This window comes from Haliotis cracherodii, unplaced genomic scaffold (assembly GCF_022045235.1).
Source record: "Haliotis cracherodii isolate W230 unplaced genomic scaffold, xgHalCrac1.p SCAF_4, whole genome shotgun sequence".
NCBI classification, from domain to species: Eukaryota; Metazoa; Mollusca; class Gastropoda; order Lepetellida; family Haliotidae; genus Haliotis; species Haliotis cracherodii.
The window spans coordinates 64,533,946-64,678,124 of record NW_027266297.1 but is presented as its reverse complement, the minus strand read 5'-3'; the positions used below and the strand labels follow the sequence as shown (position 1 = coordinate 64,678,124).

Here is a 144,179-nt window from a genome sequence, read left to right as displayed (position 1 = left end):
TGTAAAAAATATAAGCACGATAGAATAAGCAATGCTCAGGAGAAATATGTATTTTGTGTTGCAAGTCAAAATAGTGTAAATGAAAAAAGCGAGCAGAGTACAGGGATTGCTAATCGCTAAGTGTAAAGGATTTGGCGGACTGCTTTAATGTATACTCTAAACCCTATGACACTATGGTCTGGCCAGTCATTAGCTATGGGTAAGCGATATGGGGAACGGCAATACACTCTTCCGCCGTCAATGCTGTTCACCACAGAGCAATACTTTTTCATCTTGGACTAGGAAAGTATACTCCGAATCTGGCGGTGAATGGAGAACCGGGTTGGTTTCCACCTGAGGTCCGTCAGTGGTCAAGCGTTGCTGGACATTGGGGGAAAAAAAGAACACCACCGACAGGAGAATAAACAAACGAATATTAATGTTGGCGGATTAATCAACAAGAACGAACTGGAACTTTAGAATCAGAGCATATCTATCGAATATTATACCGTATATCACAAGTTCAGCTATTCCTGTGGAAAAACGACTTTTAGTTAAAAAACGCGTCTTTTACTAATTATATAACCATATGGGAAACTAACGTCCAGGCGGAAACTGGAGTGAGCGGGTCACGCAGAAGCAAACTTCGGACATACAAGCCTTTCAAGAAAAGCTATACAATATTTCCTTACAATATCATCAATGTGCATTGTCCATGTACAGTTACTTTGTAAAGTAATACCAAGGTGCTTATGACTTTGTACATCTTTGATTTCTGTACCATTCATATATAAGTTAGGTTTGCGACTAGGGTTTACTTTACGGTGAATTGAACAGATTCAGTTTTCGGGACAAAATTTAAATTGGCATCTAGCTGCCCATTCTGAAATTCTGTCCAAGTAATTTTTTTAGAGTTATGTCAGCTGCCCCCTACCAAAAGTACATAGAAGCGCTTTGTCCAAGTTTAGATGTGGAGCGGCCCCTTCCGAATTGAAACCGGACGATATGAAAACATTCCTTTAGAGAATTGACTGTGTTTCAACTGTATGAATACCATTGAAGATGAGAGCCACGTCCTCTTAACATGTCATCTTTATACAGATCAGCGCAGGGATCTCATCAAGGCTTTCAGGGAAATGTGGCCAGATTTGACATTTTAACAAATATAGAAATATTTAACCGTATTTAAGCCCATCCTGATCTTATCTTTCACACTTCTAGAACCTGCCATGACATTTTAAATAAACGCAGATGCCCTGTTAAACTTTGCTGACTTTTATATCTCTATATATGTACTCTTTAGCACATTTTGTATTTTACAATTAATGTCTGTCATAAATGGCTGAGTTGGTTGGTTGGTTGGTTTGTTGTTTAACGCCGCACTCAGCAATATTACAGCTATATGACGGCGGTTTGTAAATAATCGAGTCTGGACCAGACAATCCAGTGATTAATATCATGAGCATCGATCCACGCAATTGGGATCGATGACATGCATCAACCAAGTCAGCGAGTCTGACCACCCGATCCCGTTAGTCGCCTTTTACGACAAGCATAGTCGCTTTTTACGGCAAACATGGGTTGCTGAAGACCTATTCCTCCCCGGAACTTCACGGGTTCATACATCGCTGAGCGGTTGGTTGTTTAATATGTTACATAATGAGTATCCATATACTGCACTATATGTCCATGTCAAACAAATGAGACAGAAATAAACTACTCTCTCTCACTAAAAGAAAACTAACAGAAGCAGTCCACATTCGCCTCCACAAGCCATCAATCCACAGAGATCAAGGCCATTTCATCCCACCGCCTGCTATGAACTCATTAGGTAACCTACCATTTGTCATAGACCTTAAAACAACATAGGTCATGGCTGAATGCGCTGATTGGTCTACCCTATTTTACCTAAGTATTAGAATGGAGTCATCCATCAGAAAAGTGATCTATATGAGTGAACTTATATACACTAAATATAAGATCATGTAGAAAAATAAACATATAAATATAGACTCTGTAGACTCTGCGATGTCACATACTCTACTAACCGTAAACCTGCCCTGCTTGTGACCGAATCTACAGAAACAAACCCTATATACTAAGGTGGCCGAGAGGGGACATCGCTCTCGCTTTCTCGCTCTATCGCTTTCTCGTTTTATCGCTTTCTCGCTCTATCGCTTTCTCGCTTTATCGCTTTATCGCTCTATCGCTTTCTCGCGGTATAGCAATATTTCCTCTTGGCCACTATATTGGTTTCTTTACGATAGAAAGTATATACGTAAAACAACATTAATGAATTGTTAAACCAGACCTCAGTGGGGGGGAGGGGTTTTAATCATAAAAGAGAGCTGCGATTTCTCCAGTCACATTACAAATTATACATATGTACAAAAATGTTGAAATTTTCTCACTATCTACTTAGACATAATTTAACAGTACAGATATGGGTGCTTTTATAACAATCCGCGTATTTCTGCGTAAAAAAGAATTTGATTGATTTATGACCCTATTTAGGAGTTTTATTGGATTCCCCGCCCCCAGGCCAAGTTATCAAAACATCCCCGCCTCCAGGCCAAGTTATCAAAACATCCCCGCCCCCAGGCCTAGTTATCAAAACATCCCCGCCCCCAGGCCAAGTTATCAAAACATCCCCGCCTCCAGGCCAAGTTATCAAAACATCCCCGCCCCGAGGCCAAGTTATCAAAACATCCCCGCTCCAGGCCAAGTTATCAAAACATCCCCGCCCCCAGGCCAAGTTATCAAAACATCCCCGCCCCCAGGCCAATTTATCAAAACATCCCCGCCCCCAGGCCAAGTTATCAAAACATCCCCGCCCCCAGGCCAAGTTATCAAAACAAATAGCAAATAACACCGATCATTAGCGCTGAGTCCTACGTACTTCCTAAAAAACAAGATTTTTTCCTTAAAAACCACGTTTATATCAATGTTTATTCTGTTTGCGGAGTAGATGTCATCATAGTGGAAGTCCTCACCAAAGCAATGGTAATACTACCGGATGTCCATATGTAATTTCTAGTTTTTGGATGACATAATATACCCTGATATAAAAGTTTGTGATAAACATATTCCTAATAGAATTGTTACCATACGATCAAAGGATCCACACTGGATCAATAATGAAATATGTTCCTTAATAAGAAAACGAATTCGCCAACATTAGAAAGCTAAAAGACGTAATACTCCACCTGATTGGACAAATTTTAGACTGTTAAGAAATAAAGTAATCGATTATGTCCATAAGGCAAAGAAAACATGCATCTAAAATTGAGACTGTAATAAATAGTTCTCAAGGTACAAACACTTGGTGGCGTTTAGTAAAGGAATTTCTTAAACTTAAACTGCAAAACACAACTTTCCCCCAATTCTATTTGGGGATAGGTTGTATGATAATTCCATAGATATTGCTAATATTCTCAATTGCTTCTTTGTGGACCAATCTCGCATAAGTAATCCTGATATGCACCTTCCAACCGTAAAATCAGATAAAGTTGTTAATCTATTAGTAAATATAATTTTGATGGAAGATGAAGTTAGGGATAAACTACTGTCCGTGGACACCACAAAGGCAACTGGCCCTGATGGTATTGGAAATAAAGTACTTAAAAACAAAGTTTACAGTTTATCCCCAATCCTTACTAAACTATTCAATTTCTCTCTTAAGCGAGCAATATTTCCATCACTGTGGAAAGAAGCTCTTATCAATCCTATTCTTAAAAAGAATGAATGTACAAATTACAGACCGGTTGCGCTCACAAGTTGTTTAACAAAGAAAATGAAAAATGTATATTTAAACATGTGTATTACTGTTTAAGGAACAATAGTGAGTGAACGAGTATAGTTTTACGCCGCTTTTAGCAATATTCCAGCAATATCACGGCGGGGGACACCAGAAATGGGCTTCACACATTGTACCCATGTCGGGAATCGAACCCGGGTTTTCGGCGTGACGAGCGAACGCTTTAACCACTAGGCTACCCGACCGCCCTTAAGGAACAATAATGTGCTCACTAACCTACAATCTGGAGTCACGCAGGGTGACGCCACCTCAAATCAGTTGACATATTTATATGACTTTATTGCAAAGGCTTTGGATGAAGGTAAGGAAGTTAGAGCTGTATTTTGTGACGCAAGTAAAGCTTTTGATAAAGTTTGGCACAAAGGAATAATTTATAAGCTACACCATTATGGTATTTGTGGACATTTATTGTGATGGTTTGATAGTTACTTAGAAAATCGATATCAAAAGGTTATAAATGGCTCTAGCTCAGATCCAAAAGTTGTCTTGGCAGGTGTGCCACAGGGATCGGTCTTTGGACCATTATTGTTTATTATCTATATCAATGACATTGTTGAAGGAATAATAGTAATAAAAGACTTTTTGCTGATGTCACATCTTTGTATGTGATCATAGTAGATCCTGATATAGCTGCTCGTGATCTCAAAAATGACTTGGACAGAATTTCAGAATGGGCTGCTAGGACAAGTTAAATTTTGTCTCGAAAACTGAATCTGTTCAATTTACCCGTAAAGTAAACCCTAGTCGCAAACCTAACATATATATGAATGGTACAGAAATCAAAGATGTACAAATTCATAAGCACCTAGGTATTTCTTTACAAAGTAACTGTACATGGAAAATGCACATTGATGATATTGTAAGGAAATGTTGTCTTCTGGTTAACTGTTTAAGGAGTTATATATATCGTCTATCCCGAACTACCTTAGAAATTATGTACAAATCATTTATTATACAAATTTTTGATTATTGTTGTCATATTTGTGACAACTGTACTAATGAACAAGCTAACATATTGGAAAAATTACACTTAGAGTCATCAAAAGATTAACAATGAAACAAAATGTAAGTCATTAAAAGACAGAAGATACACTTTAAAACTGGTAATGTTTTACAAAATAAATAACCATTTATCCCCGGAATATCTATGTAGGCTTATTCCTATGACAGTTTCGGAAAACACAAATTATGACTTAAGGGATAAAACTAATCTTCAAACAGTGAAATCTAAAACAAAAGCTACAACACAACTTTGCAATATGTTACCAGAAAACCTATCGGGGGCAGAGACCGTTACACAATTTAAGAATTGGCTTCACGTAACGGGAGATAATGGTATACACTGAGATTTAAATCATGGAAGCAGATTATGCCAAATCATTCACAGCCTGAGGCGTCAGTCTTGGCTGCAGCGATCTTAACGCAGATCAGTATACAGATAATATACTGGTAATAGATATATCTTGGATACAAAAACATGTTCCTGTGGATATCATACCGAAGATGCTCTACACTTCTTTTTTGTGTGTACAGATTACTATGTTCTTCGAAACGAAATGTATTTTTACCAACATGGTTATTCTTTACATACAGTGGTATGCAGAAATTGAGAGTAAATCTTAATATTGGATTCTATTCAAAACTTTATATAAAAAAACTGGCAGATTGTGAGTTCAGATCTGACGTCACATCGGCATTATTTCACCTATATAGTGACGAGAGCAAGTTGACATTTATACAAAGATATTTTGAGGTGTTTATGCACTATATATTTCAGAAGACTATACCGTCACCATGGATACAGGTGTGATAAACAACAGAATCTCTGGCTGGTGGAAAGGCCGTCATATTTGGCGTTCTTCAGGCATGTATGGTGAGTCAATTTTGCGTTTGTCCGTTTTTTTACAATGTATCTTATTATTTATAAGCAAAAGATTTATTTGCAAGAGCAAAATGCATCTTGGTGAAATGTAGATTTTCTACGGAGTAACATCGTTATATTTAGAGATAATATGACATATATGTATGTCTGTATGTCTGTATGTCGTTTGTCAAGACGAGAGATTCAGAGACATCATTAGGAATATCCTGCTCGTTTCAGTCGTCAAGCAGACGTTTAATAAGGTACTTGTTGTTACCCTGCCTGGCGTTTGGCAATAAATGGGACAAAACAAGGACTGGTCGGCTCAGAGACAGTATGAGGAGGAGCAAGAATCTAAACCACGATTAAGCCTCATTTCATGATAAATTTCAATTTTTATTCTCATTGTTATCCACATAAATTACTATAACCACCAAGGGAGCAGGATTACTATGGACAAGTTCATAGGAGAAAATTATTTTTCGTATTGAACGTATAACGTATATTGGGCGTTTTTTTGTTCGCTCACATTTTCCGTGAAGGTGTTAAAAACATGTTTTTGTCGAACAGTACTTTTATCAGTGGACGAGAGTGGCGACATTTGCTGTTAAAATGTGCGCAACAAAATCTTGGACCAAACCCAGCACTGTCTTTTCAAACCAGTTTATTTTCCACGATTAGATAGAAAAATATAACATTCTACATCTGGGGTATTTTATGTTTAGAGGTAGACGCAGTGCCCCGCGATTCTCGCACAGCGTTTACTTTTAATATCTCATAAAAATCTACGTCAGAAAATTAAATCGGCATCCAGAGAGTTAAAACATAAATACGATCATTAACATTGTAAATCCACAGTGGATAATAAATTGATACACTAATAAGTGGACTATTGTGAACATAAAATACTTTTTAGATGGGGGCACGGGTGGCCCAGTCGCCTAAGGCGCCGCGATTCCCTGTGCATAGTTGCGTCCCTTGGGCACGCCAGAAACCTATGATTGTGGGTTCGAATCCCGGTTTCTAGGTTTGACAGCACCATATCCGTGCTCGTGGGTTTCACCGAAGTGGTAACCGTCTGAGGCCTGCATCACTTCGGGCTTTCCTCCCACATTAAGCTGACACGCCGCGATATAACTGGAATATTGTTAAAAGCGGCGTTAAACCCAACTCACTCACTCACTCACTCATTTTTAGTTTACTTGTAACTTTTAACACTGAAGGGGCGGTGGGGTAGCCTAGTGGTTAAAACGTTCTCTTGTCACGGCGAAGACCCAGGTTCGAATCCCAACATGGGTACAATGTCTGAAGTCAATTTATGGTGTCCTCGCCCTGATATTTCTGGACAAAAGCGGCGTAAAACCGGCGTAAAACCGTAAATTTACTCACTCACACACTCATCACTGGATGTCATTTTAACCAACCAACTCACACCAAATGGGGGCCGTGAAGATCCGGGGTAGAATAGGTCCTCAGCAACCCATGCTTGTCGTAAGAGGCGACTAACGGGATCGGATGTTCAGGCTCGCTGACTTGGGTGATGCATGTCATCGATCCCAATTGCGTGGATCGATGCTCATGTTGTCAATCACTGGATTGTCTGGTCCAGACTCGATTAATTACAGACCGCCGTCATATAGCTGTAATATTGCTGAGTGCGGCGTTAAACAACAAACAAACAAACAAACACACAAAATGGGTATTTGATGTACTATGCTTCAGATCATGACGACTTGTCAAATGACATTGCTTCTATTTAAAGACAAAACAATCTGCATCACATCATCATACGTTTGGTTTCCCTATTAAAATAGTCAAATTGTGTAGCTTGTAAGTGACGGGAATGTGAATCTAGTGGTTTCAACTTTATTATTGTCTCCAGGAACCAATGAGGTAGAATGAGGCGACTATGCTGGCCGTAAGAGGCGACTAACGGGATCGGATTTTCACTGGTCGGACTCGCTGACTTGGTTGACGCATGTTATCGTATCTCATACGCGTGTACTGATGCTCATGATGTCAATCACTTGCTTGTTTGGTCCATACTCGATAATAACAGACCGCCGTCCTATATCTGCAATATTGTGCGGCGTTAAACAACAAACCAAACAAACAAATCATTACTGAGTGCAGTGTGAGAAATGGCAGTCAACTGTTATTCTTTGAACGGTTTTATACGTTATAGTTATATAGTAATTTGGAACTATTTGCAACAGAAAAATGTCCAAGACCAAGTCTTAGACCAAGCATACTTTCAGGTAAACATAAAAAGACCAAGCATACTTTCAGGTAAACATACCAAGACCAAGCATACTTTCAGGTAAACATACCAAGACCAAGCATACTTTCAGGTAAACATACCAAGACCAAGCATACTTTCAGGTAAACACACCAAGACCAAGCATACTTTCAGGTAAACATACCAAGACCAAGCATACTTTCAGGTTAACATACCAAGACCAAACATACTTTCAGGTAAACACACCAAGACCAAGCATACATTCAGGTAAACACACCAAGACCAAGCATACTTTCAGGTAAACATACCAAGACCAAGCATACTTTCAGGTAAACATACCAAGACCAAGCATACTTTCAGGTAAACACACCAAGACCAAGCATACTTTCAGGTAAACATACCAAGACCAAGCATTCTTTCAGGTTAACATACCAAGACCAAGCATACTTTCAGGTAAACACACCAAGACCAAGCATACTTTCAGGTAAACATACCAAGACCAAGCATTCTTTCAGGTTAACATACCAAGACCAAACATACTTTCAGGTAAACACACCAAGACCAAGCATACTTTCAGGTAAACACACCAAGACCAAGCATACATTCAGGTAAACACACCAAGACCAAGCATACTTTCAGGTAAACACACCAAGACCAAGCATACTTTCAGGTAAACATACCAAGACCAAGCATACTTTCAGGTAAACACACCAAGACCAAGCATACTTTCAGGTAAACATACCAAGACCAAGCATTCTTTCAGGTAAACATACCAAGGCCAAACATACTTTCAGGTAAACACACCAAGCATACTTTCAGGTAAACACACCAAGACCAAGCATACTTTCAGGTAAACATACCAAGACCAAGCATTCTTTCAGGTAAACATACCATGACCAAGCATACTTTCAGGTAAACATACCAAGACCAAACATACTTTCAGGTAAACATACCAAGACCAAACATACTTTCAGGTAAACATACCAAGGCCACATACGGGACACACTGGAAGGAGCCTCCAGACATGAACATGTTATTCGTATTGCTTTCAAAAGAGCGTGACAGTTCAAGCCTATTTTACTGACAAACACCATAGGATTGTCAAAGGTTATCCACTTACGAAACACTATCCTTATCGGCATATCAAGACATTGGCACCACTGGAATTTACACAAGTATGGTTTCATAACATCAAATGGGTGCAAATATGTACAATGTGCAGTGCAACTGATATTTAACGTTTTGATAACTATAGCAAAGGTAATTTAACTGAGGGCGTGGCTATCAAATAAACACAAAATAAATACATGCTTGTTGTTAAAGATTATTTGTATATATGCATTTTTGGATCTAACTGACTTATTACCTTAGTGTATGACATTTAAACTCCTATATCAAATATACAACATTTGACAGCAGATGTCTTCTGAAGTTTACCGAGAAAACAAATTGTGAAATGCTGAATTTGTTTGGGAAATGACATGTAGGCCGAAATTATGCACCGCCATGGGCACCAGCTGATCTGTTTCTTTATGCATATGGGGCAGTCGGGTAGCCTAGTGGTTAAAGCGTTCGCTCGTCACGCCGAAGACCCGGGTTCGATTCCCGACATGGGTACAACGTGTGAAGCCCATTTCCCCCATCGTGATATTGCTGGAATATTGCAAAAAGCGGCGTAAAACCATACTCACTCACTCACATTATGCATATGAGTCGGAACTCAGGTATAGCGATGATCTGATATCGTTCGATAACCATGAAATATCCAATTCCCTTCCACTGATTTACCCACCTGAACTAGAAATAAAGGAGACCAGTGAGACCGCCTCATCTGTTTCATATTTAGATCTATGCATCTAGATTCAGTGACAAAGTACTCTCCACAAGACTGTGACAAGAGGGGTGACTTCAACGTTCCAATAGTCAACCCTCCCTTCATATTTCACAACTTTTGAGATACATTCGCGTATTCTTCTTCCACCAAGATTTCAAAGAGCGTCATAAGACTCTTTCTGAGCAGCCGTTTGATCAAGGTTACAACATACAAGGCCTCAGTAAAGCTTTCAAAAAGTTTTATGGTATACATGTGGACATTAACTGACTATGAAAGTCCAGTTTCCATCCTTGCCGGCTGCAATTATTGAGTTACATTTTGGCTGGATCAACGAGTCTATGCAAGTCCAATCAAAATCGCTGTACGAACACGACATCCGGTTCCTAAGCAAAATTGATTTCAAGCGCAGATTTCGGTCGACTGCAGGATTTGCAAAGCATGTGTACCGCCAACTGGGCGTCCACAGATATTTTGCAAATTCTCTCATGCTTTTAATCAAGTTGCTCACGTGATTTCATGCACTTCGCTGGGTAAGACCCGTTTTATTACAATACAGATCTTGATTATTGAGCAGATTGTCTTGACTGGGCGCCGCCATTTTGTTTGAAGCAAATGCGAGTGACTATGGGAGATAGAATCTGATTGTCATTAGGAGGAACATAGAAGAGACATAACTCGTAATAGCCACTGGTGGTGCTACGACCGAGCCTGGAAATTCCAGCCTAGTTCAGCAAGGGTGGAAACTGGACTTTTATAGTCCCTTGCCTCAGGAAGATGACACGTGGAGGACATTTTCAAAATGTTGTCCGATGCAATTCCCTATTTTGTCCTATACCATATGTGCCCGAGTATTTTTTCAGGTGACAAAATTACTTGCCTTTGCATGTGTTTGTGACGGGTGCCACCACGGGTATCATCATTATGGTGATAGTGATTCATAAACAAATGCTCAGTCGGACTCGTACAATCGACTCGTTTAGGCATAGATGTCTTGTTAATATGGTGATGGTTTAGAGACTTTTATTTATTATTGTACTGAAATCACGAGTGAGTGAAGATGGTTTTACCCTGCATTCAGCAATATCCCAGAAAATAACGCGTGGACGGACACTGAGGATCATCTCAATGCATTGTATCCCAGTCGATCTCGGATCTAAGACGTGACGAGCAAAAGCTATAAACAGTAGTCAGCCCCACCGACCCTCTTATTTGAGGACAACCAGCTGAATTGTCATATTGTCACTTTTGCGAGTAATACATTTCGGAGGACCTGTGAAGATCCGGGTCAGAAAAGGTCTTCAGCAACCCATGCTTGTCGTAAAAGGCGACTATGCTTGTCGCAAGAGGCGACTAATGGCGTCGGGATCTCGCTGACTTGGTTGATGCATGTCATCGTATCCCAATTGCGTGGATCGAAGCTCATGATGTCAATCACTTGATTGTCTGGTCCTGACTCGATTATTTACAGATCGGCGTTATACAGCTGGAATATTGGTGGGTGCGCATTAAACAAACAAAAAAAAGAAGAAGAAGAAAAAAATCTCGGAAAGGTGAACTTCAGTACCTTGTGTGAGCAGTGATGGTAGAATACGCGCGTCAATTCCTGAAGAACAACCCGTTGTTCCTGTTATTGACACACGAGGATATGTTTGTCTTTAATATCAACTAAAACAGATCAAATAAAGAATAGAATGTTCATATTCTCATATAAATACCGGGCTGCTAAACCCAGCGACATTCCGACCTGGCCTGTCATAGCTCAAACAATGGCCACCTGGTATTGACAGTATTTGACTCTCATGTCGACGGGAAATTTAATCGCTCCTTGAACTGACAGCGACAAGCTAGAGTACTACAAGTATATCCCTAGATAGAGATACATTCCCTTTGATACCAGATCCCACCCTGGGAACCGTATGGCACAATCCTACATGCTACGTTTGAAGATATCGGGCTAAAAGGTAAATATAACAACGGATTGATAATATTATTTTAAAACACAATATTATACAGAAAAGAGTTAATTGTATACAAACTTAAAACTTTTAAATTAGTCTTTCATGATTTTGTTTAATTTTAATTCGTAGTCATTTCAAGGAAGAGGTATCAAATATCAGTATAACATACCTCAAAATGCAAACCTTAATTCTGGTGTCCATTGCTTACATTGTGGTGGTGATTAATCTGTTTCTGAATTTGCAAGTCAAACATGACAGGTTGAGCACTGGATCGTTCAGATTCTTTCATTCTAATTCTTATTCATTTCAAGAAAGAGGTTTCAAATATCAATATAGCATACCTCAAAATGCAAACCTTAATTCTGGTGTCCATTGTTTACATTGTGGCGGTGATTAAGGTGATCAGAGAAGCCCAGGAAGGTTGTCTACAGAGAGAAAGATGATAAACAAGCGAAAATGACTGATAATCATAAATAACAATGAAATAACATTTGAATAAAAAATTGTGAAATCTACACAGCTTTCTTACTTGTTACATGGGTGATACCATTTTACTTAATCAAGGGTACAGGGTACTAATTACTGATGCAACCAGCCATAACGAGTGTTGTTTTAACGGGTCTGCGTTTTGGCAGGTCTACGTTTTGGGAAGATACCGATTAAACTGTTCCTGAATTTGCAAGTCAAACATGACAGATCGAGCACTGGATCGTTCAGATTCTGAAATAGTGTTATATTTCCTTGACATTATAAATCTGAGATCTACAACTTGATAGTCTTTTATGATGGAATAGGTCATGTCACAACAACGACTGCAATACAAAGGGATTCGATTCCCTTTTTTTCTTAAAGATCAGCGCCAGGAAGCCCAATTACAAATATCACACTCATCGAATTCCGATAGCAGGTCTAGAGAATGTTTCTGCATAATTAACTGTTAAAAACACAACGTTTATCAAATATCCGTATTGTCACTGAAAGATTATGTAACGCAGCTTTAGTTGCCAAAAAAAACAATCTGTTAATCCATGAATATGAATAGAATGTCTGGGTAGTAGATTACAAAACTGTTACACACCTGTACGTGCGTACGTGCGTCACGAGAGGATGTGATGTATGCAAATACTCTACATTATGATCAACAGTTTCAAGTCGGCGAATGACGCCTTTGCGATATCATACGTAAATCTCGCTGAATCACGCAAGACACGTGAACTTGTGACACAAACGGTCGTACTTTAATCGCTTGTTTAATCAGGAATAAAGGTTGTTTTCATCTGCACTGCACAATTAAGTGGAGCATTTAACATATATCTTCTTCCTACTATCTACTGATCTGATTCGCCGCTAACAAACACTGACAGCCAAGGTTAAACGTCAACCATGACACTTGAACAAGAGGAGATAACCCCGACAGTAGCGCTAGCGATTAATGCTTTTAACAGATGTAAAGGTACGAAGATAAGTAGACCTGGTGTGACTAAAATTGCGTGATTTAAACCTACCAACAACGGTCTACCTCTCTGCTCTACTGATTAATATTACCTAGGCAGAGCCTGTTCTGTTCACGACTAAACAGTTGCCATTTTAAGACACAGCTTACCAAAATGGAGGCAGCTGAAAAATGATTACCTTGGATACCTTGTGAAATTGAAGGATTTTCTATATATTTTTCGTCCCCAGGGAGCACCATTGTGACTCACACTTCCTGCAGACGTCCAGGGTTGTGAAGTCTTTTTCCCCTACGGTTCCCGTTTGAGGAGGGTTTACGCCTGGTTTACTAACGGAAGAAAATCAAACATGGAGGATCTGCGACGAGTAATGAGATTACACACCATTGCCGAGGAGGGCCACACCTCAAACAGTGGAGGGTGAGTTTCATTTACACATTTCAGATCATGCAGATCAGGATTTTTAAAAATTGTCCGTATGTCCAAACATTAGCAAATTATCGCTATATAATTAAACTTCATTTACTCGGGTCGATGCTCATGATGTCAATCAGTCGATTGTCTGTCCAGACTTGATTACTTACAGACCGTCGCCAGTTAGCTGGAGTGCGGCGTTAAACAACAAACGAATAATTTATCAACTATCAGGGAATATGATACTCATGATGTCAATCACTGAAATGTCTGGTCAAGACTCGAAGTTTATAGACCGCCGTCATGTAGCTGGAATAGTGCTGAGTCCGGCGTTAGGAGGGAAACAAACCCTTAACTCGGGACCATTTGTCACCATGAACTAGAAACGTTATTCTTTCTTCAAGACAAGTGAAGTGATTGTATTAGTTCATTGTCAAAAGGCATTCTGTCGCGACCACAATCTAATATCGACTTAAATGTTACATCTGGACAAAGGAGTTAGAGTTGACCAGAGTTTGGTGTCAGTAACTGATGTCAGACATTGTTTTTGCTATTTTGTTGTTTGTTCGTTCTATTCTATGTTGTGTGCAATGTATTAACATTTCTGTATGTGATTGTTTTCTTGTGAAAAAATACAAGGGCTGTCTGCGGACAGAATGAATGTCTTTAAAATGCTTTGATCCTTCAGTCAACAATGTGTGTTGTGTCTGGCGCAATTGTACAGCAATGGTCATCTTGTCAGAACGATTACACTATTATCATCCTTTCTTCATCCGATCACCTCCGTGGTCTTGAGGTAGAGCGTCCTCCCGGAGAGCGGAATGTCCGGGGTTCGATCCCCGGCCGCGTCATACCAAAAGACGTTAAAACACGGTACTTGTTGTTACCCTGTCTCTCACTCGGCATTAAGGGCTAAAACAAGGCTCGGAGTCAGTATACTGTGTCTGAGTGGGGTATTCATGTTAAACTGCAGCCTGGTATCTCAGTGGGCTAGCACTATAAACGGCATCAGTCCGTACTGGTACAATCAGCCACACACACACTCACACACGTGCATGCACGTCGCTATATACAGTAAACTACGGTTATAACGAACTCAAAGGGACTACTAATTTTAGTTCGTTATAACCGTGGTACGTTATAAGCATATACACAACATAACTACAGCAAATAGTCGGGACCAAAAAAAGAAAGTTCGTTACATCCGTCAGTTCGTTATAAGCGTGTTTGTTATAACCGTAGTTTACTGTAAGTGCAATAATCTTGGACGCGACGTTAAACCCAATTTCACCCCACACCTCACCTTTCTTCATCCAGTTGTATTGGTGACCTGTGGAGATCCGGGGAAGAATAGATCTTCAGCAACCCATTCTTGTCGTAACCCATTCTTGTCGTAAAAGGAGATTATGCTTGTCGTAAGTGGCAACCAAGTGGCTCGTCGAATTAAAAAAATTAATTTCCACTGTTTGTTGATAAAATAATACTTTCCAAGTGTAAGGAAAGTGTTTCCTCGCCAATATTGAAAAGGTTTCCAAAAGGAAAACTGACAAACAAGTAATTACAGTAAACTACGGTTATAACGAACTCAAAGGGACTACTTATTTTAGTTCGTTATAACCGTAATTCGTTATAAGCATATATACAGTATAACTACGGCAAATAGTCGTGACTAAAAAGTTAGTTTGTGATATCCGTTAGTTCGTTATAAGCGTGTTCGTTATAACCGTAGTTTACTGTATCTCATAGGATCGTGACAAAAGCAAAAGCTGTGTGTGTAATCTGTTCTCTTCGTTGTCACTAGAAACCTTGAGTTGTTCACACTACGACAATAGGTGCGGAATAAACATCAAGCAGGGCGTCAGTCATGACCTCTATGTTATCGAAAAAATAGAAGAAATGGATATACAGTAAACTACGGTTATAACGAACTCAAAGGGACTACTAATTTTAGTTCGTTATAACCGTAATTCGTTATAAGCATATACAGTAAACTACGGTTATAACGAACACGCTTATAACGAACTATCGGATATAACGAACTAACTTTTTAGTCCCGACTATCTGCTGTAGTTATACTGTATATATGCTTATAACGAATTACGGTTATAACGAACTAACATAAGTAGTCCCTTTGAGTTCGTTATAACCGTAGTTTACTGTGTACAGTATAACTACAGCAAATAGTCGGGGCTAAAAAATTAGTTCGTTATTTCCGTTAGTTCGTTATAAGCGTGTTCGTTATAACCGTAGTTTACTGTAAATGATTTAATAGAAAACAAATATTAAGCTAAACAATATGATTCATAAATCTTGTCTCGCGAACCATGAGAGCATTAATGGTTTGAAACGTAAACTGTATATCGCGTAGAAATAGAACCTTGTTTCATGTGTAGATAATGGTTTGAAATAAACCTCGTATCCCATTGAACTAGAACATGGTTTAAAGCATGTACTTTGTATTGCGTAGAAATAGAACGTTCTTTATTTAAGAAATAAACTACGAGTGAGAGTTGTTTTTCGAACAATAAAACACTGCAGGGGGATTAAACCATCGTGCAATAAAACGCTGCAGGGAGATTAAACCATCGTGCAATAAAACGCTGCAGGGAGAATAAACCATGAGGGGCTGCAGTGTTCTCCCTGCAGTGTTTTATTGTACGATAAACAACGACCACGAGACCTTTATTTCCTATAAGAGATATCAACATTTTTTTTACAGCCTCTTTAAAAATAATGATAAAATGTACAAGCTTTAAAAAATATTTCCCCGTATTTAAAAAATGATGAGTCCATCAATAGAATTTGACCTCTGCATGTCGAACATGTCTATTTTATGAACAGGTGGGAGTTTCCCGCATATTCTCACAATCCTCACGTCAATTACCTGTACCTTTCCTCCCAATACCGATTGTCATATCTCTCACTCTTTCGAAGGAATCGTTCGGCCATCGCGTTTATCTGATTTGAAACACACATTGTATACCACTGAACTGGAACATGGTTTAAAGCATGTACCTTGTATTGCGTAGAAAAAGAATTTTGTTTGATGTGTTGATAATGGTTCGAAACACACATTGTATACCCTTGAACTAGAACAGGGTTAAAAGCATGTACCTTGTATTGCGTAGAAATAGAATATTGTTTGATGTGTAAATAATGGTTCGAAACACACATTGTATACCAGCGAACTAGAACAGGGTTTAAAGCATGTACCTTGTATTGCGTAGAAATAGAACGTTTTTTATGGTTCGAAACATAGAACCTTGTTAGATGGGAAGATAATGGTTTGAAACATAGACCCTTGTTTCATGGGAAGATATTGGTTTGAAACATAGAACCTTGTTTCAGGGGAAGATAATGGTTTGAAACATAGAACCTTGTTTCAGGGGAAGATAATGGTTTGAAACATAGACCCTTGTTTCATGGGAAGATAATGGTTTGAAACATAGAACCTTGTTTCAGGGGAAGATAATGGTTTGAAACATAGAACCTTGTTTCATGGGAAGATATTGGTTTGAAACATAGAACCTTGTTTCAGGGGAAGATAATGGTTTGAAACATAGACCCTTGTTTCGTGGGAAGATAATGGTTTGAAACATAGAACCTTGTTTCTTGGGAAGATAATGGTTTGAAACATAGACCCTTGTTTCAGGGGAAGATAATGGTTTGAAACATAGAACCTTGTTTCATGGGAAGATAATGGTTTGAAACATAGAACCTTGTTTCATGGGAAGATAATGGTTTGAAAAATAGAACCTTGTTTCAGGGGAAGATAATGGTTCCAGCTGAGGCAGACCATTATTTCATTTGTTAGGTAATGATTTGAAACATTATTATTTTGTCGTGCAAAAAACTTTTTCATGCTAAATATATATGATACACATTATCTGTTTCATCTCTGAAATGTATCTAGTTTTAGTTGTTTTATGTATGCTTTATGAACGCTTCATATGTCCCGAAAAATCAATATTAATGTTTATTAATGTAAAATATTAATCCCCATCTCCGAAAGTCAAGAAACAATATAGCTGAAAGCGTATATGCATGATCACACAAATATTCACAAATAATGGAGATTTATATACAGAATAGTCAACTGTCGTCTTGTTGTTTAACAAACGAATATCTACAAACAAAGCGTTCAACAGCCCAAGGGGCCGTTCTGCAGCCATTGGTGGTCCGTTCTCAAACCTATAGTGAAACAATCGATGTGCCTATTTATCATTCCTCTATTGATCAGCGTGTGTCTGTAACGTCTCTTTACATCAACACAGTCAACCGATACGTCGACCTGTGTTCGGGGACACCTCCTGGTTGTCTCGCTAATCCCCAGCGTTAAGGACGATTATCCTTGTCATGTCGCTAATCCAATAATCAGGGGATATTTACGTCGCCTCTCCCCACCTCGCTGCCCTGATGAGGGGAGTCACGTGACTGCAGATACCCGGTGTGACATTTCTAGTGGAATTCTTGACCCCGTCCCTACCCCCGGGAGACTACCCACAGACCCAGTCCGGTCCCCAGCCTGCGACAAGGTGACTCATTTTCAACGTAATGACGACTGACACGAAATCGTGTTGATCAACTTACGGGATTTTACGGGTGCTTTTTTTTCAAGGGAGGTAACCGCTATCGGATTAACGAATGCATTAATGACGCGAACACTGGCGTATAAACCGGTTATTAATCGCAAAATTATTCTTTGCAAATAACTGATGTGTGTAAAAATCTAACAATCATAATTTCTTTGTTTTACTATAGACGATGTAAATCTACCACTCTGTGTGTTTATTTGGTATCCATGGTAACAAGAAATTAAGAGCACAGCAAAGTTTCTGAAACAAAACGTATGACATGATACATCATTTAGCATCGCACGCTTTCCCGGCTATCCTCCTTTCCCCTATCACCGAGAACTGGTTCAAGCAATATCGATCTGCACAATCAATCTATACCATTACCAGGATAGATTTAGACGGGAACCGTGACGTCACTGTGGCCAAAAATGGAATATTACCGGATATTGCGGGCCGTAAGTCTTGCAGAAATCTGGTGTGACATATAAACATTCTATTTTGGTGCTCCTTGGTTCTATAATGGGCGTCTTGTCGTCTTTTCGATGTTGTCAATCTTGCCGCGTTGGTACTGCCGCCTATTGGGCACAGGGACTCTTAGGATTAGAGCTCAAAAACGGGCTGTAAAAGAGAAATTCGCTTTAAATTATTAACTGTACTATGTATCAAAAGACTTCTTGGCCAGTATTATGTATCTATAGACTTCTTGGATAGTATCATATATCTATAGACTTCTTGGCCAGTATTATGTATCAATAGACGTCTTGGCCAGTATTATGTATCTATAGACTTCTTAGCCAGTATTATTTATCTATAGACTTCTTGGATAGTATCATATATCTAATAAAGATAGACTTCTTGGCCAGTATTATGTATCTATAGATGTCTTGGCCAGTATTATGTATCTATAAACTTTTTGGTCAGTATTATGTATCTATAGACGTCTTGGTCAGTATTATGTATCAATAGACGTCTTCGCCAGTATTATTTATGTATAGACGTCTTGGCCAGTATTATGTATCTATAGACATCTTGGACAATATTATGTATCTATAGATGTCTTGGTCAGTATTATGTATCTATAGACTTTTTGGCCAGTATTATGTATCTATAGTCGTCTTGGCCAGTATTATAGATCTATAGACTTCTTGGATAGTATTATGTATCTATAGATGTCTTGGTCAGTATTATGTATCTATAGATTTCTTGGCCAGTATTATGTATCTATAAACTTCTTGGCCAGTATTATGTATTTATAGATGTCTTGGTCAGTATTATGTAAATATAGACTTCTTGGCCAGTATTATGTTTCTATAGACTTCTTGGCCAGTAGTATGTATCTATAGACTTCTTGGCCAGTATCATGTATCTATAGACGTCTTGGCAAGTATTATGTATCTTTAGTCGTCTTTGCCAGTATTATGTATCTATAAACATCTTGGTCAGTATTATGTATATATAGTCGTCTTGGCTAGTATTATGTATCTATAAACTTCTTGGTCAGTATTATGTATCTATAGACTTCTTGGCTAGTATTATGTATCTATAGACTTCTTGGATAGTATCATATATCTAATATAGATAGACTTCTTGGCCAGTCTTATGTATCTATAGACTTCTTGGCCAGTATTATGTATCTATAGTCGTCTTGGCCAGTATTATGTATCTATAAACTTCTTGGCCAGTATTATGTATCTATAGTCGTCTTGGCTAGTATTGTGTATCTATAAACTTCTTGGTCAGAATATCTATCTATAGTCTTCTTGGTCAGTATTATGTATCTATAGACTTCTTGGACAGTATTATGTATCTATAAACTTCTTGGCCAGTCTTATGTATCTATAGTCGTCTTGGTCAGTATTATGTATCTATAAACTTCTTGGATAGTATCATATATCTAATATAGATAGACTTCTTGGCCAGTATTATGTATCTACAGACGTCTTGGCCAGTATTATGTATCTATAGAATACTTGGCCAGTATTATGTTTCTTATAGACTTCTTTGACAGTATTATTTATCTTACAGACACTCCCTGACCAGCATTATTCTTCTTATAGACTCCCTGACCAGTATTATGTAGAAAAGCGTGGTAGACCAATGACGACAATTTGTATTGTGTTCAGCCTACATTTAGAATACAGTATTATGTATCTATAGACGTCTTGGCCAGTATTATGTATCTATAGACTTCTTGGATAGTATCATATATCTAATATAGATGGACTTCTTGGTCAGTATTATGTATCTATAAACTTCTTGGACAGTATTATGTATCTATAAACTTCTTGGCCAGTATTATGTATCTATAAACTTCTTGGCCAGTATTATGTATCTATAGTCGTCTTGGCTAGTATTGTGTATCTATAAACTTCTTGGTCAGAATATCTATAGTCGTCTTGGTCAGTATTATGTATCTATAAACTTCTTGGACAGTATTATGTATCTATAGACTTCTTGGATAGTATCATATATCTAATATAGATAGACTTCTTGGCCAGTATTATGTATCTATGACGTCTTGGCCAGTATTATGTATCTATAGAATACTTGGCCAGTATTATGTTTCTTATAGACTTCTTTGACAGTATTATTTATCTTACAGATACTCCCTGACCAGCATTATTCTTCTTATAGACCCCCTGACCAGTATTATGTAGAAAAGCGTGGTAGACCAATGACGACAATTTGTATTGTGTTCAGCCTACATTTAGTGAAATGGCGAGGACTGTCACAATACCTTGGTACATACGAAATGAACTTTGGTAGAAGCGGTTTTATCGATTGTGGTTTAGCAGTAATGAGAGCTGAATGAGAAAGCCGGAGGAATAATGAAACCTCTTCTATGCAGACTTAGATAACGTTGTCATTCAGTCGTCACAACCGCCAAACAATGGCACAAATCTGGTTCTATTGTGCGATTGCGGCCCAACAAGTTCGTTAATCAAAGAACGATAATTTTAATCGAAAATTTTAAGAACGATAATTTTAATCGAAAATTGTAATGTTCATTAAATACTCTACTCTTTAGACAGTGATTAATAATGCATAACATATGCATTTATATTTCAAGGTCAGTGTTGATCGTCCACACCTCGAATTATTTTTTTATTGGAGGCGAAAAAGAATAGATATGAATTTTCTTCGCACTAAATGTTAATAGTTAATACACGGTGGTAAAAGATATATAATTCGGAAAAAAACGCTCTTCGGCTTCTTTTAGAAAAGAAAAATGAATACAGTTAACTCCACATCCACACTAAAGAAACATTTTTTAAATATTCCCGAGGCGATGAAGTTGATGTATATGCATAATCTGCGTAGAGCTTGTGAACAAGATCTGCTGTTGTGTAGAGACTGGGGAACAATAGCTCCACAGAGCCCGGTACCAAGTTACCATTTTCAGGGGCGACCGAACAGAGAGTCCGAGGCACAATACCTCCACAGTTCTTGGAACCCGGTACCCCAGGGGCGAGTAAAGAGGGGGGATTAGCTGGTCACAAGGAATTCTGTGGAGGATGACCAGAAGGAAGACCAACTCTTGTTATTGTGTCACCTCATCGACCATTGGTGTGTCTGGTCAAGGATTGATTGTTGACACTCTGCCATGATATAACTATAACGCTGCTGTGAAGGGGTACACGCCAATTCATTCACTCATTTGAAAGTACCATGTTATATATAGAGGATATTAAATGAATGTTCATGTCATACTATGTTTACGACACGAGTTCCTAAAGAAGAGCGAAGAATATGTCTACATACAGAGACGAATTTTAGTGCTTACCTATAAGTGTGCCGTTGTACAAAGCGATCTTAGCGCTAAGGTGATCGTCACACCCGTACCGGAACATAGACCTACGACAGTCGTAGCGCTGAGGTGATCGTCACACCCGTACCGGAACATAGACTAACGACAGTCGTAGCGCTAAGGTGATCGTCACACCCGTACCAGAACATAGACTAACGACAGTCGTAGCGCTGAGGTGATCGTCACACCCGTACCAGAACATAGACTAACGACAGTCGTAGCGCTGAGGTGATCGTCACACCCGTACCGGAACATAGACTAACGACAGTCGTAGCGCTGAGGTGATCGTCACACCCGTACCGGAACATAGACTAACGACAGTCGTAGCGCTAAGGTAATGGTCACACCCGTACCGGAACATAGACTAACGACAGTCGTAGCGCTGAGGTGATCGTCACACCCGTACCGGAACATAGACTAACGACAGTCGTAGCGCTGAGGTGATGGTCACACCCGTACCGGAACATAGACTAACGACAGTCGTAGCGCTGAGGTGATCGTCACACCCGTACCGGAACATAGACTTACGACAGTCGTAGCGCTGAGGTGATGGTCACAGCCGTACCGGAACATAGACTAACGACAGTCGTAGCGCTAAGGTGATGGTCACACCCGTACCGGAACATAGACTAACGACAGTCGTAGCGCTAAGGTTACTTTGTACAACGCCACAAAGTACAGCAAGTCGCAACAGCAGCGGAACCACAATTTGTCGAATGACGTCAACAATCTTTAGCTATGACGTCGTTTCCAGTGTGACGTCATTCCGACCTCACGTCACAATAAGATTCGAATAACGTCAACAATACCGCTCTGATGACGGAAACAACACACTGTTGTCTCATGACATTATATGACCCTAGGGAACATATTGAGAATCTCACCCTCGTGTCTTTTGATATCAAATATATCAACACAAGTTTTTCAACTTTTATCAACGAGTGTTGATATATTTCATATCAAAAGTCACGAGGGTGAGATTTTTATTTATCATCCAAAACTGGCTCCCACAGGAGATATTGCTTGGATGAGATCAAGCGATATCTACACTGTAGATATCGCTGCAATGAAATTACATCACAATGGTTTGCAGACCATTGTGACGTCACTGGTTACCATGACGTCACAATCAAATGACATCACTAATGGCTCTGCTACTGAAGCTGTTTTCAGTACTTTTTACACTGAAGACACTGCTAATTACTGTCTACAAATTGAAAAAGTTGAAAGAATGATGTTGGATGAAAAATAAAATCTCACCCTTGTGTGTTTTGATATCAAATATATCAACACTCGTTGTTAAAAGTTGCAAAAACTCGTGTTGATATATTTGATATCAAAAGACACTCGGGTGAGATTCTCTATAAATTATCCGACATCATTCTTCCAGCTTTTTCAGTTTGTAGACAGTAATAAGGTGTGTGTGTGTGTGTGTGTGCGCGCGCACTCATGCGCACACGTCCGGACTGATGCTAATACCACACTGACATACCAAGCCACAGTTTAACATGAATATCCCACTCTTAAAACCACACCATACTGACTCCAAACTGACCATTATTTTAGCCCCTTATGCCAAGCGCCAGACCATCCTTTAACGTCATTTGGTATGATGCGGCCGGGGATCAGACCCCGGACCTTCCCCTCTCCGGGCGGACGCTCTACCACGGGGGCGGTTGGGACATGACGACAGTGGTAAGTACACACGATAAACCACAGTGTCGCAGTTTGTACCGTTGAACACTGTGATTCCCACCAATAGTCGTTAGAACTGGTCGACCGTGATTAAAGACGTCATTCAACACCACATCAATGCCAACTATACTGCACAGTGACCGTCATCCAGCTCATTAACTGTGTTTTGACTTCATGTAACGCGGCAAAAGCACGCGCGACTTGGACGCACCCAGACCGTTGGCCCGGTTCAGTGGGTCGGTCGTTCCATTGTCATGGACAATACCCGTGGAAGAGCGAGTGTTATGGTCTGGTCGCGGGTGACTGGGTGGGCGGTGAGTCATGCAGGGTACATCACCGCTTATTCTACCCGAGATCAAGTAGGACTACGGCTACTCTCGAGGGGCAAACTGTCGCTGTCAAACAAACACGGCTGTAAACTGGCAGTAACCATAGAACGTTTTATAAGATGGCATGAAGGAGTGAAGACAAAGAATTCTGGAAACGTTGAATCAAAATATATTGCCTATAAAACTCACCGGTATGTAACGTACTGGCAGTCAGACGGGCTCTGTGTCTTGTAGCATGTTTACTTTGTCGCTAAATGGCTGAAAAAATGCCGATGCGACGTTAAATTTTAACTCACTCACTCTTTAGGGGTGTTTTGTAGGTAGCATGGCGTGTAAAGAGGTTCTAGTGGTAGTAAGGTGGTTCTAATGGTGGTATCGTGGTTCTAATGGTGGTTGTGGTGGTATGGTGGTTGTAGTGGTGGTATGGCGGTTCTAATGGTGGTTGTGGTGGTATGGTGGTTCTAATGGTGGTATGGTGGTTCTAATGGTGGTTGTGGTGGTATGGTGGTTGTAGTGGTGGTATGGCGGTTCTAATGGTGGTTGTGGTGGTATGGTGGTTGTAGTGGTGGTATGGCGGTTCTAATGGTGGTTGTAGTGGTGGTATGGTGGTTGTAGTGGTGGTATGGTGGTTCTAATGGTGGTTGTGGTTGTAGTGGTGGTATGGCGGTTCTAATGGTGGTTGTGGTGGTATGGTGGTTGTGGTGGTATGGTGGTTGTAGTGGTGGTATGGCGGTTCTAATGGTGGTTGTGGTGGTATGGTGGTTGTAGTGGTGGTATGGCGGTTCTGATGGTGGTATGATGGTTGTGGTGGTTGTAGGGGTGGCATTATGGTTCTAGTGGTAGTATGGAGGTTCTAGTGGTTGTGTGGTGGTTCTAGAGATGATGTGGGCCACATCGCAGCGCAGCGCAGCGCAGAGTAGTTTAATGAACCACTTCAACGATTAGACACTCGGGTCCGAGTGGTCTAACATACTTAAACCATGTCCAACATTTAAGGTACCTAAAATGTTTAAAATACATTGTTTTGTTAAAGGTATTTTGAAAGCTATTCAGGAACTCTATGCTCAACTGTGAGAACACTGTCTGAGTCGGCCCTGCGATGGAGCACGTGAAATGTGTTCCCCTAGCCTTTCGCACGTGCACCTTGCACTTTCCCGATTTGGGTTATAAAATGCATGTCCCGGGGCAAGTATACCACTCATTTTGGACCAAATCGAGCACATTTATCAATCACCTTAATATTACTTGCCCATGTTGATAGGCCTATTATGAGCAAATGAAGCCCTGATCAAGATAATAGTAATTTCTTTTCTGTCTGTTCGTTTCGTTGAACGAAAAGCTACAAAATCACAAGTACTGAACAAATACTAGAATGCACAGAGTAGGATATTGTATAAACATTGCATAAAACACTTTTCGCAGTTCATAAACGAATAGGCAATTAAAACTGATGTAAATAAATATTCAGTTGTTAATTTCATACCCTTTCTCTCATGTCGCCGTTACAGAAGACTACATTCGTTAGCCTCCAGTGCAGACTTCACGGGTTCGAATCTCGGTGGCGACAAACATTTTTCATGAAATTGTTCAATCATCAAGATGAATTATAGGGGAAAAAAAGAAGTTCCGTCATTGTCAAGTGGTGTTTAACTAACAATTCAATTAGTAAGACCACCACTCACACCTTTTCGTCACCTGCAAGAAGACAATTGTTTTAGGTATGCCCGTTTGCGCTAAGACGGAACCCGGTCGCCAAAATGGCCACAAGAGGGGCACGAGTCGCTATTCGGCTTGTCCCGGAATAACACGAGTTGGTCAAGAATGGAATGGGTCAAAGACAAAGAAGCCATGGTTTAAATGGTAGTTCTAGTGGAGGTTCTCTTGGAGATATGGTGGTTCCAGTGGTGATGTGGTGGATCTAGTGATAGTACAGTGTTTTTTTACGGAAATAGTTTGGGTATGTTCTAAGACAGATGACCTGTTTCGAAATCCCAGTCGTGGCAAATCACCAGGTCACTGGACAACATCACATATCCGCCTGTGATGGGAACCATTGATGCGTGTCTATTGACCAGCGTATGCCCATGTGCTACAGACGACTGGGCAGTGGCGGTTGCAAGTCAGTCCTTTGGTTTAATTCTAGACTTACGGATGTCCATTAAGATATATACATGGTTACCGGAAAAGAAAAAGAATGAATTATTTTACAAGTGATCGCTTGTGAGTGAGTGAGTATGGTTTATAGCTATATCATGGCAGAGTGTCAACAATCAGTCCTTGACCAGACACACCAATGGTCGATGAGGTGAACTCCACGGCGTCTGGGTACGGTGACACAATCACAACGCTTTAACCACTAGGCTACCCGACCGCCCCTGATCGCTTGTGTGATCGGTAGTTGTCCAATAACTGAACTGCAAAATATATTACATATTTTTGGGCGACGAATCCAAAAACCAGGTAGATAAGCCTAGCTAACGGCATGACACTTTCCAGCTTTATAGGGACGGGTTATATAGCACAGAGGTTAGCGCGTTTGCTTGACACGCTGATTAACCGGTTAATCTTGATTAACCGGGGAATATCTTTCTCAGTGGCTGTTGACACCCTATTACCGCAATGAAGGTGGCGAAAGCCTCATCCATCATCCGTGTATGTGCATCCTCTAACAGCTCGTTAAAGCAACCAAATGGACACGTTAAAGTACATACATCAAAATCAAGATTAGTAAAAATCGTTGTTTCGTGTTTTATTGGAGTAAATTGTTTTAAGTCAATGGAGTGTAGAGAGCTGTACAGCTGCCGCGACCACACCAAGCAGAGTGTTTTGATGTCATATCCTCTGTTCCTGGCACCAAAGAGCTGCTTGTCTTCAGATCGATCAGTGAATTATCATCACATCCGATTTCATCAACAGGGCTTCATAATAGTTGTCGTCACGACATATATGCCCAAGGTTCTCAATGCTTCATTATCACATTTTTACTTCTTCACCGTAGTCATGACGCCCTGAAGCCGTGACGGGGATTTTCACTATCTGATCACACTGACAGATGTACCCGTAATGATCGCACTGATAATGTACCCGTGATTATCGAACTGACAGATGTACCCGTAATGATCGCACTGACAGATATACCCGTAATGATCGCACTGACAGACGTACCCGTAATGATCGTACTGACAGATGTACCCGTAATGATCGTACTGACAAATGATCCCGTAATAACCGCACTGACAAATTTACCCGTAATAATCGCACTGACAGATGTACCCGTAATGACGCACTGATGATGTCCTGGTACATATTACCATGGTGTATACGTGTCATACATTATATGTCTATATGTTGTCACATATTATCCCAGTTTATGTGCTGCCACATATTATCCCGGTGTATATGCAGTCACATTTTATCCCGGTGTATAAGCAGTCATATATTATCCCGGTGTATATGCAGTCACATATTATCCCGGTGTATATGCAGTCATATATTATCCCGGTGTATATGCAGTCACATTTTATCCCGGTGTATATGCAGCCATATATTATCCCGGTGTATATGCAGTCACATTTTATCCCGGTGTATATGCAGTCATATATTATCCCGGTGTATATGCAGTCACATATTATCCCGGTGTATATGCAGTCATATATCATCCCTCATTTATATGCAGTGAGATATCAACCTGGTGTATATGCAGTCATATATTATCCCAGTGTATATTCAGTCACATGTTATCCCGGTGTATATGCAGTCATACACTATCCCGGTGTATATGCAGTCATACACTATCCCGGTGTATATGCAGTCATACACTATATCATTGTATATGCAGTCATACACTATCCCGGTGTATATGCAGTCACATATTATCCCGGTGTATATGCAGTCATACACTATCCCGGTGTATATGCAGTCATACACTATCCCGGTGTATATGCAGTTGTACACTATCCCGGTGAATATGCAGTCATACACTATCCCGGTGGATATGCAGTCAGACACTATCCCGGTGGATATGCAGTCAGACACTATCCCGGTGTATATGCAGTCATACACTATCCCGGTGTATATGCAGTCGTACACTATCCCGGTGTAAATGCAGTCATACACTATCCCGGTGCATATGCAGTCATACACTATCCCGGTGTATATGCAGTCGTACACTATCCCGGTGTAAATGCAGTCATACACTATCCCGGTGCATATGCAGCCATACACTATCCCGGTGTATATGCAGTCGTACACTATCCCGGTGTATATGCAGTCATACACTATCCCGGTGTATATGCAGTCACATATTATCCCGGTGTAGTAGAAGGTGATATTGAAACACAAAAAGGAATATATAAGCTTCTTGGTTAGTTGTAGCGTTTACTCCGAAAATAGGAATCACTGTCAGAACATTCGTCCATGCAGTCAGACATGGCGTAGTCTAAATACGGACTGACAGACAGTAAAATGTTCATATCGCATTCAAAAACAATTTTAGACGTCGTAAACAATGCATATTTTCCGTGAAACAAAATGACAATTAACTGTACCTTGTGTCAAACTATATCCCGGATGTATTTTACCGAAAGTTTAACAAAACATGTCTGACAAGGTTATGCGTATCCCATAGTCCTATTGTATGGTACTGTACATTGTGTAGCTATTACTGATGTGATATACAATATGAAAGAATTTTTTTCTGCTCCTGTGTATCTAAGCACGTTTCTATTTATTTGGGTTTTTTTTAAAATGAGCTTGGAGATACCGCCGTGCCCACACACTCGTTATTTGCAGTTTGACCGGGGTAGAATAGGTCTTCAGCAACCCATGCTTGCCGTGAGACCCGTGAATATCTGGGGTAGAATAGGTCTTCAGCAACCCATGCTTGCCGTAAAAGGAGCCTATGCTTGTCGTACGAGGCGACTAACGGGATTGGGTGGTCAGGCTCGCTGACTTGGTTGATGCATGTCACCATATCCCAATTGCGTGGATCGATGCTCAAGATGTCAATCACTGGATTGTCTAGTCCAGACTCGATTATTTACAGACCGCCGTCATATAGCTGGTATATTGCTGAGTGCGGCGTAAAACAACCAACCAACCAACCGTTGTTTGTGCCGTGTCACTAAGTGTACGTTGTACAAATTAGGTCAAAGGTATGATTTTTCGGTAGATACTGCTAATACAACGATGTCGTCCACGCACACAGATGTCGGTCAACGCATCAGCGTTTTCAATTAGCTGACCGCCATCTCGTATTGCTTATTTGCGTCAGTACAAGAAGCGTATCTCCACGTGTTCGGTGTATATAGTTAAGGTTGTATTTGTCTGTGCTTTTGTTTGTACGTCATTCTGTAAGTCCGTAATGCCGGGGTAGATCCCGCCTAAGTCCACCCACCTGCACCTGGACCATACCGATAAACTTACTGATATACACCTCGGATATATAACGGGTAATTTAGTACCGTTATAGCCCCACGACATATATACAATGCTTTCTTATCGCGGGGTAGGTATATATACATACGACGTTATCGATCGAATTCCAATAACCAATCGATCAAAAGTGAACGCGGGACTCCAGGCCGACCAACTGCCTGCGTCACACGTTTCTAGACTGGTGCCAGGCTTTGTTTCTTTTTTAACTCCCGAGCTCCATGTCGTTCTTTTAGCCTTCCGTTTGCATGGAAACCCGGGAAAGATCTTTTATAACCTTTTTAACACAGTATTTGATTATGTGTTTGGGGTTACCGCTAGATTGTGGAATCGATTTATGGTTATGCGGGACATTTATTACAATTTATAATGATAAAATAGGTGTTGATCCGCTCTAATAGCGGTGTGACAGGCGATGCTGGGCCGCCAGCAGGGTTCGGCACGAGCTCCACACACAGGCCCTGGGGAGCATGTATTCGAATATGCCGTTATAAAAAACTAAAATGAATGCATTGTATGAAGAACTATTTATATAGATATAGTTTTCGACAGATTTAAAAAAACAAAGACTTTCCAACGCCGTAAGACATTGATTTAACAAACATGCGCCCGATTCCTTCACAATACGTTTCTGATTAGATCTTCGCTGTATAAGTGCAACAATCGTGGACGCGACATAAAACCCCATTTCACCTCACCTCACTGATTAGATCTCATGGCGACTTTATTTTGTCGTCTTTACACAGATTTCACATATTTATTCCCAATAGGAGTGTTATTATTGTATTTCATGATTCAAGACGCCATATTGATCAGGTAGGGAATTAAAAACAAAACAAGGCAACTTCAAAGAATATATCTGAGGACGATATGTGTTTAGATATTTACTTAATACTGTTTTAATTGTAAAAGCGTGGGTGTCTATTTCTCGGTCCAGTTTCAATACTTGATTATAAGATGCAGGTGAGTGATTGTTGTTTAACGCTACCTTCAGACCGCAGCATCCCAGCTTTCACCAAGGCGGCTGTAACCCACTGGTATGTACCCAATCTCATTAAAATCAGATCTTAGTTCTCGCTAACCGCTAAACAAAGATCTGAGGACATCCCATTACGGGTCACGTCAGAACAACCTTTCGCGAACTTTGACCGACCAATGGAATGACTGACAAGAAGTCGACATTAACCAATCAAAAGGCAGCTTCTCGTGCTTTACGGCACTAATTTCAAATTGGCGACTACGCTTCGAAACATATTTTGACAAATTCTCGATTAAAAATTTGAAACCTGAACAAAAGAACATTCTGGAATGGCTAATAGATGGTCTAGATTGTATGGATTCAGTCGTTAAGCCCGCAACTATCGTTCGGAATACCCCGTGTTAAAGTTTACGAGGATGCATGATTAGAAATCACATTCCGACTGTCACTTTCATGATCTGGTAAGCGACGCTCTGATTGGTCGGATGAAAGGTCGTTCTGACGTGACCCGTAATGGGATGTCCTCAGGTCTTTGTTTAGCGGTAGCGAGAACTCAGATCTGATTTTAATGAGATTGGTATGGACCAGAATTAAACCTGGTTGACAGCATGAACAACTATCACCATCCGAATCTCACATCAGTAGGCCCTTAGGGTACTGAAGACCACCCCTGGGGTGTAATCTAGGTACAATGGTATAGGCGTTCTGTTGTAGGACTGCTTGTTGCTTGTTTGTTCGTAGTTTAACGCCACACTCAGCAGTATTACAGCTATATGGCGGCAGTTTGTAAATAATCGACAGACAAGCCAGTGATTGACATCATGAGCATCGATCCACGCAATTGGGATACGATGACTGCATCAACCAAGTCAGCAAGCCTGATCACCCGATCCCGGTCGCCTCTAACGACAAGCATGGGTTGCTGAAGACTAATTCTAACCGGGATGAACAACTATCTCCATCCGGGCCACACATGGTAGCCATCCGATTCTCAGATCAGTAGACCCTTAGGGTACTGGGCCGCGTTCCACAAAGCGATCTTGACGGTAAGATGATCGTAACTCCCATACTTTAACATAGGCTTACGACAGTCGTAGCGCTAAGATCGCTTTGTGGAACGGGGCCTGGAGACCTCCACAGAGATAATCTAGGTAAAATGGTATTTGTAGGACTGGCTATCCGATCCATTTAAGTCGCAGTGTTGTACTCACCAGGTGCAGGGATGCGCGCAAGAATACCCATGCGTATTGATACACTTTGGCAGGAAGTGAGAGGACCTAACCTCAGACTGAATATAGTGCCCGTTCTATGAGAGGTGAACGTGCATATGTTGTTGTCAGAAACTATGTGTGCAAGATGTTATTGACAAGTTTCAAATACTGTACCGCCTGGTGTTGACAGCGACTATGTATTATGTTACAGCCAATCTGTGTAACTACCCATTGAATACACTGTTCTGACACCCAATCTGTGTAACTACCCATTGAATACACTGTTCAGACATCCAATCTGTGCAACTGCCCATTGAATACACTGTTCAGACACCCAATCTGTGCAACTGCCCATTGAATACACTGTTCAGACACCCAATCTGTGTAACTGCCCATTGAATACACTGTTCAGACACCCAATCTGTGCAACTGACCATTGAATACACTGTTCAGACACCCAATCTGTGTAACTGCCCATTGAATACACTGTTCAGACACCCAATCTGTGTAACTGCCCATTGAATACACTGTTCAGACACCCAATCTGTGTAACTGCCCATTGAATACACTGTTCAGACACCCAATCTGTGCAACTGCCCATTGAATACACTGTTCAGACACCCAATCTGTGCAACTACCCATTGAATACACTGTTCAGACACCCAATCTGTGCAACTACCACTTGAATACACTGTTCAGACACCCAATCTGTGCAACTGCCTATTGAATACACTGTTCAGACACCCAATCTGTGCAACTGCCCATTGAATACACTGTTCAGACACCCAATCTGTGCAACTGCCCATTTAATACACTGTTCAGACACCCAATCTGTGCAACTGCCCATTGAATACACTGTTCAGACACCCAATCTGTGCAACTGACCATTGAATACTCTGTTCAGACACCCAATCTGTGCAACTGCCCATTGAATACACTGTTCAGACACCCAATCTATGTAACTGCCCATTGAATACACTGTTCAGACACCCAATCTGTGCAACTGCCCATTGAATACACTGTTCAGACACCCAATCTGTGCAACTGCCCATTGAATACACTGTTCAGACACCCAATCTATGTAACTGCCCATTGAATACACTGTTCAGACACCCAGTCTGTGCAACTGCCCATTGAATACACTGTTCAGACACCCAGTCTGTGCAACTGCCCATTGAATACACTGTTCAGACACCCAATCTGTGCAACTGCCCATTGAATACACTGTTCAGACACCCAATCTGTGCAACTGCCCATTGAATACACTGTTCAGACACCCAATCTGTGCAACTGCCCATTGAATACTCTGTTCAGACACCCAATCTGTGCAACTGCCCATTGAATACACTGTTCAGACACCCAATCTATGTAACTGCCCATTGAATACACTGTTCAGACACCCAATCTGTGCAACTGCCCATTGAATACACTGTTCAGACACCCAATCTGTGCAACTGCCCATTGAATACACTGTTCAGACACCCAATCTATGTAACTGCCCATTGAATACACTGTTCAGACACCCAGTCTGTGCAACTGCCCATTGAATACACTGTTCAGACACCCAATCTGTGCAACTGCCCATTGAATACACTGTTCAGACACCCAATCTGTGCAACTGCCCATTGAATACACTGTTCAGACACCCAATCTGTGCAACTGCCCATTGAATACTCTGTTCAGACACCCAATCTGTGCAACTGCCCATTGAATACACTGTTCAGACACCCAATCTGTGCAACTGCCCATTGAATACACTGTTCAGACACCCAATCTGTGCAACTGCCCATTGAATACACTGTTCAGACACCCAATCTATGTAACTGCCCATTGAATACACTGTTCAGACACCCAGTCTGTGCAACTGCCCATTGAATACACTGTTCAGACACCCAATCTGTGCAACTGCCCATTGAATACACTGTTCAGACACCCAATCTGTGCAACTGCCCATAGAATACACTGTTCAGACACCCAATCTGTGCAACTGCCCATTGAATACACTGTTCAGACACCCAATCTGTGTAACTGCCCATTGAATACACTGTTCAGACACCCAATCTGTGCAACTGACCATTGAATACTCTGTTCAGACACCCAATCTGTGCAACTGCCCATTGAATACACTGTTCAGACACCCAATCTGTGTAACTGCCCATTGAATACACTGTTCAGACACCCAATCTGTGCAACTGCCCATTGAATACACTGTTCAGACACCCAATCTGTGTAACTGCCCATTGAATACACTGTTCAGGCCGATTGTCCAATAACTCGGTGTAAAATAACTCGGTGAATAGACCCTTCTACGTTGTAGATCTCATACACTCCATATTGAAGTGGGTAGATATCACAACGTCCCAGGAGACCAAAGACTTTGTAACCTCTGTAACACTGGTCTTATCGAAAACGAATATCATGTTCTTGTATTTTGTTAGACCTACAACAATCTTAGACATAAATATATTCCGGGAAAATAGTATGTCCTACATTACATACATTTAAAATATTGCTGTCATCATGCCATGCTGAAACTATGAAAAAACTCTCATTATATATATGCCATGCCATGAATATTAGAAGCTCGTTAATGTCCTTTGTGGACCTGACTATCTAAATGTACAATGGGCCGATAGCCTACAGTGCGATAGAATAAAGAAACATCAGATCCTTATAAGATAACTTTGTCCTTTTGACTTCTGTGAATAATGCATGCACTGTCCATTGCATGCATTGGGCAAGCTGTATTGCAATGGGCAATTGCACACATTGGGTGTAACATATGCATACGGATGTTTGGTCATTACAAAAATTATACAAGGAATTTATTTATAGTCTTTGCTTTGTCTTGATTCACAAATCAAACATGATATTAAGGTATGTATACATCAACAGCACAACATACGTTTTGAAACATATTTAAAAGAAATATGAATAATAATACGGGAAATGTTTTATCATATTTTATAGAGCGCAGAATACCAAACGTTCGTTGGGTGCTATTCCAAAGCGGGGATCTTTACGGCCGTGCTGTAGTCTTGTCAGTATTTGCATGTGTCATGGCGTGTACGGCTTTCACCAGCTGAGTGGGCTTTTAAACCAAGGAACCGAAGGTCGAGGGGTTTACACGAACTTTTTCAGCTCGTAAAATTCCGTACAACCCGCTATTGACACTTGTAACCACCGACAGCACTGTGGTAAGGACCTAAGCTGTGGAATCAATACCAGTTTGCAAGTTAAATTGAAAGACTTAGTTTCCATGATTTTTTTCCTATGGTTTACACATATCGTGTGATCGCTATTGGTATTTGAGTACGGTAACTCAATAAACCAATCAAGAGGATCAATTATGACGTGGCAAGTAAGTGACGTCTTATCAAACATTATGATGTCGTGATATCAATATAATTTATATAAGATAGCTACGCGACAAACCGCAAAGAACAATGAAGAGCGAAGTGTGGTTTATTTCACGATAAACCATTGTTCTATCAAAACGTCACTTCCGGCGATCGGAACATGCACTCGCAACTTGATGACGTCGTATATTGGACGACGTTATTTTTTAGAGAGGGTTGTCTAGTGAGTTGTTCCTCATTGATGTAGCTGGGCAACGCAGATAAACGCGATGGTCGAACGATCGCATCCGAAAGCGGGAGAGATATGACAATCGTCATTGGGAGAAATGTACAGGTAATTGACGTGAGGATTGTGAGAATATACGGGAAATACCAACCTATGCATAAAATGGACATGTCAGTAGTTAAGTACCTCGGTATAGAACCACCTCAGGATTATGGAACCACTCAGGATTATGGAACCAAGATGGCGGCACATCCTCTGTGACGTCACTTCCGGTCACGTGACCTGCGCAGTGCATGATGGGACTCTGCGCGTGCGCCTCCAAGATGGCGTCGCTTCCGTTTCCGGTGGCGTGCGCCTCCAAGAGGGCGTCGCTTCCGTGTCCGGTGGCGTGCGCCTCCAAGAGGGCGTCGCTTCCGTGTCCGGAGGCGCGCGCCTCCAAGAGGGCGTCGCTTCCGTGTCCGGAGGCGCGCGCCTCCAAGAGGGTGGCGCTTCCGTGTCCGGTGGCGCGCGCCTCCAGGGGTGGCGGTGGTGGAGGGAGGGAGGGAGGGTGGTGGTGGTGAAGGGAGGGAGGAAGGAAAGGAGGAGGAGACGGGTTCATGGTGTGGGTGGGTGGGTGGGAGGGTCGTCAAAGCAAAGGATGAAAGTTGTCTTTCGGGAGAGATGGGTGGCCCTGAAAAGGGCCGTTGGAAAACAAACTGGAAACAAGCTGGACAAAGGTTGTCTCCTTGATTACATTACTTTCCTTGATCTCGATACTAGATAATAACACGGACCACCCCAACAGTCGGGTATGTCAATTCCGCGTTGAATAGTTTGTTGTAATGCTGACATAGCCTCAGACTTGTTCTTAAACCAGTGTGGGCTCTGCGATAGGATCGTCTCCGATTCACCCCGTGGGTAGCCCACTATTGTCCACGAATAGACTTTCATCCTCCGCTGGCATTGTTGACTGTCGGTCTGGCACGTCAGACAGTTGCATCGAGACGACATGGTTGATCTCTCCTTCAGTGCTCGACTGTGACGGTGTGCGTGGCTTCGCTCTTTTTATAGGAGAGGCACTGACACCCTGTTTCCTGATTGGTCGAAAACGCATCGTGCTGATGGGTTCTTTCCGACAGTTGGTCTGAGCCCCTGGTTTTCTAAATCGGACCGACCGTTGTGTTTCTTTTTTTTCATAAGAAATTGTATGGGTCATGGGAGAGATAGGAAGAAAAAATAACAGATAAAAGAGAAAGGTCATGCTTGAAAGGATCAGTTGCCTGGTGTCAGTCAGCCAGAACACAGGATGGCATCACATGATGATGAAGAGGTCATGACCAGCCCTTTGACCCTACGCCATCCTTTTACGATGTTCATTGCGGGACCCACGGGATCAGGAAAAAGTTCCTTTGTGAAATCATGTATGGAGCAGATGCATCGCCCCGAGGTGTTGGATACGCCACCCCATCGCATGGTGTGGGTGTACAGCGAATGGCAACCGCTTCATCATGAACTGGAAGAGATGGCAGACCGCTTAGGGGTCGCTCTTGAGTTTGTCCACAGCATGAAAGAAGCGGATCGTGCCTTGCCCGAAAAAGGGGTGGCCCCACATTGGCTGGTCATCGATGATTTGCTGGGGGACAATACAAAAGAAGAAGAAACTGAAGTACTGCGATGGTTCACCAAGAAAAGTCATCACCGAAACACATCTGTGCTGTATCTCACTCAGAACTTGTTTGCTCAATCGCCGCAACATCGCACCATCAGTCTGAATGCTCACTACATGGTCCTCTTTAAAAATCCGAGAGATGCATCGCAGATCGACAGTCTGGCTCGCCAGGTGTTTCCAGGCAAAGTTCCTTTTCTGCGTGAAGCCTATGAAGACGCTACCCGAGAGCCTTACACTTACCTGTTCTTGGACTTGAAGCCCACCACGTTGCAAGACCATCGCGTACGCGCCCGCCTGTTTTCGAGATCCGAATTACCCCTCGTGTATGTGCCGATCCTATGAGATGAAGAGACTTTCATAAAAGGAGGTGAACCCTCAGACCTTCCTTCAGTTGACCTACATCCATCATGGGGCAAAGACGGAAACAGATTCATCCTACGAAGGGAAAGAACAAAGACAAAGAGATGGTGAATGATGTCTATGACAGTATGGTCTCCCCCTCATCGCTACAGGGACTTGTGACCTCTGTATTTCACAAGACTCCTTCACCTCCAGGATCGTCTCCCTCTTCAATGGTACCCGTGAACATACATCGTCAGCAGCACCCATCACCACGTCCTTCAACATCATCAGCACCTTCGCCACCCTCGTCACCACATGATCTTCAACGCTTTCAACCTCTGCAACAGCAACAGCAGCAGCAGCAACAGAAGTCCACGCCAGGTCCGTCTTCCTCTTCGATGGTACCCTTGAACAAGCATCGTCAGGAACAACAACGGTCTTCCTCACCAGCACCCTCACCCCCACTCGATCTTCAACGCTTTCAACGTCTGCAGCAGCAGGACACCCCACAAAGGAAGAAAAAAGACAAGAGACCGTCTATTTTTCCGACAAGGGATGCGACAACCCTTGCCGTCAAAGGAAGAAATCGTCTTTTGCAGTGGTTTGCGATTGTCGTGCGGAACCTGAGAGCAGGACACATCCCATTGAAAGCTCAACATAAGACGTGGTTGCAGAGACATAATGATACCCTGGCTAAAATTGTCAATCCACGTTTGCCTATGGATGAACGTCTTGACTACCTGATGCAACGCAGTGGTAGTGGAACACTTGCAGGGGTCTTGACACGCATTCTGTTGCAATGGCAAAATTATCTTCAAGCACCACTCCTTAAACAGGGTAACACCAGGCGACACCGACCTACAACAACAACAACAACAACGATGACTACTAAGCCAAAAGTAAAGGCTCATGAAAATGTCATGAAAGCATATCAAGCTGATGCTCTCAGACGATTGGTGCACATGCGGACCCAAAGAAAGTCCAAGAAGTCAGATCAACAGTTGCAACTCCCTCCTGCCACTGCCTGATAAAAGAGAGAAGCTGCAGATCAGGTGCCTCATTCAGGCTAACACCTCCATGCAAGAAAGATGTCTCAGTGCCTCAGGAAACAGAAACACGCTCTGTGTCATTTGTGTGCTGCCGCTCCAGCCATGCGCAAAGCCATTCTCAAACATGCTCCTACCGATCTCATCCGTGCCCTTTGTGAATGTGTGGTGAACTTGTATGCAGGCAATATTCCCATGACCACGACGCAACGTCAAAACTTGCAACGACACGGTAAAGTCTTGAATACGCTCATGAAAAAACAAGTACCTCTAAGCAAGAAACGTAAACTTCTTCAACATGGAGGAGGATTATTAGGAGGACTCATACCTTTTATTGGTTCTGCCCTAGCCTCGTTGTTTGGAGGAATGTAATAAATGGTCTGACACCAGGAAGGTTGGGATCAGTGTGTGGTGTGCCACCATGAAGTACGCACGCAAGATGGTGTTGGTGCCTGAAGACACATGGCAAAGTCTACAAGCCACCAAACAACGTCATCGACAGACACTTCACACCCCTCTCTTGGAAAAGAAACGTCTCCAAAATTTGGAAGAGATGGACGCGTTGATGCAGAGGTCACAGCAGCCTTTTCACATGCGGGAACAAGAATACAACCAACTGTTGCAACACATGCTAGAGTTGCAGCGCCAACAGCACAACCACAACAACCACAACAGCAACAACAACACCATCAAACCACTACAACCCAAAGTGACACCACCACTACCACCGTCATCACCATCAACAATGGACACCACAGGTAGACCTGCCCCTCCTCAACAAGTGATAGACGAAGTGGTCATGAGTGTTCCTAAAGCCATGTCCAGTAAAGCCATGAATTTGATGACAAGGATTCAAAACAATCCCGACTTGAGTTGGACTCCAGAGGGAACCCTGACCGTGGAAGGGAAACCTGTCCCTGGCACACACATGGTGGACTTGATCAACGATTTAGTGCGTCACCGGAAAACCAAAGAGGGACCTGCAGGTTGGACCATTTTGAGTCACCATTTGGCCAACAGTCATGTCCCTCATGAAATAATTGGAAATCCTCAACGATGGCAATGGATGCAGAAGCAGCAGCAGCAGCAGCAGCAACACCATCCTCATGCCACACCAGAAACACCCATAACCCAGTTCTCCCTCCCCACGTTCTCCCCGCAAAGTCACAACGAGAGAAAAAGAAGGAGGAGGAGGCGGCAGCTGGATCCACAAGCGGAAGAAGAAGAAGATGAGATGCCACCCCCACCTCCTTCGTGGCAACTGGATCCACCAGTGGAGGAAGAAAAAGATGTGATGTCAACCCCATGGTTGATGACTCCACCTCCATCTGATACCAAACAGGACAGAGTCATCAACAGGCGAGGTTCATGGATACCCTTTAGCACCACCTAAGAAAAACAAATAAATCTCTCCCCTTCTCTATAAAAAGGCCATTCATGTAGGAAGTGGCATCAGTCTGAGAGAAATGAAGCGACAGGCCAAGACGCGACAGAGCATTCTTCCCTCTGCTGCTGCTGCTGCAGGGAAACAAAACAAAGGATTTCCTACTTCCCTTTGGACGGCCTGGTTGGAAAAAACCTACTTTCATCCTGAACATCCTGCAAGTTTTGGAGGCTGGCGACCTTTGTGGAAAGCAGCACGCATCCACGCTCAAGATGCAAGAACCAGTAAAAGCAAGAAGAAAACCATGCCATCGCAAAGTCAAATCAAGCGTTGGTTGCAAACCAAAAGTACCTACACCTTGCACAAACCAGCCAGACGCTCCTTTCCCAGAGACCACTATCGTGTGGGAGGGGTCGATGAACTGTGGCAAGCAGACTTGAGTGACATGATTGCCTTTCAAGACGACAACGAAGGATTCAAATATCTGCTGTGCGTGATCGATGTGTTTTCAAAGATGGCATGGGTGCAACCCCTGAAGGCCAAGAGCAGTTCTGCATTGACAGAAGGTTTTCAAACCTTGCTGATGCAACAAGCCAAAGATCGACTCCCTGCTCAATTGCAAACAGACAAAGGCAGAGAATTTGTCAACCGTCCTTTCCAGGCTCTCATGACGAAGCATGGCATTCATTTCTACACCAGTCAAAATCCTGAAACGAAAGCAGCCGTGGTGGAGCGGTTTCAAAGGACTCTGAAAAATAAAATGTGGCGATACTTTACACAGCATGGGACCAGACACTATTTGAAAGTCTTACCCCAGTTGATCAAGTCTTACAACCGTCGTGTGCATCGGACCATTGGCCAGCGACCTGTGGACGTCCTCCCAGGAGATCCCCTGTCAGAAATTCGGGTGTTAGACTACATGGAGGAAAAACAACAACAACAACGGCTTCAGCGCAAAAAGAAAATAACAGCTCAAAGACTGTCGTCCCCCAAGACAAGATCCCCCTCTCTTTTACTGCCGGGCACCCGTGTACGTCTGAACAAAACCAAAGGCACCTTTGAGAAAGGTTATCTCCCCAATTGGACCACCGAACTGTTTACGGTGGACCGGTTGGTGACAGGGAGAACACCACCTGTGTATCGGATCAAAGATGATCATGGTGAAGTCCTCCAAGGAACTTTTTACCCTGAAGAAATACAACCCATCTTGAAAACAGACGATGTGTATGCCGTGGATCGCGTGCTAAAAAGACGTCCAGGACCGAAACAGGGTCAAGAAGAGGTCTTGGTGAAATGGACTGGTTACCCTGCCAGTTTTAATTCGTGGATCCCTGCAGATCATTTACAGATAAAATAAGGAGCATGCTGTCTCTCAGACTCATTCAGAGGGTGGACACACGCGATGACAGAACCGCCACCACCACCACCACCACCACCGTCATCACCTCTGCAGAGAAGCCTCTCAGCATCCGTGGGTACCGATGAACCACCCCTTGCTGCTGCACCTCGTCATCACCAGCGCCGACACTCACCTTGGTGTTGTTTTGGCATGACGTTACCCCGCAGTGAAGTCGTGTTTTTTGCTCAGATCATTGTGATATATGGCGTGATCATCATGAGCATGGTACAGTTGGCCTTGGATCACGGAGAGAAACAGTTGTGGACAGCCCTGCTCTCCAGTTGTTTGGGATACATACTTCCACCACCCACCTTGGCCGCCTCACCAGGCATACCCACGACGACCCCGTCCACCAGAAGACTTCAACTTGATACCTCATCCACCCAGAGTTTTCTACCCTAACTCACGTCATCATGGCTGCCACCTTTTTTTCGAAACAAGACTTTTACATGACCCTGCCCAGTGATGCCTCCATGGACATCTATCCAAACAACACCGTCAATGCGTATGAAATCAAGTTGCCTTAACCTCTGCATCTGGACCGTCAACAGTGGGAGGTGGGCGTCAGCGAAGTTCACTTTCCGATGACATGGTACAACGTCGCCCCACCCTTTGACTGGTTTGCGCTGAACCTCAAACTGAAAAAAGACACCCTTGTGTATGAAAGCGCGGGGAGCGCTATACCACAGCCACAGTATGGTGTCGTCCATTATGAAAGCAAGAAGATTCCTATCGACAAAGGCGTCTATTCATCTGAAGATTTGGTGAAAACCCTCAACCGTTTGATTCAGGAACATATAACGGATGTCTTGAAAGAACAGCCCTCAGACAGCGTCCAAAGTGATGGAAGACGGTTTGTCATTGATGTCAAGTATCCCGCAGATAGTCTTCGATTTGACATGCTTGAAGATGGAAAGGTGCGATTCCAAGCCCCTCAAGAAGTAGCAATCAATCATCCTCTCATGGGAAATACTGGTGGACCACTCTATTCCACGGAAGTGATCATGCCAAGTCCACTCTCGAGAATGCTCGGATTTGTTCAACTACCGCTCCTCGGTGAGGAGGACTATAAAACCTACACAGAGACGGCCGTTCCCTTGACTGCCTTGGCCCATTGGCAAGTGGGGGCTACTCCCTTGACCGGTGGCTATGTGGAAATCACAGGTGACACAAAAGCACATCGTCTGTCAGGATTCGATACTGTGTACATTTACACCAACCTGGTCGAAGATCAAATTGTGGGCAATACGATGGCTCCCTTGCTGATCTACGTGCCTGTGTCAAAGAAGATGATGCAAGACAGTGTGGTGATTAAAAGCCCTCAGCACATTCACTACCTTGGGTTGCGTCATGGTTCGTTTCAAACTCTCCCAACCACCACCACCACCACCACCCACCACAAACAGCGTAAATGACCCCTTTTACCCCAAAGCCTACGTGATCAACACGGATTTAAGCGATCAACCTGGCACACACTGGGTGAGCATCTATCGTCCAGCTCCTGGATCCGTGGAAATGATGGATAGCTATGGACTGTATTCATTACCCCTGTTTAAAGAGACTTTGAATCGCATGGGTCAGATTCAACAACGATGGAATACACGCCCCTTACAACATGGATACAGCACGTTGTGTGGGGTGTACTGTCTCTACATGCTGACCTATCGCGTGCGTGGGTGGACTTTTAATCAAGTGTTAGATACGTTGGACTGGAAGGACACCACCATGAATGATGCCACGGTATTAGCATGGTTTCATACCAAAGTGTCTACCTCCGTTCCTGTGGATGAGATGCCTGCCTTTCGACTGAGTGCCCAGACGCGTACCCTACATCAAAAGAACCAACCTTTCTGCCCTTATTGACCTGACACTTGTTCACTGAACCTACGATCACCTGACTGTCAACATTCCTGATTGAGGAGTGTACATACGTTCACTGCGTTTTAGGAATGTACATACGTTCACTATCAAAGTGGCAAAAGTTCTTTCTTTTTTTTCAAACTGTACATACGTTCACATACGTTCACATACGTGTACATACGTTCATGTTCACAAAAGTCACAGGGACGCCCCTAATCCTGTGACTTTTGTTTTGTTGTGTTGGTTCATGTGAGCGGGGGATTAAAAAAAGTTGAACCCATAGTCGTGTTGTGTGGTCTGTAGGATGAAGAAAAACAAAACAGGATCGCCATCTCTCCCGAAAGACAACTTTCATCCTTTGCTTTGACGACCCTCCCACCCACCCACCCACACCATGAACCCGTCTCCTCCTCCTTTCCTTCCTCCCTCCCTCCCTCCACCACCGCCACCCCTGGAGGCGCGCGCCACCGGACACGGAAGCGCCACCCTCTTGGAGGCGCGCGCCTCCGGACACGGAAGCGACGCCCTCTTGGAGGCGCGCGCCTCCGGACACGGAAGCGACGCCCTCTTGGAGGCGCACGCCACCGGACACGGAAGCGACGCCCTCTTGGAGGCGCACGCCACCGGAAACGGAAGCGACGCCATCTTGGAGGCGCACGCGCAGAGTCCCATCATGCACTGCGCAGGTCACGTGACCGGAAGTGACGTCACAGAGGATGTGCCGCCATCTTGGTTCCATAATCCTGAGTGGTTCCATAATCCTGAGGTGGTTCTATACCGAGGTACTTAACTACTCATGTCCGACATTGCCGAGGTCGAATTCTATTGAGGTAGTCATCATTATTTTAATACGGGTAAATATTTTTAAAGCGTGTACTAACATCCTTAAAGATGCTGTACATAATGTTGATATCTCATTTAAGAAATAAACGACTCGTGGTCGTTGTTTGTCGTACAATAAAACACTGCGGGGAGAATAAACCACTCGGGAGTGTGGTCCTCATGATTTATTCTCCCTCCAGCGTTTTCTTTTACGATAAACAACTCCCACTCGTCGTTTATTTCTTGTTTACAAGATACGCCACGAAGAAATGGCTAGTTTCTTTAACGAGTAATGGTAATAGGCCAATGAGTTACACGTGTTACTTACGGGGTGTTCGGGATTGTACGAGCTGAATGGACTCGTACACCACGAGACCTAGGTCCAGGGATACACACGTATGTTCAGCTCGTAAAGTCCCGTACACCCAGCAGTCTTATAACGTGGACACGAGTTACAAAACTTACTTTTCGTGAAATCAATCAATCAATCAATCAAATTACGCATTTATATAGCACTACCTATGCAGACATACTGCCTGCTCAAGAGCGCTCAGTCGTATGCTCTTTTGAAGAGGATGGTCTTGAGTTTTGATCTAAAGGTGTTGACAACTTCAGATCCCCTGACATCAATGGGCAGTGCATTCCATAGAGTTGCACCTGCTTTTCGGAAGGTTCTGTCGCCATATGTTGTTCTGTTGTTCTATGTGAAAATGAAATCTGTTCTGCGACACATTATTTTAAGAATATATTTTTTTTATGGTAATTCAAAGTGCGTATGGAGTCAGTTATGACGTAACAAGCAATTGACCTCACATGAACATTATGACGTCATGATATCTGTACAGGCTGCACATGCGACTTGTAAGGGTCTATATACTACCAATTATAGCTAAAATGGATAGAATTATCATTAAAACGCCCGCACGTTATCAGAAATGAGCGGGCCACTATAACTTTATAACGCCCTCGTATAGCTTGACGACGGGCCATCATCACGTCCGTTGTTATCTGACGTCCTTCGTCGGGCAGTTAATGGAAGACCTCGTGCTTCTGCAAATGATAATGCCTTGAAAAATAGCGTTACCCTGATAATAAAGTTAGGAATAAATTAATAAATGTCGTATCTACACTAAACGTCATCCGGCACTTTTGACGTCATTCGAATCTTATTGTCACGTGAGGTCGGAATGACGTCACACTAGAAACGATTGTGGTTCTCTAAGATGGCGGATTTGATCTGAGCATTTTTCTAAAGCGGAGCGCCAAAGTATGACGAAATAATGGATAATAAAGAAATTATTCCACTCACATGTGTGCTGTACTGATTTTACGAAACGAGTGTGAGAATTTATGTATTACTCTCGCTCAGGCTCGGGAAACACAAGATCTGACACTCGTTTCGTAAAATCAGCATAATACACGCACTCGTATAATAATTTCTATTTATTACCCACGTGGTACTGCCTGAACAGGTATCATAACAAACAGTTATGAAACACGTCTGTCATAGCAAGAGACTCGTGAAGATCCGGGTAAAATAGGTCTTCAGCAACCCATGCTTGCCGTAAAAGGCGACTATGATTGTCGTAAGAGGCGACTAACGGGATCGGGTGGTCAGGCTTGCTGACTTGGTTGATGCATGTCATCGTATCCCAATTGTATGGATCGATGCTCGTGATGTCAATCACTGGATTGTCTGGTCCAGACTTGATTATTTACAGACCGCCGTCATATAGCTGGAATATTGCTGAGTGCGGCGTTAAACAACAAAAAGACAAACAAAAAACCTGAATGGAACTTGATTGGTTGATCGACAAACTTTGATCTTTCTGGTACTACTTTTGGTTCATTCATTCATTAACAAGAATGTATACTTTACATTGTAATTTATTCATTGAAAACCAAATTTGTACACCTGATGCATGTTCGTAGGTGCATAAATGGATCATGGTATACATACACGTTTCATATAGAATTTAATAGTATGGGTCTCGATTGGCGAAGAAAATATTTCGTGTAGAATCGCCTGTTGCCAGATCAACTGAAAAAATGGCCAAGAAAGGAAATAATTAGCTCCAAATAATCAATTAGGCCTTTGAAAATCCATGAAAACAAGCTGAAAATTGATGAATGCGGTCCTACTGTACTTGGTGTGGTTCTAGGAAGAATAGATGAGCAGATGTATGAACGTTATGTCTACCAATATATAGCAGATAGTGGGCTACCTACCAAACTCCAAATTTTGAATCTTACAATTTTCATTATATGCGCTAAATTGTGCTTGTCAAATGGTGCTGCTAGATCTACATTCATGAAATCCGTCATGTGTTAAGACTTACACTGGCGATAATCATCGCGATGAGGACTGTTTCTTGAATTTACTTGAACTACTAACTTGTCTTTTAGCTCATTGTTTATATATAGAATACTAAACGAGCTCCCGTGTTATACCAATTTCATGAATCGAGTGAATAGTTGTGGTATCAGATACCACAACTATTCACGAGTTTCATAAAATTGGTTTTACACGGGAGCGAGTTTAGTATTTTATTTATTTATTGCCATTTATAACGTTTTTAGAATTATACTGTTGAGTATGAATAGGCTGACACCGACACGATCCATGGCATAGTCCAATTGAGTTTAACAGAGTAATACTTCAAACACGTCAAAAGTTGAAACGTTTGAATTTAATACCATACAACGGTCCACCTTTAGAATTCACAAAATTATCGTAGGGCTAAGACTATCGCAACTCACATACTTTAACTTAGACTAACGACTGTCGTTGCGCTACAATACGATCGCCTCAAAGTTTACAATAACGTCACAATACCCGATGACCTAATTTGTGGAATTTTGTTGCAAGATCCATCGGCGAAACAATGCCATGTGACGTCAGCCTAGCAACAAGGTTGATGGGGTCATCGAGTGTGCATAAGCTCCTCTCAGTGATCTATCAACTCCCCACGCACTGTCGTTGAATAAGCCAAGGAATGTTGAGAGCTTTCAATATTAATTTTGTTCGTGAAACGTGTTCCGAGAGTACAGGAGCACGCGTTTTGGTATTACACAATGTGTAATACAGCTGTATGTTTATTAAACGGGTGATCTCTTCACGGGCAAGTAATAAAGGATAGTTCAGTCTAGTGCGCTATTTGAACACTGAAGAAGCTTGACGACCTGTGTGTAGTCGCGACGGTTCATCAGTCATTTATAACAAGTATAAATCACAAAGAGGGAATGACATTTTGCCATTTGGTTTCATTTCCCACATAAGTCAGCGGTCTCTAAATTCGCTCCAAGAGATATGTATCCGGGAAGTGGTGCGGTTCTATGTTAACATTTTGCATACTTTGTACTAATGCCCACTTTGCTCACGTGGACATGGCGTAATTGTGTTGGTAATAACTCAAAATAATCGTGGGTAATAAATAAGATATATCATATCAGGTTTATTTGTACCAGGATATGCAAAAACTAATTTCACTTGGTATGAAATGGAAAGCTCGTGAATAGACCACCCGCTTAATAACAATACACCTTTAATAGCATTGTTTCATAACATCACCTGCGGACGGGTCATTCTAATAGAAGGGTCGGCAGCACTGAGGAACTTACTCTGTTCACAGGCGGACAATCTTCTTCCGACAAATGCAACTATTTTTCACAAAACACCAGAGATACAGAGACACACGCATCTCGTAACTCGCTGTGTACTATTGCCATATTCAGCTTCATTTTCCCCGTGACGTTTGCAGTTGCCTGTGAGTGAGTGAGTGAGTATGGCTTTACGTCGCTTTTAGCAATATCACAGAAATATTACGGCGGGGGACACCAGAAATGGGCTTCATACATTGTACCCATGTGGGGAATTGACCCCGGGTCTTCGGCGTGACGAGCGAACGCTTTAACCACTAGGCTACCCGACCACCCCCAGGTACCTATGAACTATCGCAGATTGAAATAGTGAGTAAGTATATCTACGAACTCTTACTTTTGTTGAGTAGTAGTGCAAACATCGTGTCATTATAATATTTCAGAGCTTCACTAATAAACAAAACATTATGCCGAAAAATCATCGCCGTGTCTACTTACGACCTTGAACTTCGTGTTGCAAATGAGAGTAGCGCCCCTTGGACCAAGTGGAGGGTTGTTAGAAATGTCCTCATGTCAACCGATGCAATCTCGTGTCGTGAATCTTTCGTGCTCCGAAATTGTCAAAATGGTGTAGCTTAACCGTATTCACTTCCATAACAGATAAGCCATCTGCTGACTCGTATGAAATCGCATAGCAAACATGAAATCAATGACTCGATCGACTCTGAACGACTCGTGCTTCCCTAGTCTACACTGAACTCACGACAGTGCAGATGTTTCTAACCTCGTGATGTTGTGCATAGAAATACCATCATGCACATTTTGAAAAATCGGCATCTTACCTTCTCTTTTAATCGAGATCGGAGAAAGCTGCGCAGGCCCTGTATTGCAAGGTGGATCAGTCGAGGTCAGCTACAAAATTAATGTTGTTTATTACCCGTGAAGAGATCACCCGTTTGATAAACATGCAGCTGTATTACACATTGTGTAATACCAAAACGCGTGCTCATGTACTCTCGGAACACGTTTAACAAACAAATATTGAAAGCTCTCAACATCCCTTGGCTTATTCAACGACATTGTGTGTGGAGATGATAGATCGCTGAGAGGAGCTTATGCACACTTGGTGGCCCCAGCAGCCTTGTTGCTAGGCTGACGTCACATGGCATTGTTTCGCCGATGGATCTTGCAACAAAATTCTACAAATTAGGTCATCGGGTATTGTGACGTTATTGTAAACTTTGAGGTGCAAGGCCCTCTCCACAAGGCGATCGTATTGTAGCGCAACGACAGTCGTTAGTCTAAGTTAAAGTATGTGAGTTGCGATAGTCTTAGCCCTACGATAATTTTGTGAATTCAAAAGGTGGACCGTTGTATGGTATTGAATTAAACGTTCCAATTTTTGACGTGTTTGAAGTATTATTCTCTTCAACTTAATTGGACTTTGCCGTGGATCGTGTAGGTGTCAGCCTATTCATATACTCAACAGTATAATTCTAAAAACGTTATAAATGGCAATAAATAAATAAAATACTAAACTCGCTCCCGTGTAAAACCAATTTTATGAAACTCGTGAATAGTTGTGATACCACAACTATTCACTCGTTTCATAAAATTGGTATTACACGGGAGCTCATTTAGTATTCTATATTTATCATCCAAAAGTGGCGCCCACAGGAGAAATGGTAGATATCGCTGCAATGAAATTTCATCACAATGATTTGCAGACCATTGTGACGTCATTGGTTGCCATGACGTCATAATCAAATTACATCACTAATGGCTCTGCTACTGAAGCTGTTAACAGTACGTTTTACACTAAGACACTGCTTATTACTGTCTACAAACTGAAATAAGTTGGAAGAATGATGTTGGATGATAAATATAATCTCACCATCGTGACTTTTTTATATCAAATATATCAACACTCGTCCAGTACCTGCAACGTCTTGTTACAAAATTGAATCTCGATAATGTTCAAACTTTTAGTGAGTTATAAATCAATTACTACGACCGTCCCCGTTAGATGCTGTTTTATTACAGTACATTTTCAAAACGTAAACGAGCGAAACTGGCTTTGAAACACAACGGGATTAATTTAGTAATCTACTGTTACAAGACGACGACCAGCCAACCAGACGGCTATACTTTGTAATGAGTAACGACCGTGAAAGGCTAGACAAACATCTAGTCTCTGAAATGAGCATATCGTACAGAGAAAAAACAGTTGTTCAATTATCTTAATAAAGATATAATAAAAGTGAGCCCAGTAATCTAGACTTGCCAAACATCATAGACTTGCATGGGCTGTATTTGATATATATTTGTATCAGGGTCTGTAAGAAAGACAAGTAAAAGGCGAAAGTCGTAAAAGGCGACTAACGGAATCGGGTGGTCAGGCTCAGTGACTTGGTTGATGCATGTTATCGTATCCCACTTTTGTAGATCGATGCTCATGAGGTCAATCACTGGATTGTCTGGTCCAGACTCGATTATTTACAGACCGCCGTCATATAGCTGGAATATTGCGAGTGCGGCGTTAAACAACAAACAAACAAACAAAATGAGAAATAATCAGTGGCAATCGGCCGGACCTAGGTCAATGCATTTCAGTTTATTATACTTTGGCCATGTTGCATCGGAACTTTCCAAAAGTTGTTTAACGCCACACTCGGTGATATTCCAGTTGTATGATACCATTCAATCTGTTTCTAAGCGTTATTTTCCTGGGCCCCGCTACGCAAAGCGATCGTGGCGCTCCGACATTCGTAAGTCTATGTTAAAGTATGGGACTTGCGATCACTTAACTAAGACATCTTTGTGGAGCAGGCCACTAGCGCCTATACTGATTCAGAAAATATCCCCGTTCACAGAGCAGGGAAATAAACCAAAGATCCCGAATAGCATGCAATAAAGTGGTATTATTTGTACTTATATTTTGCACTTCTCCAGACAAAAATACAATATCACTCCAGACAAAATATATCGCCCGACCAGACAATTTATATATAAGTCGAATATTATACCAGGGAGATTATAAAACCATAAACTTCAAAAACATAGAACTGGCAACATAAACTTTTATCAGCTAATCAGGTTTTGTAATCGAAAACATAAGACGCAGGCAGTACAATAAATCGGGGATCTACCTGTGCACACCTGACAGTCCAATGTTGATACGGACTATAGATAGAAGTCGCCATATTCCTAGAAGCCCAAACAGCGCCATCTCGCGGTATCTACCGTGTAGTGGCGGACGCCAGTTCTTGGTTACTTCCCGGTGTTCACACTAACGGATAGCAACTCGCCAATTACGTCACCATGTGAGGACGCTACCCGGACTATACAAATTAGTGGTAAGAGTGTTGCCCATTGTCTTATGCTAGATTCTGTTATCCTGTTACGGAGTTAAACGACCTGAGCTGGCATGTACGGGTGGCAGGTCCCGTAAGGTGCGGGCTGACGTCTGCTTGCACAGCCAACGAAATGACTAACTCACTCGTTTCTCAGCTTTCGTAAGGTATTCGTTAAAGTCTGCTAAAATTGGCATCACCTTCTGCTTGTAAAGCAATGATTGTCAGAACAACGTTGGCACTGGCAGTGAATGTGCTGTAACAAGTCTGGCGATGAGAGGGGGGAGGGGCAGATTGGGGGAGGGGGGGGTAGGAAGAGACCCCATGTTTATTTATTCACCATGTCATTGAATGTGCACTGTAAACCTTTTCTTTATTTTAAAGGTACAGATTTGTAAATATAAAAATCCTACAACCCATGTCGTCTGTGAAACAATTTGATAATTGTATTTGAGTTAGTTCGCTATTCAATTCTATTGGCTATATAAAGGTGTCATTGTGCAATACATACCTGGAAATAACGGATATATAAGTTCAAATATATATTGCTTGAAAACACACACACACACATATATATATTATATGTATACATATATACTCTTGATGACATTTACTGGACATTTAATTGTTGAACATACTATCAAGCTATCAAGCTGTTCAGTTAAATTAAGTTAAATACCTAACCTTTAACATGAGAATTAAAAGTGTTTATCCTACATATGTTTCTTTTTATTGCTCTAAATTATTAACAATGTTGAAAAACGAAACTGTGAAAACTAAGATACATTTGAGGATTTATACAATGTTGCCAGTCTATTGTGTACAGGTCAGGAAGTATCATTCATCACAGAACATGAATCAACAAATTGTGTTTATGTTTAGATATTGCATCATAAATGTAAATATTTTTCTTTCTTTAGCTGTTATTTCTGTATATCTGGCAACGTTTACGAGACGTAGAAGTGTCAGCTTTAACATTACAGTTTCTGGTGACATCAGTCTGTTGTTTTTCATACTGGAGCAAACAGTCTCCTAAAAGATGTATTCAGTTAGCTTTGATTTTAGATGGGAAAAAACACATTTTCCTAGAAGTTTTGCAGTGATAACTAAATAACTAGGCACTGATTAATGTTTTTGTTGATTAAGGGAGAGATTAGCCTCATTGTCAGGGACGATCATTGATTTTCAACATTTGTTGTGGTATGATATGATATTCCAAGCAGAAACGTGTTAATTCATCACATTGGTTGATAGATTGATTTAGACTGTGATTGTCAGGGGATGTATGGTATTGATCTGCAAATAAAACACAGGAAGTGGTTTGAGACTACATTGTATTAAAGTTTCATGAAGAATGTTTGTCATAATACTCGGTTGAATAATTACAAAGTGTTTTTTAGAGATGAATATGTGCTTCATATTGTACAGTGATAAACATAAATAACACAATAAGTTAATTATTAGTTTATAATTACATATTTTAAATAATGTAAGGCAGGATTTATTTATTTATTTATTTATTTATTTATTTATTTATTTATTTATTTATTTATTTATTTATTTGTCTCTTTATTTGTTTACATCAACTGACAATGAATGGGATTCATAGGAAGCTGAAATCTCTGGTATGACTGTGTATGGTGTTTTTTAACATGTAAAGACAGAAAAGCGAAACATAGTGTTTTTCTTCATCTGTAGGGGGATAAATGTTGTATTGTGGGGTAATGAGGGGGTTGGGAAAATCAAATAATTAGTTTATTATAGTATGCCAATAAATACATTATTCTATAGTAATGAAATGAATCTAATTACATGCTTGGTATTTTTTCGTCTGTAATGGTGATGATCATGATCATAAAGTTATGATATAGGTTATAAATGATGTGCACATTCTAATTTGTAGGTGATATGCACATATACTTAGGTGACATGGATGTGTAATGTACAGGTGAAATGTTGGAATGTCATGAAGTCAGTAGGTTTGAACTATTAGGTGACACATGTGAAGACCAATGCTCTCTATGAGCCTAAAGTTACCTGGTCACTATTTGATGCCAGCTTTGTTGGTTACAATGGGTGAGTGAACATGTGCGTGGTACCACGATATAACACATCAGTGACACATCATGTTACACCTAGATCATGTGGACGATATATAGAGATAGCACATGGTAATTATACATTGGTAGTACATAGGTATAACACCAGCATTAGAAATTGGCACTAGTCCTGTAGTCCTTACCCAAATTCCCAATAGAAAACGTATCCTAAGGACTAGTAGAAATTGGCCCATTTTAAGGGTTTTGCTATATGTTATCACTATAAGGACTAGTGGACAAAAACTGTTAGTTTCTAACCCTGATAACACATAGACAACATATTGGTATGACATATAGACAAAATATTGGAATAAAATATTGACCCTTTACTACTGATTTAACATATAGCTAATTCATTGGTATAACGTAAAGACAGTGTATTGATTTAACATACAGGCAATACATGGGTTTAACACATTCAACAGTATATTGGTATAACATATAGACACAATATTGATTTAACATACAGGCAATACATGGGTATAACATTCAACAGTATATTGGTATAACATATAGACACAATATTGATTTAACATACAGGCAATACATTGGTATAACATTCAACAGTATATTGGTATAACATATAGACACAATATTGATTTAACATACTGGCAATACATGGGTATAACATTCGACAATATAATAGTATTGGTATAACATATAGACGGTATATTGATTTAACAAATAGGCAATACATGGGTATGAAGTATATAGACAATATATTAGTTAATATGTATACACTATTTTGATTAAACATATAGCCAATACATTGGTATAACATATAGACCAAATATTGATTTAACAAATAAACACTGTATTGATTAAACATATAGGCAATACATTGGTATAACATATACATGATATATTGGGGTATGTGCAATACATGGGTGTACAAAGTGTAGTATATAGGTAGATTTAAGAGAAATTGATTTACTCATTCTGCTGACACTTACTAACATAATAAAAATGAAAGAAAATACTCACTATTTTTTTCATTCCACCATTGCCCACTGAATGCAGTCTTCAACATTCAGCACAAGACTATCAAGACAAACTTGACTGAGACTGCTGTCATGGTACATGTTCAGATAACTTTTGAAGAAAAAGATCTGATATGTCATTTTGTTGATATACCCAAGGTTGATATGTAACATTAAAGCTTATATACACAGGGTTGACATATAGCATTCATTTTGATGTACACAAGGTTGATATATGCAGGGTTGATATGTAACATTAAAGCTGATATACACAGGGTTGACATATAGCATTCATGTTGATGTACACAAGGTTGATATGTAACATTAAAGCTGATATACACAGGGTTGACATAAAGCGTTAATGTTGATGTAGACAAGGTTGATATGTAACATTAAAGCTGATATACACAGGGTTGACATAAAGCGTTAATGTTGATGTAGACAAGGTTGATATGTAACATTAAAGCTGATATACACAGGGTTGACATATAGCATTCATGTTGATGTACACAGGGTTGATATGTAACATTAAAGCTGATACATGTATACACAGGGTTGACATAAAGCGTTAATGTTGATATACACAAGGTTGATATGTAACATTAAAGCTGATATACACAGGGTTGACATATAGCGTTAATGTTGATATACACAAGGTTGATATGTAACATTAAAGCTGATATACACAGGGTTGACATATAGCATTAATGTTGATATACACAAGGTTGATATAACCAATAATGTTTATCTACACAGGGTTAATATGTAGCACCAATGTTGATTTGTGCAGGGTTGACAGCTGTTTGAAACTAGAAAGCACATAGTCTCTCCTGAGTGACTGCCTCTGTTGATAATCATTTTCCAAAGATAAAGGCCAGTTCCTGTACATACCTGTCATGCTATACCTGGAGCATTGTGTGTGATGTATAGCTGTGTAATGAGTTTGCAGTGAATGAGTGCTGCCACATGCATGTGAACTTCATGATCTGGTTCAGCCATGCTTGGGTCATTCTCATTACTTCCTTAATTCATAGAGAAATATGCAGCTGTCAAGCATACGGAAACAGTAAATAGCACACACTGAGAGTCTGTAATTCTAGTGTCTTTGAGACATCTAAGTATACTTTGAGGAAGCATTTTAGGGAGGGCAGCGGTAGAAACTAACAATTTTAGTCCACTAGTCCTTATAATGATAACATGTAGAAAACCCTTAAAAATGGCAAATTTCTACTGGTCCTTATGATACCTTAACTATTGGGCAGTTTGGCAAGGACTACAGGACTAGTGCCTATTTCTTACGCTGGGGTGAAGGTGTTTCCCAACCAGTCTAGGATACAGCTCCCAGATTGTATTTTCATGTTAGCTATTTACTGATATATTGATACATTACTGCACAATACTATACACAGTTTTACATTGTGTACATGATAATCTGAAGCATTCAAAAGGCAAATAATTAACTGTGTGTATCTGGATGATGGTGACATGTATAACACCCACAATGTGTCTGAGAACATATTATATCACACCCTGAATAGATAGATACTGATAACATGGTATGGAGTATACTGCAAATATTCAACATGGTGTGATGGATGTATCATATTCCAAATACTGCATGGCAATATCTACTGTATCGCACCCCTTCTTGTGACTATGTGTACAAGTAGGTCCTACTCATACATTTGCATTAACATCGGAGGCAGGTAGTGGTTGGTCGTTCTCAACTAGGCGAAAATAGAACTTGATGTGGATATTATTAGGTTTGATTTTTTGTGTTGCAGCACTGCACTTCTTTTGTGAACATTTAGTCATCTGCTGTTGATGGCTGAAGCAGGTACACTGGGAGTGATGTTGATGGTGTTCTCATTACTGTATTGGGATGAGGATCGCTGTGTTCTGACATGTTGGCATGCCAGTCTTCATTGCAGGAACATTTGAGGAATCATTTAATGCATACATGTAAATACTGTATCAGTGGATAGAATGTATCTAAGCTGTGGAGTTCTTGTCATATTCCTGAAGTCAACCGTTTCAGCCATGATATGGGGAATTCTACTGACTTCATATTTACATGAAGATCCAAAGGCGGATCCAGGATTTTTAAAAGGGAGAAGTCCAAAATATCAAAATCCATTCTCAGATAATTTTAATGTCTACAATGTACAACATTTGTTTTTTAGAGGGATAAGCGGGTCTGTTAATGTGGTATTATGCTTTTATCAATAAATTTTCAGAAATTTGATTGAACCATAATTGTCACGATTGTGGCATTATGTAGGAACACAATTGTCATCGAAATGATAAATAGGTAAGATCATTATTACCTTGATTTCTACCTTTGAAGATCTGGGTTAGAACTGATCTTCAGCAACCCATGCCATCTTAATGAGGCAAATAGCGGGATTGGGTGGTCTGGCTCAGTGCATGTCATTGTATTCCAATTGTGTAGATTGATGCTCATGATTTCAGTCACTGGATTGTCTGGTCAGACTGCCGTCATATAGCTGGAATATTGTTGAGTGCTGCATTAAACAGCAAACAAACAAAAAGAAAGTGTCAGCACTATGAACATGTCCAATACTTTCCATTAAGATATTTCAAGCCTCTAAACACAACTCATCCTTTGTCAAACATAGAATAATAACAGAACTAGACCATCCACTTGTATATGGAGCTTATAATATAAAGTTGACTGTGCCATCAGTTACTGGAAAGGACAGTTGCTCTGGGCTTGCATATCGCACTGAAAGCTTTGTCATATCGCACAGCAACCAGTACTATATTCTTTGCACTAAACAACAACATGCCATTGAGAAGTCAGGATAAATTAATAATGAAAGTCTGAAAACAACTCTCAGCCATTAGTGTCATGACTTCTACAAACAAGCCTGTTGATTTTATACATGAATCAGACGTTCGTATTATCTTTGTAAGTTCCTTGGCATGAAATGTGGAGCATTGTTTATCTATGCTATATGTAAAGCATTATGATATGTGCCATGTATGATACGTGTCGTATTACATCCTTGTCTTGGATTGTTGTGATACGAGGACTTATCCCCAGCTTATAGGTGTGTTACTGCATGACGGGTCAGTCCCAGGGATAGGAGCCACTTCAGCAGGGGATTTAACAGGCTGGAAGCATAGCGGCACCTGATTTTTGACATCTGCTTATTGGCTATGTAAATCTGATTATTGGCACTCCATTGCAGCACAGGAACCTGGGAGGAGAAGTGTAAACTCTGCTAACACCACATAGCGATGAGAATGTGTCGTAAAAATAGACCCTGAAACGGATATGTTTGCGTTTTTACATATCTGCACATGACACACTCTATGGTTTTTGTTCAGATATTTAGCTTCACAGAAATATTGTTTCATTTTTCATGTCAGGTTCTCGTAGGTCATAAGTAACCTTAGCCATTTTGATCACTTTGATCACTTGATGAGAAATTAATATTTGTTCCTTTTTCTAAAAATCTTTTTGACTTTATCAAATGACATGACTTTAAGTTAGGCATTACTTAGTATGTAGCATTATTTATGGAGGGAGTACGATTAGAACAGTCATTAACCTAAATGGATATATTTGTCAAATATATTGTTGATTTTTTTCCCATGCTACTCGTCATTGTTGCCAAGAATGCTCAAGGCTCCACACTTGCGTTGCGAGACCACCGTAAGTAAACTGAGTGGAAACGCTTATCCCAAGTGCAGCCTCCTCACACTGCTGATACCCACCTTGCAGCCTACCTTGTCAAACTAAGAAAAGACTGATTTGCTAGTTGTACGTTAGTATGACACTAAGACTGTTTGTTTTCAGTCTTTTTACTGATAGGTATGCCATTAGTTGAGCAAAGAAAGGAAAATTAAAGTATTCTGTGTTTGATTCAAAGTGTGGCTATTTTGAAGATGTTTATGTTGTCCTAAGTTTATTTAAGGAGGTTTCAAAACGAAATTAACAAACCCTGACAACACTTGTCTTTTCATATTTTAAATAAGAACATTCGTCCAACAGTGCCAAGTCATCAGTCTTGTCAATACAGTACACAAATTGTCAATACAGTGCACAAATTTACCATTTGTAATGTAGGTAGCGTTAGCATGGTTAGATGATCATGATTTCTGCAAGATGTTGATAAAAATTAAGGGACCCTCAATGTTTATAAGCTTATTTGGAAGCCATTTTTTGTCCCAATCTCTGAAAAAAATCTAAAATTACACAACCCCACATCAAACCACACACCACAGCCCCACATCAAACCACACACTCCTGTCTCCAGCCCACAACCACACATCAAACCACACACCACAACCCCACATCAAACCACAACCCCACATCAAACAACACACCACAACCCCACATCAAACCACAACCCCACATCAAACCACACACCCCACATCAAACCACACACCCCAGTCTCCAGCCCACAACCCCACATCAAACCACACACCACAACCCCACATCAAACCACACACCACAACCCCACATCAAACCACACACTCCTGTCTCCAGCCCACAACCCCACATCAAACCACACACCCCTGTCTCTAGCCCCATACACAACCCCACAACTTTGACTCCAGCCCCACAAGCCTACATCACCTACCATCCCCTCTAAGGGTGAAATGATACACTGAAATTTCAATGCTCCACGGTAAGTGGACTTCAATACGATACACAAAGAACTGTATCTTGATTCATGTCCATACAAAATATGTTTTTACTACTTACCATAGAAAGAATACCCCATATTGTTGCATGATCATAAACTTGACGTCCTTGAAGGGATTAAAAACGCTTCATCAGTTGCTATTACCAGTGACGGCTGAGGTGACTCTTATGTAAGAGATTTAACTTTTTCTTTAAAATTCAAACAAAACTTTTCAGTTCATGGCCTTTCTATTCTTATTCGGGCTAATCGAGATACGTATCTTATTGTGACCATTGTATCAAGATGCATATCACATCATGGCCCCATATCATTGCACCCTTATTCCCCACCCCAATATTCCATAGTCATTATAGTTATTGTGTTTAGATATGCTAGTCCACAAAGATCTCCATACCTGGAGTTTCATACATATACTAATTATTGGAAGTCTTGGAAACCTCTAATGGTCTGATGGCATGAAACATGAATCTTCCATCTTTAAAGTTGGGATGCAACAAATAGACTTTTAACATGGAATTTATGAAGTAACGTTATCAGCGGTTTGAGGCTCTTAATAAGCATGAGGTAAACATGGTACAGTTTATTGTAAACATTACAAGTCATAACTAATGATTTATAGTGTGTGGTGTAGCTGGCCATTTACATCTGAACACTTGAAATTAAATGATATGGCCATATTAAACCCTTCTCAGGTGGTGGTCGGTTTAGGTTCAAATGATGATTACCGGTAATGTTCAACTTCCACTCTCTGACCGCCTCCGTGGTCTAGTGGTAGAGCGTCCGCCCGGAGAGCAGAAGGTCCGGGGTTCGATCCCCAGCCGCGTCATACCAAAAGACGTACTTGTTGTTACCCTGTCTGGCGCTCGGCATTAAGGGGTTCAAGCAAGGACTGGTCTGCTCTGAGTCAGTATACTGTGTCTAAGTGGGGTATTCATGTTCAACTGTGGCATGGTATCTCAGTGGGCTAGCACTATAAATCGGCATCAGTCTGGACTAGTACAAGCAGCCACACACACACACACACACACACACACACGTTCTTGCACGTGGCTCTATAAGTGCAATAATCTTGGACGCGACGTTAAGCCCAATTTCACCTTACCTCACTTCCACTCTCTTGAAAGGTTTCCAATACAAAAGCAAAAAATGACAATGAAATAATTTATCTAAACTCCCACAGATTATATTTTCCCAATGTCACATTAATGTAAGCAAATGCATCGTGAAATCATCCGATATGAGAGTGTTTACATTTTGAGCAATTTATGTATTTCCATAAGAAATCATTGTGTGCTACTTCTGATGTCAAAGGAAGATGTTTACATATATCTTGGGTGGAGCGAATAAATAAACATTAAATAAATCCACTACTTTACATCTCAACTGAACAGACATCTAATTTCAAGTAGGTTTAAATATTTCTTAGTTAGTGTATACAGTTAATGTGGTGTCTGTTTCACGCTGCAAATGTTACACTTGATGAAATAGTGTCAATCTCCTTCAACTTTACAGCCTTGCTGAGCTATATGATTAACAAATCGCTATGTGTGAAGCCCATTTCTGGTGGTGATATTGCTGGAATATTGCTAAAAGCAGTGTAAAAACATACTCACTCACTAACAAATGGCTACATCTGAGCGGGACACAGTTTCATTAATAAAAGATGCACACTCACGTAATCTCTGAATAATGTGAAGGTAAATATACTTGATGAAAAATTCATTCATTTCATAATGCCAACAATCTGTGTATTGTGTTTTGTTGTTGATAATGCGATGTCATTATTTGATAGGAGCACTGAGTTGATAAAAGTTTAAACATTGTGAGTATTATTTCATGGGGCCATAGGCCTGCGTTGCGGAAATGTCAATCTTGTGATTGTTTGCCAAGTCAATCAGGAATCCCCAGATAGTGGGAGATAGGAATATGTGTGACGCAGGACCATAACGGAAATCCTTGCCGTTTATCTTAATATACCACTGGCATTATCTTTTAAAAAATTCAAAACTAATTACTGGTATACTTTTGAAATATGTCTGAAAATATTTAGAAAAAATTTAAAAAATGATGAAGTACAGAAGTCGGGTATCTCTTCCATTTTCTTTTCACAAAGTCAGTCCCAATTTAAGAAGGTAATCATACATTTATCTATTCAGTTTAAACAAAATGTCAGCCATGTGTTTGAAATTTGAAAGTTTCTTTATGTCTTACCTGTTTCACTTTTAGCTAGACGTCAGTAATCTGTCATGTTTCGTTGTGAAAGTGATGCATCACAAAACTTAATTGTGCCAATTGCCTAAAACGTTCTTCTTTCATTTTGATGCAGGAAAGCTAATACGATGTGTACATAACACTGTTATTAAATCATTTTTAACACACTTTATGAATAGCATCATTCCACACAACGCAAGCTGTAATTGGATGTTCTTACATTAATCTCACATGCCGTTATTTACTGAAATACTGTCCAAGGCATTCTAAATGCCTATCAAAGACTTTGTCCAAGGTAGTATGTTTATTCAAACTTACCCCTCTGGAGTAGAATAGGTCTTCAGCAACCCATGCCAGTTACCGTAAAGGGTGACTATGCTTGTCGTAAAAGGCGACTAACAGGATCGGGTGGTCAGGCTCGCTGACTTGATTGATGCATGTCATCGATCCCAATTGCATGGATCGATGCTCATGATATCAATGACTGGATTGTCTGGTCCAGACTCGATTATTTACAGACTGCCATCATACAGCTGGAATATTGCTGAGTGCGGCGTTAAACAGCAAACCAACCAACCAACCAACCGACTTACCCCAGTACCCATGGTCAAATGGACAGACACTGACACAATGATTGTTTATTATATAATTATGCTTGTGGTTATAAGTGCTGCACAGTATTTGTTTACAACTTGTTTGCAAATGATGCAATAACATACAACACATATAAATGTCTTTTTGTTTTAATCCTGTGCATCTGTTAACAGTAAAATGGCTTGATCAATATGCCTGCTTTGTCTAACCAGCAAAGTCACTCATCCCTGACTATACCTGGGTTTTTCTTAATGCTACTGTTTACTTGTTTTTGAAAATTACACGAAGCAGGTTGATGCCATTGACCCAGTGTGAAAATGTCTCACAATGTACACTGAGCTAGGGCCAGACTGTCTTGAGATCTTGATTAATGAATTAAATGTGGAAAACATATAATAAATGAAAAGCAGTGTTTTTTTAATTCTGCTGACCAGAAATAAGTAAAATGTTTTGTAAAAAAAACCTCATTTATCAATGCAAATAAATTACTTTAAATACTGTTATAAAAACTTGTTGAAATAAACATGATAGTAGTGGTAGGAGAGCAGGCTGACAGTGACACACATTCTGTAGTTCCTGGTGCTGTAAACACAGTCTAAACACCTTCATCCGAGTTTCTCAACATCACACACTTCTGGTGAGTAAGGGGGGCACGGGTTGCCCAGTCGTCTAAGGCGCCGCGATTCTCTGTGCAGAGATGCGTCCCTTCGGACGCGCCAGAAACCTATGATTGTGGGTTCGAATCCCGATTTGCCCCGATTATGTTTCTAGGTTTGTCAGCACCATACCCGTGCTTGTGGGTTTCACCGAAGTGGTAAACATCTAAGACCTGCATCACTTCGGGCTTTCCTCCCACATTAAGCTGACACGCTGCGATATAACTGTAATACTGTTAAAAGCGGCGTTAAACCCAACTCACTCACTCACTCACTCACTCACTCACTCTGGTTAGCAACAGAAACAACAGAAAATAGAACTCAACATGTTTATAAACATTATTGTTTGTGTTGAAACATGAGCGAAGATGGATGAGGATACTATGAATTGAGATGACAAGATACGAAATGTGAAAACCCTGTAGTGACAGTAGTGATGATGTGTCAGAGTGTATGAGTGAGTGACTTCAACTGCTGTGAACAGCATTTCAGTTATATCATTGTGTGTCAGCTCAGTTTCCCAGGCCCTGTCAGCGTTCCAGGTTAGACTAGGTAGGTCCCCAGCAACGTATTCTTGTCATAAGAGCAAACTAGATGAATGCATCGTCATACTTGGATTTCGGCATACCCAGATGGTGTGTGAAGTTGCTCACATCATCAATCACTGGTTTATCTGGTCCAGACTTATTTGCAGGCCTGATCTCGCTAGGATATTGTACAAAGGCTATATTGACATAGGTATCAGAGAGTTCATCTGATGCCTACTGCTGCAAGCTGCTGATATATTAGGCTCCATCGTAGGTATAACCAGATTCGAACCCATCACCAACAGGAGCTTGTACAGCTGTCAGGTCATTAACCACTCATGAGGCAGTGTAGATTTTGTTTGTTTGTTTGATTGTTTGCTTGTTGTTTAACGCCGCACTCAGCAATATTCCAGCAATATGGCAGAGGTCTGTAAGTAATCAAGTCTGGACCAGACACTCCAGTGATTGACATCATGAGTATCGATCTAAGCAACTGGGATATGATACCATGCATCAACCAAGTCGGCGAGCCTGACCACCTGATCCTGTTAGTCGCCTCTTACGACAATCATAGTCGCCTCATGAGCAAACATAGCTTGCTGAAGACCCATTCTAACCCGGATCTTCACGGGTCGGCATATATTGCAAGGAAATTGAAACTAAGTCACACAGTAGTCCCTGTCTGTAGAGGGACCCTGACCAAGTACGATGTCTGGATACTAGCTTAACCCACCCCCTTGATACTGCCGTAGAAGTCACATCTTATAAGGCACTTCATCATTGTAGAATAGGAGAAAGTCATTTATCATGGGTGGAAGTGCAACATCTTTATATCTAGGTAAATAGAATATTCATTATTCAGTGATTATAAACACTACATTCTCCACCTAGCACTCAATGATGGAAAGAAGATTAAATTAAAACTCAGTTAATGTTTTGCTGTCTATGACTCAAGGTCTTGACAACTTATTTGCCAAATTTACAAGAAAATAAGTAGTTCGTTTCCTGAAAGAGCCTCTATCTAGAGTGAGAATCTTAATAGGTCTGCAGTGAACAAACAAAGTAAAACACTGCAGTCGTAAGACCACAGTAATTTTGTTCATCTCTCGTGTCTTTGTTCCCAATCTTAATTAGCAAATATCTTTTGCCCCTGAAATATCCTGTAAGCAAGGAATGCACATTTTTCAACTGTAATCACTGTTGTTTTTTCACAAGGTATTCAGTCTCAGGAAACTGTTTTGTATTCCTCTAAGCCTCCATTTTCCCACTAGAGGGAGACACAGCTGTGAGTACAACAAATGTAATGCCATTATGGATGGATGGATCTGTCTGACTGCCAATTTGTTAGTGGTAGCCCTGTGGTTGATGTGGTTGATGTGGTTGATGAGGTCTAGGTTTGACTCCCAACATATGTAAGGTGAGGTGAAATGGGGTTTAACGTGCATGTACGTTTGTGTGTTTGTGTGGCTGCTTGTACTAGTCCGGACTGATGCAGATTTATAGTGCTAGCTCACTGAGATACCATGCCGCAGTTTAACATGAATACCCCACTCAGACACTGTATACTGACTCCGAGCAGACCAGTCCTTGTTTTAGCCCCTTAATGCCGAGCAACAAGTACAAGTACTATCTTTTAACGTCTGTTGGTATGATGCGGCTGGGGATTGAACCCGGACCTTCCGCTATCCGGGCGGACGCTCTACCACTAGAACATGAAGGCGGTCCCAACATATGTAAATTATTTGAAGCTGAGCCTCCTGTGTCAGAAGTATGGTATTGTATTGATTTGAAATTTACAATTTCTTCATAAAGGTAAGGATCCACATGATATTCTTACAGGATTTGTTTTTCATTCCTGAAACCATTTGTCAGTTCAACTTTCACTTGAACTGCTCTAAGTGTAGAAATGGCTCTACTGGGACTGTGAGACAAATGAAGAGCGGTGAGCAGGCTGACACTGATCTGTGGCATCTGTTCTACTTCCTGACATTACAATTCCAGGATGCACAAACATGTAGACAAGATAGGTAGTTGATAGACTGATAAGACTGAGACTAGCTGGGTGTGACTGAGACTAGCTGGATAGACTGAGACTAGCTGGATGTGATTGAGACTAGCTGGATAGACTGAGACTAGCTGGATGTAACTGAGACTAGCTGGATGTGACTGAGACTAGTTGAATAGACTGAGACTAGCTGGATGTGACTGAGACTAGCTGGATGTGACTGAGACTAGCTGGATGTGACTGAGACTAGTTGAATAGACTGAGACTAGCTGGATGTGACTGAGACTAGCTGGATGTGACTGAGACTAGCTGGATGTGACTGAGACTAGCTGGATGTGACTGAGACCAGCTGAGACTAGCTGGATAGACTGAGACTAGCTGGATGTGACTGAGACTAGCTGGATGTGACTGAGACTAGTTCAATGTGACTTGAGACTAGTTGAATAGACTGAGACTAGCTGGATGTGACTGAGACTAGCTGGATGTGACTGAGACTAGCTGGATGTGACTGAGACTAGCTGGATGTGACTGAGACTAGTTGAATAGACTGAGACTAGCTGGATGTGACTGAGACTAGCTGGATGTGACTGAGACTAACTGGATGTGACTGAGACTAGCTGGATGTGACTGAGACTAGCTGGATGTGACTGAGACTAGCTAGATGTGACTGAGACTAGCTGGATGTGACTGAGACTAGTTGGATGTGACTGAGACTAGCTGGATGTGACTGAGACTAGCTGGATGTGACTGAGACTAGCTGGATGTGACTGAGACTAGCTGGATGTGACTGAGACTAGCTGGATAGACTGAGACTAGCTGGATGTGACTGAGACTAGCTGGATGTGACTGAGACTAGTTGAATAGTCTGAGACTAGCTGGATGTGACTGAGACTAGCTGGATGTGACTGAGACTAGCTGGATGTGACTGAGACTAGCTGGATGTGACTGAGACTAGCTGGATGTGACTGAGACTAGTTGAATAGACTGAGACTAGTTGAATAGACTGAGACTAGCTGGATGTGACTGAGACTAGCTGGATGTGACTGAGACTAGCTGGATAGACTGAGACTAGCTGGATGTGACTGAGACTAGCTGGATGTGACTGAGACTAGCTGGATGTGACTGAGACTAGCTGGATAGACTGAGACTAGCTGGATAGACTGAGACTAGCTGGATGTGACTGAGACTAGCTGGATGTGACTGAGACTAGCTGGATGTGACTGAGACTAGCTGGATGTGACTGAGACTAGCTGGATGTGACTGAGACTAGCTGGATGTGACTGAGACTAGCTGGATAGACTGAGACTAGCTGGATAGACTGAGACTAGCTGGATGTGACTGAGACTAGCTGGATAGACTGAGACTAGCTGGATAGACTGAGACTAGCTGGATGTGACTGAGACTAGCTGGATGTGACTGAGACTAGCTGGATGTGACTGAGACTAGTTGAATAGACTGAGACTAGCTGGATGTGACTGAGACTAGCTGGATGTGACTGAGACTCAGTATTGTCATTATCATCGTCCAGTACACAGTGCTGTTTCATCTTCTCATATGTGTAGGATGGTCACCAATAATGGGCAAAATGAATCACTAAGCAGTTATAATTTTCATGTTGTTGTTAACTTGCTGTTTAGCTAGACCTACTCAGAGGTCAGTATTCTACTCCAAGGCTGCAGCCAATATCACTACAAGTTCCCAAATTGGAATTGAAAATTCCTCAATTGATGTTGTTATAGTTATGACCTTCAATAACCAATGTTATGGCTTTGTAGAGAGGACTTGTATTTCACTGATAACAGGACCAATTATGAGGTCTAAGGAGGCATTGATGCTTAGTTTTTCAGTATTGAACTGAGTGCAATGTTCAAATATTCACCAATTCAAAAAAAACTCTTTTTCTGGAAAATCCTAAATTTGGAGAGAAAAAATTAAAATCCCAAATTTCCCTGCCAAGGGCAGTAATTTGAGATCCTAGATAAATCCTTGTTTGCAGGAACACTGATCATAGATTGAACTGCTAATACAGGGAAATCTTGTTAATTCCTGGAGCCCATCAAAACAAGTCCTTATGTAGCAGGGCGTGGAGTCGTCCCACAGATGACATCCTTACCTTGTCAGCTTGCTGACGGGTCTAACCTCTTTGGTCATGTGGACAATGCATCCGACGACCTTTGATCAGAAGGTGCGTGGTTCGAATCCCATGGTGCCAATAGGGAGTGTACCCAGTTACATTGTCTTAAATTATATTTTGATTTTTGGAGATAAAGACAACTATGTTTTTGACTGTTTTGAGAGCATGACTTGGAATCCTTTCAACATTCCCACATTGCACCCATGCATGTCAGTATAGTGGGTGCCTTAGCTATTCTGGGCTTTAGGAAACATTCAGACTTTATTCTTGGGAAGACGTTTTACTTTGCATGAATAAGGTGATGACAGGTGTTTCCTTCTCGAACAAAAATGTTTTAATTTTTCTTCATGGATGTATAAATTGTTGATTAATGTCCTATTCGGGGAAACAATAGGGACACGTCATTTCCCAAGGTCTGGACAAATTAAGATTGTGCAATTCTTCATAGCTACTATGCACCAAGGCCTTGTCGTCTCTGTGTGAGCAGTTAGTTGTCTGGGGTGAGTGACCGGCCAGCTGACCATCCAAACCTGTTGTATTGTCCTTCCTATTGACGATCTAACCAGGGTAATACAAGGTTATTAGCCTGTCAGTCACAGTCTCAGCTGGGCACGGACACAGTGCTATGTTGACATCACCACAAAATGCCTTATATGACTATTCGTTCCTTCAGGATATTCTGTGGCTTTGTAGGCAGGATTAGATATCTTAACTCTTAATTGTGTGATTTCTGATCACTTTGATGGCAATGCTTATATTCTTATCAAATATAGCATACGCATGCTATCATGTTTGATTGTTTGGACAGGCTATTAACCTTTAGTTGTGATGAGAATATTATGTTGTCTCGCCTCAGGGCGCCCTGGTGACTTATATGAACCTTGACAGATTTACTCTGCTCTGTCAGGTCTTTGAAACTAGGTGGCTTCAGGGCTGGATTTTTTATTATTATCCTGTTTATTATCTCTTTTACAATAAAAAATAGTTCTGTTTTATTTTATAAAATAGAAATCTGTTTTGTGATGTGTTTTTGTTTGTTATATGCATGTTTTGAATTTTCCATTAAAATTTGTGGAAAAATGATTTCTTACATGCATTTAATACTAAGTGATGAAGTATGTTAATGAAGAATTCAGGTAAAACTTATTTTAAAGATATTTTGGTTTAGAAAGTACCACCCTAAAACTGAAACAATGCTAATTCATTTCATTTGAATTAATGTTTATCTGAACACTAAATTATGTTTTAGGCATAAGCAGTGTTATCAAGTTAGAAACATGTAATGTGAATGTTTATCTCAATGACAAAATATAATCAGTTTAAAATGACTCATGAAATAGCATATATCTACTATTTCGCTGATGATATCATTGAGTATCAGTTCCAGCTGTAGGGTATATCATGATATATCATAACGACAGGCTTAGTCTCTCATGACCCCAAATATCTCAGTTATTTCCCAGGTACACATTTTCCCCCCAGTAATCCTGTGAATGTTTGTAAGTTCAGTTCTGATTGAACAACGATGGGTACATTTGTACATTTGTTGTGTTGTACTTTCCCAGTACTTTTTGGCATGGAGCCCAGGTCAGACTTAAACTCTTTTGACTTGTACGGGTTTAACAAATTGCATGTTGTGTCAGAGGCCATTGAAGCGAAGAATAGGTAATAGTTTCCTACCCTGATCACTCAAGTTAATGCCCCTCCATTGTCTGAAGAGCTACACTAGACACAGAGTACAGTGTATGTTCTGGCAGATTGTCATGCCTACTTGCAATGGTAGCCCCTTTGCCTTGGTAGCGTGCTAAAGTTCCCCAATACATCAAAAGCATTCTTTGGATCATCAGGTCTATAAACTGACTACATATATTCTGTCGTGTTGGTTATCAGCCTATTATGTAGCTTTTGTTTTCCATTGATAAGGACTTGTAAAGAGATATTGGGGAATGACAGATGTGACGGTAATACAGACATTTAACACCCCTGTCTTCTGGGACATGGCCAATAGCAGACAGATGAGGAGCGTAATTACTGGAGATGTTTTTTAAACGGGGTATATTGTGTGTGGAATGTTCATGACAACAAGTGATTATCGTGAGTTTTTGGCTTGATTGGAATCGTCCACATGATCTCTGTTTTCGGAGCAATCCTGCAAGTCATGCATATTCTGTTGACACCAGTGAAAGTGGTTGTTATTGCCACTGAAAGGGATCCTGGTAATTATTGTCTCTTGAGTTGCACGCATGATTGGCTGCGACTGATTGCCATCACGGCATGATTACCTGTCTGCTGGAGGTGCGTGATTCCATAGGATCATCACCGTTTTCACTGAAAGGGTAAGCGGACAGGTGTACTTGATTGTAAAAGAAAGAAATTAGCCACAAAACATGTTCTTAATGTAAACATTGAGATTTAGGAAAACAGAAAAATCACCAAAATCTCAGATAAGGACTGTGGTCAATTCTAATCTTCCGATTATATTACCGATAATCTATCAAACAATAATCATTTCAATACATTTTTCTGGTTCATATGTATTTATTTTAGTTAAATTTGTGGTAAGTTGAAACTTGTATACATTAAACTTGAAGCAATTTGAATGTTAATTTTTCATGAAAATATGGGCAATAACAAAGCCGATTCTACAATCACAGAGGTTTGTTTTTTTAAAATAAATTTCACATATAACAATGTGTTTGAAAGGTCCCTTAGAATTGTCATTAGTAGAGTTGACTGGACACAGCAAAACCTTGTAAACTGGAACACTGGGGACTTTTGATGGTAACTGAGTTTTTTCAAGTTGAAGAAGAAACGAAGATGAGACCATAGCACCAGTAAGGATTCTGATTAGGTTCCACAGTGGTTGCTGAGTATGAGCATCAATGACTGACCAGGTTGATTGTATGCTCTTGTACAAGTGTTTTTTCCAGAGTGAGTGAGTTTGGCTGAACAATACTTTAGCCTTCTGAATTGTTTTACCATAAGGCACTGTGAAGAGGTGAAGAAGGCTGACACCAAGGATTAGAACCAGGGCTGACACCAAGGATTAGAATCCGTCCTGACACCAAGGATTAGAATCAGGGCTGATACCAAGGATTAGAACCAAGGCTGATACCAAGGATTAGAATCCGTCCTGACACCAAGGATTAGAACCAGGGCTGACACCAAGGATTAGAACCAGGGCTGATACCAAGGATTAGAACCAGGGCTGACACCAAGGATTAGAACCAGGGCTGACACCAAGGATTAGAACCAGGGCTGATACCAAGGATTAGAACCAGGGCTGATACCAAGGATTAGAACCAGGGCTGATACCAAGGATTAGAACCAGGGCTGATACCAAGGATTAGAACCAGGGCTGATACCAAGGATTAGAATCCGTCCTGACACCAAGGATTAGAACCAGGGCTGACACCAAGGATTAGAACCAGGGCTGACACCAAGGATTAGAACCAGGGCTGATACCAAGGATTAGAACCAGGGCTGACACCAAGGATTAGAACCAGGGCTGACACCAAGGATTAGAACCAGGGCTGATACCAAGGATTAGAACCAGGGCTGATACCAAGGATTAGAACCAGGGCTGATACCAAGGATTAGAACCAGGGCTGATACCAAGGATTAGAACCAGGGCTGAAACCAAGGATTAGAATCCGTCCTGACACCAAGGATTAGAACCAGGGCTGACACCAAGGATTAGAACCAGGGCTGACACCAAGGATTAGACCTAGGGTAGACACCAAGGATTAGATCTAGGGTTGACACCAAGGATTAGAACCAGGGCTGACACCAATGATTAGAACCAGGGCTAACACCAAGGATTAGACCTAGGGTAGACACCAAGGATTAGATCTAGGGTTGACACCAAGGATTAGAATCAGGGCTGACACCAAGCCTTAGAACAAGGGCTGACACCAAGCCTTAGAACCAGGGCTGACACCAAGAATTAGAACCAGGGCTGACACCAAGAATTAGAACCAGGGCTGACACCAAGGATTAGAACCAGGGCTGACACCAAGAATTAGAACCAGGGTTGACACCAAGAATTAGAACCAGGGTTGACACCAAGAATTAGAACCAGGGTTGACACCAACAAGTAGAACCAGGGCTGACACCAAGAATTAGAACCATGGCTGACACCAAGGATTAGAACCAGGGCTGACACCAAGAATTAGAACCAGGGTTGACACCAAGAATTAGAACCAGGGTTGACACCAAGAATTAGAACCAGGGCTGACACCAACAAGTAGAACCAGGGTTGACACCAAGAATTAGAACCAGGGTTGACACCAACAAGTAGAACCAGGGCTGACACCAACAAGTAGAACCAGGGCTGACACCAACAAGTAGAACCAGGGTTGACACCAAGAATTAGAACCAGGGTTGACACCAAGAATTAGAACCAGGGTTGACACCAAGAATTAGAACCAGGGTTGACACCAAGAATTAGAACCAGGGTTGACACCAAGAATTAGAACCAGGGTTGACACCAACAAGTAGAACCAGGGTTGACACCAAGAATTAGAACCAGGGTTGACACCAACAAGTAGAACCAGGGCTGACACCAACAAGTAGAACCAGGGCTGACACCAACAAGTAGAACCAGGGCTGACACCAACAAGTAGAACCAGGGTTGACACCAAGAATTAGAACCAGGGTTGACACCAACAAGTAGAACCAGGGTTGACACCAACAAGTAGAACCAGGGTTGACACCAACAAGTAGAACCAGGGCTGACACCAACAAGTAGAACCAGGGCTGACACCAAGAATTAGAACCAGGGCTGACACCAAAAAATTAGAACCAGGGCTGACACCAAGGATTAGAACCAGGGCTGACACCAAGGATTAGAACCAGGGTTGACACCAAGGATTAGAACCAGGGCAATTCTGGGGTTGGTACTCACAAACATCTTCCTGCCTGACAGGATGACAGCCTGTACATGAAGGTCCACTGATAAAGACTGCTGCTTGTACAGTTGACATACTGGATTGTCTGTTCCACTGTTGCTGACATGATCCTGTGATAGCGCTACTATTGCTGACTGGTGTATAAACAACATGCACTTACTCACTCCTCAGACTGAGGGACATGGAGTGTGTATTCCTGACAAGCTGGACAGACGGCCATCTTGACTGAGATGTGTCTGATTTACTGCGTGTACAAGACTAAACCTAGGTGTGAGTCTTGCACACCATAACAGACAAGGAACAAGCAGAAAGCTACCTTTGTAGCAGGTGTCCGTCATTTTGGAGTGGTTGATTGACTTAGGACGTGGGGAAAGTGTTTTAAATCAATCTTAACTTATCTGCTACGGAGTAGAAGGCCCCTCACAAGGTTGCAGTGTGTTATACTGCAGTGTTACAAGTTAGGAAGTTTAGATAAAGTTCATGTGTAGAATTATCTACTGATGTATTTTCGCCAGAAACAAAAACTGTTTCAACTTCCTGTACCCAGCCAATGGTTTGGTGCTGATTTGGGTTGGGGTGGGGGGGGGGGGGGGGGGGGGGGGGTGGGGGTGGGGGGGGGGGGGGTCTGACATGTTCACATCAGATGATGATCCTAGTTGTCGATTACCAATATTGAAAATGTCATTTTGGAGGGCTACTTTGCCGTTTTTTCATGTGGAACTTGTCAATATGTCTATTTTGTGGATAAATGATATTTTTGTTCCTATTTCGAGCTTTGACCTGTCTTTAATGATGTTTCGAAAGGTTTAGAATTTGATTGAGGTAAATAAAATTTACGTTTTCTGTAGACTGGTAGAGCAGGACAGCTTTGTTATTTTAGGCATGATTTTAAACATTTAAAAAATTTAAACTCATTTTTAAGGGTTTCGTATGTTTTTCAGTAAATCCACCCTGATAACACTTTTATATATTTTTTTCCCTCCTGCCTCTTGGTATATTGAAAAGAACTCTGTCAAACAAAGAAATGAATTGGTTTGGCCGTGTGTGAAATAGAACAGTAACATACAGAAACACATTATTTTTCTGTTACATAGCATGAGAATGTATACATGTGATACCTCCCGAACTGTCCAGAACTCTGATAGTCCAGACAGGTGCACGAAGAGATGAACTTGAAATGAATAATGAGCTGAGTGATTATCACGACCTCATATGAACTGTTCTCACCTTCTTCATGTTCTTAGTGCGTTTATTGCTGCTTTATGTAATACAAATGATCCGCCATAACACATGACTTTATTGGTTAAGAGATTATCAGAAATTATGTTAAAACATTGAAATACACCCACAAAATATGTCTAAATAACCCACAAACATGACAAAATAATGTAGACCTTGTTTTAAAAATCGGATATATCAGAGTGCTATTTATATAATATTGTTATTTGTTGCTGTATTTAAATCCTTCCTGATAGATGCAAACATCCAACTGATACTAAGGCTTAATGTGCCTCACACCCTCTGACAATTTATCACATATGTGTATGTTTTACCATGTCTACTAATATCTTAATCCCAAACCTAACCATGCCAATCACTTATGCTATTGATAATAGATCCAGATCAAATTTCGTAGGGTATTCAAGAAATCTGTGCAAGACTATCAGACACTCTAACTATGTTAAGCCTCATATGAACACAGTGATTGCAGGACACACGGGTGTCACTCACGTCACGCACGCACAGGGTGAAACTCACACTCTATCCACAGGGTGAGACTCACGCTCTACCCACAGGGTGTGACTCACCCTCTACCCACAGGGCATGACTCACGCTCTACCCACAGGATGTGACTCACGCTCTACCCACAGGGTGAGACTCACGCTCTACCCACAGGGTGAGACTCATGCTCTAACCACAGGGTGAGACACTCTACCCACAGTGCATGACTCACGCTCTACCCACAGGGCATGACTCAAGCTCTACCCACAGGGTGTGACTCACGCTCTACCCACAGGGCATGACTCACGCTCTACCCACAGGGCATGACTCAAGCTCTACCCACAGGGTGAGACTCATGCTCTACCCACAGGGCGTGACTCATGCTCTACCCACAGGGCGTGACTCATGCTCTACCCACAGGGCATGACTCAAGCTCTACCCACAGGGCATGACTCAAGCTCTACCCACAGGGTGAGACTCATGCTCTACCCACAGGGCGTGACTCAAGCTCTACCTACAGGGCATGACTCAAGCTCTACCCACAGGGCATGACTCAAGCTCTACCCACAGGGTGAGACTCATGCTCTACCTACAGGGCATGACTCATGCTCTACCCACAGGGCATGACTCACACTCTACCCACAGGGCGTGACTCAAGCTCTACCTACAGGGCATGACTCAAGCTCTACCCACAGGGCATGACTCAAGCTCTACCCACAGGGTGAGACTCATGCTCTACCTACAGGGCATGACTCATGCTCTACCCACAGGGTGAGACTCTTACTCTACCTACAGGGTGAGACTCATGCTCTACCCACAGGGCGTGACTCAAGCTCTACCCACAGGGCATGACTCACACTCTACCCACAGGGCATGACTCATGCTCTACCCACAGGGCATGACTCAAGCTCTACCTACAGGGCATGACTCAAGCTCTACCTACAGGGCATGACTCATGCTCTACCCACAGGGCATGACTCACGCTCTACCTACAGGGCATGACTCAAGCTCTACCCACAGGGCATGACTCAAGCTCTACCCACAGGGCATGACTCACGCTCTACCTACAGGGCATGACTCATGCTCTACCCACAGGGCATGACTCAAGCTCTACCCACAGGGCATGACTCAAGCTCTACCCACAGGGCATGACTCATGCTCTACCTACAGGGCATGACTCAAGCTCTACCCACAGGGCATGACTCACGCTCTACCCACAGGGCATGACTCATGCTCTACCCACAGGGTGTGACTCACGCTCTACCCACAGGGCATGACTCATGCTCTACCTACAGGGCATGACTCACGCTCTACCCACAGGGCATGACTCAAGCTCTACCCACAGGGCATGACTCACGCTCTACCCACAGGGTGTGACTCACGCTCTACCCACAGGGTATGACTCACGCTCTACCCACAGGGTGTGACTCATGCTCTACCCACAGGGTGAGACTCACGCTCTACCCACAGGGCATGACTCAAGCTCTACCCACAGGGCATGACTCACGCTCTACCCACAGGGTGTGACTCATGCTCTACCCACAGGGTATGACTCATGCTCTACCTACAGGGCATGACTCATGCTCTACCCACAGGGTGAGACTCATGCTCTACCCACAGGGTGAGACTCATGCTCTACCCACAGGGCATGACTCACACTCTACCTACAGGGCATGACTCATGCTCTACCCACAGGGTGAGACTCATGCTCTACCTACAGGGTGTGACTCACGCTCTACCCACAGGGTATGACTCACGCTCTACCCACAGGGCATGACTCACGCTCTACCCACAGGGTATGACTCACGCTCTACCCACAGGGCATGACTCACGCTCTACCCACAGGGTGAGACTCACGCTCTACCTACAGGGTGTGACTCACGCTCTACCCACAGGGTATGACTCACGCTCTACCCACAGGGCATGACTCACGCTCTACCCACAGGGCATGACTCACGCTCTACCCACAGGGTGAGACTCATGCTCTACCTACAGGGTGTGACTCACGCTCTACCCACAGGGTATGACTCACGCTCTACCCACAGGGCATGACTCACGCTCTACCCACAGGGCATGACTCACGCTCTACCCACAGGGTGAGACTCATGCTCTACCTACAGGGTGTGACTCACGCTCTACCCACAGGGTATGACTCACGCTCTACCCACAGGGCATGACTCACACTCTACCTACAGGGCATGACTCATGCTCTACCCACAGGGTGAGACTCATGCTCTACCTACAGGGTGTGACTCACGCTCTACCCACAGGGTGAGACTCACCCTCTACCCACAGGGCATGACTCATGCTCTACCTACAGGATGAGACTCATGCTCTACCCACAGGATGAGACTCACGCTCTACCCACAGGGCGTGACTCATGCTCTACCTACAGGGCATGACTCACGCTCTACCCACAGGGTGTGACTCACGCTCCACCCACAGGGTGAGACTCATGCTCTACCCACAGGGTGAGACTCACGCTCCACCCACAGGGTGAGACTCATGCTCTACCCACAGGGCATGACTCACGCTCTACCCACAGGGCATGACTCACGCTCTACCCACAGGGTGAGACTCACGCTCTACCTACAGGGTGTGACTCACGCTCTACCCACAGGGTATGACTCAAGCTCTACCCACAGGGCATGACTCACGCTCTACCCACAGGGCATGACTCACGCTCTACCCACAGGGCATGACTCACGCTCTACCCACAGGGTGAGACTCATGCTCTACCTACAGGGTGTGACTCACGCTCTACCCACAGGGCATGACTCACGCTCTACCCACAGGGCATGACTCACACTCTACCTACAGGGCATGACTCATGCTCTACCCACAGGGTGAGACTCATGCTCTACCTACAGGGTGTGACTCACGCTCTACCCACAGGGTGAGACTCACCCTCTACCCACAGGGCATGACTCATGCTCTACCTACAGGATGAGACTCATGCTCTACCCACAGGATGAGACTCACGCTCTACCCACAGGGCGTGACTCATGCTCTACCTACAGGGCATGACTCACGCTCTACCCACAGGGTGTGACTCACGCTCCACCCACAGGGTGAGACTCATGCTCTACCCACAGGGTGAGACTCACGCTCCACCCACAGGGTGAGACTCATGCTCTACCCACAGGGTGAGACTCAAGCTCTACCCACAGGGTGAGACTCAAGCTCTACCCACAGGGTGTGACTCACGCTCTACCCACAGGGCATGACTCACGCTCTACCCACAGGGCATGACTCACGCTCTACCCACAGGGCGAGACTCACTCTACCCACAGGGTATGACTCACGCTCTACCCACAGGGCATGACTCACGCTCTACCCACAGGGTGAGACTCATGCTCTACCCACAGGGTGAGACTCAAGCTCTACCCACAGGGTGAGACTCACGCTCTACCTACAGGGCGAGACTCACGCTCTACCTACAGGGTGACTCACGCTCTACTTACAGGGCGAGACTCACGCTCTACCTACAGGGTGAGACTCCTGCTCTACCTACAGGGTGAGACTCACGCTCTACCCACAGGGCGTGACTCACGCTCTACCTACAGGGCGAGACTCACGCTCTACCTACAGGGTTAGACTCATGCTCTACCTACAGGGTGAGACTCACGCTCTACCTACAGGGCATGACAGGGTGAAAACACTGAACCTTGTGATGGGATGTGTGGATCAGGTCACCTGGTAAACCAAACACTTGGGAGGTTGCAAAGTCCAATACACATGGATCAGTACTCTAGGGGCTTGTATATCAGTACTCTAGGGACTTGTACATCAGTATTCTAGGGACTTGTACATCAGTATTCTAGGGGCTTGTACATCAGTACTGTAGGGGCTTGTACATCAGTACTCTAGGGACTTGTACATCAGTACTCTAGGGACTTGTACATCAGTATTCTAGGGGCTTGTACATCAGTATTCTAGGGGCTTGTACATCAGTACTCTAGGGACTTGTACATCAGTACTCTAGGGACTTGTACATCAGTATTCTAGGGGCTTGTACATCAGTATTCTAGGGACTTGTACATCAGTTCTCTAGGGGCTTGTACATCAGTACTCTAGGGACTTGTACATCAGTATTCTTGGGACTTGTACATCAGTATTCTTGGGACTTGTACATCAGTTCTCTAGGGGCTTGTACATCAGTTCTCTAGGGGCTTGTACATCAGTACTCTAGGGGCTTGTACATCAGTACTCTAGGGACTCAAACTATATTTCAATATATAGAAGAAAAAATAAACATTGTACACAGAACTTGCACATGATTATTGAAAATGTTCTTTGGAAATAATTAATTATTATTTGGCTGTGTGTTTGTCTCAGGTTTTGGTTTATGTGTAGTGGTTAGTACTGAACTGTGTACCCTTGGCATGACACTCCCTGAGAGGCAGTTGTAGGGGCCGAGTTGTGTAGTTCTGTGGTGTTGTAGGGTACACAGAATGGCATGTACAGTGAGGCAGTTGTAGGGGCAGAGTTGTGTAGTTCTGTGGTGTTGTAGGGTACACAGAATGGCATGTACGGTGAGGCAGTTGTAGGGGCAGAGTTGTGTAGTTCTGTGGTGTTGTAGGGTACACAGAATGGCATGTACAGTGAGGCAGTTGTAGGGGCAGAGTTGTGTAGTTCTGTGGTGTTGTAGGGTACACAGAATGGCATGTACGGTGAGGCAGTTGTAGGGGCCGAGTTGTGTAGTTCTGTGGTGTTGTAGGGTACACAGAATGGCATGTACAGTGAGGCAGTTGTAGGGGCAGAGTTGTGTAGTTCTGTGGTGTTGTAGGGTACACAGAATGGCATGTACGGTGAGGCAGTTGTAGGGGCAGAGTTGTGTAGTTCTGTGGTATTGAAGGGTACACAGAATGGCATGTACGGTGAGGCAGTTGTAGGGGCCGAGTTGTGTAGTTCTGTGGTGTTGTAGGGTACACAGAATGGCATGTACGGTGAGGCAGTTGTAGGGGCAGAGTTGTGTAGTTCTGTGGTATTGAAGGGTACACAGAATGGCATGTACGGTGAGGCAGTTGTAGGGGCCGAGTTGTGTAGTTCTGTGGTGTTGTAGGGTACACAGAATGGCATGTACGGTGAGGCAGTTGTAGGGGCCGAGTTGTGTAGTTCTGTGGTGTTGTAGGGTACACAGAATGGCATGTACAGTGAGGCAGTTGTAGGGGCAGAGTTGTGTAGTTCTGTGGTGTTGTAGGGTACACAGAATGGCATGTACGGTGAGGCAGTTGTAGGGGCCGAGTTGTGTAGTTCTGTGGTGTTGTAGGGTACACAGAATGGCATGTACGGTGAGGCAGTTGTAGGGGCCGAGTTGTGTAGTTCTGTGGTGTTGTAGGGTACACAGAATGGCATGTACGGTGAGGCAGTTGTAGGGGCCGAGTTGTGTAGTTCTGTGGTGTTGTAGGGTACACAGAATGGCATGTACGGTGAGGCAGTTGTAGGGGCCGAGTTGTGTAGTTCTGTGGTATTGAAGGGTACACAGAATGGCATGTACGGTGAGGCAGTTGTAGGGGCCGAGTTGTGTTGTTCTGTGGTATTGAAGGGTACACAGAATGGCATGTACGGTGAGGCAGTTGTAGGGGCCGAGTTGTGTAGTTCTGTGGTATTGAAGGGTACACAGAATGGCATGTACGGTGAGGCAGTTGTAGGGGCCGAGTTGTGTAGTTCTGTGGTGTTGTAGGATACACAGAATGGCATGTACGGTGAGGCAGTTGTAGGGGCCGAGTTGTGTAGTTCTGTGGTGTTGTAGGGTACACAGAATGGCATGTACGGTGAGGCAGTTGTAGGGGCCGAGTTGTGTAGTTCTGTGGTGTTGTAGGGTACACAGAATGGCATGTACGGTGAGGCAGTTGTAGGGGCTGAGTTGTGTAGTTCTGTGGTGTTGTAGGATACACAGAATGGCATGTACGGTGAGGCAGTTGTAGGGGCCGAGTTGTGTAGTTCTGTGGTGTTGTAGGGTACACAGAATGGCATGTACGGTGAGGCAGTTGTAGGGGCTGAGTTGTGTAGTTCTGTGGTGTTGTAGGATACACAGAATGGCATGTACGGTGAGGCAGTTGTAGGGGCAGAGTTGTGTAGTTCTGTGGTGTTGTAGGGTACACAGAATGGCATGTACGGTGAGGCAGTTGTAGGGGCCGAGTTGTGTAGTTCTGTGGTGTTGTAGGGTACACAGAATGGCATGTACGGTGAGGCAGTTGTAGGGGCTGAGTTGTGTAGTTCTGTGGTGTTGTAGGATACACAGAATGGCATGTACGGTGAGGCAGTTGTAGGGGCAGAGTTGTGTAGTTCTGTGGTGTTGTAGGGTACACAGAATGGCATGTACGGTGAGGCAGTTGTAGGGGCCAAGTTGTGTAGTTCTGTGGTGTTGTAGGATACACAGAATGGCATGTACGGTGAGGCAGTTGTAGGGGCCGAGTTGTGTAGTTCTGTGGTATTGAAGGGTACACAGAATGGCATGTACGGTGAGGCAGTTGTAGGGGCCGAGTTGTGTAGTTCTGTGGTGTTGTAGGGTACACAGAATGGCATGTACGGTGAGGCAGTTGTAGGGGCCGAGTTGTGTTGTTCTGTGGTATTGAAGGGTACACAGAATGGCATGTACGGTGAGGCAGTTGTAGGGGCCGAGTTGTGTTGTTCTGTGGTATTGAAGGGTACACAGAATGGCATGTACGGTGAGGCAGTTGTAGGGGCCGAGTTGTGTAGTTCTGTGGTATTGAAGGGTACACAGAATGGCATGTACGGTGAGGCAGTTGTAGGGGCCGAGTTGTGTAGTTCTGTGGTGTTGTAGGATACACAGAATGGCATGTACGGTGAGGCAGTTGTAGGGGCCGAGTTGTGTAGTTCTGTGGTGTTGTAGGGTACACAGAATGGCATGTACGGTGAGGCAGTTGTAGGGGCCGAGTTGTGTAGTTCTGTGGTGTTGTAGGGTACACAGAATGGCATGTACGGTGAGGCAGTTGTAGGGGCTGAGTTGTGTAGTTCTGTGGTGTTGTAGGATACACAGAATGGCATGTACGGTGAGGCAGTTGTAGGGGCAGAGTTGTGTAGTTCTGTGGTGTTGTAGGGTACACAGAATGGCATGTACGGTGAGGCAGTTGTAGGGGCCAAGTTGTGTAGTTCTGTGGTGTTGTAGGATACACAGAATGGCATGTACGGTGAGGCAGTTGTAGGGGCCGAGTTGTGTAGTTCTGTGGTATTGAAGGGTACACAGAATGGCATGTACGGTGAGGCAGTTGTAGGGGCCGAGTTGTGTAGTTCTGTGGTGTTGTAGGGTACACAGAATGGCATGTACGGTGAGGCAGTTGTAGGGGCCGAGTTGTGTAGTTCTGTGGTATTGAAGGGTACACAGAATGGCATGTACGGTGAGGCAGTTGTAGGGGCCGAGTTGTGTTGTTCTGTGGTATTGAAGGGTACACAGAATGGCATGTACGGTGAGGCAGTTGTAGGGGCCGAGTTGTGTAGTTCTGTGGTATTGAAGGGTACACAGAATGGCATGTACGGTGAGGCAGTTGTAGGGGCCGAGTTGTGTAGTTCTGTGGTGTTGTAGGATACACAGAATGGCATGTACGGTGAGGCAGTTGTAGGGGCCGAGTTGTGTAGTTCTGTGGTGTTGTAGGGTACACAGAATGGCATGTACGGTGAGGCAGTTGTAGGGGCCGAGTTGTGTAGTTCTGTGGTGTTGTAGGGTACACAGAATGGCATGTACGGTGAGGCAGTTGTAGGGAGTCTGAGTTGTGTAGTTCTGTGGTGTTGTAGGATACACAGAATGGCATGTACGGTGAGGCAGTTGTAGGGGCAGAGTTGTGTAGTTCTGTGGTGTTGTAGGGTACACAGAATGGCATGTACGGTGAGGCAGTTGTAGGGGCCAAGTTGTGTAGTTCTGTGGTGTTGTAGGGTACACAGAATGGCATGTACGGTGAGGCAGTTGTAGGGGCAGAGTTGTGTAGTTCTGTGGTGTTGTAGGGTACACAGAATGGCATGTACGGTGAGGCAGTTGTTGGGGCAGAGTTGTATAGTTCTGTGGTGTTGTAGGGTACACAGAATGGCATGTACGGTGAGGCAGTTGTAGGGGCAGAGTTGTGTAGTTCTGTGGTGTTGTAGGGTACACAGAATGGCATGTACGGTGAGGCAGTTGTAGGGGCAGAGTTGTGTAGTTCTGTGGTATTGAAGGGTACACAGAATGGCATGTACGGTGAGGCAGTTGTAGGGGCCGAGTTGTGTAGTTCTGTGGTATTGAAGGGTACACAGAATGGCATGTACGGTGAGGCAGTTGTTGGGGCAGAGTTGTGTAGTTCTGTGGTATTGAAGGGTACACAGAATGGCATGTACGGTGAGGCAGTTGTAGGGGCAGAGTTGTGTAGTTCTGTGGTGTTGTAGGGTACACAGAATGGCATGTACGGTGAGGCAGTTGTAGGGGCCAAGTTGTGTAGTTCTGTGGTGTTGTAGGGTACACAGAATGGCATGTACGGTGAGGCAGTTGTAGGGGCAGAGTTGTGTAGTTCTGTGGTATTGAAGGGTACACAGAATGGCATGTACGGTGAGGCAGTTGTAGGGGCCGAGTTGTGTAGTTCTGTGGTATTGAAGGGTACACAGAATGGCATGTACGGTGAGGCAGTTGTAGGGGCAGAGTTGTGTAGTTCTGTGGTATTGAAGGGTACACAGAATGGCATGTACAGTGAGGCAGTTGTAGGGGCAGAGTTGTGTAGTTCTGTGGTATTGAAGGGTACACAGAATGGCATGTACGGTGAGGCAGTTGTAGGGGCAGAGTTGTGTAGTTCTGTGGTGTTGAAGGGTACACAGAATGGCATGTACAGTGAGGCAGTTGTAGGGGCCGAGTTGTGTAGTTCTGTGGTATTGAAGGGTACACAGAATGGCATGTACGGTGAGGCAGTTGTAGGGGCAGAGTTGTGTAGTTCTGTGGTGTTGTAGGGTACACAGAATGGCATGTACAGTGAGGCAGTTGTAGGGGCCGAGTTGTGTAGTTCTGTGGTGTTGAAGGGTACACAGAATGGCATGTACGGTGAGGCAGTTGTAGGGGCAGAGTTGTGTAGTTCTGTGGTGTTGAAGGGTACACAGAATGGAATGTACAGTGAGGCAGTTGTAGGGGCCGAGTTGTGTAGTTCTGTGGTGTTGAAGGGTACACAGAATGGCATGTACGGTGAGGCAGTTGTAGGGGCAGAGTTGTGTAGTTCTGTGGTATTGAAGGGTACACAGAATGGCATGTACAGTGAGGCAGTTGTAGGGGCAGAGTTGTGTAGTTCTGTGGTATTGAAGGGTACACAGAATGGCATGTACGGTGAGGCAGTTGTAGGGGCAGAGTTGTGTAGTTCTGTGGTGTTGTAGGGTACACAGAATGGCATGTACGGTGAGGCAGTTGTAGGGGCTGAGTTGTGTAGTTCTGTGGTATTGAAGGGTACACAGAATGGCATGTACGGTGAGGCAGTTGTAGGGGCAGAGTTGTGTAGTTCTGTGGTGTTGTAGGGTACACAGAATGGCATGTACGGTGAGGCAGTTGTAGGGGCAGAGTTGTGTAGTTCTGTGGTATTGAAGGGTACACAGAATGGCATGTACGGTGAGGCAGTTGTAGGGGCTGAGTTGTGTAGTTCTGTGGTGTTGAAGGGTACACAGAATGGCATGTACGGTGAGGCAGTTGTAGGGGCAGAGTTATGTAGTTCTTTGGTGTTGTAGGGTACACAGAATGGCATGTACGGTGAGGCAGTTGTAGGGGCTGAGTTGTGTAGTTCTGTGGTATTGAAGGGTACACAGAATGGCATGTACGGTGAGGCAGTTGTAGGGGCAGGGTCTGATGTATTCATGGATCACTTGAGTGAGCTATTTGGAATGACCTAACAGTGAGATTCTTGGACCTACAGTTGAGCATGAATGACGTGCCCATTGACTATAAAATAGAATGTGATGTGTCGTCAGCCACTGATACTTACAGGTGGAGGATGTCCGTGCTGTTAAAATTTAATATACCATCAAAGATGGATTTTAACGACTTGAAAGAATGGCTGGACATGACACTACGCATTATCATTTTAGCAGGCAATAAATACATCAGAGTTAATTGCCTGTGTCTTTGTTGGTTCCACACCACCCATTTACTGTTTATAGTAGGAGTGTCGGTAATTGGTAGTTGGAGTGTTATGACTGGACGAACTGTCTGCTGTATGTCGGTTTAGTGTTAAGATTGAGATACAGTACTAGACATTGGTTAGTGTCAAATCGTTTCCGGAGCACAACTCAGAAACCATTAAATATTTCTCTACGAAACTTTGCATGTCTGTCAGACTCATGCTGAACTGGTGCCTTTTGCTATTTAGGAATTTTATAAATTTTTATTTTTTTACTTTTCCATGGCAACAAGTTGGACTTAGCTTTTTATAAGGGTGCTGTTCGTTTCCGGAGCGTAACTCAAAAAACGGTAAATAATTTCTTACAAAACTTTGCATATTTACCAGACACATACTGAACTGGTGCCTTTTGCTATTTAGGATTTTTATCAATTTTTATTTTTTACGTTTCCATGGCAACAAGTTGGACTTACGTTAACACATACTGAACTGGTGCCTTTTGCTATTTAGGAGTTTTATAAATATTTATATTTTACGTTTCCATGGCAACAAGTTGGACTTAGGTTCTATAAGGGTGGTGTTCGTTTCCGGAGCATAACTCAAAAACTGTTAAATAATTTCTTATAAAACTTTGCTTGTCTACTAGGCACATACTGAACTGGTGCCTTTTGCTATTTAGGAGTTTTATAAATTTTTATTTTTTACGTTTCCATTGCAACAAGTTGGACTTAGGTTCTATTGGGTAGTGTTTGTTTCTGGAGCATAACTCAAAACCCATTCAATACTTTCTAACAAAACTATTTCTTGTCGTAAGAGGCGACTAACGGAATAAGGTAGTCAGGCTAGCTGACTTGTTGAAGCATGTCATCAATCCTGATTGCGTGGATAGATGCTCATGATGTCAATCACTGGATTGTCTGGTCCATTATTTACAGACCGCCATCATATAGCTGGAATATTGCTGAGTGCGGCGTAAAACAACAAACAAACCAATCATCCAACATGTGAATGTCTTAAAGGACATGCAAATGTTGTTGACAGTACATGTAAGTATTGTTTATATTGACAAAGGATATATTAATGTTGCAGGCTGAAGATATTTAAAAGTTTCCAACAGGATTGGGTAATGTAGATATTTCATGCTGTTTGTTAGAATGTGTCAGCAATTAGTTTACTTGAGCACAGATTGTTAACTAGGTCAAACATGTCTGCACCTAGCTGCAACCCAAAGGACGAAGAATCTCTTGATCTACACCTTTGGCCAAAATGTCATTCATTTGATTCTGCCTGCATAAGTCATTCAGCTTTCTGAAAATAAAGAAATATTAACTTTATATGATTACATTTTGAGTGCAAGCTTCTTGACCTTTAAAGTGAACTTGAGATAATATGATTTTCCTCGCCTTCAGAAGGAATCAATTAATATCTGACATTATCAAATTGATCATAGTGGATGGGGAGATCAATACCCTCTCCTCAGAGGAAATAAGTGGTGGAAGTCTCCAGCAGGTGCCCCCGGCTGTCCATGAACCAGGTTGTGGCAGCAGGTGCCCTATATTTACTTTGTCCTAGATACTGATTGGTGGAAGAGTCCAAACATTAAGCTTGACTTGATGCTTTTTGGTGCTAGTGTCCCAGGCGGACATTATACAGCCACCCTAACCCATGTATACCGTAACCAGTATACTTTAACATAGACTGGGACCTTGGAGCTCTGTCATGTGAACACCAACACTTCAGCCCTAGTGTCCTACTGGAGGTGACTGTCATCTGTCACAATATGAACACCAGTTGGGCCCTAATGTTCTACTGGAGGTGACTGTCATCTGACAATATGAACACCAATTGGGTCCTAGTGTGCTACTGGAGGTGACTGTTATCTGACAATATGAACACCAATTGGGCCCTAATGTCCTACTGGAGGTGACTGTTATCCATCACAATATGAACAACAATTGGGCCCTAATGTTCCACTTGAGGTGACTGTCATCTGACAATATGAACACCAATTGGGCCCTAATGTTCTACTGGAGGTGACTGTCATCTGACAATATGAACACCAATTGGGCCCTAATGTTCTACTGGAGGTGACTGTTATCTGACAATTTGAACACCAATTGGGTCCTAGTGTCCTACTGGAGGTGACTGTTATCTGACAATATGAACACCAATTGGGCCCTAATGTTCTACTGGAGGTGACTGTTATCTGACAATATGAACACCAATTGGGTCCTAGTGTCCTACTGGAGGTGACTGTTATCTGACAATATGAACACCAATTCGGCCCTAATGTTCTACTGGAGGTGACTGTTATCTGTCACAATATGAACACCAATTGGGCCCTAGTGTCCTACTGGAGGTGACTGTCATCTGACAATATGAACACCAATTGGGCCCTAATGTTCTACTGGAGGTGACTGTCATCTGACAATATGAACACCAATTGGGTCCTAGTGTTCTTCTGGAGGTGACTGTTATCTGACAATATGAACACCAATTGGGCCCTAATGTTCTACTGGAGGTGACTGTAATCCAGTACAATATGAACGCCAATTGGGCCCTAGTGTCCTACTGGAGGTGACTGTCATCCATCACAATATGAACACCAATTGGGGTATTGTGTCCTACTGGAGGTGACTGTCATCTGACAATATGAACACCAATTGGGCCCTAGTGTCCTACTGGAGGTGACTGTCATCCATCACAATATGAACACCAATTGGGCACTAGTGTCCTACTGGAGGTGACTGTCATCTGACAATATGAACACCAATTGGGCCCTAATGTTCTACTGGAGGTGACTGTCATCCATTACAATATGAACACCAATTGGGCCCTAGTGTCCTACTGGAGGTGACTGTCATCCATCACAATATGAACACCAATTGGGCCCTAATGTCCTACTGGAGGTGACTGTTATCTGACAATATGAACACCAATTGGGTCCTAGTGTCCTACTGGAGGTGACTGTCATCCATCACAATATGAACACCAATTGGGCACTAGTGTCCTACTGGAGGTGACTGTCATCTGACAATATGAACACCAATTGGGTCCTAGTGTCCTACTGGAGGTGACTGTCATCCATCACAATATGAACACCAACTGGGCACTAGTGTCCTACTGGAGGTGACTGTCATCCATCACAATATGAACACCAATTGGGCCCTAATGTCCTACTGGAGGTGACTGTCATCTGACAATATGAACACCAATTGGGTCCTAGTGTTCTTCTGGAGGTGACTGTCATCTGACAATATGAACACCAATTGGGCACTAATGTCCTACTGGAGGTGACTGTCATCCATCACAATATGAACACCAATTGGGCCCTAATGTTCCACTGGAGGTGACTGTTATCTGACAATATGAACACCAATTGGGCCCTAGTGTCCTACTGGAGGTGACTGTCATCCATCACAATATGAACACCAATTGGGCACTAGTGTCCTACTGGAGGTGACTGTCATCTGTCACAATATGAACACCAATTGGGCACTAGTGTCCTACTGGAGGTGACTGTCATCCATCACAATATGAACAACAATTGGGCCCTAGTGTCCTACTGGAGGTGACTGTCATCTGACAATATGAACACCAATTGGGTCCTATTGTCCTACTGGAGGTGACTGTCATCCATCACAATATGAACACCAATTGGGCACTAGTGTCCTACTGGAGGTGACTGTCATCTGACAATATGAACACCAATTGGGCACTAGTGTCCTACTGGAGGTGACTGTCATCTGACTATATGAACACCAATTGGGCACTAGTGTCCTACTGGAGGTGACTGTCATCTGTCACAATATGAACACCAATTGGGCACTAGTGTCCTACTGGAGGTGACTGTCATCTGACAATATGAACACCAATTGGGTCCTAGTGTCCTACTGGAGGTGACTGTCATCCATCACAATATGAACACCAATTGGGCCCTAGTGTCCTACTGGAGGTGACTGTCATCCATCACAATATGAACACCAATTGGGCACTAGTGTCCTACTGGAGGTGACTGTCATCTGACAATATGAACACCAATTGGGCACTTGTGTCCTACTGGAGGTGACTGTCATCCATCACAATATGAACACCAATTGGGTCCTAGTGTTCCTCTGGAGGTGACTGTCATCCATCACAATATGAACACCAATTGGGCACTAGTGTCCTACTGGAGGTGACTGTCATCTGACAATATGAACACCAATTGGGCACTAGTGTCCTACTGGAGGTGACTGTCATCTGTCACAATATGAACACCAATTGGGTCCTAGTGTCCTACTGGAGGTGACTGTCATCCATCACAATATGAACACCAATTGGGCACTACTGTCCTACTGGAGGTGACTGTCATCTGTCACAATATGAACACCAATTGGGCACTAGTGTTCTTCTGGAGGTGACTGTCATCTGACAATATGAACACCAATTGGGTCCTATTGTCCTACTGGAGGTGACTGTCATCTGACAATATGAACACCAATTGGGTCCTATTGTCCTACTGGAGGTGACTGTCATCTGACAATATGAACACCAATTGGGCACTAGTGTCCTACTGGAGGTGACTGTCATCCATCACAATATGAACACCAATTGGGCCCTAGTGTCCTACTGGAGGTGACTGTCATCTGTCACAATATGAACACCAATTGGGTCCTAGTGTTCTTCTGGAGGTGACTGTCATCTGACAATATGAACACCAATTGGGCCCTAATGTTCTACTGGAGGTGACTGTCATCTGACAATATGAACACCAATTGGGCCCTAATGTTCTACTGGAGGTGACTGTCATCTGACAATATGAACACCAATTGGGTCCTAGTGTTCCTCTGGAGGTGACTGTCATCTGTCACAATATGAACACCAATTGGGCCCTAATGTTCCACTGGAGGTGACTGTCATCTGACAATATGAACACCAATTGGGCCCTAATGTTCTACTGGAGGTGACTGTCATCCAGTACAATATGAACGCCAATTGGGTCCTAGTGTTCTCTATATGGGACTAGTCATGCCAAATACAAGTGGGCACCCTGTCCTAGATGTGTGCTATCAAACTATGGCAGTAGGGCCTGTGATCTATCTTAAGTCCTAACTGTTCCCTAAATACTGAATGTCAAACATTGATTAATAACCAGGTCACCATGAGCTCAAGATCCAATTCAGTCAAATTTCTTTATCACCACTTGTGCATTGGCAACAGGGCAGTTGGCCTAGTTTGCCTTTACTACTAGCCATGATTGAGGTGTTTATACAAATGTTTAAGATGTTACCTGCATTACACTGGCAGGGTCAGACCAGGTGGTTTAGGGTACACCGTGAGAGAGGTCTGTGTTGTGGCAGCACTTAGTCCAGATGACAGAGGCAGCCATGAAGTAATCCAACATGGAGTTAGTGAGTTGGGTTTTATTGATGTGCAGAATTATGGTTATGTCATGGCTTCTTAGCTTAATTGGGGAGGAGAGCCAAAAGTGGCACAGGTGAAGGATAGATGTGTACCATTTTGATGCTGCAAAGACCAAGAAGACATCGGGCAAAAATGTGAATAAAACCCATGGCCAGTGGATACTCATTGGTGCCTTCAACCATTGGACCACCTGATAGCATCATTAAAACAAAGAAATCTGTTATTATTAGACATTAGAAGTGTTTTTTTCAGAAATCATGTTGTCATTTGGAAATACAACATTTTAGTTAGTGTGTGGGACTCATAATACATAATTATTGTACTTCAGGGTGATGAAAATTGGGGTGTTTATTAATCAAGTCAATTACAATATTCAAAATGACTTCTTATGACAAACCATTCTTTTATTACAATGAAAGTCTAAACAGGATAAATATAAACAGACATCTCCATGTATGCATCATCAGAGCCAGGTAGCTGGCAACCCCTCCTACCTGTGTTGTATGTGCAGTGCGTCTCCAGTACAACTTACCTGTGTTGTATGTGCAGTGCGTCTCTAGTACAACTTACCTGTGTTGTATGTGCAGTGCGTCTCTAGTACAACTTACCTGTGTTGTATGTGCAGTGCGTCTCTAGTACAACTTACCTTTGTTGTATGTGCATTAAGCCTCTTGTACAACTTACCTGTGTTGTATGTGCAGTGCGTCTCTAGTACAACTTACCTGTGTTGTATGTGCATTAAGCCTCTTGTACAACTTACCTGTGTTGTATGTGCATTAAGCCTGTTCTACAACTTACCTGTGTTGTATGTTCATTAGCCTCTTGTCAACTAACCTGTGTTGTATGTGCATTAAGCCTCTTGTACAACTTACCTGTGTTGTATGTTCATTAAGCCTCATGTACAACTTACCTGTGTTGTATGTGCATTAAGCCTCGTGTACAACTTACCTGTGTTGTATGTGCATTAAGCCTCGTGTACAACTTACCTGTGTTGTATGTGCATTAAGCCTCATGTACAACTTACCTGTGTTGTATGTTCATTAAGCCTCGTTTACAACTTACCTGTGTTGTATGTGCATTAAGCCTCGTGTACAACTTACCTGTGTTGTATGTTCATTAAGCCTTGTGTACAACTTACCTGTGTTGTATGTTCATTAAGCATCGTGTACAACTTACCTGTGTTGTATGTTCATTAAGCCTCGTGTACAACTTACCTGTGTTGTATGTTCATTAAGCCTCGTGTACAACTTACCTGTGTTGTATGTGCATTAAGCCCCGTGTACAACTTACCTGTGTTGTATGTTCATTAAGCCTCGTGTACAACTTACCTGTGTTGTATGTTCATTAAGCCTCGTGTACAACTTACCTGTGTTGTATGTTCATTAAGCCTCTTGTACAACTTACCTGTGTTGTATGTTCATTAAGCCTCTTGTACAACTTACCTGTGTTGTATGTTCATTAGCCTCTTGTACAACTTACCTGTGTTTCATTTGCAGTACGTCTCTTGTACAACTTACCTGTGTTCCATTTGCATTATGTCTCTTGTACAACTTACCTGTGTTGTGTTTCAGGAGAATGAATGGACAAAACTCGAGAAATCCGAGCAGCCAGAATGGACCGCCGACTAGCAAGGGCAACCGCATGGACATCCCTACACTCCGTATCCAATCAGAGACTCCAGTTCCCCCAGCATGCAACACACCGGGCCCGCCACAAACAAACACACGCGCTGGTGAAAAGGGACTACATTTTCCTGCCCTCAGCTCCTCACGCTCTTTAGTGAATGCAGGTAAACCCACACCTCGCCAAAATGGATTTGAACAGAAGTCAATATTTCCTACGCCACGCACAAACGGGACCCAGCACGGCCATTCAGTCAGCCACAGTGGCACCTTCAACAGGTCCCACAAATCAGGTGAGCTAATACTTTCTCGTTATCCTACACAGATGTGGTGGATATGTAATGAAGGCAGGTCAAGAGGACCCCAATATTGGTACAAATTGTCAAAATGTGTGTCATGAAAGACTCAAGGTGACTGAGGCGATCGGAGAACCAGTTGGAACCTCCTTCATCATCAGGGGGCGGTCAGGTAGCCTAGTGGTTAAAGCGTTCGCTCGTCACGCCAAAGACCCGGGTTCGATTCCCGACATGGGTACAATGTGTGAAGCCCATTTCTGGTGTCCCCTGCCGTGATATTGCTGGAATATTGCTAAAAGCGGCGTAAAACCATATTCACTCACTCATCATCAGGGGGATATAAGTCATTCAACTGTCACCCAATACTAGTACTAATTACCTAACCATCCAAAATTGTTCTGACATTTTGCTCAAATGACTTACTACCAATACTTTTGGTGGATTTTAGACATAGATCATTGTTCTGCAATCTATTCACACTTTGATAGTTAGGTCATTAGAAGAAAGGATTTGTTAATGTCTACATTCTGCAGAATGTACAGCCAATAGAAAGCTGATTCTACCACTAACCTGTACAGACCCATGAAGATCCTGGGTAGAATAGGTCTTCAGTAACCCATGCTTGCCGTAAAAGGTGACTATGCTTGTCATAAGAGGCGACTAACGGGATCGCGTGGTCAGGCTCACTGACTTGGTTGATGCATGTCATCGTATCCCAATTGCGTGGATCAATGCTCATGATGTCAATCACTGGATTGTCTGGTCCAGACTCGATTATTTACAGACCGCCCTCATATAGCTGGAATATTGCTGAGTGCGGCGTTAAACAACAAACAAACAAACAAACAAAACTTACCTGTACATGCTGCCATTCTACTACTCATGTTCAATGTCATCTGTGTATACTACTTTCCTAAAACTGTATTTACTGTATCTGTATTTACAACTATCCCACCACTTTCAGTATTTACACTTGCCTTACACACTCTTCCATATGTACTATGAAGGAGATCGATACAAGTGTTTTAATTCTACAAAATTGAATAATGATGAACTTAATAATAGTCATTTTCGTCTAACAGCCATTTGAGCTGTGAAAGAACCTGTGTTTTCCCTGTGTGGTTAACTGGGATCAATACAGGAGGGGTATTGATTGTATCCGATGGTAGCCATTCATGCTGCGGAGTTGCCCATTCATTATTTCAGTCTCATGGCTGATGGAGGCCTGAAATGTAAACTAAACAATACTTCTAGAAGCAACAAGATTTAATAGCTCCTCAGACCAATGTTCATGCAATTACAGATGTGTTTAGAGTGCATCTAAGCTTTAAGGCGTTTTTGTGTCAACATTTTGTTTGGGGAAAAGTCTTAAATGTGACTTTTTTCTTTGCTTACATTGTGCAGATTTTATGAGATATTGATTCACTGGTTAATTGCAGATATGATGCTGAACTGGATAGGATCATGTTGAACTGGTTTTAAGAACGATTTCGTTTTTATGAAATTCACATCCTAACAATATTTCATGACATGGAATGTAGGGTACAACATGGGGATATGACTGTGATACAACTGTTATATGGCTGTGATACAACTGTGATAAGGTGGTGATATTGCTGTGATAAGGCTGTGATACAGCTGTGATATAGCTGTTATACAACTATTGAATAGCTGTGATACTGCTGTTATACAACTATTGAATATCTGTGATACTGCTGTTATACGACTGTGATAAGGCTATGATATTGCTGTTTGTATAACTGTGATATTGCTGTTTTACAACTGTGATAAGGCTGTGATATTGCTGTTATACAGCTGTTGAGTAGCTGTGATACTGCTGTTATACGACAACTGTGATAAGGCTATGATATTGCTGTTTGTATAACTGTGATATTGCTGTTTTACAACTGTGATAAGGCTATGATATTGCTGTTGTACAACTGTGATATTGCTGTTTTACAACTGTTATATTGCTGACTACAGAGTTGAAATGCACTCACTACTTACCAATGATTAGATTTGATGTCCATAACCTTTGCCATGGGTCAAACATGAATCAACATTTGAAACCCATTCACAAGACAAAGATAGAACAGAAATGCCCCGCTCCCTGATAAAGAAGCCGTAAGTGTAAAGTCCAACCAGAATGTTATTTGAGTTGAGTAGTAATCGAAGATTAGAGTCATGACGATTTTCCTCACAGGAGCTAACGTGACTTAAATTTTAATATAAACTGAACAAAGCCTCACATATCTGATCAGTAGAAGTGAGGGAACTGCTCTGGTTCATTCTAATAATGGTAATAAATATGTTTCTAATGGGTACAACAACAATAACCACTGTCAAATTTGATCAAGTATTCAGTTTTAGAAAAATCAAAACTATCCAATATTTTTACTTCTTTTTATGTTTTGGGCGGTCGGGTAGCCTAGTGGTTAAAGCATTTGCTCGTCACGGCGAAGACCCGGGGTCGACTCCCGACATGGGTACAATGAGTGGAGCCCATTTCTGGTGTCCCCTGCTGTGATATTGCTGGAATATTGCTAAAAGCGGCGTAAAACCATACTCACTCACTCGCATGTTATGTTCAGTTGACCATGCTGTAATAATCTACCCATACATACTGTTGATGAAGTATACAATTTAAGCAGTTCTTTTATTAATGTACTTGGTTACATTTTAACCCGTGAAGATCCGGGGTAGAATAGGTCTTCAGCAACCCATGCTTCTTGTAAAAGGCAAGTATGCTTGTCATAAGAGGCGACTACCCGGTAACGGGATCGGGTGGTCAGGCTCACTGACTTGGTTGATGCATGTCATTGTATCCCAATTGCGTGGATCAATGCTCATGTCAATCACTTAATTGTCTGATCCAGACTTGATTATTTACAGACAGCCGGCATATAGCTGGAACATTGCTGAGTGCGGCATTCAACAACAAACAAACACACAAACAAACAAACATTTTTGCAAGTCACTTTGGGAAGGTTGAAGTAAAAGTAAGAATAACAAGAATGTGTGTACCTGAATATGTTGTACTTTAGTTGGTAGCTTAACATTGTATGGGTTGGTTGAGAAAGCTGCAGAAATAGATGAAAAACTGTTAAAAGGAAAGGAAGTTGTCACATTCATAAGAGTAGTCTTTGTTCTCGCTGCAGTTGCAGGAGACAAGAGGAAGCATTTGGTCAGTTATGTATAGCCCCTGTGGGTGTTCCAGGTTAGAATAGGTCATCAGCAATTATCCCATGCTTGTCATAAGAGGTTGCTAAATGGACTGGGACGTCATGTTAAGACAATTAGTTGATTGTTTTATATCATTCACCTATTGTGTGGGACATTTCTCATAATAGTCACTGGTTTTCTGGACCAGAATCACTTATTAGCAGGCCAACATCATTTGGCAAAAATATTTATGAGTGAGGCATTAAACAACAAACAATTATATTGTGACCAAACCATCAAATAGAGAGAAAATAATAAAAACATTTAATTATTTTCCGTTTTAGTTTGTTTCAATTTCCTTGTTCATTCCATAGACCAAACCATGTTTAATTATACCGCTGTAGTGAGTGAGTGAGTGAGTATGTTTTTACGCCACTTTACCAATGTTCTAGCAATATCACAGTGAGGGACACCATTAATGGGCTTCACACATTGTACCCATGTTTGGAATCAAACCTGGGTCTTCGGCATGACTAGCGAACGCTCAAATGCTAGGCTACCCCACCACCATCTCTGTAGACCCGTGAAGGTCCGGGGTAGAATAGGCCTTTAGCAACCCATGCTTGCCGTATAAGGCGACTCAAACGGGATGGGGTGGTCAGGCTCGCTGACTTGGTTGATGCATGTCATCGCATCCCAATTGTGTGGATCGATGCTCATGATGTCAATCAATGGATTGTCTGGTCCAGACTTGATTATTTTCAGACTGCTATCATATAGCTGGAATATTGCTGAATGCGGCATTAAACAACAAACAAACAAACAAATCTCTGTAGTGCAACTGTTAGAAACTTGCAAATGACAAAGAAAATCAAGCCCTCATCCAGAAAGGTTTTAAGTTTAATTTTTTTTTTGGTGATGTTCTTGGTAGAGATTTTTGTTGTTCTTCTTGAAGCATTATATACTCATGCAACAGGAACGTTTCCATATCAAAAGTTTCACAACATGTCTTTTCCTACAAACAGCTCATTAAATCAACAAATATGATATTGCTTAATCCTTCTCTCAGGTATAGGGTTTCTGGATTTATCGCATTGAAATGGTTCTTGGAATGCTCTATCACTCCCTGCTATAGATCACAGCTTGTAATAAATATCATTTCTGCTTCTTACAAAGTTAATAGTTTATCTATCGTGTCATATAAAACATGTTTGTATGTGTCCAATCTGTGATGAGGCCAGCAGACATGGTAGGAAAACTACCAGCTGTGAAATTTATGCAGCCAGTATTGTTGTGATAGGTCGTTAACAGGTGAGATGAAAGTTAAATACAGACAACAGCACTGCTTAGTTGCAGGCTCGGCACCTCTCCTCCCGACGCTGACTGTAACAGCAGCACCTCCTTCGTGCATGACTGATCCACCTGGCTCCCACTGAAACCAGTGCCAAGACCAAACCTGCCTATTTCTGACTGAGCCACTTTTTGTCCGTTACACAGATCCTCTGTTAACACTTGATGAAGAAAACACACACGAGCATTACACAATTTCTAGTTGATGGACTTGACTTTGATGTTGGTTTCGAGGGTGCGCTTTCATTTTGTAACAACTTTCAAGACTCTGAGTCTTATTTTTAGGAGGGCATGTGCACGAGGAGCAGGAATGAGTCTGACACTAGGTGTCTGTGAGGCTGACATCTCTGAACAAGAACTCTGCAGGTTGTTCAGGAGACTTGCATAATGTAACATTAACTTCTCTTTAGGTGTAATGTAAAGAGGCTGTGGATAATTTCATGAATGTTTTTGATATCACTTTTCCTCAACGAGAAATAGGAGTCTTATTCATCTCTACTTGCTTGAAGGGCCAGTTGATGTTTAGGACCAATGATAAGGCATCCGTCTTCAGCATCAAGCGTTTTCAAGTTTGTATCCCCAACTTCGGGATGGCTTGAACGGAAGGTGTAGGCATTCAATTTATTTATTCATCATAAGGACAAATGTTTCCTCAGTGCATCAGAAAAATATATTTGGGCTGCATGAGTATTATATTAGGGTTGACTTGTTGTAGAGTTAATTTGCATAATAGTCCCAACTTTGAGCACAAACACTGCTGCCGTATTGTATGCTGTACAATAGGTGCCTCAGTTCCACACAGCGGTCTTAGGAGTGGTGTTTCCCTTTAACTCTCATACTTAATATATGCTTACGACACTTGTAGCTTGGAGATCACTTTTTTTCTATTCTGCATATCTCCCAATACCAGTTGCATCAGTTAATAATGTTTTGTTGTTAAAATTGAAGTTTTCTTCTTTTCGCTGATTTAGGAGGGAAGTTGAAAATCAGGCTGAGCAAGTAGATCTTTTAAGTTAACATGCCCTTGTAGTCTGTCATATAGACCCTGAAACAAATACAGTAAACTACGGTTATAACAAACACGCTTATAACGCACTTACGGATATATAACAAACTTACTTTTTTGGTCCTGACTAATTGCTGTAGTTATGCTGTATATATGTGCTTATAACGAACTACGGTTATAACGAACTAAAATTAGTAGTCCCTTTAAGTTCGTTATAACCGTACTTACTGTATATCCAATAGCCCATGCAAGTCTATAATATTTGGCAGGTATAGATTTCTGCAGTATCAGAGCATGAAGAAAGTCTCCCAGCTTCTTTTTATTATATTTTATAACTATAATTTAACAACTGTGGTTTTTTTCTGTAAAATATGTTTATTCAGAGACTAGATGTTAGTCTATTGTCCCAGGGCAAGTAGGTAATTTTGGCATTTGAACTCCCCTGTGTACTATATGGTACTGATATTGCTACAGCATTGTTAAATGTAAAGCTTCTTGGTGTGTATATATATTATATAGCACTGACATTGCTTGCTACAGTGTTCTTAATGTCATCCATCAGGTATAATATACTGTAAAGCACTCACATTGCTTGCTACAGTGTTCTTTAATGTCATGGGGGCGGTCGGGTTGCCTAGTGGTTAAAGCGTTCGCTCCTCACGTCGAAGACCCAGGTTTGATTCCCCACATGGGTACAATGTGTGAAGCCCATTTCTGGTGTCACCCGCCGTGATATTCCTGGAATATTGCTACAAACGGCATAAAACCATACATACTCACTAATTCACTCACTTTAATGTCATGATCAGGTGTTATATGCTGTATAGCACTCATATTGATTGCTACAGTGTTCTTTTATGTCATCCATCAGGTGTTATATACCGTATGGCACTGACACTGCTACCAAGTTATACACTATAAGCCATCAGGTATTGCTGGTAATGACTGGCTGTAGAGGCAGTGGATGTTCGTCTCGGAAGCTCTCATTATCTTGTCTCCACACACAAGTGTCCTCACACACTAGGATTATGAACTTAACGGGTCGGAGCATTAAACGTGAAAGATTATCTGTTGTGACAGTCAGCTCCACCTGGCAGGCTCTGACCTGCTCCCGGTATGACAAAGAGCAACAAAATACCTGACTCTACCTATAGACTTGCTTTTCAGTTCACATACGCAGTAAGATAGTTAGCGTTTTAAGCCTGTCGGTTTTATTTATGATGTGATTGAGACGTAGGGGACAGTATATCGATAATACTTAAGGAATACAGGTGCTTCTTTTATTAACTGCCCCTCTTTCTACGCACTCATAGTACGGGGAAAACTGTCACGCAGGTGCTTACATAGAGATATAAACAATGCATATATCATCTACCCAGTGACTGTGACCAGTTATAGTCTGTTCTTTATGAGTGTTGAATGAACATGATGAAAGGCGTATTTCTCGAGGAACCTTTGTCATTAGTTGTGCAGGATTTCATCTGTTACAGTCACTCATGTGTTTTGTTATTGTAACTGCTCCTTTGTTGCGTTGTTCCAGTGTGTCAGTTGGATAGTCTACCTACACAAACACTTGTACACAATAAAACAAGACCCCGTAATAACATGTCTGTCGATGTAAGCAGAGATCAAAGCTATCTTCTGTTGAACTTAAGGAGGTCGTAGAAAATTTTGAAGTAGGCTTTTCAAGGCATATCCAAATGAACGAATGATTTATGCAAATTGACTTATACCAGGTGAATTTACCAGAAATTCTATTTGTGATTGTAACCTGTGTCCATTTTGAAGAATTTTAACTGAAGCTTTGTTCAGCAAACTCAAAGCAGACCCATATAATAAGTTCCTATTTCTGAAATTGGCTATTCCAGTGGCCATTTCTGCTTGGTTATACTATCTATGATGATTATGTGTTTTGTTATTGCTAATAATTTGATGTAGTTATGTATAGAGCTGACTGAAAAATAACAAAATGGCATAATTTTTTATGATTTTGTTTTTGTTGTTTTACGCCATATTCAGCAATATTCCAGCTCTATCGCAGCAGTCAGTCTGTAAATAATCGAGTCATGACCAGACAATCCAGTGATTGATATCATGAACATCTATCAACACAATAGGGATACAATGACATGCATCAACCAAGTCAGTGAGCCTGACCACCCAATCCTGTTAGTCGCCTCTTACGACAAGCATGGGTTACTGAAGACCTATTCTAACCCGGAATCTTCACGGGAATCATTTAATATGAAAAGGAACAGCATTGTTGTAACACTCACTTGCTCCATCACTTACGTCTAGTGCGGTTGTCGAGTTGTGAGCTGCTCGTAGTAGACAAATATCAGATTGAGAAACTCCAGTGAAAGCTACTTAAACTCTCCAGCAGCAACAAAATCAACCCCTGAGCCACAAATACAACAGGTTTTTATTCCATCAGAATATATTTATTTACTTGGAAAGGCTTACGGGCATGGAAAGAACACGCTTATTATAAGAATATCTACAGCGGCAGATGGCAGGGTACTCTCACTCTGTGGCAGACAGATAAGTTGGCCGATCTGCTTCATGTGTTATCTTTCGTATATTGTATCAATTGTGATGCTTATTCATTTACAAACACATTGGAGTCTCGTCTGTCTGCACTTCATTAATCAAATGTTGTCTACTCCACTGTTAAACACTGAACAAGTTATGAACTAAGTTGTTTTGTCATCTGTGAATGGCTCAGTTTTTAATGTTATTGCAACAGGCATATTGCCACCTGAAGACCTGTTTTGCTATCACATAATGATAGAGCAGCAAGTCTCTATTCCTGAGTGATGCTTGGCTGTATTTAACTGTTGATCGGTGAACTATACAGTTACTGTTGTACCCATAAGGATAGAATGATCGTGTGTAATATTTTTCGATATATGCATATGTGCATTTTAGCGATCTTCAGTGTGATTGGTTAGTTTAAGCCATATCACGTTACACTGTTTTGTTGAGAAAAATATGATATTGTGTCATCCATTGTTCATGACTTCACAGATTGATTAAATTATGTCATATGACCCTTGAAGATCGGGGTAGAATAGGTCTTCATGCTCATGATATCAATCACTGGATTGTCTGGTCCAGACTTGATTAGTTACAGACCGCTGTCATATAGCTGGAATATTGCTGAGTGCGGCGTTAAACAACAAACCAACAACCAACCAACCAAATCATCTGAACAATGGGCTGCCTCCAGAAAAAATTCTCTGTAAGGGTGATATTTCGTACATTTTTGTCTTCATTTACTCTCTCAAAATGTTAATGAGTTATAAATAGACCAACCTCCTTGAAACTCGGAATTAATGATTACCTGTCCCTTGTGAATGAATCCTGTAAGTTGCGAGCCAGCGTTCACTCGGGACAGATCATCTGTAATTCCTCGTAACTCGTAGGTGATTCACTAAGTATTTTATAATGAGAATTAGTTAAATATGAAATGAGTCTGTTACCTGTAAAAGCATCAGTAGCTAACTTGTGTTAAATGTCTCCACTGCATCATTAAATCAAAACATGCTGACTAAGGCCAGTTAAAAAATGTTTTGTTTCACAGGGTTATTTTCACAACGGACTGGGTGAAAGGTAGAATTTTATAAAAAAAATCTGTTTTTGTTTTTCTTTGATAGCTTACAAGCCTATGAATCTATTTCTAATGTACCATGTGACCACGTTTGATCATGGCTCCACATCTCGAGGGATGTCCATAGCCAGGTGTCAGGTTGAATCTGACACACAATGAAAGGCATGTCATAAGCAAAACAAATATTGTTTCTCACAGTACATTATGGTAAGAATAAGACTCGTGAAGATCTTGGTTAGAATAGATCTTCAGCAGCCCATGCTTGTAAGAGGATCGAGTGGTCAGGTAGGGATGGGGGCAGTTTTAATGGTGGCTTGGGCGTGAGAAAGAAGAAATGCATCAAGAGACTGGACATAGTCCGCCGCCTCCTCACAGCAGCATAACTACAACGGGATGACTCTGGATTTCTAGAATATGTTGTATGTTCTAAATAATGATTTGTGGAAAAAACTGTCGGATATGAAGAGATTTCATATTGGCCTGTTTCTCATAAATGGACATTTCCAATATGACGTCCAATTTTCTGCAATTTGTTAATCAGGCAACAAGTGACAGATTCTGGTTATGTATGTGACAGATTCTGGTAATGGACGTGACAGATTCTGGTTATGGACATGACAGATTCTGGTTATGGACGTGACAGATTCTGGTTATGGACGTGGACGTGACAGATTCTGGTTATGGACGTGGACGTGACAGATTCTGGTTATGGATGTGACAGATTCTGGTTATGGACATGACAGATTCTGGATATGGACGTTACATATTCTGGTTATGTATGTGACAGATTCTGGATATGGACGTTACATATTCTGGTTATGTATGTGACAGATTCTGGTAATGGACGTGACAGATTCTGGTTATGGACATGACAGATTCTGGTTATGGACGTGACAGATTCTGGTAATGGACGTGACAGATTCTGGTTATGGACGTGACAGATTCTGGTTATGGACGTGACAGATTCTGGTTATGGACGTGACAGATTCTGGTAATGGATGTGACAGATTCTGGTTATGGACGTGACAGATTCTGGTAATGGACGTGACAGATTCTGGTAATGGACGTTACATATTCTGGTTATGTATGTGACAGATTCTGGTAATGGACGTGACAGATTCTGGTTATGGACGTGACAGATTCTGGTTATGGACGTGACAGATTCTGGTAATGGACATGACAGATTCTGGTTATGACAGATTCTGGTTATGGACGTGACAGATTCTGGCTATGGACGTGACAGATTCTGGTAATGGACGTGACAGATTCTGGTTGTGACAGAGTCTGGTTATGGATGTGACAGATTCTGGTTATGGACGTGACAGATTCTGGCTATGGACGTGACAGATTCTGGTAATGGACATGACAGATTCTAGTTGTGACAGATTCTGGTTATGGACGTGACAGATTCTGGTAATGGACGTGACAGATTCTGGTAATGGACGTTACATATTCTGGTTATGTATGTGACAGATTCTGGTAATGGACGTGACAGATTCTGGTTATGGACGTGACAGATTCTGGTTATGGACGTGACAGATTCTGGTAATGGACATGACAGATTCTGGTTATGACAGATTCTGGTTATGGACGTGACAGATTCTGGCTATGGACGTGACAGATTCTGGTAATGGACGTGACAGATTCTGGTTGTGACAGAGTCTGGTTATGGATGTGACAGATTCTGGTTATGGACGTGACAGATTCTGGCTATGGACGTGACAGATTCTGGTAATGGACATGACAGATTCTGGTTGTGACAGATTCTGGTTATGGATGTGACAGATTCTGGTAATGGACGTGACAGATTCTGGTAATGGACATGACAGATTCTGGTAATGGACGTGACAGATTCTGGTAATGGACGTGACAGATTCTGGTAATGGACGTGACAGATTCTGGTAATGGACATGACAGATTCTGGTTGTGACAGATTCTGGTTATGGATGTCACAGATTCTGGTAATGGACGTGACAGATCCTGGTTATGGATGTGACAGATTCTGGTAATGGACGTGACAGATTCTGGTTATGGATGTGACAGATTCTGGTAATGGACGTGAAAGATCCTGGTTATGGATGTGACAGATTCTGGTAATGGACGTGACAGATTCTGGCTATGGACATGACAGATTCTGGATATGGACGTTACATATTCTGGTTATGTATGTGATAGATTCTGGATATGGACGTGACAGATTCTGGTAATGGACGTGACAGATCCTGGTTATGGATGTGACAGATTCTGGTTATGGACGTGACAGATTCTGGTAATGGATGTGAAAGAGATTCTGGTAAATTTGTTGTGTAGGATCTGATATGACATCCATGTAGTAGTATTTTATTGACTCTCCAGACATTTCTTGGCATTAAACTGCGTTTACTAGACTGAATATTGCAAAATGTAACCACTTAGACCATGATGATATGCTCAACTCTCTTGGAGGAAGAATATTTGCATGTAAGCTTTCAAACTCGCTTTTGAAGAAAAATGCAAGGAGCAGGTACATTTTTATCTTTAGTTTGATGTTAGGAAGTAAAACCAGGTGTTAATGTAATATTTGACGCAAGGAATTGAAGTCGGCAGACATTATGGCCACACATGTTGAATTGTAGTGTCTGAGAGAGCTCAACTCCACATTATTTGTAATTAGCAACTGGTGTGCATCCACACTGTAGATATCCTAACCATCAGTCATGCTGCAGGTTCTAGTTAGGGGAGGTAGTTGAAAGGCTTCCTGACATTCTCCAACACTAACTCACATTATTTTCAACCCTTCACTTGTTTTGCAAATGGAATACTTCAATAATGACAAAAAGTACTGAAGAAATTACAGCTGGAGATGTGGTAGAGGGCATTCCTTGAGAATTAAACTCTTGCAGACTTCATTGATGTCAAGAAAGTGGTACTGAAATTTTCAGAAATCAACAAGTGACCAAGAATATTGTTTGAACGATGTTTGATACCATAATATGAGATAGCTACGTAATAAATGGAAAAGAACAATGAAGAATGATGCGTGGTTTATTTCATGATAAAACATTGTTCAATCATGACGTCATTGCTGGACATACGCTCGCAATTTGATGACGTATAATGGACAACATCATATTTGAAAGGGACGTGTCTAGTAAGTTGTTCCCCATAGATGTAACTGGGCAACGCAAATGAATGCAATGGCTGAATGAATGCATAAAAAGTGGGAGAGATATGACAATGGTTATTGGGAGAAACGATACAGATATTCGATGTGAAAATGTCTGGAAAATACCTAACGTAACCCCCTGTTCATAAAACGGACATGTCTGATATCGGATTGATATATGAGGTCGGATTGTTTTGAGGGAGTCATCATTATCTAAATATGATTAAATGTTTTTAAAGCGTGTACTTTTTATTGACATGCTTAAAATGCAAATGTTCATATCTCATTTACGTAAAGTTTGTTTATCATGTTTATTGGTGTTGATACTAGTAATACCTGCCAATTTTTTCCAATCAGTCTTCCAGTGTAGAGTGATTTGTGACTAGTTATCGTGAAAGGTTGAATGTATTACCCAAATTTTAAGAGCATACATGTGTGCTAGTATGTGACAAAGGGAACTCAAATGACGATGCATTTAGTGTGTGATTAGGGCGATATACCTGTGAGACTCTTGTGGCATGTGGAATTTTTTGTAATCTGACTGTGAATGTGCATTTGTCTGTAACTGAACATGGTGGTTGCTTTAGTGCATGACGACTGTGTGTATGTAAGCAAGGATTATATCCTACCTAAATATTATCCTAGGGGAAGTTTTACTCTAGTGTATAGTATAGGATAGGATTAAACACACTGGTATGGGTTCAAATTTACTTGGGTGAATCATCTTGACACTAGAGAATTTCATCCCCGGGATAAAAAATAGGGTAGGATAAAATTCACTCTTACATAGAAGCCATGTGTAGCAGGAGTCGTGGAGTCATCCAACAGATGACATCCTTACGTCTTTGGTCATGTGGACAAGGCGTCCGACCTTGGATCAGATGGTCCCTGGTTCGAATCCCATCACAGGACCCGGAAATTTTATGGCCGCTACATTGGCACCAAACGTGGGGCTGAGCACGTTCATATTAAATTTGAGCAAAATAAGCCTCAGTACCCTACTATGCCGCCCGGGACGTGCCTTTTGTTGACGGGGGAGTATGTAGCAGGGGGTGTGGAGTCATCCCACAAATGACATCCTTACCTTGTCAGCTTGCAGGGGGTGTGGAGTCATCCCACAGATGACATCCTTACCTTGTCAGCTTGCTGACGGGGTTAACCTCTTTGGACAAGGTGTCTGACCTCGGATCAGAAGGTCCGTGGTTCGAATCTCATCACGGGACTCGGAAATTTAATGGCCGCTACACATGCAAAGGACCATCTCCCTAGAGCCTGGTCTTGGTGTTCTCTAGGGCTGGGACAGGTAACTAGGGTACTCGGTTCAGGTGACTTCCCACAGGACTAACCAGACCCATGGTTAGTCACGTGACATATTGTTTAATGACAAAAGTTGTCTAGAACTTCATGGCTACTCTCCAAGTCATTAATGTTCGCATTTCTTTAAGACCCATACCTTCTGACTTTCATATGTTCGAATAAAGATAAGGCTTCAGTCGAATTCAGTGTATGCATGACCAGATCGTTCTATATGTGCATCTAAGTGCATTTTGCTAGGGCTCCGGTCAAACTAGTCCCAATCGGACATTTTGTACCCAACTCTTGAGACCGACAGCGGGTACCCGCGTAGGGTTGGGTAATAGGGGGTTGGGTACCGGGGGGTAAACTTGAAATTGTCCAAGCCCTTGTATTCTCTTTGCAAGTATTGAAATTTTTTGTTTCAAATGCTTCTCCCACACTCAAACTTTAACTCTCTGGTCTACCACAGAGTGAATGCAAGATTATTATCCATACATTTACTCACTTTGTGAAATATTAGGTATCTTCTTCTCTAAATGTTGATGATATTTTTGTGTGTTTCAGATGCTTTTGGGTATGGCCCACAATGCATCCCACTGGGTCCAGGCCGGTCAGCCATACCCAGCTTCGGGCATAATATACGCCATGCGGCTCTCAACAAGGGAGGTAATAACTTGAACCTGCCGAACCATCAGCTTCAAACATCCACGCCTACGCCAAGCGAGGTGTCCAGCATCAGATCCAACATGAGTCCGCGCCACAGCGTCAACACACCGTCCCTTTCAATTGTGTCCAATGACAGGAACTCACTGTCCACGCCAGGCGGGTTCAGTAACAATGGCGATAAACATGTGTTTCTGGAGCCGCTCCCCAAACAACAGGACTGGTGCCATTACAAGACCCTTCCCAGTGTGTCTGCTAGCGGGACGGGGTCGGTGGCAGGGAGCGACATGGATAACTATCATCCACCAGGGAGCGCCACCTCACAGTACCCTTGCAACAGCAGCAACTTGTCCCCATACCAAGTCGACATGTCGCCATCACTGTCAACGTTCACAAGTCCACGTAATTCAGCCAACATCCATGGTCGTGCATCACAGAAACGTGCTCTTTCAATATCACCATCTTTCTCAGATGGCTTGGACCTTAACCAAATCATCCGTATTTCGCCTACATCCTTGGTGACCATCTTGAATGGCTCCCGGGGATCATCAACAAGTGTCTCGCCTCAACCTGGTATGATGCCTGGCTCGTTTTGCCACATGTATGCCCGGAACAGCCCTTTCTCAGGGTCCAGCGGCAACAGGCTGCATGGATTCACACCTCAGAGTTCGGTTTCCAATGGAATTAAACAGGAAAATACAGACTTTTTCAGTATGGGACCGTCTGAGAGCCATGGCTTCCACGACTTGATGACCAACCAGTATGTGGCACCTCAGGATCAGATTCCCTACATAGAGCAGTGTGCTCTGTTCAACATGCAGACGAATCAGAGTCTACAGAGCAACATCCAGTCGCAGCAGGGCATGGCCAACTCACAACACATGCAGCAGGGGCAGCCATTCAACACCATGGACACCAGCATCGCTACTGGCATGAATGGTGGTTTGAACAATGGTATGACCAATGGTATGACCAATGGAGGAATGAACAGTGTGTTGAACAATGGCGGTATGAACAATGGTATGACCAATAGTGGTATGAATAATGGTGGGATGAACAACGGTGTGAACAATGGGATGAGTAGTGGTTTGAACAATGGTATGAACAGTGGTATGCACAATGGAATGAACACTATGAACCCCATGAACAATGGTATGAACAATGGTATGAACACTGGTATGAACAATGTAGTACCGATCCGACCACCACCTCCTTATGACCAGGCTGTGGAGCAACAGCAGCAACAGCCACAGCAGAACATGTACCTCCATAATCCACAATCTCAAGGTCAAGGTCAGACAAGCAAGTCTGAAGAGTATGACGAAGAAAACGATGAGCGGCAGCAAGTATGTCGCTGGATCGACTGTAACCAACAATTCAGTGAACAGGACGAACTAGTGCGCCATATTGAGAAGGCCCATATTGACCAACGCAAGGGCGAGGATTTCACATGTTTCTGGGCGGGATGTCAGAGGAGATACCGGCCATTTAATGCCCGGTACAAGCTCCTGATCCACATGCGAGTACACTCAGGAGAGAAGCCCAATAAGTGCACGGTAAGATGGCACTGCATGGCAGGCTTGTGGCTCTATGGCATTTTGACCCATTATATCCAACTTTGGAATATTATAAAAGTAATAATTTCTCCATGAAAGCAGTTATGTTACATACATCCATTGGACCTATGCTTGATTACCATGGTTACTGTTCACAAAAATGTTTGGTTACTGGTTTTGTCAGCGGTAAAAACTTAACATTTTTAGTCCACTAGTCCTTTTAATGTTAACATATAGCAAAATCCTTAAAAATGGCAAATTTCTAGTAGTCCTTGTGATGCCTTAACTATTGGACAGCTTGGCAAGTACTACGGGACAAATGTCAAACGTTACTTGTGGATTAAGGACATTTGACCCATAATATCAAACTAAGAATAATGGAATCAAATGTTGGATTATTATGAAAGTAATAGTTTCTCCATAAAAGTTGTGTTTTTCTGAAACATTGTTAAAGTAGCTGTGTTACATACATCTTCTGGACCATGCTTGATTGATTGGTTACTGTCCACAGAAATGTTGGGTTACTGGTTTTGCAGTCATGACTTGGATTGGATGTAATATTGTTGTGAAAGCTCGAATACATATTGAACTTTTCAAACAACGTATTCGATGTAATAAGTTCCCCGCTCTAATAAGCGCCCACAGTGATATTTGCTAATATATTGGCGAGTGAACAATCCCAATTAGCACCCTTCCGATTGATTAATGTACACAAGACTTATTTATTCATGTATAATACGTACTCATTTGTTATATGCACCCTTAATTACGGGAAATTAGATTCTGGAAAAATATATCTGTCATGTCTTAAATGCACAGAATTTATGATCTTTCAACTCTTTCACCAAAATTATATTCTAATAAGAGCCCCCTATTTCTAATTTTGATAGCGCCCTGGGCGCTTATTACTTCGAATACGGTATTGTAAATTAGGGCTGTAATGCATCAGTGTAGAATGAAAAGATCTTAAAGTAAAGCTGTTCTGTATTGTATCACAGCCTTACTATCTGGAGGGCGGTTGGATAGCCTAGTGGTTAAAGCATTGCTCGTCACGCCGAAGACACAGGTTCGATTCCTGACATGGGTACAATGTGTGAAGCCCATTTCTCGTGTCCCCAGCTGTGATATTGCTGGAATATTGGTAAAAGCGGCGTAAAACAATACTCACTCACTCACTCATTACTATCTTGATTCTTGTATCAGAGTGCATTGTTACTTCCCTCTTCAGATGTATTAATCTCAAGCAGGGACAAAAGTATTTATTCCTGAACAATGATTTAGTTTTGTGAATCCTGGCCAGGCATTTAAGACAACATTTTAAAAATAGCAAACTTTAATTTTGATGGTTAAGTTTTAAGTATTAAGAGTCTTCAGTGAAACCAGTAAGCACTCCTATGAGTCATCAAGGGATTTAACTGCCATGGACAAAGATTGGTAGCTGAAGAATGTCCTGCCAGACAGTCAACAGTTGTGTGCTGTGGTGTTGATGAATACACTCTATGTGGGCTGTAACAGTCCCTCCATTCATAACTAGCAAGGAACCTTGAGTCACGGAGTCCACCTCTTCACACCTGGGAAACCTTACCCCTGTCGTGTATTGTGCTGGCACAGTCCCCTGTTTACACCCTTGCTGACAGGTACATGTCTATAATGAGACGTGACAGCTCCAGCAACGTTACTGCCAGGATGGCATAGTCCATGTATTACCTGCCCTTGCCTCCAGATGGCACTGCCACAATGTGGCCTTTCAATGCGGTATATTTTACTTGAACCCGCTTGGGTGATTCCAAACCAACTGGGACAAAAGTAACTGGTGCAAGCTGTACAAATGTTGTCAATATTTACCGAGGGCACTGAAAGACTCATGGTATTTGAGCAAAATTGCACAGCAGGAAGTTACAGAAGAGTTGTTCTGAGACTCTCGAGTAAATGACGAAATTACATATATTTATATTAAGTGTTTATTAAGCGTCTCAGTGTTAGTCCATGGTACATAGGTAGAAACTAATGGTTCTGGTCAACCAGTCCGTATAATGATAACATATATAGCAAAACCCTTAAAAAGGGCAAATTTCTACTAGTTCTTATGGCACCTTAACTATTGGTCAGTTTGGCATGGACAATAGTACTATTGCTAATTTCTAACGCTGTAGTATGTGAACACCCACACAATCTGTTGAAGTCTTTTAATAATAACTAAAGTTTTATTCAATTTAAGACTACAGTTCTGTTAATGGTGAGGTGAAATGGGGTTTAAAGTCGCGTCCAAGATTATTGCACTTATATAGCGACGTGCATGCACGTGTGTGTGTGTGTGTGGCTGCTTGTACTAGTCCGGACTGATGCCAATTTATAGTGCTAGCTCACTGAGATACCATGCCGCAGTTTAACATGAATACCCCACTCAGACGCAGTATACTGACTCCGAGGCGACCAGTCCTTGCTTTAGCCCCTTAATGCCGAGCCCCAGACAGGGTAACAACAAGGACCATCTTTTAACGTCTTTTGGTATGACGCGGCCGGGGATCGAACCCCAGACCTTCCGCTCTCCGGGCGGATGCTCTACCACTAGACCACGGAGGCGGTCTAGTTCTGTTAATATATCCTGTTGGATGACATGCTTATATGACTGTTAAACTTCTAGCACCTCACAGGCAGCTTGGCTTGTACAAATTGCTTCAGTTTACATCAGCAATTATCAAGTGTGGCATTTAAAGTTGAAGAGAAATATATAAAATTTAGAAAGTGTATGTATGGAATTTAAGGATCATGTATATTGTTTCAAATGGAAACAACTTTGACTGAATGAGTCAAGTGTTGAGCAGATAAGTAGTGTTCTAGAGACAAGCAAATGCACTGGCTTCTGGGTCATCACCTCTGCTCTGTTTTTACCTCGTGTTGGACAGAGGTCATTAAGCTCAGTGGACAAGAGGGTCACTGACTTTGAGATAAGGCATTATAAATCAGGACATACCTTATCAACAAATATTCTGTACGCGATTATCCTTGACACCTCAAGTCCAAGAGTGAGTATGATTTTGTTGGTATTCAGCAGGGATTTATCTAGACCTGATCAGAGGCCGATATTCTGCCCCAGAGTCTCTGTCAAGTGACTAAAAATTGCAAAATTGGAATTACAAATTTCTCAAGTTATGTTTATATAGTAATATATGGCATTGTAGAGGTGACTTGTTTTTTACTGACAAATTTGAGCAAAATAACGATTTTCTAGCCAAATTGCCTGCCAAAGGCACTTAGTTTGAAGAACATGACTGCATATTCAGGACTGTCTGCCAATGTGGATGCGGTCGTCCACTGGTTCCTTCACTGATTCCCCTGTTCGAGGCTTGATGGCATGGATGGGGTCTCACAGTGTCGTCCACTGGTTCCTCTGTGCCATGCTTGATGGCATGGATGGGGTCTCACAGTGTCATCCACTGGTTCCTCTGTGCCAGACTTGATGGCATGGATGGGGTCTCACAGTGTCATCCACTGGTTCCTCTGTGCCAGACTTGATGGCATGGATGAGGTCTCACAGTGTCATCCACTGGTTTCTCTGTGCCAGACTTAATGGCATGGATGGGGTCTCACAGTGTCATCCACTGGTTCCTCTGTGCCAGACTTGATGGCATGGATGGGGTCTCACAGTGTCATCCACTGGTTCCTCTGTGCCATGCTTGATGGCATGGATGGGGTCTCACAGTGTCATCCACTGGTTCCTCTGTGCCAGACTTGATGGCATGGATGAGGTCTCACAGTGTCATCCACTGGTTTCTCTGTGCCAGACTTGATGGCATGGATGGGGTCTCACAGTGTCATCCACTGGTTTCTCTGTGCCAGACTTGATGGCATGGATGAGGTCGAACAGTGTCATCCACTGGTTTCTCTGTGCCAGACTTGATGGCATGGATGGGGTCTCACAGTGTCATCCACTGGTTCCTCTGTGCCAGACTTGATGGAATGGATGGGGTCTCACAGTGTCATCCACTGGTTCCTCTGTGCCATGCTTGATGGCATGGATGAGGTCGAACAGTGTCATCCACTGGTTTCTCTGTGCCAGGCTTGATGGCATGGATGAGGTCGAACAGTGTCATCCACTGGTTCCTCTGTGCCAGACTTGATGGCATGGATGAGGTCTCACAGTGTCATCCACTGGTTTCTCTGTGCCAGACTTGATGGCATGGATGGGGTCTCACAGTGTCATCCACTGGTTCCTCTGTGCCAGACTTGATGGAATGGATGGGGTCTCACAGTGTCATCCACTGGTTCCTCTGTGCCATGCTTGATGGCATGGATGGGGTCTCACAGTGTCATCCACTGGTTCCTCTGTGCCAGACTTGATGGCATGGATGAGGTCGAACAGTGTCATCCACTGGTTTCTCTGTGCCAGACTTGGTGGCATGGATGAGGTCACACAGTGTCATCCCCTGGTTCCTCTGTGCCAGGCTTGATGGCATGGATGAGGTCGAACAGTGTCATCCACTGGTTCCTCTGTGCCATGCTTGATGGCATGGATGAGGTCGAACAGTGTCATCCACTGGTTCCTCTGTGCCAGGCTTGATGGCATGGATGAGGTCGAACAGTGTCATCCACTGGTTCCTCTGTGCCAGACTTGATGGCATGGATGAGGTCGAACAGTGTCATCCACTGGTTCCTCTGTGCCAGACTTGATGGCATGGATGGGGTCTCACAGTGTCATCCACTGGTTCCTCTGTGCCAGACTTGATGGAATGGATGGGGTCTCACAGTGTCATCCACTGGTTCCTCTGTGCCATGCTTGATGGCATGGATGGGGTCTCACAGTGTCATCCACTGGTTCCTCTGTGCCAGACTTGATGGCATGGATGAGGTCGAACAGTGTCATCCACTGGTTTCTCTGTGCCAGACTTGGTGGCATGGATGAGGTCACACAGTGTCATCCCCTGGTTCCTCTGTGCCAGGCTTGATGGCATGGATGAGGTCGAACAGTGTCATCCACTGGTTCCTCTGTGCCAGGCTTGATGGCATGGATGAGGTCGAACAGTGTCATCCACTGGTTCCTCTGTGCCAGACTTGATGGCATGGATGAGGTCGAACAGTGTCATCCACTGGTTCCTCTGTTCTAGGCTTAATTTCACCCAGCAGGTCATTCTGGGAGAGATGCAGTATGGGAAATCTACTGAAACTGGGCTTTGTTTTTAAACTTGTATTTGGGACAGTGACAGAGTGCTTTTTGGCCAGAATTCTACAACAGTATTGTCTCACAGTAGGCTCACTAGCCAACAATGATTTCGAAAATTAATAGAGGTTGACTTATCCATTTAAAACCTAATGATAACTGTACGAATATGAGTAATTATTTTGAACGTCTCGATGCTTAAACAGTGCTTCCAGCTCGCTACAGTCTAGATGGATTGTATTACTGGCACAGTTTCCACTCAAGTAGCTATTTCTGGATAGGTCTGATATAATACTAGCTGCGTGGAACCCGTCTCACTCACTCATTAGTCAAAACATAGGTGTCAGTGTTTTCTTTAACCTTGTCAACAATGTATCTTTCACAATGAAATTTCTCATGGAGTGGAAAGTCAGCAGACAAGGGCAATGAAAACATGAATCAGGTATTTCCCCCACATCAAAACTATCTAGTGATTGCATGGTTTGGTTGTAAGGAATGTTCCAGGAACAAAACTATCCTACGTTTACTGGGTAGGTTTTCCATTATCACACTGGATGGCGAGGTTTTGTGAGAATGTTTTTGTTTACCCATAAGACGAGGACAGGAAAGCATGAGCAAGTATGGTGCTTTAATTGCACCTGTTCAAATAAGGTATATTGTATTTCCACGTGGGCATTCCATAAGCAAACTTAACAAAATATTCATGGGCTGAGCAACACAATAGGTGTCGACATTTCTTACTTATGGGTTGGTTGTTTGTCTATGTAGCCTTGCAAAGGCCTTTAAATCGAGGTTAAAGAACGATCGTGGCATCTGAAAAGTGGTCTCTTGCAGCTCGTTATATTTTGTTTTTGTTATAAGCGGGTATTCATTCGTTGTTTTCTCCGAGAACTGTGGCCAGGTATTGGCAGTGACTGATGGTTGGACTGCTGCTGAATGTCTGCAGAAAACAGTCGTGGAGTTTATTGTTTGTCGTAGGCAAATACGTTGACAGTAATGGTTATTTAAATTCATTGATTTATCTTGTACCAGGTCATTACCCAGTCATGATTACTTTGCTTTACCGATAGCGGGGCCTTATTGATCTGTGTAATGGTGATTAAGATATTGTAAAGCAATTTAAGGTTTTCAATTATTTAAACATGAGTTTGAAGCATTTCAGCTCATATGCTATGTCAAGAGATCCAGCTTTACAGAAGCTTTGTTCAAGAGTGAAATTGTGTTATTTATTTAAATCTTTTCACGTTCAAAGCAAGCCGCTATGAATCATTTGATTTATGTGAACAGGAATTATGTCACAATTGGTCTTTTGTTTCTTAATCACATGGATCAAAGATTCCACTGTGTATAGGTCAAGGTGTTTCAATCAAACACTCATTGCAATTTGTTACAGTTTGATATCTCCTAAGAAACTGCATTGTTCAGATATGTTACAGAGCTTCAAGTGTGAAATGAAATGTACCATGGCAACATTATTGATAATTCTTTCTTGATAATTACTTGACCATGCTTCAAAAATCAATGCGCGATTTATTTTGACACAGAGCCCTATATTGAATATTCCTGTTCAAGAGCTATTATTCTGCCATGTGTGCGTTTATTGCTGTAAGATAGCGTGATAGATGAAATGACATTAGGAAGGATGATGCCACAAAAGTGTCCTTTTGAAGTCCGAGTCGCTTGTTTTATAAATAGAGACCTGTTTGTGTTGTTTGCTTGTGTTATTGTTCAAACACTCCCTGAAGATGCAGCCACAGTGATGCAAGTTTGCTTTTGACATGAAGAGTTTCATGGTTTTTTAACGGGTTGTTGTGTTGAGTTTTTGTGCTATTGTCACGATTGTTCATACATTCCCTGAAGAGCTTATTGAAACCAGACAGGGATAGTCTCTGTCTACAGATTGTCTGTGCTATCACAAGATTTTTGTTTTGTTTAAGCCATAGTCAGCAATATTCCAATCCAAATTTGTTGCAATAGAAATAGAAAACTAGGATCGCATTCTTTGTTGCCTCTTATGACAAGCAATAGAATACTGGTAATTTCATCTTCCTGAGGCAAGGGAGTTAACTATAAAAGTCCCGTTTCCACCCTTGCACTTCTAGGCTGGAATGTCTTGGCTCAATCGTAGCACCACCACCTGATGTCGATTTTGTTATGCGATTTTGATTGGACTATGCATAGACTTGCTAGTCCAGACAAAATATAACTCCTTAATTCCAGCCTAGTTCAGCAAGGGTGGAAACTTAACTTTTACAGTCAGATAACTCCCTTGCCTTGGGAAGATGTGGGAACTATACACAGATCAGTCTGAGGGTTGTATCAAGACATTCTCTTTTAAAACTTAATAATTCACCATTACTTATGAGGCCTAGAACAATTACTTTAATGTTATGATTTGAGGACTTCTGACAAACTGTTTTCATTTTTTCAGTTCGAGGGCTGTAACAAAGCATTCTCTCGCCTCGAGAACTTGAAGATACATCTGAGATCGCACACAGGGGAACGTCCATACCTCTGCCAACACTCCGGCTGTACGAAGGCCTTCAGCAACTCCTCCGACCGAGCCAAACATCAGCGTACACATCTTGACACGGTAGGTGCTGGCAGGAGCCTTTTCCTGCATAAATGTTAAAGTATTGGATTTATGATCGTCTAAGTGCTACGATCACTTTGTGGAATGAGCACCAGGCATGTATCTAGACCTGCTTTATTAACATAATTTGGCAGGAAATGTCAGGCAAAATTTTCAAATTGGAATGAAAGAGTTCCCAATTCCTGTTGTTGTAGTGATAAGGCTGTACTTAAAGAAAAGTCCATGGATGTGTAGTAATTCTGTCCTCATTTGCAAGTCTAGATATGTGGACAGTTCTCCTAAGGACTCCAGTCTCTCATAGGGACAACTTGTTTACATATTCTAGAAAATATGATTTAAACTAATAATTATACCCCCGTTTGCGAAGTAAATCAGGGGTATATAGCATTCCGTCTGTCCGTCCTTCCATCCGAGCTTTTGTATGAGCTTTTGTACGGCCCATAACTTTTTAACCATGCACCCTAGCCTCACCAAACTTGCTACACACATTTACCACAATGAGTACTTGTGCCTTTTGCTAGTTTGAAGATTCTGAACTTTTTAATTTTTGCGGTTTCCATGTACCCATTAAGAAACATCAAGAATGTATGTTGTGCTAAGCATTGATTATCCCACACTAGATTGAAATATATTTGGAAAAACATGTGTTCATTTCAAACATAATGCATCCTCATGGGGTTACAAAGGAAAGGGCAGTTCCTCTGACTTAAAGCAACAGGTATATTTCATTAATTAACAAACTATTTACTATTTGTTGTTGATCAGCGGGGATAACGGGGATATGTGAGCTTTGCTCACTTCTTTCTTGTTATACCTTAGAGACTTGTACAAGTCTATGGTTGACACTACTGCTGTGTTGTTGATAGAAAGCTTTGCTCATGTTGGTGTAGTGAGTGAGTGAGTGAGTATGGTTTTACGGCACTTTTAGCAATATTCCAGCAATATCACGACAGAGGACAACGGAAAATGGGATTCACATATTGTACTCACGTGGTGAATCGAACCCTGGTCTTTAATGTGACAAGCCAACGCTTTAGCCATAAGGCTACCCTACCGCCCCTTATGTTGGATGTAAGCCAATAGTAAGATTGTATATAAACGACAAGAGCCAATCAAACAGCATGTTTTACCTGTCAGATACTGCAACAAAGCTCCCAACTGCCATACTCTTTTCTCTGTGCTATAATATGAGAATATAATGAAGGTCCAGCACTTTGTGTGGGAGCTTGCTTTATTTAAAAAAAATCCAATTTTAAACAAAATAACAATTTGTTCACAGTTTGTGTGGCAAGGGACCTTGATTGTGAACACTTGATTTATCCACCTAGGCCCACTTGCACAAAACGATCTTAGTGCTAAGACTTTTGTAAGCCTATGTAAAAGTATGGGAGTTAAGATCATCTTAGCGCTAAGATCGCTTTGTGCAAGTGGGCCCTGGTTCCTAGTAACCCTCGTGCTTCTTAATAGAGCTGGCTGTGACATGCATAAGATGGGTACAATGACGGCCGAATACAAAAAGTGGAGCTGCCAGCAAAACATACTTTATGTAATGAAGGGATTTATCTTGAATTTCAAACTAAGTGCCTGTTTCAAGGAACTTGGGACAAACACATTATTTTGTCCAAAGTTGGGAATGTTCTGAAAGTTCTGATTTTCTTAAATTCAGTGGTATTTAAAGATTGAATCTAAAGCTGTTTACTCTTTTTAGGCCTTGTTAAAATGAAAGACAAGTCATGCTTGCCAAGCCTTGTCATTAGTTTTGATAACATTTGTTGTCTTGTTTTTTTTAATGATATTTGATGTAGACACAAACTCACCGAAGTGGTAAACGTCTGAGACCTGCATCTCTTCGGGCTTTCCTCCCACATTAAGCCGACACGCCTTGGTATAACTGGAACACTGTTTAAAGAAGCGTTAAACCCAACTCACTCACTCACTCACTTTCAGAGCAAATGATAACAGCCAGTCCTGCAACTTGTGCTTTGAGAATGCCCCTCTGTGGTGCGGCAATATAATGCAATATGAATGGCCTTATTTCTATCAACTCTAAGAGAACATCAGCCTCTGAGAACACCTAGAAGCATCCCTGGTTGTTGTTCATAGTATCAACCACCAGTTTGTCTGGTTCAGACTTATCATCTCCCTAGCCTCTGTGTTAAGCTGACTCACATAAAGGTCCAGCTGTGAATGTGTATAATCAATAATGACACAATAAATCCCCCATAATGTACCATGATTTGACTGAACAGAGCAAATATTGTGTGCTGAAACAATTATATGTTTGATTACAACTCTAAATTGGATTGCCATCCAGATAATTTGAATGTGTATCAAGGGCATTCTATTCAACTTTTGCTAGGGACTAATATAGTCATCTTTAGTCAAAGGTGTGGTCCTTATCAAATGTTGAGTAGTATGTTATATCCCTCTATTGTACAGTATTGAGGAGGGGTTGGTGGGATAGCCTAGTGGTTAAAGCACTCATTCGTCACACCAAAGACTTGGGTTCGATTCTCCACATGGGTGTAGGGCGGTCAGGTAGCCTTCTGGTTAAAGCGTTCGCTCGTCACGCTGAAGACCCGGGTTCGATTCCCGACATGGGTACAATGTGTGAAGCCCATTTCTGGTGTCCCCCGCCGTGATATTGCTGGAATATTGCTAAAAGTGGCGTAAAATCAAACTCACTCACTCCACATGGGTGTGGTGTTCCTTGCCGTCATATTGCTGGATATTGCTAAAAGCGGCGTAAAACAATACTCTCTCAGTATTGAGGCGGGTCGTTGGTGTTAGCGTGTTCAGTTCTGTTCAGCTCCTGACATGCAGAACATTGAGAGAGGGGTAGAGGCATGACAGACACCGTCATATATATAACAGGATTGGTGTTAATGCAACGGCGCTGATCTCACGGTGATAACACAGTGATTGCACAGTGATTGCAGTCTTCAGAATATGTGTCTCTTTGATGAAGACTACAAAGTCAGGGAGCAATGGCTATGTATACACTTCAAGAGTGCTGGGTAGAACATGTTCTGTAATCACAGCTTGTGCCACTTTATTGTGTACGTGACCTCAAGGGTCAGAGGTTAAACAGAGATGCTATGCTTCAGTGAGTTGGCTTTGAATTGGATCTGTCACAAAATAAGTTCCCATCACATGTGATAGCTAGGCTTAAACATGTTCGTGTTTTCAACTTAAACTCAGACAAGTTTTGATGTGAGAACAGAGCTATAAATCTCTCAGACACTTATGCTATGACGCAAACTGCCATGTGTTTTCAGTAAGGGTTTCCGAACTACAAAGTCTTTGAACGTGTAGTTTCTTGTGTATGTTTTTTTGGGTCTGAAATAGTTATTCATACATGTCTAATAGATTTGTTCAGCAGAGTATGTAGCCGAAGGATTGTAAACACATAAATCAGTGTTTTCATTGGGAGTCGGCTTACAGATTCAGTTCACGGAACAAGGTCGTGTTGGTGGGTAATTGATGACTACAATTCAATGCTACCTCCAGATACACAAGTAGATAGTTATATACCTAGGCCATTGGTTATTCCAAGCACCTGTTTGCTGTGTAACTGAAATAGGCTTCATTGCAAAAACAACTTTTGTAAATGACATTGTATGTATATTTACAGAATTATGTACATATTGGAACATATTATGCTACAACTTATAGCTGTTTACTTTGTATTGCAAGTAGTGTTCAGGGGCATTTAGCTGTGTGATATATGCATACACTGTTTGAAGGGCAAGAAGCCCTGAAACTGTTTATGTATAGTAAAGAAGTTATCCTTAGTACTCCTTGTCTAATTCAAATGCAGTTTTAAAAAAACCATTAGAATATGAATCATTTTTTATTTTGAAATCTATGTTCGGAACAGTATTTGTTTTTGCTTGTATTCACTGTTCCCAATCTGACAGCTGGGTTTGACACCACTTTAAAAAGTATATAGGTAGATGTTTCAGTTATATGAAGGTGTTGACAAGTGCCAGTGGGATATAGATCTCACACATATTGGAATAAGCTGAGGCTAAAAGCAGTAGTCTTCATTATTAGATAACAGTAATGAAGGCAAACCAGCAGGATATTGTAAGTCACAAAAAGAAAATGAAAATTCTTAACTATTTAGTTTTTCACAGAAAGACCAGGCCACATTTATTACTTGTTTTATGGACATTTCTTTTTTAAATGTCTAGATGCAGGAGCGGAAAAAGCAGGGAATAAGTTGTGTTTTTCTTCAGCCACGTGAACTGTTTCTAGAGAGAGAGAGAAATGTGGGGTTCTTCATAAAGATGTTGACATCCCTCAATTCTCTCTCTTACATGAATCACTTCTAAATGCCATTGAAAGATTTGTTTCTATCTGAACATTTTCAAGAGCACTGCACGGCAGAATCTACAGGGTTATGACAAAACAATTGACCTCGACAAGGTTGAAGAAAATATGGCAACAAAAACTATCTAATAGTACGAAAACAACCTGAACATTGTTCAATAGTCTAATAGTTTCGCCATTATGAGTATTCCAGCGACGGGGTGAAGAAACACTCAAGTTGATTGGCTGTTGGTAAAGAATAAGCCAATAGATGATGACCTAAAAAAATATTACCATATGAAAATAGAGCCTTCACTACATTAATTTTCAAAATATGATTTGTTTTTGCAGATGTTCAATTAATTGATTTATTGCATGCAATACTTGTTTTTGTCAGAAACCGTACGCCTGTCAGTACCCAGCCTGCAACAAGCGGTACACGGACCCCAGCTCGCTCCGCAAACATGTCAAGAATCACAGTCAAAAGGACCAGCAACAGCAGCAGAAGAAGAAGGTAAACTCATTCCCTTGGTCAATGTTCTCACCTAGGCTATAAAAGAAAATAGTCTTGGTTCTCAGGCACCGCGCGCATCATCATAAAGTCTGCCATATGTTTCGTTTTTAATTTCCATTTTAAAAAAGATATAAAAAACCTAATACTGTATTCGACGTAATAAGCACCTCGCTTTAAGAAGCGCCCACTGCGATGTTTGCTAATGTATTGGCTAGTGAACAATCCCAATCAGCACCCTTCCGATTGATTAATGTACACAAGACTCATTTATTCGTGTATAATATGTATGTTATATGCACCCTTAATAATAGGAAATTAAATTCTGGAAAAATATATCTGTCGTATATAAACATTTCATGCTGTGAGCATAAACCACGAAATTTATCTTTCAACTCCACCTTTTTTTATCCAATTTTATCTTTTTTTCCACCAAAATGATATTCTAATAAGAGCCGCCCAAATTCTAATTTTGAGAACTTGCTTTACTGCGCATCTCGTGTTATGGAAATAGTAATGTTTATTTCGGGAGGCTCTTTCCCAGGTTGATAGTACACAGCTGTTTATTTGGTAACATACTAGTTTGAACAAGCGCAAAAAGAAAAAAACACCGTCCGCCCACTCTATATTTTCAAAGTCATTGCCTGAGAACCAATTCTTTTATTTTTTTAAGCCTTACCAGTATTCTTTGTCATTGAGAGATTTTCTCAGGCATTCTTTGTCATTGAAAATTTTTAGATAGCCCACAGACACACTTATTACTCAGAAAGTGTGCACTTAGCCCATAGACGTACACGTATGACTGGGATTCCATTGGGATTTTTGGTTGGGATCCCATGCCCATCCCAGTGTGATTCCACACATCCCTGTTTATTTTTTTTTTATAAATTTAGGAATCACTAAAAGCATTAAGTGTAACTTAGTTTTCAGATAACCAGTCAGTAAAATTATTTTTTTTCAAGAGATTGGGTACATGAATTAATCTGCTTTTGTTTTGTGTGAAATATTCAAGAAACAAATTAACATGCCTTTACAAACTGTATCACACATACAGATAAACATACATAAAAATAGTACTTTTCAGGAGCACTATCAACATTGTACATAGAGAGACTATCAGATGTCTCATGAGGTGAACTGACTGATCTCAAGGTCGTGACCATTTCTGTTGACTATGTTAGTCATAGAATCCACAAAAACTTTAAAAACACTGCAATTACCTAGACCAGGTCAGCTCAAGAACTGAAATCTATTTTTCTCCTCCAGAGGCAAGTCGACTAGGACAAATGTACACAACAAATGTCCACAATTGCCTAACTGGACTATCGATAACTAGATGGCATCCATTTTAAAGGGGGAGGTTACTCTAATTTCAAAATTAATGGGTATTTTCATATTATTCAGTGGTAGGTTAGAGACGTCTTGTTAAATATGCTAAAAATTCCGAAAGACCAATGAGTTTAGTTCCGACAAAGAAATGTTTATCTTTGTGTCATTATCCTACTGTAGAGTTATAAGCTGAAGTAGACTAAGGAATGAAAAGGTAGACATCAACTTCAACTTCATAAATATACTTTTATAGCAATGTTTCTTTAGTTTTGCTTAGCAATGGTATAAGTAAGCATCTATCCTGAAACGTCGCTATTAAAGTATATTAATGAAGTTGTGTAAAAAAACTGAGTCTACTTTGTCATTCATCAACTTCTAAGAAATTGCACCAAACAATTTAAAGAATAATAATATAAAAACGAAATTACATCCCTGTAGGATCCCACACACAAGTAATGCCAGTGAGATGGGATCCCAACTGGCAAATACCATATCCCACTAGGATGAAGTAATGCCATCGGGATTTTGACATCCCACTGGGATCCAAGTGACATTTTCACGAGGGATTGACCCAATAGACGTTCCCTGTTCGAACATGACAGCTAGGAGTCTGTTCTCACCTTCTTTCTAACCAATATGTTCTGCTCTGTCATGCAGTCAGCATGTGTTCAGTGTTCTTTTATCCAGGTGTATATGGTACTTCTATTTAGATGCTTGTAAATCATTAAGATGTTTGTGCTTACACATAATTACTTTGTAATGATTATTTCATTGGTCACAAGTGGGATGCAGAGAATGGAAGTGAAAGTTGCCAGTCTTTGCTAAGTTCTGAAAAGTTATGTTAGAGCCCAATGAAAATGTCCACAGAAGCCTGTTGGAAGTCTGTCAACCATTGATGTTTGCTGAAATGCTTCAACATGGTGAACCTTGAAATGTGGGGCGCATACGTGCTGCACGAAAGTTCAATTGTTCACTTGACTTAATGCCAAACACGAATATATTGTCCAATATTTGTATCCAATGTATTATCTTGCAATATGGAAAGATTTGTGGATATTTACAACCAGACGAAAATGGGACTCTAGGTAATCTCAGCTTTTCTATTTTAGTCCAGAAGTAATCTGTGGCTATCAATCCTAGATGTGGCACAGATAGGGAAATTGTTGTGTAGGCTTTGTCTTAGATCAGCCAGCAGAGGTTTTGTCCTATGTAATGTGTGTCATTCTGGGGACAGTTAGTCATCAGTCTGCATCTTGATTAACAGCTTAGATTTGGATGTAGGATCAGACGGTAGGGATTATTTCATTGGTCCAGAGCCAATCTTTGGTTCTTGTATTGTCCAGCAAGGATTTGTTTGGCTCTTGTATTTGACGATAGGGATTGGTTTGGCTCTTGGATTGGTCTGTAGGGATTGGTCTGGCTCTTGTATTGGACGATAGGGATTGGTCTGGCTCTTGGATTGGTCTGGCTCTTGTATTGGACGATAGGGATTGGTCTGGCTCTTGGATTGGTCTGTAGGGATTGGTCTGGCTCTTGTATTGGACGATAGGGATTGGTCTGGCTCTTGGATTGGTCTGTAGGGATTGGTCTGGCTCTTGTATTGGTCTGTAGGGATTGGTCTGGCTCTTGTATTGGGTGATAGGGATCTCTTTGTCTCTTGGAATGGTATGTAGGGAATGGTCTGGCTCTTGTCTTGGCCAGTAGGGATCTCTTTGTCTCTTGGATTGGTCTGTAGGGATTGGTTTGGCTCTTGGATTGGCCAATAGGGATTGGTCAGGCTCTTGGATTGGCCAGTATGGGTTGGTTGGCTCTTTGAGTGACCAATAGGGATTGGTTTGGCTCTTGAAGTGACCAATAGGGATTGGTTTGACTCTTGGAGTGACCAATAGGGATTGGTTTGGCTCTTGAAGTGACCAATAGGGATTGGTTTGGCTCTTGGAGTGACCAATAGGGATTGGTTTGACTCTTGGAGTGACCAATAGGGATTGGTTTGGCTCTTGGAGTGACCAATAGGGATTGGTTTGGCTCTTGAAGTGACCAATAGGGATTGGTTTGGCTATTGGAGTGACCAATAGGGATTGGTTTGGCTCTTGGAGTGACCAATAGGGATTGGTTTAGCTTCTGAATCAGCCAACATAGGTAGAATTGACTTTTGGTTGGACAATGAAATTGGTTTGGCTCTTGGATCAGCCAGTAGGGATTGGTTTGGCTATTGGACCGACCTGTAAGTTTAGGTTAGGTTCTAATGGAATGTGACAACAGGGGTAGGTTTTACGTTTGGATCAGCCAACGGGAATAGGTTTTATTGTTGGATCAGCAACCAGGGGTAGAGTTGGCTCTTGGGTCAGCATACCATGGTAGAGTTGACAAGAAGACAGCTCTGACACGTACCACCTGTAGAACAACTACTTAATATGTAATAAATAGTTATATGGGTATTACAGGTAGTGTTATGTACAGCATTGTGCTGTTCTAGTGAGCTTAACCGTGTTTACCCTCTGTCAAATATCTTGATGCTACGGAACTTGAGAGGGCTTATAGTATGAGTCATTGCACAAGTGTGTCTTGCTCCGTCATCCACTAGGACTTGCTTTGGTGATATAAGATTTATGACCTGGACAGAGCCATACTGGCACCAGTATGATTACAACTGACAGAACTTCAAAAGATACAATGGTTGAATGTAATCACTTTTAGATGTGGTATTGTATGTAACCATTGTTGAACTTTTAAGAGATATATGTGTGTCTAGGTTCTATTCAAGGTGACATTTATGAAAATATCAAAGAGAAATCAACTTTATTGTCACGTAGTCTTCAAACATTTTATGTGTTCCTTAAAACACTGGTTTAAGTTGTCAAGAATATACCTTTGCCAGTGGCAGAGCTGCTGTGGTGAGATGCCAACTTCTCAGTTTATATAACAATTTGGAGTTATCAGTTCTCAAAGATAATTTCAAAAGCAATTTTATTCTTTATATGCGTTATATTATTATTTTTAAGACTTATATCCAAAGTACATATATCTACTAGTTCTGACAATCAGAAGATTGCAATACTCCTATTGAAAAAGCAGCTTTTATCTAAATCATTAAATGGATGTCTTTAAACACCTGAAGTCATCACTGATTTTCCGTGATCCATTCCTATAATTTTCACCGCTATTTTGCATTTTGCACCCAATGGAATCTGTGCGTCGGAAAATCGAGACTGGTTATTCTCTGGCGTTGGTGTTTTATTATTGATTGCATGGAAAATAACGTGGTTGGCAGAGTGAGCAATGCTCCACACAATCAGGGTATGATGACGTACGGTCAGCATGGTCATACACGGTCATACGCTGTCACCATCTGATCATCATCCTCAGCTCTTACTCAAGCATGGAGTGTTGTGGACCTATTCTCCATGGAACTTCCGAAGGGTGAGGTGAGGTGAGGTGAAATGGGGTTTAACGTCGCGTCCAAGATTATTGCACTTATATAGCGACTTGCATGCACGTGTGTGTGTGTGTGTGGCTGCTTGTACTAGTCCGGACTGATGCCGATTTATAGTGCTAGCTCACTGAGATACCATGCCGCAGTTTAACATGAATACCCCACTCAGACACAGTATACTGACTCCGAGCCGACCAGTCCTTGTCTTAGCCCCTTAATGCCGAGCGCCAGACAGGTTAACAACAAGTACCATCTTTTAACGTCTTTTGGTATGACGCAGTCGGGGATCGAACTTCAGACCTTCCGCTCTCAGGGCGGACGCTCTACCACTAGACCACGGAGGCGGTCAACTTCTGAAGGGGGTGTAAATGGAAACTTGTTCTGATTGTTTAATTGGAGAGAGCAAATGTATGTCCCAGAAGAGAGAGTGTATTTTGCTTCGTTTGTGAATGTCATGACGGACACCTCTGTCAGTTCAGTAATACACACGACTGCCTAGCTCATGTTAGTATTCACACATGCAGGAGGAGAAATGGCCGGGCTATCTCAGGTTGAAATCTTCACTTACAGGTGCTTGAGTTGGGGACACTAGGGAGAGTAGGGTTTCACGCTGTGCTAGGAATCAAAGACGGCAATAGTCAATAGGAGGGGAATTATGAATTAATGAGGTTGTTTAGGCTAACCTAGGTGCCACCTACCCAACATGGAGCCTTTCTCCCATGTTTTTCTACACTTGTACATGTTTTCATCCATACCAAGGGTGTTTTCTCAACTCAAACAACCTGATTGAATGCTGAATAAGGAAAGTCTAGCAGGCTAATAAATGCATGTTTGGTAGCCAAGTGGCTTGGCTGTTAAATTATCTATTTTATAGTGGTATGTTTTCTTGATACTTCATTTTTTTATTATCCTTTTCTTCCTTTATTTGTTTTTTTAATGTTGATAAAATCAGTGTGTGTCTTGAATGTTATCTTTGGAATCTGTTTTGTTGATTGGGATGTTTTTAGTTCTGTTGAACTAGTAGACGTGTATATAAAGCCTGATGTTCTATCAAGGATATGATATTACTTAGATATGTAACTGGCAAGACAAACAAGTAGCTCTTCACTAGTACTGTAGTGAAACAAAGGTTACGGAATAACAATGACTTAAAAACCAGTCATGACAAACATATGACTAAAAGTTAAAATTAGATTCAGGAATATTACCAACCAGTGCCGTAGCCAGCCGGGGGGCAGTTGCCCCTCCTAGATTTTTATAGAAAACAGCAGTTTTATTTGAATCATGAAAATACAAGTTGGGGACAAGTGATACTTGTACAAATATTTGCCCCCCCCTGTCAAAAAAAGTTAACTACAGCCTTGCCAACTGGTGTATATGTGGTATAATTTTGGCAAGTGTCACTGAAATATGTAATACATGAAGTTGCTTCATGCTGATTGGTTAATTCATGCCAATTATTTTGATTGTTTGTAACATGGCCCACAGCAGTGTGACATCATGTTGCAAATTATTGTGGAAAATTGAAAATGTTGTCCTTGTTTGACATTACTGAAGGTTTCATGTGACTTTTGTCCAACAATAGAGGAACTCACAGCTCATGTATTATAGTTTATTGGCAATCCCAAACTTTCTACAGTTTCCTTAAAAAATATTATGGATTAAATGGTGTTTATGAATATTGCTGATGTAAACAATAGAAAATAACAGGTCATGAGACAAGGTCCTAACTGACACATTTGCGGTGAGTGAGTGAGTGAGTTGGGTTTTATTCCCCTTTTGGCATTACAAACAGGTTGATAACACCGATCTACAGGTAAGAAGTCACTAACACAAAGCATAATTCCAATCACTGATCTCGGGATCAGTGTCTCATATGACAGAACATAATTTCTGCCTGTCATTGGACATTGGCAGTTACACATATATAACCTCCATCAAAGTCACGTAGATGTCCGTGTACAGATGTTATAAATACCTATAACTTGTTGGAGAAAGAGACTTGTCCATGATTCTTGTGAATCGTAACCACAATGAGATGGCAAAGAATTCCCATTAGAGATTTAAATACGCATTTAGTGGTCTCTTGACATGCCCAGGATTCCAAGTCAAATATACAGTTTAAATTGATTCTTCTTTCACACAATACTGTGGAGTGGCCGCATGGTGACCCTCGTATGTTTGTAAATGACGACAAGCCATGGATGACATATTAGCAAGACACTGAAAAATGTTTATGAGGCATTTGCGCCGGAGAGGCCAGCAACACGATATGGTAGGATGGCTTAAAGAGGTGGTATGTGTTTATGGATGGTAAGTATGTGTGAATAATGTAAACACCGGATTGTGTAATGTCTGACATGAAGGACCCATGTCTAACCAGTGAGGTCAGCAGTTGGTCTCAGTGTGATCATGTCGTCCTGAGGTTCCAAAGTGGGGTTAATAAGTTTGGTTAAAAAGTCAAGCCCCACCAACCCTGCTTTCTTGGTGAGGGACCAGTCATTTAATACAGGGGTGGATGGGTGTTGCACTAATGTAGTGCAGATAATGACCCTCCCCTTATGCTCGTCATAGTTTTGGATGACCCTCCCCATGTCCTTGTACATTTTTTTCAAGATCCTCCCCAAAAATGTCTCCTATTTTTTATGGCTCTGTGATATTTTTTCGTGACCCTCCCCTCGTTCCCTCTGACTGACCCACCCCTAAAATAAAGTCTGGACCCTAAATTTACAATTATCTTTTAGCAAACTTTTAGCGAGTGACTGAACAGGACTTATGTTATTGCAAGTCATGTCAAAGTTTAGTTTTGGAGGCTGTCGACCACATTGCATGAGTATGGTGCAGACATACCAAGGTTCATGATAACCAACAATCAGCAGATCCTGCTCCTTGGTATGACACGAGACCATTGAGTTGCCCATGCCTCTTGACCTCTGTAGAATGGAACAAGAGGTACCTGAAAGTTGCTGCCTCTTGGCTGCAGTTATGTCTCACTGTTCATGACATCACCAAGAGCGTTGGTGTGATGGGTTTTCACACGACCCCGATCCGATACATATCACGATGCTTGTATGTCCTCATATCTGTGGTTCGTAAGCCATCTTTTTCATAGACAGGATAGTCAAATATCTGGCACTCTGACGGTTTACAGTTGGCAGTGTCAAGTATGGTGCAGCGGATGAAAACATTTACATTTTCCCTACTAATTAGTGTTTGGTGTATCAGGCATTAAAGTAAACATTTAAGGTATGAATCAATATTTTATACTTAGTGTGCAACTGTGGTCGATACTTGTATTGGGAAGTAGAATATTGCGATCCTCCGATGCATCCTTGTATCATCCCCACACCAGTTAGTAACAGCAAAGATGAGCTACTTTTGGATGATGCAACATATCTATACCAAAACATTGCATCAGAATAGAATAAAGACTCTCTCTTGCCCTACAATGGTAGAAGTATCTATACTGAAATATTGCGTCACAATAGATAATAGAATAAAGAAGTCATTCGGAAAAATATCTTGTCTTTACTGCAAAAAAATAGTTTGTTGGCTGTCATAGATAAAATAAATGACTCCAATGTATTTGCATGTCCATGAGCATGAAGACACATGTCAATAGTGTCTTCCTTACAACTGTTGCTACTCATTAGCTTAATGCTGATACAGTAAACTGTCAGCGTAACTGAAGCTCAACAAGTCTATCACTGGTTATTAACATCACCCTGTTTTATTCAAATACTTGGAATATCCTGTCTTTAGAAAGGAATAAATACCATTAGGCAGTTAGTTTGTAATGAAACGGGCAGAGCAGATCTCCTCATTTCAACTGTCTGGAATTATTTGTACAAACCGAAACGCTGACGTTTATTTCTCGTGCTTGACAAGGCCTCCTTAACAAGTCAGCAGGTTGAAGTCACATACATGTTGAAGGTAACCCAACCTGATGCTCTTCCTGGAACCTTCCTTTTATTACAAGGTGTGGAGAAGTTTTTACCTGAAGGTGTATTTTTAGATTTTTCTAAGTAAAGCTACCTTGGGTTCTTTCCAGAGCAGAAATCACTGGTAATTAGTTGATGCTGTGGTTTGCCAACTCTAATATGTTAAACTGTCACTTGGATTGTTTTAGAGGAAAATGGCATAAAATACTGAGAAATTATATGTCGTTATTTCTCTTACCTGTAGTGAACTAATGTAAATGTTGTCTGAGAATATTTTATATTCAAGGTTTAACCGACAACTTTTATCGTTATGAATGAAAGCCTAATAATTTACTTTGGGAATGGTGATTGATATTTATGCCATGAGGATAATTTCTGTGTCTCTTTTAAAATATCACAGTTTGTGTGGAAGCGTTAAGCAGTGTTTTCTGATTTCTGTTTTTTTTCTAACCATGTTTTACTTGGCAAGGCTCCATCCAGGCAGAGAATGGCCAACCAAATAAATCACCCGGCCTTCATGCTCCTCATGAAAAGCAAAGTAAATAATAATGGCTCCAAAATTTATTAAGGAACTGGTGACTTTACTTAATTTGTGGTCGTGTTGCCACTCTGGAGCTGAGAGATCGCAAACTCTGGGTACCTGCTACAGTTATGAATTACTACAGCTGGACAAATGCCAAGATGGTAGGCGATGGCTCTCGACACTGGCTTGGGGGTTGCTGTTTGTCCCAAGGATTGCCTGCTTGATGGATGGTCAATTAAAGAATGGGGTCTTACCTTCTTGTACACAAGTGCTAAAGTGCCGAATGAGGGATTTATGATAAGTATTCATTAAAACCAAAGTCAGACTTGTCTGTTTTTTATTGCCTTAGATATACAGCTTCTTTGTGGCAATGTCTGTAAGACACACTCGTGGAAAAAGTCCTTGTTCATATATCAATGTACCACTAACTGCAAATTACTATTGTTTGATGCTATGGACCGTGTTAGAAGAATTGTCGACCCTTCAGTAAAGTACACAGCTGGACAATTTGTCAAGATAGCCCTTGCTGATGTCCAGTTGGGTGTTTATGCAAGTCAACAACAAAGGAAGAGTTTTGTATAAGTATCATGATATAACATTTATACTAAGTTTTCCTGTAATAATTAGATCCAGATCAAGTGCTTTTATGAGTTATCATGGTGTAATATTTATACATCATTTTATATTATTATAGTTTAGCAAGTAATACTTATTGTTAGGTAAAATGCATATATAAAATATCAGTAGTTTCAGTTATAGCTTTTTAGATAGATGCTAGCCTAAGGTAATGGGAGCGCATCTCCTAGACATACTATTCAATAAGACAAGTGTTGTGTCTACATAGTTAAATAGATTTGAAGCTTTTAGATAAATGCTAGCCTAAGGTATCAAGATCCCATTTCCCAGACAAAAGATATGTCTACATAGTCTTATAGATTGCCTTGAACTATTTTATTTAAGTAAATCTGTCATCACCTATATTAGAATAACATTCAGCAATTACTTCAATTAAGACTCATTAAGGATTAGCCCCCATACAAGCTCGTCTATAATGATACATGTACCATAATCTCTTTCCAAGCACCCAATAAATATGTCAACAAGATTAGTGCCAACAGGATTAAGTATTCACCTCTGTCTAGCACCTCTTCATTTAGTAAAGGGCACAACCCATCGTGTATCAACCAATCATATTCCTTTTTATTGTTCCAATTTTTGTTAAATACAGACTGAAGCAAAGTGTTAGGCAGAAGGGGTTTGACGCTCATACCAAGCAGATCTCTCTCTCACAGCCCAGAGGGTTGTACCGACTCTCTGTGGCACCCTCAGCTATTTTCTAAGATATTGTAAAATGTAAATTGTTAATTGTTCTTGTAAATAAAATTGTGATTAGTCTCCTGTTACTCCGACTCTTTGCTGACTAATTCCCCCAAGAAAACCAGCACGCCATTTGGAAGGTTTTTTTCAACCGAACAGAACCATAATAATTCCATGATATAAGTATAAGAGAACACACACACGGTATGATTCAGGCAGCACCTTAAACCACAACAGCTGGACAACTATCTGACCTACAGTGAACCTATCAAATTATATAATTGAAAAATCTTTGTACAATTTATGATACAGACCATCCATTTTTTATTTTCTAAAATCAGAGGCCCACTCACACAGGTGTAAGCTAAATAGAGAATCTCACCGAGTGTCTTTTAATATAAAATATGTGAACATGAGTTGATAAAAATGGAAAAACTCTCAGGCTTGCTGAGACGTTTTTCCACTTTTATCAATGAGTGGAGTTGAGTTTTTATGAATACTTGTGTCTTGAGCTTGTATACATTATTGAGTATACTAGATATACATTTGTGTGTGTATACTAGATATACATTGGTGTGTATACTTGATATACATTGGTGTGTAAACTAGATATACATTGGTGTGTAAACTAGATATACATTGGTGTGTATACTTGATATACATTGGTGTGTATACTAGATATACATTGGTGTGTAAACTAGATACACATTGGTGTGTAAACTAGATATACATTGGTGTGTATACTAGATATACATTGGTGTGTAAACTAGATATACATTGGTGTGTATACTAGATATACATATGTGTGTATACTAGATATACATTGGTGTGTATACTAGATATACATTGGTGTGTATACTAGATATACATTGGTGTGTAAACTAGATATACATTGGTGTGTAAACTAGATATACATTGGTGTGTATACTAGATATACATATGTGTGTATACTAGATATACATTGGTGTGTATACTAGATATACATTGGTGTGTATACTAGATATACATTGGTGTGTAAACTACATATACATTGGTGTGTAAACTAGATATACATTGGTGTGTATACTAGATATACATTGGTGTGTATACTATATATACATTGGTGTGTATACTAGATATATCTTTGGTCCTGAAGGGGCTCCAGGTCAGAATAGGTACCCAGTACCTCATATTTGTTGTAGAAGCTGACTAAAGATGTGGTGATCAGTCTCTGTGATTTGGTTGTTTGCGTGTCTTGAAACTCAATGGCTTAGATTGTTGTTTATAATTTTAGTCATGGGTTTGCCTGGTCCAAACTGCATTATTCATAGACTGCTACGATAATTGCTGATTGCTCACTCACTCACTCACTCACTCACTCACTCACTCACTCACTCACTCACTCATGTGTTTTTCTGTTCTTCCCCAGCTGAAGAAGGAGGCCGAGATGCCACCACCCGACCTCCTCAATGACTGCCTTTCCATCCAGCCACTGCGACCAGAGGGTTCTCCCATGGAGCACACAGACAGCGGGCTCGGACGCTCCCCCCACGCATCCATGCCAGGCACCGCATCAGACATGTACCCAAGTAAGAAACACATTACCCAAGGAAATCCCACAGCCCACAAGTACCCAAGTGAGTCCCGCCATCATATAGCTGTAATATTGTTGAGGGTTGCATTAACCGACAAACAAAAAAAAAAGTCACAACTCCATGGACTACATGTCAGTTGTCTAAGTCCTGATGTCAGCTGTTAAACAGATGCCTGACGGGTAACAAAGAAGGAATTGAGTGTTAATAGCAGGGTATATTGTCTATATCTACCATTATGTAACAGATGACAGCCTGTAGCATCACACACATTTAGAGGTGTGCGATATTACTGGTATACCACGATATGAAATACCAATGAATATGTACCACAATACATTTGGAAAATAACGATATATTGCATCTTTTCAAAATCATGCATATCATCTCTTTGGGACATTTTACGCTAGTGTCAATTCAAACGGAAATTAAGTAATTAGCAACTTTTCTGGATGGTCAAAACAGTGAAACTATTTGTGACAGTTTCCTGTATATGATGTGTCTATTACGCATGCTTTGTGACCATAGCAACAAAATATGAAGTTGTCGAAAACATGCAGGTTTTTTTTGTTGTTCAGGTTCATACAATTTACAGATGAAACAAGGCATTCAATATATTGTGGTACATATTGCAATACATGATTGATTATTGCAATGAATTGCAGTACCATATTCAGGCTAATACCCATCACTACACACATTTAAGGCTTGAGTGTTAATATCAACCCATGAGCACAGGTCTGGTGCTGACAAACCTAGAAACATAATCGGGGCAAACCGGGATTTGAACCATAATCATAGGTTTCTGGCGTGCCCAAGGGATGCAACTCGTGGTGCCTTAGACGACTGGGCCACCCGTGCCCCATAACAATTCAGAAAAGTTGTTACATTGTTAATATGTTGTCAAGAAACCTGTTTTTTGAAAAAAACATGTGAATACCAGACATCTTTGCTATTTTCTGTCCATTGACTAACTGTTGTAGATTGTTTTAGGATTAATTAAGCAGCATATAGTTCATTAAGTCCCTGTTTCCTCTTATCACATGACCAGCCAGTGATATATGACAAACATGACGATGGCCTCCTAACATTCCAACCTGAAGATCTTCCAGTGCTGACTCAAACACCCAGCTTTGCTAGTTAAGTCAGTCACCCTAAAACCCATCTAGCTTGTAATCTAATGTACAAACAACAGTTGAGCGTAGCTAGGATATACCTGTATTTGGTCAGAGCCGTGTCCCAGGTCTCAATGAGAACAATTGTCAGGGTAATGGAGAGACAGGTACATAATGACCGCTAAACACCACCTCAAGTCGAAGCTGTATGCACAGTGTAAGGTCGATGCCATTTGTCAGTCACGTAATATGGCAAATAGACAACTACCTGTCATATGTTAAACTTTCTCTTATCTCTCACAGGTAACGACGCTTCACTTTTCTACCATCTAAGCTGGAGATTTAGATAATACCCATGTCAGCCTTTGATAACTTGAAAACATGATTATATTTTTAGAATTATGATGTGAGAATAGCATGCTGAAAAGCAATATTTTATCACTGGAATATTGATTGACGAGAAAATATGGAATGTCAAATGCAGTTATTTGATTGGGGTGTATTGTTCCTTGAATGAGGTGTGACCCTAACTTTGATTGATCATGGCACCCTAGCTCTGCTTCAACAGAAATATTTCAGCTTGTTATGGTGTGTAGTTGACATGGCCAGGTTTAGTGCTATCTGCCACACAACTCATTGTCACTCTGTACTTTGTCTGCAGCCTTCCAAATTCATGCTAGCCTGAAATCACCAAATTGTGCAGAGGACTATTAATTATTCAGTGATGGTAGACCTCAATCACTAGTGCTATTTCAGGGCTGTAATTCTGAACCAGTTCTCAGGGTGTGATTTTACTACAAATCAGTACTGAGTACTAGCTACCAACATGGAGGACAAGTGAAATAGGTTTTGCTCTTGTCCTCTGGACAGTTAGTATTAAAAGATATTTCTAAGTTGTATCCGAGGAGTCCAAGTGTTGTGAGGCAGTCATTAAATAAAATTGACTGAGATTACTGCCATTGAAATGACTCACAAAATGGATAAGCCTTAACATTACATAGCGATGTAAGTTCATGTAATGATACAACAATCTCCGATACGATGGGTATCCCGGTACTTTGTTCCTGATATGATACGTATACATATGATACAAAAGGGTACAAAACACTAGTAACCAGGCTTTAAACTTCCGGAATATCTGGTCTGAATATATAAATGTGTCATTTCAATCAGTACCCCATTTCAGATAAAACTAGAGTTTCCACACCATTTAGCAAATGACTAGAACAGAGGCCTCTGATCGCTTTGAAGTTAAGAATATTAATTAAACATGAAAATATAAAATAAAATATGAATCTATACAGGACTATATGTGAAATACTTTAGTTAAGTGGGTATGGTGTTTCGTATCTGAGAATTATGTCACTGATGTATTATATCAGCATCTTTGTTGGATAACAATAGGTGATTATGATTGGCCACTCATGCAAACTCGTAATATGTTGTAAGTTGTGAATTAACAGTTGTGTAAGAGCTGGTTCGAGGATAATTCATTAGACAGCCTTTTATTTTACATTAATTACAACATAATATCCTGATTCTTCTCTAAGTAAATTTTGCTTCCAATTTATTTAGTATTCTTTTTTTGCCCCCCTGTCAAACATGACTATTTTCACCTGTAAAGATCCGGGGTAGATTAGGTCTTCAGTATCCAATGCTTGCCGTAAAAGGTGACTACGCTTGTTGTAAGAGGCGACTAACAGGTCGGGTGGTCAGGCTCGCTGACTTGGTTGATGCATGTCATCATATCCCAATTTCGTGGATCGATGCTCATGATGTCAATCACTGGATTGTCTGGTCCAGACTCGATTATTTACAGACCACCGTCATATGGCTGAAATATTATTGAGTGCAGCGTTAAACAACAACCTAACAAACAAAAACATGACCATTTTAGGGTCACTGCATCATTTCATTTTGGGTTAGGAAATTTAGACAAGGTACATGATAAGTGTTGCATGATGTTGAAAATTGCTGAGTTCACAGTTACAGGGCTTGATTTAGCTGTATAAAACAAGCACCAGAGCAACCTATTTTTAAAAAGTGCAGCCTTATTAAATATTTATGTCTACATGCACCAAGTACATGTAAAAAAATCAAATTTGTGACTGACTTACCCTGACTTTACCTTTAGGCAGATGGCAACTCTGTAAAAAAAACTTTTTTGCAGACTAATGAAAATAACAATTAATTTCTAACAATGTGTTAGGCTATGATTTAATTTGTTTCCTCACAAACATGTGTTGTGAAGCATACTTATACACACCTGTGTTGTGAAGTAAACTTATACACACCTATGCTTTGAAGCATTGTGAAGTATTCTAAGATACATGTGTTTTGAAGTATTCTGACACACCTGTTTTGAAGCATTGTGAAGTATTCTGAAACACGTGTTTGGTGCAGTATTTTGATGTACCTGTGGTGTGAAGTGTTGTGACACACCTGTGTTGTGAAGTGTTGTGACACACCTGTGTTGTGAAGTGTTGTGACACACCTGTGTTTTGTTCTGCAGGTATCAGCTTCTCCAGCACACATTCCAGTCGCTGCGGTACTGCCACGGGCGTCAGCAGCCACCAGTCCCCCGTCAGCATGCAAGGCAGTCCCATGAACACCGGCACTCTCAGCGTGGTCAATGAGGAGGACAGGTGAGGGCGGACAAAATATTCAGCGTCTTATCTTTAGGGGCTTTCATCACCTAGTGCCCTGTCTACTTTATTTTGTCTTCCATCAGTGGTGCAAAATAACATCAGTCAACCGTCCCTAGTCTCCAATCAGAAAACATAGCTCCATATCACATCTCGATTAATGGTGATTGTTATAGGTAGTATTACAGGTGGGTGGTACATGTAGTATTATAGGTGGGTGTTATAGGTAGTATTATAGGTAGGTGTTATAGGTGGTGGGTGGTACATGTAGTATTATAGGTGGGTGTTATAGGTAGTATTATAGGTAGGTGTTATAGGTAGTATTACAGGTGGGTGGTACATGTAGTATTATAGATGGGTGTTATAGGTAGTATTATAGGTAGGTGTTATAGGTAGTATTATAGGTAGGTGTTATAGGTAGTATTACAGGTGGGTGGTACATGTAGTATTATAGGTGGGTGTTATAGGTAGTATTATAGGTGGGTGTTATAGGTAGTATTATAGGTGGGTGTTATAGGTAGTATTATAGGTGGGTGTTATAGGTAGTATTACAGGTGGGTGGTACATGTATTATAGATGGGTGTTATAAGTAGTATTACAGACAGGTATTATAGGTGGGTGTTATAGGTAGTATTATAGGTGGGTGTTATGGGTAGTATTATAGGTGGGTGTTATAGGTAGTATTACAAGTAGGTGGTACATGTAGTATTATAGGTGGGCGTTATAAGTAGTATTACAGACAGGTATTACAGATGGGTGTTTTAGGTCTGGTGGAGACACATCGGTGTGACATGACCCCGGTGAGTGGGTGGAGCTTCCCGGTGTGAGGGGAAAGTGCATCCCTCTGTCAGCAAGGGGGAGAAAGAGGACCTACTCCCCTACTTTGAGACAGAAATAGCTGTTAGAGATAGACTGGTCTGAAATAGCCAGATCCCTAAGGGAACATGGATCCAGGATGAGCACGTCGTGTGTGTTGGCCAACATGTCCGCCCTGGGTACAAAGATAAAAAAATGTTATCACTCCGACTTTGAAGTAGAAATAGTTATTATGGCCTTGGGTTTCTATGCAGAATTTGCTTGAATAATCGGGAGCACTGACAATTTTTAGTGCCCTAAAGAATGCTTTTACATAAGATTTCATGAGTAGCTAATTGTTGTTTGTTTTGTTATGATGTGCACCCGTACATCGTGAGATAGATTAATGATACAGGAAGTTTTGTATTTGTGTATTGAGCCCCTTAACAATTCTGGGTCAGAATAGTTCAACAGCACCCCTTGATTGATGTGAGGGTCAACTAAAAAACGAATGTGTGGTCACAATATGTGACCTGGCTGATAGTATGGTATTGCACCTTAAGAGCGTGGATCGTTGCTCATGCTGTCAGTCACTGGTTTGCCTGTCCAGACAGGGACATATTTCAATATGATTTAATAGATACTTACATGTATCTATTTGTATCGCAAAGTGTATCATATGTATCAAATATTAAGATACATACCGTATATGACCATAGATAAGCCAGTCTCATATTCAAGCCACTTGACCCTAGAAGTCTGTATCAAAATGTTATGTCCGTAGGGCTGGGATGGGTAACCCAGGTACTCAGGTCGGGTGGGTATGGAGTAGGATCCTGGTACCCACATGACTACCCGGATCCATGTTACCTTCACATAGGCCAGTTCCTTTCTACAGAATCTGTTTTTCTGGTCCTCAAAATGTGGCTTTTCTAGAGTCAAATACGGTGGTATGTCATGACTTTGTTGCGCTGTTGCACATGGATGTACCCGTAAACAGTTTGTCAATGTACTGATTATAGTGTGTTTTTTATCTAATTATCTCATGTGTATCATTTCAGCATGGGTGGCTACTCTCCCGGCCCCTCCCAGGGCATGCTGAGTCCCCGGCCACTCCCACCCATCAGCCGACACGCCCCCAACATGCTGAACAATATGCAACCCAACCCCTACCCTGCCACATCCTACCAGGGCTACCCCCCATCCGGGAGCATGCAGGGTAAGTTTGCTACCCCTAGGAAGGCTGACACCTACTACCAGAGATACACCCCTGCCACCACCCACTCCCCACCCCCAGTGCAGGGTTAGTTTTCTACCCCCACGCTGACACATACAACCTGAGATCCACACACACACACACACACATACACACACAGAGGAGACACACACACACAGAGGAGACACACACACACACAGAGGAGACACACACACACACATACACACACAGAGGAGACACACACACACACACACACACACACACACACACACACACACACACAGAAGAGACAGACACACACACACACACACACACACACACACACACACACACACACACAGAAGACACACACACACACACACAGAAGACACACACACAGGAGACACACACGCACACACACACACACACAAACACTAGATTAAAGGTTAAAACTAAAGACAATAAACCAATAGAAGATTGAAAGACATGTTGCTGAGGAAACTTTATGACTTCTTAAAATAATGGCCTGATTTAATAGAAACATGATTTTAAGAAACTAATACTTTAGATGTTCACATGGCTTGTTTAAAAGACAAATACTGGTGGGAATAGAAGATTTGCAGCAACTATTCAGGAATGTCAGAATAGGCTTAATGTTTAGCAAATAGATTCAACACAAATGCTGTTCCTGTGTATATATATAGTGGTACCTTTTTTTGTTTGCAGACATGCCCAACCAGAGCGGGTACCCTCAGTACACTCAGCGGTTGCCGTTCGCCGGCGCCAACGCCTTCACCAACATCAACAGCTGCCGCATGGGAGCCATGCAGTCACAGCGTGTGTCCTTCCAGAACTTCACCGAGGAGCAGTTTGCCAACATGCCTGTGGACATGCAGAAGGCATTTGTCAGCCAACAGGGTGAGTTTTAAATCTTTGAAAGGCATTTAGAAAATATATATATAAGGAAGAGAATTTATGGATGTCAACTTCTTTATTATGAGGAACACAATGTTTTGGAGTTTATACTTACTCCTCCATCAGGTGAAGGAGAATATACTCCGAAACATTGTGTTCCTTATAATAAAGAAATTGACATCCATAAATTCTCTTCCTTGGATGAGTTTTGTTGTCAGTTCCCTGTGTCTGGATGCTCTTGTGAGAAGTGCTTTTAGAAGTGATAGCCTTTGGTTAAAAAAATGTCTCTTTTCAATCTCCTCTTGCTGTGTGGTAACGTCAGTTAACCTTGTCCAGGGATGACTTCTCACATGGTTGCAATGTGTCTGGTGTCCACTGATGTATAGAGATTTGGATGATTGTAGACACTTTCTTGATGGTCTGAAGTAGTGATAGAGTGCAGATCCATGTATTGTTCAATGTACATTATAACATTATGCTGAAAATCTGGGCTCTCCTTCACAAAGCCATCTTAGTACCAGTACTAATAATGTATTAAGTCTTTGGGTAGAGTGGTTTCTGAAATGTCTATGGTCATGCACTAATTGTGTATTATATCCTCTTTATGTAATATTTGTTCTGTATTCAACGTTGCCAGGTCATGTGTTGAGATGTTTCGTCTTGTGTGACAGGATATGGTGACCAACAGATGCCAACCGGATTTGAACAGTTCAGCATGGCTGGGCCGGAGGAGGCCAATATGCAACAGTTCCTGCAGCTGTCGGCCGTGGACCGCTGCAACAGTCGACTCTCCGCAGTATACGCAGCTGATGGTTCCACCTAGCCTCCTCCATCCTGTCACCATGACGACACACGGCCTCATTACCTGCTCCACCATTGGTTGGCATGTGACAAGCTTGGACAATCTTTTTTCGTACTGGATTGATTGGCAGGGACGTATTATCATACTTATGGTAATACTTGTTCTGGTTTTACACGCCTGATGTTTGTACACGTCAAGAGGATGCTGTTTCTACGGGAGAAGGGTACCGTAATTACACATCAAACGGACATTTTTTACACATCAGATAAACATGGTACTACGCACTCAGGTGTCGTGACTACAGCGCTTCATACCAAGCTGGGAATATGTCTGTCAGCATTTAGAAAACGAACACTACAGAATTGTGATATTCAGTGACAGAACGTAACCGTCCATTTTAATGAAGTCCCAAGATGGCAGCGTAGTTTGTGGACATTCTGCTTTATGGCATCCTGTTTTTTATCATTTGTTGCTGGGAATATAGTGCCCAGCTTGTATTGTATATATGTGTATATTCCTTGTGTTGTGAAATGCTGTATCACTTATTATCAACATTATCATGCCGAAAGGGCAACTGCCCTGTGCAGAAGTCATCAGGTGTTTCCCTTGCTGAAAATGAGGCCAAAATTGGAATTATCTGGTAAGAATCAAAGTGAGACTGTGATGCTATATTCTTACCACTTGCTATATTTGACCTGGTCAGGACTTAGTAGCCAGGTGATCACATCACCTTGCTATCTCCACCCCATTCTTGTAGAGGCTGGAGGATGGTCAATAACTTCTCATCTCTCTTACCCTGTATCTTACAATCTTGCATATATACTATGTATCAGTTAGGAGATAGTGGTAATAATTCAGGTTTCAGTCTTGAGTTCTTGTTTCATGTCTTTGTTACACGCAGTGTAAAGTTTGTGTTATTCTTGAAGCCTTATGCAGATGAACATTGGTTATTTCTAATCAATGTCAGTTATGACTGTAGGATCTCCGTCCAGAGCCGTCCACGTTTGAAATACATATTGTCACTTTTAGATATGTTTACATGTTTTCCAAAGGTTTCAGGTTTCATCAAATGACAGCTAGTCTCATGGCTGCATCTTCATATCATCCTGTTGATCTCTGAGGAGGTATATATGTCTTCTAGATGCTTTAACTGCTTCGTTTGCAAGTCAGAAGAAGTTTTTCCGTCCCTGTTTTAATCACATGTACTTTGTCTTTCAACATAACTGTGAAATATCTTCACCTGTTTCATAAACAAATATCCTATTTGTTACTAGTGGTAATGGATATAGTATTAATGAGGGATTAGGCGACTTGGTGTACAGAGAAGTTGTACCAACTGTTAACATGCTGCTAGGGAGAAAATAGTTGATGATGTTGGTCCAAACTGTTAACATGTTGCTAGGGAGAAAATAGTTGTCAGATGTTGGTCCAAACTGTTAACATGTTGCTAGGGAGAAAGTAGTTGATGATGTTGGTCCAAACTGTTAACACGTTGCTAGGGAGAAAATAGTTGATGATGTTGGTCCAAACTGTTAACACGTTGCTAGGGAGAAAATAGTTGTCAGATGTTGGTCCAAACTGTTAACATGTTGCTAGGGAGAAAATAGTTGTCAGATGTTGGTCCAAACTGTTAACATGTTGCTAGGGAGAAAGTAGTTGATGATGTTGGTCCAAACTGTTAACACGTTGCTAGGGAGAAAATAGTTGTCAGATGTTGGTCCAAACTGTTAACATGTTGCTAGGGAGAAAATAGTTGTCAGATGTTGGTCCAAACTGTTAACATGTTGCTAGGGAGAAAGTAGTTGATGATGTTGGTCCAAACTGTTAACATGTTGCTAGGGAGAAAGTAGTTGATGATGTTGGTCCAAACTGTTAACATGTTGCTTGGGAGAAAATAGTTGTCAGATGTTGGTCCAAACTGTTAACATGTTGCTAGGGAGAAAATAGTTGTCAGATGTTGGTCCAAACTGTTAACATGTTGCTAGGGAGAAAATAGTTGTCAGATGTTTGTCCAAACTGTTAACATGTTGCTAGGGAGAAAATAGTTGTCAAATGTTGGTCCAAACTGTTAACATGTTGCTAGGGAGAAAATAGTTGTCAGATGTTGGTCCAAACTGTTAACATGTTGCTAGGGAAGTATTAGTGGAGAGATGTTGGTTCTAAACGTTGCTTGGGAAGTATGAGTGAGGATTTGTTCTAGATATATGGATGACTGCCATGTTTGAGACAATCTAGAAAATTCTTTGTTGGTCGAGATGTGATAGTGCAAGAGAAGGTTAGCTTGTACCAAGTAAATATAACTAGTTTTGTCAAGATTTAACTTCTGTCATTCTCTGTGTGACACCACTGCGAAAAGGTTGATAGACACATGGCGGGAGATACACTCATTGCTGAACTTTCAAAGACTGGATATTATTATGTCCAAGTCACCTACGCAGAATTATGTTTTTCTAAGCTTGTTGACATTTTAATCTGTTAAATGGTGTTAACTTTTGAATTTAATCATCTTTCAAACAGCCAAATTTAACTCATCACGAAATTTGAGTAAACTTGTTTGCTTCACACAAACCACATAGAAGTCGAGCAACCAAGTTCTTAAACTCGAGCTGTTTCTCTTCATTATCAAACCTACATTGGAAGATGTTGTGTAATCGAAAAGGCAGTGTAGTCTCCTACTCTTCGGCATTGTTCGTCTACAGGGTGTTCAGTGTCCCAACACAATCAGGACATCCTCCCACATCCTGCCGTATCAGAGCCAGGTTTTCTGCCTTCAGTTTATAGACCAGAAAAATGTCGTGGGATGAAAGTTGAACATCACTCCTTAACATTACACTTTAACATTGTGATCTTCTCAAACATACACATGATGAGACTAAGATGCCTGGATTGTCACCAGATCACTGCTAACTCGTATAATCATCCTCATTGTGATTTTTTGCTACCATTTTTTAAAACAGCCACTTTATCACTGGTGATGATTTTGGTGGCGAATCCTGTCCAAGTTCCACTGTTGAAATCTGCAGGTCAGAGAAGCGCCCTCATCCATCCTTGGTTAAACCTCCCCCTCATCCTCCTTGTTACCCTCCTCCCATGTGTGTAAATAATTGAGGAAAATACACATGTAGGAATATTGTCATTATTTATCAGCAATAACATAAATAATGTGCCATAATTCACCCTTAAACACATCGTTCCAATTCATCGTGTGATTATAATAATGGAGAAATCTTCATAAACATGGTTAAGGTGTGTTTCAGTTGTAGAAATGTCATCGTTTCATTGCCATAGTAACTAGTGTGATTCTGACATTTCATATTTAATATTATTTGGTGTAAAAGATAGAAACACATTTATTACATAGACAAAGCGGAGGTTTGTGCCCGTAACCAGAAAGCATTATAGAATATCCAGATGGCAATTCCGTCCTCTCACTTTGTTATTTTGTTGGCAGGTACATAATATATGCAAATTTATGCATGCTGAAGAGATATTTTTTGGATTTGTTTATTATGTTTAGAGAAAAACATAGTATTTTATATCCATGTTATTCATGCTATACTGTGAGCAGCATCAGTGACCTGATAACTTGAGCTTGTTGTACTAAAGTCCCATTAGGAGAGAGCATGTAGGCAGTATTGAAGTCATCTCATGCCACTGTATATATGGTTGTGATATATATCAAGTATTTCCCTTGTATCCTGTGTTTTATATTGTTGCTAGTGGCATCCCTCCATCCATGTAACATATACATTGTTGATAGATCCAGTGTTACATGGGGTGTATTCACATTGTTGACACATATATGTATAACATGAGTTGTATTCACATTGTTAACATGTCCATATATTACATGGGGTCTATTCACATTGTTGACGTGTCCATGTATTACTTGACTTGTATTCACATTGTTAACATGTCCATATATTACATGGGGTCTGTTCACATTGTTGACCTGTCCATGTATTACATGGGGTCTATTCACATTGTTGACACATCCATAAATTACATGGGGTCTATTCACATTGTTGACACACCCATGTATTACATGGGGTCTATTTACATTGTTGACGTGTCCATATATTACATGAGGTCTATTCACATTGTTGACACATCCATGTATTACATGGGGTCTATTTACATTGTTGACATGTCCATGTTTTACATGGGGTGTATTCACGTTGTTAATACATCCACATATTACTCATGATATGCATTCATATTTCCATGCCTACACATTCATAATGCCATATACATGTATCATTCCTAATGCACTGTGTTGATGTTTAAAAAAATGTATTCAATTGTGAAGAATCAGAGAAATGATGAGTTTAAACTGAGCAATTTTTTTAGATATTTACAAAGCATTTTATGAAGGATCCCGGTTATCAGAATTTTGAGATTCTTCCATTGTCTTTCTTTAAGGGAAATATTTCAACAATTTTCCTTACATATTAAGACATTGCTGAATTATCCACACTTATGAACATCATTTCTTTGGTTGCTGATGCCGTCCAAGAGTTTTGCAATATTAACCCCGTGATGTTGTCGCTTGTTCGTCCTCATAGTCAATGTCCTGTACCGTGTCTTGAGTTTCATTATTCAATATCAGTGTCCACATATATATGCTTAACAGTTAACTACTGCAAGAATCATTAACTCTTTATTTTGATGATTTCAAGTTCCAGACATTCTGTTATTAACAATATTGCTTTGTTAAGGACTATTTATAGAATATATGTGTTCTCAGAACTCTTTTCAATGACATTTGTAAATTTCTTCAAGAATTTATTTATTCATATTATCATTCAAGTCCTTTTATTCATACTTAGGTATTGAGTGAGTGAATGAGTATGGTTTTACGCCGCTTTTAGCAATATTCCAGCAATATCACGGCAATATCACACCAGAAATTGGCTTCTGGGGAATCGAACAAGGGTCTTTGGTGTGACGACAAACACTTTAACCACTAGACTATCCCACTGCCTCTACTTAGGTATTGAGGTACATTCTTATAGCTATGACAAATGTCAGTAAAGTTTTAAATGGTAGATAAGCAAAGTTTCTACCCGGATGTGAAGGCGACAGTAGGGAGTGGTTTGGGTGTGTCTTCAGTTTAAGACACTTCACACACACTTCACACACACTTCACACAGCCAGACCGGTCACACATCAGGGGAAGCAACTCTGTGCTTCTTAACACATATAGAACACACATGTCAACATCAATTGGATTTTCCCTTTGAAACAAAGCCAGTGAAAGATAAAGTATCAAGGACAAATATATTCCATTTTGGTAATGCCATAGATGTTTCAGCAATCAAACATGAATTCATGTTGTACAAGATTTCATGGGCTGAAGTTGAATCATAGGCTGTTGTGTGATATACAGAGAAAAAGGTTGCCAATGGTAACGGTCACCATGGAAGCACTTACTCAGCATTGCCGATTTCATTTCATGTGTTTCAAAGTATAGGTGAGAGTCTAGATATCATCTTTTACAGAAATATTCCCATATGTTGGTGGTCATTGCTAATGTGTGTGTTATGGTGTGGTTATACACCAGGTATTGGGGGGATATATAGCTCTTTGCAGTGAATACGACACAGTCCAAGCAGTCCTACCCTTGGATGCCACGATATCATGTCTAGCATTGTACTGGCTTGTCCCCAGCCCGGTAGCGGAAAGTGCTC

General features: G+C 41.6%; 2 protein-coding genes across 2 annotated transcripts; one reads left to right on the top strand and one right to left on the bottom strand.

Annotated features, from left to right (window-relative positions):
• The first annotated feature begins 50,516 nt into the window (after nucleotides 1–50,516).
• Nucleotides 50,517–141,127, top strand: LOC139478209 (zinc finger protein GLIS3-like). The gene is made up of 10 exons (XM_071260588.1): nucleotides 50,517–50,627; nucleotides 90,198–90,541; nucleotides 104,678–106,332; nucleotides 113,922–114,083; nucleotides 118,795–118,911; nucleotides 130,860–131,019; nucleotides 134,650–134,782; nucleotides 136,639–136,796; nucleotides 137,499–137,690; nucleotides 138,359–141,127. The coding sequence occupies exons 2-10, from the start codon at nucleotides 90,202–90,204 to the stop codon at nucleotides 138,508–138,510; spliced, it is 3,069 nt and encodes a 1,022-aa protein (XP_071116689.1). The 5' UTR covers nucleotides 50,517–50,627; nucleotides 90,198–90,201; the 3' UTR covers nucleotides 138,511–141,127.
• Nucleotides 77,501–82,959, bottom strand: LOC139479600 (mucin-17-like). The gene is made up of 2 exons (XM_071262441.1): nucleotides 80,850–82,959; nucleotides 77,501–80,745 (listed from the first exon to the last, which is right to left on the bottom strand). Exons 1-2 carry the CDS (start codon nucleotides 82,957–82,959, stop codon nucleotides 77,501–77,503), a joined length of 5,355 nt encoding a protein of 1,784 aa, XP_071118542.1.
• Nucleotides 141,128–144,179: the final 3,052 nt, after the last annotated feature.

Coding starts and splice junctions, on each gene's coding strand:
- LOC139479600 (XM_071262441.1), bottom strand. CDS start 82,959: ATGAATACATCAGACCCTGCCCCTACAACTGCCTCACCGTACATGCCA. Junction 80,746..80,849: donor CTCCCTACAACTGCCTCACC/GTACATGCCATT, acceptor ACAACACCACAG/AACTACACAACTCGGCCCCT.
- LOC139478209 (XM_071260588.1), top strand. CDS start 90,202: ATGAATGGACAAAACTCGAGAAATCCGAGCAGCCAGAATGGACCGCCG. Junction 90,542..104,677: donor CAACAGGTCCCACAAATCAG/GTGAGCTAATAC, acceptor TGTGTGTTTCAG/ATGCTTTTGGGTATGGCCCA. Junction 114,084..118,794: donor AGCGTACACATCTTGACACG/GTAGGTGCTGGC, acceptor TGTTTTTGTCAG/AAACCGTACGCCTGTCAGTA.